General features: G+C 46.4%; 1 protein-coding gene across 1 annotated transcript; it reads left to right on the top strand.

Moving 5' to 3' along the window:
- Positions 1 to 44,098: 44,098 nt before the first annotated feature.
- LOC142664528 (vomeronasal type-2 receptor 26-like) lies at positions 44,099 to 124,070 on the top strand. Its single transcript, XM_075847073.1, has 3 exons — positions 44,099 to 44,254; positions 44,963 to 45,086; positions 123,121 to 124,070. Exons 1-3 carry the CDS (start codon positions 44,099 to 44,101, stop codon positions 124,068 to 124,070), a joined length of 1,230 nt encoding a protein of 409 aa, XP_075703188.1.
- Positions 124,071 to 144,179: the final 20,109 nt, after the last annotated feature.

Genomic DNA, 144,179 nt, shown 5'->3' with positions numbered 1-144,179 from the left:
ATATATATATATATATATATACACCACGTTCCAAATTATTATGCAAATGTTATTTTTCGTCAGTATAATCTTCAAGCCATCAACCGTTGGAGTATAATGCAAATTTTATTGAACAAATCTCCTAATTAGAGATGAGCGAACCGGGACAACCGAACCTGGTTTCAGTCCGAACATCCGGAAAAGTTCGGTTCGCAGCGAATCCGAACTTCACCGGGTTTGGCCGAACCCGTTTTGACCGAACCCGGTCAAAAATATTATACAAATCGGCAGCCACTTATCTCTATCAATCACTGATAGAGAAAAGAGGCTGCTGATTAAAAATAAAATAAAAAGCATTTCATACGTACCCGGTCGTTGTCTTGGTGACGAGTCCCTCTTCTTCCTCCAGTCCGACCTTCTTTTCTGACGCGGCAGCCTGTGATTGGCTGCAGAGGCCTCTGCAGCCTGTGATTGGCTGCAGCAGTCACATGGGCTGTATCGTCATCCAAGAAGGTCGGGCCGGATGTCGAGAGGGACGCATCACCAAGGCAACGGCCAGGAGACCGGACTGGAGGAAGCAGAAAGTTCTCGGTAAGTATGAAAGTCTTTTTTTTTTACAGGTTACTCTATATTGTGATTGGTAGTCACTGTCCAGGGTGCTGAAAGAGTTACTGCCGATCAGTTAACATTTTCAGCACCCTGGACAGTGACTATTTACTGACGTCGCCTAGCAACGCTGCCGTAATGACGGGTAATATATTTTATAATGGGAGCACGGCTCGGAAAAGCGACCGGCTGCCCATGGCCGGCCGTGCTCATCTCCTTAAATACTCTGTGCTGCCTTAAAGTCTGTGGACAGGTCAGGATCCTGTTTCTTTTAAATGCTCCTGGGGAACCCGCTCGATCCACTATATAAAGCTGCGCTACAGTGCAGCATTTAAAAGAAACAGGATCCTGACCTGTCCATAGAGTTTAAGGCAGCACAAAGTATTTCAGGAGATGAGCGTGCAGATTCAGTGCTGCTGTGAACTCTGCTCTTACCATTACGTAGCTCAGTTGTACCTCTCCTCCACTCCTGTCCTCAATAACACCTTCACATGATTGGCAAGTCACCACGTAATGGTAAGAGCAGAGTTTACAGCAGCACAGAGTATTTCAGGAGATAAGCGTGCGGGTCTTGTGCGGGGTGGTGACTTGCCAATCATGTGAAGGTGTTATTGAGGACAGGAGTGGAGGAGAGGTAACAGACTGAGCTACGTAATGGTAAGAGCAGAGTTCATAGCAGCACAAAATCTGCACGCTCCTCTCCTGAAATACTCTGTGCTGCTGTGAACTCTGCTCTTACCATTACGTAGCTCAGTCTGTTACCTCTCCTCCACTCCTGTCCTCAATAACACCTTCACATGATTGGCAAGTCACCACCCCGCACAAGATCCGCACGCTCATCTCCTGAAATACTCTGTGCTGCTGTGAACTGTGTGTGTGTGTGTAGAGATGTTTGTGTGTGTGTGTGTGTTTTTGTATATGTGTGTTTGTGTATATGTGTGTATATGGGTGTGTGTTTGTGTGTTTATGTGTGTGTGTGTGTGTGTGTGTGTTTGTGTATATATGGGTGTGTTTGTGTATATGTGTTTGTGTATATATTTGTGTGTGTGTGTGTTTGTGTGTATATGTGTGTGTTTGTGTATATATGGGTATGTTTGTGTACATATGTTTGTGTATATGTGTGTGTTTGTGTATATGTGTGTGTTTGTGTATATGTGTGTGTTTGGGTATGTGTGTTTTTGTTTGTATATGTGTTTGTGTATATGTGTTAGTGTGTGTGTGTGTGTGTGTGTGTGTGTGTGTGTGTGTGTGTGTGTGTGTGTGTGTGTATCTTGTTGTGTTTGTGTATATATGTGTGTGTTTGTGTATGGTTGTTTGTTTGTGTGTGCGTGTATATATGTGTGTAGGTGAGTAGAAGTATTGGTATTGTTCACATTGATAACTGTTTTTTTATGTTGTTGCAGATTTTGATGTACCGATTGTACTACATCTTCGATTCGTTGGACTACTGCGTAGATCTACGTTTTTTCAAATTTTAATAAAATGGTTAACGAGGGTTTTGTTGGGGATTTCTTATTTCAATAAAAAAGAATTGTCTTTGTGTTTTTTTTAAACTTTATTAGTGCCTAGATAATGGCAGTTGGCTGAGTGACAACATCCATTATTAAGGCGGTACTTAGTGTTAGCCGGTGCAGAGGCTAGCACTAACCACCCATTATTACCCCGGTACCCACCACCACCAGGGGTGCCGGGAAGAGCTTGGTACGATCCAGTACCCGACCATCTGTTGTGATGGTCGGGTACTGGGGTGGCCGTAGGCTGGTATTATGAGGCTGGGAAGGGCCAAAAACAGTGGACCTTCCCACCCTTGTAATGCTAGGCTGCTGCTGCTGTGTTGTATTGGGCTGGTTATAAAAATGGGGGGGACCCCCACATCGTTTTTTTTTTTAATTTAACAAATTTAACAATAGACGGGTCCCCCACATTTTTAATAACCAGCCATATACAAGGCCGCAGCAGTCTGGCATTACATGGGTGGGAAGAGCCACTGGTTTTGTCCATTCCCAGGCTAATAACACTGTGTTGTATGTGGCTGGTTATGATAAATTGGGTGGAACCCCATGTCTTTTTAAAAAAAAATAATAATAATAATAATTTAAAAAAATGACGTGGGGTCCCCCCCACTTTTATAACCAGCCAGATACAACACAGAAGCAGCAGCCTAGCATTACAAGGGTGGGAAGGTCCACGGTTTTTGGCCCTTCCCAGCCTCATAATACCAGCCTGCGGCCGCCCCAGAGCCCGACCATCACAACACATGGTCGGGTACTGGATCGCACCTGGCTCTTCCCGGCACCCCTGGTGGTGGTGGGTATCGGGGTAATAATGGTGGTTAGTGTTAGCCTCTGCACCGGCTAACACTAAGCCTCGCCTTAGTAATGGAAGTTGTCACTCAGACAGCGGCCATTACTAAAGTGGTAGTAATAAAATTTGAAAAGAAAAATACAAAAATATAGATAAAATATTTTATTGAAATAAAGCACCCCCAACACAACCCTCATTAACCATTTTATTGTAGAAAAAAAACCCGTCATCTAAGTAGTCCTCGAAACCGACGTAGTCCGAACACCAAACCTGTAAAAAAATAAATAAAAAATAAATGAAATAAAACATGTCGTAGGCTTAGATTCAGTTTAATGTGTGATACTGACTGTTATACCATGTATAGAAGCCTGCCGCGAAGTTGACTTAGATACAGGGCGCCAGCAGACAGTATCATACATGGCCATACAGACATATATACAAAGAAACATACATGCAAACATACATACATACATATATACATATATACAAGCATGCACATATATACATGCAAATATACATACATGCAAACATACACACATTTATACATACATACTTGCAAACTATCATACATACATACATGCATACACACACACACACACACACACACACACACACACACACACACACATGAAAACATACATACATGCATACATACATACATACATACATACATACATACAAACAAACATGCAAAGATACATACATACATATATACAAGCATGCACAAATATACATGCAAACATAAATACATGCAAACATAATTACATACATGCACATATATATAAACATACATGCAAACATGCAAACATACATACATGCACATATATACATACATACATGCCAACATACATACATGCCAACATACATACATGCAAACATACATGCATGCAAACATACATACAAACATACATACATGCAAACATACATACATGCAAACATACATACATGCAAATATATACATGCAAATATACATACAAACATGCACATATATACATACATACATGCCAACATACATACATGCCAACATACATACATGCAAACATACATACATGCAAACATACATACAAACATACATACATGCAAACATACATACATGCAAACATACATACATGCAAATATATACATGCAAATATACATACAAACATGCACATATATACATACATACATACATACATACATGACAACATACATACATACATACATACATACATACATACATGCAAACATACATACATGCAAACATACATACATACAAACAAACATACATACATGCAAACATACATACATGCAAACATACATACATGCAAACATACATACACTACCGTTCAAAAGTTTAGGGTCACTTAGAAATTTCCATATTTTTGAAAGAAAAGCACCGTTTTTTTCAATGAAGATAACATTAAATTAATCAGAAATCCACTCTATACATTGCTAATGTGGTAAATGACTATTCTAGCTGCAAACGTCTGGTTTTTAATGCAATATCTACATAGGTGTATAGAGGCCCATTTCCAGCAACCATCACTCCAGTGTTCTAATGGTACATGGTGTTTGCTAACTGTGTTAAATATAAGTGTGAGTTTTCATGGAAAACGCAAAATTGTCTGGGTGACCCCAAACTTTTGAACGGTAGTGTACATACATGCAAATATATACATGCAAATATACATACAAACATGCACAGATATACATATGTGCCAACATACATGCAAACATACATACATACATACATACATGACAACATACATACATGCAAACATACATACATGCAAACATACATACAAACATACATACATGCAAACATACATACATGCAAACATACATACATACATGCAAATATATACATGCAAATATACATACAAACATGCACATATATACATACATACATACATACATGACAACATACATACATACATGACAACATACATACATACATACATACATGACAACATACATACATGCCAAAAAAAAAATATAATACGTTCATACTCACTTTCCTCCTGTCCAGCCTCCAGCGATGACGTTTCAACCATGTCGCCGCTGCAGCCTGTGATTGGCTGCAACGGTGACATGGATGAGACGTCATCGCTGGAGGCCGGACAGGAGGAAAGTAAGTATGAACGTATTATTTTTTTTATTTTTATTACATTAAAATTTTATTTTCCGCGCGCCGAGCATGTACTGTCAAGGTTGCTGAAGGAGTTAGTGCAGCCCATTAACTCTATCAGCACCCTGGACAATAGCATGCTCGGCGCACGGAAATTACAAGTTCGGTCCGAACTAGTTCGGTCCGAATCTAACTTTTTCGGGAAATTCTGCGAACTAGCCGAACCAAACTTTTCATAAGTTCGCTCATCTCTACTCCTAATGATAACAGATTTTTTTTTTCAAATTATTATGCACCATGGAGATCAAAACATTTTAAAGGTTGCAAAGAGAACTAAAATGGTCATTTGTTGAATTTGCAGCATCAGGAGGTCATATTTACAGAAATCAAAAGCTCTTTCAATAAAGGAAAACTTAACAGGCCAAGTTACATGTTAACATAGGACCCCTTCTTTGATATCACCTTCACAATTCTTGCATCCATTGAATTTGTGAGTATTTGGACAGTTTCTGCTTGAATATCTTTGCAGGATGTCAGAATAGCCTCCCAGAGCTTCTGTTTTGATGTGATCTGCCTCCCACCCTCATAGATATTTTGCTTGAGGATGCTCCAAATGTTCTCAATAGGGTTGAGGTCAGGGGAACATGGGGGCCACACCATGAGTTTCTCTCCTTTTATGCCCATAGCAGCCAATGACACATGGGTATTCTTTGCAGCATGAGATGGTGCATTGTCATGCATGAAGATAATTTTGCTACGGAAGGTACGGTTCTTCTTTCTGTACCACGGAAGAAAGTGGTCAGTCTTAAACTCCACGTACTTTGCAGAGGTCATTTTCACACCATCAGTGTAATGGCCGGAAGGAGGTGAAGGGAAAGTGAGCCCTAATCTACCCACCGCCCTGTCCCTGCCTACTTGCAACGACTCGCCCTAGGCGACGAGGTACAACTGGGCGGCGGTCCCTACGCTGTCTAAGTGCACAGGAAAACAAACAGGGAACATGCAAGGGAAGGGGCAGTAGCCACGGAACGCCACGAGGAAACGGAGCGGCGAACGGACAGTCAGGACCAGGACGAAGTGAGTACACCCAAGCGGGCAAGGAGACAGAAGCAAGCCAGGGGCAAAGCAAAGCAGGTCAAGCAGAACTGCAGCAAGGCAGAAGCACGGCAGAAGCAGGCTGGAGCAAGCAGCAGTGGGGCCAGGAATCCAAAAGAATTACAAGCACTGAGGGAGAGAACAGGGCAGGTAATAAAGGACAGGGGGCGGAGCTAACTCCGACAGACCAGGCCGCGATAGGCTCTCCCACTCCTGAGCCTGCCACCCTGGTTGGTGGGAGATGGTGTCAGTCGAACAGGTCTGGCCTCAGGTGTGGATTGATTAATCCCAGGAGTATACCTAGATGAAGTACCTGGCAGATCCCTAACAGTACTCCCCCTTTTATGAGGGGCCACCGGACCCTTACTAAGGGGACCCGGTTTAGTGGGGAAGAGAAGGTGGAACCTCCTGATCAATACCCCAGCGTGAACATCACGGGCAGGTACCCAAGTCCTCTCCTCCGGCCCGTATCCTCTCCAATGGACCAGGTACTGGAGGGAGCCCTGGACCATCCTACTGTCCATAATCTTGGCCACCTCGAATTCCACCCCCTCAGGGGTGAGAACGGGAACAGGAGGTATCCTCGAGGGGGACCAGGACGGGGAGCAGCGTTTAAGGAGGGAGGCATGGAAGACGTCATGTATGCGAAATGATGGGGGGAGCTCCAGACGGAAGGATACAGGGTTGAGGACTTCAATGATCTTATAAGGTCCAATAAATCGGGGAGCAAACTTCCTGGACGGGACCTTAAGGCGCAAGTTCCTGGACGACAACCAGACCAAATCCCCGACGACAAACCGGGGGTTAGCAGAACGTCTACTATCCGCCTGAATCTTTTGTGCGCTCTGGGACGCCTCTAGGTTCTTCTGAACCTGCGCCCAGACAGTGCACAGTTCCCGATGAACATCCTCTACCTCAGGATTATTGGAACAACCAGGGGAGACGGAGGAGAATCTTGGGTTAAACCCGAAATTACAGAAAAACGGGGAGACCCCTGACGAGTTACTGACCCGGTTATTCAAGGAAAATTCAGCAAGGGGAAGGAATGAGACCCAATCGAATTGACAGTCAGAGATGAAACACCTTAAATATTGTTCCAGGGATTGGTTGGTCCTTTCCGTTTGGCCATAAGTTTCGGGATGGAAGGCGGAGGAGAAGGACAGATCAATCTCCAACTTTTTACAAAAAGCTCTCCAAAATAAGGAAACAAATTGTACCCCTCTGTCAGAAACGATATTGACTGGGGCCCCATGGAGACGCAGGATGTGTTTCACAAACAAAGAAGCTAACGTCTTGGCGTTAGGTAGCTTCTTAAGGGGCACAAAGTGGCACATCTTGCTGAAGCGGTCGACTACCACCCATACCACCGACTTGCCCTGAGATGGAGGCAAATCGGTGATAAAATCCATGGAGATATGGGTCCAAGGTCTCTGGGGAATGGGCAAGGAACGTAGTAGGCCCGCAGGTCGGGACCTAGGGGTTTTGGACCTAGCGCAAACCTCACAAGCGGCGACGTAAGCCCTAACGTCTTTAGGCAACCCAGGCCACCAATAGTGTCTGGTAATGAGGTGTTTGGTGCCCAAGATGCCAGGATGACCAGATAGAGCGGAGTCATGGTTTTCCCTGAGTACCCTCAGCCGGTATTGCAGGGGAACAAACAGTTTGTCCCCAGGGACGTTCCCGGGAGCTGCACCCTGATCAGCCGCGATATCAGAAGCTAAATCAGAATCCGTGGCAGAGACGATTATACCAGGGGGTAAAATACAAGCAGGATCCTTCTCAGAAGGAGGATTGGCCATGAAACTACGTGACAGAGCATCAGCCTTAATATTCTTGGACCCAGCCCTATAGGTAACCAAGAAATTAAATCTGGTAAAGAATAGTGCCCACCGAGCTTGTCTAGGATTAAGCCTCCGGGCCGATTCTAGGAAAACCAGATTCTTGTGATCCGTAAGGACCGTTACCTGGTGTCTGGCCCCCTCCAGGAAGTGCCGCCACTCCTCAAAAGCCCATTTAATGGCTAGAAGTTCGCGGTTGCCAATATCATAGTTACTCTCCGTGGGCGAAAACTTCCTAGAGAAGTAAGCACAGGGGCGGAGATGGGTGAGGGAGCTGGTACCCTGGGACAAGACGGCCCCCACTCCCACCTCGGAAGCGTCAACCTCCACAATAAATGGCTCCTCTTGGTTGGGCTGAATCAGCACGGGGGCCGAGATAAAGCACTTCTTGAGGGTCTCAAAGGCCTGGACGGCCTCAGGGGGCCAATGGAGGACATCAGCACCCTTGCGGGTAAGGTCCGTAAGAGGCTTAGCGACGACCGAGAAGTTGGCAATAAATCTCCTGTAATAGTTGGCGAACCCTAAAAAACACTGTAACGCCTTAAGGGAGGCAGGTTGGACCCATTCCGCCACAGCCTGAACCTTGGCAGGGTCCATGCGGAATTCATGAGGAGTGAGGATTTGCCCTAAAAATGGTATCTCCTGTACCCCAAAGACACATTTTTCAGTCTTAGCAAACAGATTATTCTCCCGAAGGACATGGAGCACCTTCCTGACATGCTCCACGTGGGAGGACCAGTCCTTGGAAAACACCAGTATGTCATCAAGGTACACAACAAGAAAATTACCCAGGTACTCTCTCAGGATTTCATTAATAAAATTCTGGAAGACAGCAGGGGCATTACACAACCCAAAGGGCATGACCAGGTATTCGAAATGACCCTCGGGTGTGTTGAACGCAGTTTTCCACTCATCCCCCTCTTTGATGCGGATAAGGTTATATGCCCCCCGTAGATCGAACTTAGAAAACCATTGGGCTCCCTGAACCTGATTAAAAAGATCCGGAATCAAAGGAAGTGGGTACTGGTTCCTTACGGTGACCTTATTCAGGTTACGATAATCAATGCACGGCCTAAGACCACCATCCTTCTTCCCCACGAAGAAGAAGCCAGCACCTACAGGAGAAGTCGAGGGGCGAATGAAACCCTTGGCCAGGCATTCTTGGATATACACCCTCATGGCTTCACGTTCAGGACATGAAAGATTAAATATCCTACCCTTAGGAAGCTTGGCACCAGGCACCAAATCGATAGCGCAATCGTAATCTCTATGGGGGGGCAACACCTCGGAGGCCTCCTTAGAAAACACATCGGCGAAGTCCTGAACAAACTCAGGAAGCGTGTTTACCTCCTCCCGGGGAGAAATAGAGTTAACAGAAAGACATGACATAAGACATTCATTACCCCATTTGGTGAGATCCCCAGTATTCCAATCAAACGTGGGATTATGCAACTGCAACCAGGGAAGACCTAATACCAGATCAGACGATAATCCCTGCATCACCAGTACAGAGCACTGCTCCAAATGCATGGAGCCAACAAGGAGTTCAAAAACAGGAGTATGCTGAGTAAAATAACCATTAGCAAGGGGAGTTGAGTCGATTCCTACTACAGGGATAGGATAAGGTAAATCAATACAAGGCATCTTTAGCGACATAGCAAATTCCGCAGACATGATATTAGCAGATGACCCTGAATCCACGAAAGCACTGCCCGTGGCAGCCCGGCCAGCAAACGAGACCTGAAAGGGAAGCAAAATTTTATTGCGTTTCACATTAACGGGAAATACCTGTGCGCCCAAGTGACCTCCCCGATGATCACTTAGGCGCGGAAGTTTTCCGGCTTCTTATTCTTGCGCCTGGGACAGGTGTTCAGTAGATGCTTGTCGTCCCCACAGTAGAAGCAGAGACCATTCATTCTGCGAAACTCCCTACGTTGTCGAGGGGACATGGAGGCCCCGAGTTGCATAGGTACCTCCGAGTCCTCCGTGGAGGGGCGAGGAGACGGGACCTCGGGGGGGATCGCAGAAAAGTCAGAGGGGAGCACACTGAAGCGTTCTAGCTGACGTTCCCTGAGACGTCGGTCAAGTCGTACTGCTAGGGCCATAACCTGGTCAAGGGAGTCAGACGAGGGGTAGCTAACCAGCAGATCCTTCAGGGCGTCAGATAATCCTAACCTAAACTGGCACCTTAGGGCCGGATCGTTCCACTGAGAAGCTACGCACCACTTCCTAAAATCAGAACAGTATTCCTCAACCGGTCTCCTACCCTGACGTAAGGTCACCAGCTGACTCTCGGCTAAGGCAGTCCTGTCAGTCTCGTCGTAAATGAGTCCGAGGGCAGAGAAAAAACGATCAACAGAGGAAAGTTCAGGGGCGTCAGGAGCCAAGGAGAAGGCCCACTCTTGGGGCCCTTCCTGGAGTCGGGATATGATGATACCCACCCGCTGGTTCTCGGAACCTGAGGAGTGGGGCTTTAGGCGGAAATACAGTCTGCAACTCTCCCGGAAGGAGAGAAACGTCTTACGGTCCCCTGAGAACCGGTCAGGTAACTTGAGGTCGGGTTCTAGAGGTGAGGTGAGGGGTACTACTAAAGCAGCGTCACCCTGATTGACCCTTTGGGCCAGGGCCTGGACCTGTAGGGAGAGGCCCTGCATCTGCTGGGCCAGGGTCTCAAGGGGGTCCATGATAGCGTCAGCGTAGGAGAAATGGTAGACTAGGTAAGGGCTTGTAATTACGTAATGGCCGGAAGGAGGTGAAGGGAAAGTGAGCCCTAATCTACCCACCGCCCTGTCCCTGCCTACTTGCAACGACTCGCCCTAGGCGACGAGGTACAACTGGGCGGCGGTCCCTACGCTGTCTAAGTGCACAGGAAAACAAACAGGGAACATGCAAGGGAAGGGGCAGTAGCCACGGAACGCCACGAGGAAACGGAGCGGCGAACGGACAGTCAGGACCAGGACGAAGTGAGTACACCCAAGCGGGCAAGGAGACAGAAGCAAGCCAGGGGCAAAGCAAAGCAGGTCAAGCAGAACTGCAGCAAGGCAGAAGCACGGCAGAAGCAGGCTGGAGCAAGCAGCAGTGGGGCCAGGAATCCAAAAGAATTACAAGCACTGAGGGAGAGAACAGGGCAGGTAATAAAGGACAGGGGGCGGAGCTAACTCCGACAGACCAGGCCGCGATAGGCTCTCCCACTCCTGAGCCTGCCACCCTGGTTGGTGGGAGATGGTGTCAGTCGAACAGGTCTGGCCTCAGGTGTGGATTGATTAATCCCAGGAGTATACCTAGATGAAGTACCTGGCAGATCCCTAACAATCAGGGACCCTAAAGGGGCCTACCAGCTCTCTCCCCATGATTCCAGCCCAAAACATGACTCTGCCACCTCCTTGCTGACGTCGCAGCCTTGTTGGGACATGGTGGCCATTCATCAACCATCCACTACTCCATCCATCTGGACCATCCAGGGTTGCACGGCACTCATCAGTAAACAACACAGTTTGAAAATTAGTCTTCATGTATTTCTGAGCCCACTGCAACTGTTTCTGCTTGTGAGCATTGTTTAGCGGTGGCCGAATAATAGCTTTATGCACACTTGCAAATCTCTGGAGGATCCTACACCTTGAGGTTCGTGGGACTCCAGAGGCACCAGCGGCTTCAAATACCTGTTTGCTGCTTTGCAATGGCATTTTAGCAGCTGCTCTCCTAATCCTATTAATTTGTCTGGCAGAAACCTTCCTCATTATGCCTTTATCTGAACTAACCCATCTGTGCTCTGAATCAGCCACAAATCTTTTCACAGTACGATCATCACGCTTAAGTTATCTTGAAATATTCAAAGTTTTCATACCTTGTCCAAGGTATTGCACTATTTCACGCTTTTCGGCAGCAGAGAGATCCTTTTTCTTTCCCATATTGCTTGAAACCTGTGGCCTGCTTAATAATGTGGAACGTCCTTCTTAAGTAGTTTTCCTTTGATTGGGCACACCTGGAAAACTAATTATCACAGGTGTCTGAGATTGATTACAATGATCCAAAGAGCCCTAAGACACAATACCATCCATGAGTTTCATTGAAAAACTAATAATTAAATGTTTATGACACTTAAATCCAATGTGCATAATAATTTTGGAACACGGTGTATATATATATATATATATATATATATATATATATTTTATATATATATATATATATATATATATATATATATATATATATATATATATATATATTTCATTGACATTTGGACAAATGCTTTACCTGTGTGATTCTTATATTTACCCTAGTTGACAATCATTTCATTCTGTATTGCTATATATTGCCATCCAGGGAAAGCTAGATGAGATGGAAGAATTCCAGGAAAGCTGAGTTTCCTTAGCAAGGAGTAGTCTGCTAAGGACTTTAGTAATTGCTAAGTTCGGTCCTGGATTTTTATGGAATGATAAGCGAATGCTGACTAAGGCCTCATTTACACGAGCGTATTATACGCGCGTGCGACGCGCGTGCTTTTCACGCGTGTCGTACGCACCTATATTACTCTATGGGGCAGTTTAGACGATGCGTGATTTTTGCGCAGTGCGCGTGCGTTGCGTAAAACTCACGACATGTTCTATAATCGTGCCTTTTTCGCGCATCACGCACCCATTGAAGTCAATGGGTGCGTGAAAACAACGCATGACACACGGACGCTCCTGCGTTGCATGCGCGAAAATCACGCATCACTTGTTATGTCCATGAAAAACAGTCTATAAAGCTGGACAAAGCAAACAAAAACCAGGAAGTGCTTGAGTTTCCACTGCGAGTGGGCAGGGCTAGTGACTGGAGACTGTGAAGGTATCTTCCACTGTCAACATCTGCTGCCATGCCGCGTGGGATGGACGTGGAGCGCCTCCTCGTCCTGGTCCAGGGACATCCCGAAATTTGGGACACTCGCTCGGAGGCGTACCACAACCGGACGGCCAAGGAGGACGCCTGGGAGGAGGTGGCAAAGGAGCTGTTTGGCCAGGAGTGGGAGAGTGGCCGAACCCGTGACCGCAGTCGGTTGGGTGAGTACCAGGCATTTTCTGGCAAAGCATGTCATCCCTTTTGAAGAACTGGGGCCCTGTATGTGTCTTCTGCGCATTTTCACGAGAAACTTTTGTGGAGCAGGCGCATCACCGTGTACCACGTAATTGGCAGTGCAGGGCCCTTAATTTAAAGTGAGAGGTCATAGGTCTGATGGCATGATATCTGTTTTTTAACTCCAACAGTCCAAGAGATCAAAACACGGTGGCGGAGCTGCCGTGACCAATTCCGGCGTGAAATGGGTGAAAGGGGACGCAGCGGGGATGGCGCATCTCGCAAGCGACCGTATATGTATACCCAACAGCTGATGTTCTTGAAGGACATCATGGAGATGCGCACGTAAGAGTTTCTGCCATTGCATGTGTCTAATGTGTGTTCGCCCATGTCCTGTTTGCCATCGTGTTGTTGTAGGCATTGTTATATATTCTGTTCTAACGTAATTTCCTCTTTCTAGAACCACAGACAATTTGGAGGATACCGCAGAAGAGACAGACGTGGGCGAGTCTCGGCTGGAACCTCCTGCTGCCCCTGTCCTGCCCCCTAGCCCAGAGCCGACACCCCTGGAGCCCGCCCCTGGCCAGTCCGCACGGGCCGTCGCCTCTCCGGCAGAGGAGCGCCCCGTACGTGCCCGCACTCGCCGGGCCCGTGCTCAACAGGCCTCCGCAGCGGGGCAAGTAGATGCCCGGGTCCTGGAGTATCTAAGGCGAGCCGCTGATGAGGACGGGAACGACGCCTTTGGCCGAAGCATCGTTCCCCTCCTCCGGCTGGTCCCCATGGACCGTATGGGCCGTCTGCAAGCGTCGATCGTGACGTTGATCGACGCTTCCAGACCGCCCCACAATCCGCACGTGTGCTTCACGGCCATTGAACAGTGGCGCAGTTCAGCCATGCCGGCCACCACGCCCCAGGTGCCGGGCCCATTCCACCCAGGCCCCCAGATGCAACGCCCGCATCCGTATATGCGCCCTATGGCTCCCCACTTCCCTGGCCCAACATACCCCGGACAACATCAGCACCACTATGCTGCCGAGGAACAACCTACACAGCTCCAGGTCCAGCATAGTGGTGCTGAAATGCAGGCCTATTCGTCCCCGGGCCACCAGTACCAACACCTTTAAGTGTGTTGGAGGCCAGAATTTGTGACGCCACAGTCTTTTTTGGTGCAGGGATGCCAACTCGCCGTCCTGTTTTTGTGTTGGATCTATATTATACACCATGTTGGTGTTTTTTGTTTGATGAAACATTTTTGGGCTTTTGCAAAACCCTGTATTAAAAACTTTAATGTTGAATGGTTATATTTCGTGTTGTTTTTCATTGATAGCCCTCCACACAATGTTTGGCCCACATTTCCTTGGCCTATACCCTCGCACACCTCTGGGATTTGTGTCCAATGCATACACACGTGATATGAGGTTTTAGTTAATCACTCGGGGTTTGATATGGTTTGCAAGAGGTGCGGACGTTTAGGTGCTGTCATGGGCCCCGAGGCAAACTATGTACACTAGCAATTGGCCTTTCCAAACTTTAGCCCACACAACATTCTATCTCCAGAAAGAAGGTTGCCAACTTTATAAAGTCCTGCTCAAACCCCGACAGATGTAAGGTCGCAGCCCGCGTCAAGACTCCTCTTGTTTTGCAAGTCCCTAACCCAACAACAACCACGAAAAAAATAAAAACCCCAGCCCACATGTGACGTGTGTAGGGAAGCCGACAAACAACAGAGAACCCTTCAAAGGTCATCACGCACCCATGGTGCGGCTCCAGATCGACATTCCAAATATGCCGCCAAAGTATCCCTCATGCGAGGGCGGGATGAGAGAGATCGGCCGAGAGGAATAACCGGGACACTGAGGCTGCTGCCTGCATCTGTAAGGATATTTGCTGCATCAAAGGTAGCATCATTAATGCAGCAGAAGTTATGCAGACCGACACACAATTCTATAACACGTGTCACATTCTGCATGGACAATTGCATTGTCGTCCCAAAGACACGCCACCTGCGCGACATAATGCCAAAGCCACATTCCACACATCGACGAGCTCGGCAGAGGCGGAGATTAAGGTGCTAAACCTGCTTCTCCCAGCAAGCAGGGGTTGGGCCAGCTGGCCTATTTGTAGGCTGGCCTGGCATGAATCTCCTCTGCGTTTTTGACGCGCGTTGCAAACGCTAGTCATGCGCGCGTTTAAAACGCAACAACGCTGCGTATACGCAGGCAAAACGCAATGCCAACGCGCGCAACACGCTGCGTTTTTTGCGCGCGCAAAACGCACACGCTCGTGTAAATGAGGCCTAAGGGTGTGAAAAACGCGCGTCAAGGTGTTTCCTGTAGAAAGCTTTCCAGCTTCCATCATGCCAGCTACAGTTATTTGACTTTATTCACATATGTCTTATATAACTTGTTATTTGGTTGTATTGTATTTGTGATCTAGACAATTTTCCCTATCTCTATGAGAGCCATTTCTGTTATATATTATTATTATTATTATTATTGTATACCTGGATTATGTGGTGGTCTCACTAGAGCCTATATTTGAATTAAACTTTTGTATATATTTGTATTGGTTGGGGGCATTTGTCCATGTCCATGGGCTAATAAAAATCAAATTAATCATTGATTAATGAGTCTATATGGCTGTTCATTATTCTTGAAAGCAGAGACAAGTTTTTGGTTTGTTCAGTTTGGTAGTGGTGCCTATCATTGCCTTCCTGTCCAGTACGTGATTTTCTCTGCAACGCACAGGTGTTGCAGTTCAGCTCGTCACTGAGCTATAAAAGGTCTGCACTCTGTGCATTTGGTGAGGTGATGTGGGAAAAGACAGAACCTGTCCCTCTGTCTGAAGACAGGAATACTGAGGTCTTCTGGCCTCCTGCTGGACGTTTGCATGTTGTGTGAGGTAACACGGATTCTGGTTTTGTTTCGGGTGCTTGGTAGTATGCTACTTGTATAGTGAGGGAAAGTGTGTTTAGTTAGCGCCCAGCCGAGTAGAGTTACTTTATGTTTTGTAGCCTGAATCTTAAGGCCTTACATTTAATTTTTGTATTCTGCCACCAAATAAAGAAAAGGAAGCTGTAATGCCGGGGTAGGGAGACAGACAGATGAGCCCTAATCTACCCGCCACTCAGTCCCTGCCTACTTGCAACGACCCGTCCTAGGCGACGGGGTACAACTGGGCGACGGTCCCTACGCTCACTATGTGCACGACAGACAAGCAGACAAGGGTACACAGAAGCTAGGGGAACGGGGCAGTTGCCCACGGCAACACCATGAGCAACAAGAGAAGTGAACGTGCCGAGTCAAACCAAGAGTGTACGAGGTACCAAACGCAGAGCAGGAGAGTAGTGAATGAGCCGAGTCAAACCAGGAGTGTACGAGGTACCAAACGCAGAGCAGGAGAGTAGTTAGTAAGCCAGGGTCTATATGGAGCAGAGGTCAAAAGTATAAGCAGCAGCAGCAGAGCCAGGAAACCGACAGAATCACAGACAAAGCAGAAGCAGGAAGTGAAGGTATAAATAGACAGAGGGCGGGAGTTAGCTCCGTCTGGCCAGGCTGTGATAGGCTGTCCCACTCCTCAGCCTCCCAGCCTGATTGGTCGAAGGAGGGGTCACTCGATCAGACTTAGGAGCAGGTGCAGACTGACTAACCACGGGCGTCGACACAGAAGCTGTGTCTGGCAGATCCTTTGCAGAAGCCCACCTGTTGAAAAAGAACTTTCTGTGTCACTGTCTCTGACTGCAATTTCGTCTCATTTTGCTGACCGCTAGAGTTAATTCCCACTATATATAAATATACATCTCTCTCTCTCTATATATATATATATAAATGAATTTCTGTTGTCTGTTGCATGTTCTTTATGCACGGCCAAACGACTGGACCAATCTACACCAAATTTGGCACATAAGTAAATCACGTGCTTCCAAAGCTTTAGACTGGGTTTCAGAACTACCATTCTCGACATATTCATAAAAGCAAATATGGCACCACTGAATTCCACATCAAGGACCTTCATATCACATCAGATGACCTGTATTAGCCAACAGACGCTCGCAGGTCCTTCATTCTTAGCCTCACTCACATACACACAGTTTTAGACTAGGTTTTCATAACAACCAAGCCATTTTTCTTTACTCTACGTGTTACTCACTGTAGACGAACTGTTCCAATACTGGATTTGAGCATTGTCATGAATTGAAACCCTTTCATACCAGTCATGCCTCCAAAAAGAAACCCTGCACTAAGACGAAAGACTCTTGTGGAAAAGAGCGTGGCTGCTGCCACAGCTGCTGAAACCTCTCAACTGAACCAAGCCTGTGGCTTTCAGCATTCTCATAAATTGACCCCCTTTCAGACCAGTCATGGCTCCAAAAAGGAACCTGCACTTGGACTTTATTGGATATGTCGGCTTTATATCAGTAGGAAGTTTTTAACCACACACACAAACAACAAACAAATAGACCTGTGTGAAGTCAGGGAACTCTGCTATTCTCTATTATAAAAGTGAATGTCTGTTTGTCGTCCTCTAGAGGCATCCAAATGCCTGAACGTCTAACCTCAATTTTGGCACATAGGTACATCGGGTGTTCAGGAATGTTTTCATAAAGGTTCCAACCTTTTCTGTTCTTCTTTGTTATCAGCCATTATCACATGATCACAATCCAATACTATAAAAGCAAATACAGACATTCGCTTTTATAGTAAAGATGTTTTTATCTGGCAGTAGCAGGTAGTTCACTTTACAAGATAATCCTAGATGGGAAGGTACAGGAAAGTGGTGACCCATAGCAACCATTCAGATTACTGATGGCCATGAGGAAAGCTGCATTACTAGCTGCAGAGACTCCTCCCACCCAACTGCAAGCTGATCAAATGCGACATACTGCTGCTCGAGCTGCTGAAACTCCTCAGCAAACTCAGGCTTTCTCAGCAAAAGATCAGACATGTGGCTCTCAGAAGTTCAGAGACTCCTGCCCGAACCCAGGCCAGGCCAGAAAGCAAGCTGATAGAGCACATCATGATCTTAAGCGTGCTAAATGAGTGGGCTTTCATGCATGATGCTCTTTTAAATTATGATCCAACCATAGTCTATGGCCAACAGGTAATAAAACTGCCGATGTTGTTAATCAACAGGCTATGTCACAGTCTTATGACTCCATTTTCTACTAGTTTACCTGTTAGGTATTTAGGAAGTTGAAATAAACAGTGTGTAACTGCCGGGGTATATATGGCTATTAGTGATTTCCCCGTAAAATATAAGGGCATCGATTAGACTCTTGGGCACCCTTGGAGCAAATCCAATGAACACACCACCAGGCAGACCGACACATTATACCCGGCCAGTGCTGGGTACCTTTTCTAGCACATATATATGTATATATATATATATATAAGTACTTGAAGGATATAATATCTTTAATTGAAGAGACTTTTGCTGTGTAACCCACTGAATAGCAAAGATTCATGAAAATATTTTTTTTTTACTGTTACAAACTCTATTCTATTCATGTAACACCAAATATAGAACTGCCCTTACAATCTCTAAATCTGGCATCCACACAATTGAACACTCACAGCTTATAGAATATATAAGAGAGCTGATTTTCTTTACCAGCGTACACAACAAACCATCCCTTGGTCTGCCTTACAGAACTGTGCGCTGCCATTACCTGATTATTTTCTGAGGATGAGGAAAAGAAATACACATCAGTTGTAGCAATGACTGGAGAATTTGCTCTCGTTAGAATAACCTTATTTTTTAGTGTCCAGTTGCTGACCAATTGCCTAAAACTAAGCACCGGACCTCAATGTTTTATAGTGAGAAAACAACATTTATTTAATACGGATTTATTCCAGGATGGGGATATTGTTATTGGTGGAATATTCACTGTGCATTATTTATATACAAATCTCTTCCCAAACGGATTAATAGATGCGCAAAATTATTGCAATATGTAAGTATTTTCTTTAAAAGTACATTCAAAATTTTGTGCACTATCAATATTATTCTGATGGATCAGCGTTGAATCTCTCAATGCAAAGACAGAAGTCACGAGAGAATGTACTTGAGCTTTATGATCCTGTAAGAATAAGGTGGGTTTCTAAAATTTGGGGTAAAATTGTACCTTTAAATTTATAAATAATTTACTAGATTGTTTATTCCCTTTATAAAGTAGGAGTTTTGACCCAATATACAGAATAAATGTCAACCTAGGGTACAAGGACAAATTTGCCAAATATCTTTGTTAGTTCCACATACTATGTATTTGCTTAGGTCACACAATAATATGACATAAAACAATAAGACTATGTTCACACAGGGCAGATTCGCTGTATAAAAGCATACAATATATCCTCCCTGGTCGCCGCTGGGAATGCCGGCTGAAAAACCGCACCAAATTGTGGTGCAGTTTTTCGTCCGGAATGTCCACTGCGAAAAACTGCAGGTAAATATTTTATTTTCCTTAGTTGCGATTTTTGTGGCAGAATTGTAGCTTTTCCAGTTCAAGGCTATGTTCACACGGGGTCTTTTGCCGAGTTTTTTGACGCGGAAACCGCGTCGCAAAACTCGGCAGAAACGGCCCGAGAACGCCTCCCATTGATTTCAATGGGAGGCGTCGGCGTCTTTTTCCCGCGAGCAGTAAAACTGCCTCGCGGGAAAAAGAAGCGACATGCCCTATCTTCGGGCGCTTCCGCCTCCGACCTCCCATTGACTTCAATGGGAGGCAGGAGAAAGCGTGTTTTCTGCCCGCGGCGCTCAATGGCCGCGGGCGAAAAACGGCGCGATCATTGCTATTCACACGGAGTATTTTGGGGGAGGAATATCTGCCTCAAAATTCCGTTTGGAGCTTTGAGGCAGATATTCCTCCCCCAAAATACTCCGTGTGAACATAGCCCAACAATCTCAACATCTGCTATTTGTTGCAGGTTTTACCTCCACATTGAATTCAATTATTTAAATGTCATCTACTCTGCTGCTACTGTATTCCATTGCCGAAAATCCATTGTATTTACTCTACGTGTGTATCTATCCTAACCGGGCAGCACTTTAGGGAGCATATCTAAGCAGCACTCTTCTTCCTGACAAGTGGAAAGGAAACTTGTAACTAGAGTTGAGGGGAAAATTTGAAAGTTTGCTAATACATTACCATATATTTTTAATTTAAAGAGGTTCTCCGGGCATTTTATATTGATGGTCTATCCTTAGAATAGGTCATCAATATCAATTCGGTGATGATCGAAATCCCGGGACCTCGGCCGATCAGCCTCTTCAATGTTTACCAGGCACTGTACCGTGTACAGCTGTAGTGTCTGTGCCTGGGTTTGCAGCTCAGTCCCATTCATCAATCAGCTGATCCGTAAGGGTGTCGGGAGTCGGACCCCCACTGATCTGTTATTGTTGACCTATCCTAAGCATAGGCCATCAATATATAATGCCCGGAAGACCCCTTTAAGATAACAGAGACTTAAAGACAGATCCTTTTCAAGGGTCCTCTAGCTTTAATAAGGTATCTAAATGATAAAATAATGGGAATTCACTGATTGGAGAATTGGTGAATGCAAAGAATAGCTCGTCTTTAAACTGAAACTATGAGAGCAAGACCTCCTCCCAAGTCCCTACTGTGGTGGGGACACAGTGTTCAGCCCAGTACATTCCATCTGCTTATCTATTGGGCATGACAATTTTCCTACCAGCTAATCTAGATACTTAAATTGTAATTTCCCCTTAACCTCTTGACGCACTAGGACGTGCCGGTACATCATGGTGCAGAGTTTGAAGTACGGAGTGGGCTCACGAGCTGATCCCGCTTGATACGATGCGTGTGATTCTGGCCATTTAACAACTTAGATTCAGCTGTCAAAAGCACTTAGCCGTTAGAAAGGGGGGGCAGCCCCCTCTGACAACTCATTGTCACCTGCGATTGCAGGGTGCCGATGGTTGTCATGGCAGCCCGGGGGCCTCTGTTAAGCCCTGCCTCTTGCAGGGCTTAACAGTAGCATGTAAAAATGGCAATACTCTGCAAAATTAAAATTTTTGGTTCAAATCCACTAGGGGGACTAATAAGTGTTAAAAATAATGAAATAACGTTTTCAGTAGTATATAAAAAATAAAAATATTAAAAGTTTAAAAATTCCCCTTTTCTCCTTTTCCCTCAAAAGTAATGTAAAAAACAAAAAAAAAAATAAAGAAAATTTTTATGTCCGCATCCAAAAAAAACAGAATTACCACAATATAACATTATTTAACTCGCACGGTTAATGCCGTAAAACAAATTAAAATAAATGCCAGAATCACTGTTTTTTGGTCACCTTAGCACGAAAAAAATGCAATAACAAGTGTTCAAAAAGAACCAAACAATGGTACCAAAAAAAATAAGCCTTCACACTGCTCAATCAACAAAAAAACTAAAAAGTTATGACTTTCAGAATATGGCGACACCATTTTTTTCAACATATAGTTTTTTCTTTGTAAAAGTAGTAAAACATTAAAAACAACTATATAAATTTGGTATTTCCGTAATTGTGTTGACCAGTAGAATAAAGTTAAGTTGTTGTTTTTACTGCCCGGTGAACGATGTAGAAACGAAACCACAAATAAATTAAGGAATCACAGTTTTTTCCAATTCTACCCCGCAAAGATTTTCTTTCAGTTTCCCAGTACATTTCATGGTACTTTAAATAGTGCCAATAGGAACTTCTCCTGCAAAAACATAAGCCTTCACACCAATCCATTGATGGAAAAATACAAAAGTTATGACTCTTGGAAGGCGGGGAGTGAAAAAACAAAAATGAAAAAATGAAAAAAAGGGGTTGAAAATGACTTGTTATATTTTTACTTAAACATTGTTTGAATGGATAACATTATATTAATTTAAATGGAAAGATAGCAACTGAGAAATCCTGGATCGGTCTACCCAAAAATTCTCAATTATCATAATTACTTTGAAAGTGGGATGTAGAACGTGATTGAAGAGAGGACCCCCTTATCAGGATTGGGGGTTTATTTAGCTAAAATAGAAAAGATTCTTACCTGAAAAAATTGTCTTATAAAATGATCCTTATAAAATGTTAATGGTAATGGTCATCTCGTGCCAACCCTTCAGATTTGATCTATTTCTGAAGTGGCTTTCTTGCATCTAAATGCTAAATCTCTTTAAGATGTCACCAGAATTGGAGGTTTTACATTCCACTTATATCTGAATAAAGCAAAATGAAATGGAGTATTGGTACAATGGGAGTATATGAATTCGAAAATTTGGTATTCATGTAATTTTTTGTTTGTTAAGAGTTTTCTCAAAAAATCTGCCCTGTGAGGTTTACCCCCTTTCTGTTTCAGTGATGCTTGCTCCAAACACTTCCCTCCCTTCTACCACATGATCACTTTTCTATCATAGCAAACAGTATTGTAGCTCATACTTTCCACTCTCTTACCCCCCCCACTACTTTGTGAGATTTTTTGTATCTGCTCCCAACCTAGACACCCTAATAACTGTTGTCCCTGACTGTCTGCCAGCCATCTCCTCATTTATGTCTTCCCATTGTTTGGACCTTAATGTGTAACTAAACCTTCAACAAACTTCTGACGTCTTAGTAACATGTCAGAAGTTTTGATCGGTGAGGGTCCAAGCCCTGAGACCCCACCGATCGCTAAAACGAAGCGGCAGAATCATTCTGGTCAGCGCTGAGCAGCTTAGTTTCTGATCTGCTTTTTTCGGAAAGCCGATTTAGCGGTGTACGGGCCCATAGACTTTCTATTGAGTCCGTACGCCATTACAAAAGCCAATAAGAAACCAAGCAGCTCAGCGCTCATTCGAGCGCTTCTGTTGCTTCGTTCTAGCGATCGGTGGGGGTCTCAGTGCTCGGACCCTCACCGATCAAAACTTCTGACATGTCACTATGACATGTGAGAAATGTGTTGAAAGTTTAGTTACCCTTTAACATGGGCACGACTGAGCTTGTCTTCTTTCCCCCATAACAATCTGCTCCCACACCCAAAATATTCTTATCTGTAAACACCATCCCATTGTCCTGCTCTCCACGATGGCTAGGGGTAATATTTGACTCATATTTAACTCTCATCCACAGTCCAATTAAGTCCTGCCATCTCCAACTCAAAAATAATTTCCCATATGTGTCCATTTTCACACAGGAGACCACTAAAATGCTAGTAAAAATATTAATAATATCCAGACAAGAATACTGTAACACCCTCTTTATGGCCTGGTGGACAAGCAAAATAATATCTCTGTAATGCATCCTTAAAGGTGCTGTCTGGTCATGGGGCAGTTTTTCATACTGATGATCTATCCACAGGCTAGGTCATCAGTATATGATTGGTTGGGGTTCGACACCAGGACACCGCACCGATCAGCTTTTGTGGCTGCCTCCGGCACCGTAACTTATGCAATGGTCGGTGCCAGAAGTAGATAGCTCCGACCACTGTATAGCGGCCATGCTGCAGAACTGCGGCTCTGCTCTTATTCAAGTGAATCGGAGAAGAGCTGCAGTATGGCCACTATGCAGTGGTCGGAGCTATCTATTTCCGACACCGACCATTGCATAAGTTACGGTGGAAGGCTCTGACATATGACATTTGTAGAGGCAGACAGTGCCAAATGTCACCCACGGGGTCCCATTTTTAAAAAAAATAAAAAAACCTTATATTGTGCAGTATTTACTGGGTTCCCCTATATAGGAAAATGCAGCAGGCAACCCAGACTATATAGTAAAAAAAAAAAAGGTTTCTCGACACATACCTCCATGGCATATGCTAAAAGGACACTCTTTTGGCATGTCGGGTCAATAGGGCTCTTTGGATACGTTTGATGTATAGGTCAGGTACTTGCCAGGCGCATATGTCAAACATACACTGCAAACACAGTGCAAAAGAGCTTTAGTCTAATTTCCCTCATTGGGATAGTGTTAGGAAGCGTCTGTATCTTTAAGATCACCATGACTACTGATCTAGTTTCTGGGATGTCCTGTTTCTTTTCTGATCCTATCCCACTTTTCTGTCTTCCTCCTGTCAGGTGTTGGGTGGGGTATTTATACCTGGCCTCCTCCCTCTTTCTGTGCTTGTGAATTTCCGAGCTCCTTGGTGTTTCTTCAAGCTACTGACTACTCCCTGTACCTTTGACTGATTTGGACTTTCACGAACTGACCTCGGCTTGCCTCTGAATTATCTTCTTGCTTTCTGATTTTGACTTTCTGCTCCTGGCTGGTTCTGACCTCTGCTTGTACCTGGTTAACCTCTTGCTTACTGTTTTGGACTTTCTGTGTACCCTCCGGCAGTCTGGTTACCTGTTCTGGTATTGCACCCCTTATCCAATGCTGAACTCTGTTAGAACAACCCGGATTCTGTGCAGCAAAGACCAACCTACCTTGCGGTGGGCTCCGGTGAATACCTCAGAGTAGCCTTAGATTTTGTCGATCAGAGTTGTGACGGATTTGGGGTTGCGAGTTTATATGCACGCTTACTCCCATCACTCTCCCGCAGCCTTTTGGAACTGCTCAACTCGTGATTCCACAACAGATAGTGTGCCATGTAGCCAAAAGCCTCGTGGCAAAACAGCAGCCGATTTATTACAAATTTGCACAGTTTTACAATGCAAGCTTTCAGCAGGGCAGAACCTTGGCACCTAATAAAAAAAAATATTACGCTGGTTTAAAGTGTACCTAACTGTTCAGGTGACTTTTCAGAATAAGCTATCGTATGTGTGTACATGAGGAATAAAACTTTTCCTGACCATTATATGACTTGTATCCTGCATTATTTAGCAGTTTTCCCTACTGCAGGCTCTATCTCTAATTCTCAGTTGTCTCTGAGCAAGTGGGCGGTGCCTAAATGCTATCATGTCTTCTACACAAACAGAAAAAATGGGACATAGATATCATCAAAACCACAAAAAAGGCCAAACTTACTAGGTAGGTGGGTGGGTGAAAACCCGTTCCCATCAGGACGCAGACGGGTCAAAGAATGCTGCAGAAGGAGTGTGCATTAAATAGTGATAGCCCCTCCCACTAGTCTTGAGGGGAGTGGCGAACTAAGTGCTCAAAGGTGTGCGATAAAGAGTGTCAGTGTAGTGCTAGGGTGTGAATGGATGGTAAAAAATAAATATGTATGTATGAAAGTATCAGAACTGTGTAATAATGTAATAAGAATAAATAAATAAATAGTGATGAATAGGGGTCAGTGCTGTGAATAGTACATGGGGTGTCAGTACTATGTGTAATACGTGGAGGGATAATGTGCTGGTCGTCAGGCATGGCGTATCTTGCCGAATAACAGCCTATTTGTAACGCCGCTAGTGTTAGCTAAAGCGGGCTGCTCTGCATTCCAAACCAAACGCCAGCACATCATGCCCTCCCAGCATATAAGACCCGGCTGCGTCCTGAAAAAAAGTGTAGTATACGTAGTAAGAAATATCCATGAAACATGGGGTATTAGTTGTTATTTTGGCCAAAATACGCAAAGCTCGCAACCCAACGTCAAGGGTCCCCAGTGCCTTGCGAGTCCCTAACCAGAACTTTTCGTTCCTAATTTAAAAACACAAACAGAAAAAATGGGACATAGATATCATCAAAACCACAAAAAAGGCCAAACTTACTAGGTAGGTGGGTGGGTGAAAACCCGTTCCCATCAGGACGCAGACGGGTCAAAGAATGCTGCAGAAGGAGTGTGCATTAAATAGTGATAGCCCCTCCCACTAGTCTTGAGGGGAGTGGCGAACTAAGTGCTCAAAGGTGTGCGATAAAGAGTGTCAGTGTAGTGCTAGGGTGTGAGCACTGCACACATAGAGAAGAGAATCCTGCACTTCTATCTCTGTCACATATATATATAAAATATATGGAGGATATTATTCAGCAATAATAAGCAGTGTAGGTGGGAATCCAGCACTGGGGTGAGTCAGTAACACTTACCAGAAGCTGCATCATTTCCTTGTGTGTTTTTCTTACTTGCATCTGCTCCCCCTCCCCCTCTTCTAGAGTTGTATAGACAGCGTGTCTATATCTCCTCTCTCTCCCTGCTCCCTACCCCTTACCTTAGTCTTGAATAGGCAGGCTGTGAAGAGACAAACCCCTACCTTTGGCTGTCCGTCTGTAATTAGGGATGGATTTTGCTTGATAACTGGAGATTTACAGCAGGTAACACGAAGGGACACCTAGTGGAAGTAGCTTCACACAGGATTTGCATGGATAAAACAACTACATTTTAACAGTAAGTAAATTACAAAGTTGACCTATATCAGGTATACTATTAGCTTAACAGAAGTTGTTTGAAAATGAGTGTCCATTTAAGCCTGAATAAGAAATGTACTAATAATGGTATATGAGATCACGTTAATTGAGGCCTAGTGAATATCTGGTATTCATAACAAAAGTCCAATAGGTTGCTTTGTTGAACCGGGAATGCCGATAGTCCCCTCCTAATAAAGAGGCATTTAGCCTGTTGATTCACTGGAATGTAAATGACTCCAAGTTACCTGAGTGACATTGAGAAAATTGCCTCAATACAACCAAGGGATTGAAAGCTTTTTTTTAGACAGGTGCTGTAAAGGATCTGCCAGACACAGCTTCTGCGTCGACGCCCGTGGTTAATCAGTCTGCATCTGCTCCTAGGTCTGTTAGAGTGACTCGATCTGCTACCACTCAGGCTGCTAGGCTGAGGAGTGGGAGAACCTATCACAGCCTGGCCAGACGGTTCTAGCTCCCACCCTCGGTCTATGTATACCTTCTTTGGCTTCTTGTCTTTGCCTGTGATTCTCCCTTGTTTCCTGGCTCTGCTGTTCCATCTATTACTATTGACCTCAGCTTCATTTTGACCCTGGCTTTACTGACTACGCTCCTGCTCTGCGTTTGGTACCTCGTACACTCCTGGTTTGACTCGGCTCGTTCACTACTCTTGTTGCACACTGTGTTGCCGTGGGCAACTGCCCCATTTCCCTTAGCTTCTGTGTACCCTTGTCTGTTTGTCTCTCGTGCACGTATTGAGCGTAGGGACCGTCGCCCAGTTGTACGCCGTCGCCTAGGACGGGCCGTGCAAGTAGGCAGGGACTGAGTGGCGGGTAGATTAGGGCTCATCTGTCTGTCTCCTTACCCTGTCATTACAGGTGCTTTCTGATTTTGACCTATCTTGTTTATAGGTGATAAATATAATTTGTGGTGAAACCTCTTTAATTTTATATCTTCTGTTTTGCCTCCGCACAGACCTTTACCTTTCTTCTACAAATATGTTCTGGCTTTGATATTTGCCATAGATGAGATTAACAAGAATCCTAATATTTTACCCAATGTAACTCTGGGATACCACGTGACTGATTCTTGCAACAATGTAAATAAAGCCATAGAGAATGTGTTACAGACTTTATCCGGTCCTGGGGACTTAGTTCCTAATTATTCCTGTTCTGATAATGACAAACTGGCTGGTTTTATCGGAGATCAGTCTTCAAAGACATCTTTACAAATATCAAATATTCTGAATATTTATGGTTATTCACAGGTAAGAACTCTATATCTATTCACTCTGATTCCTTTTTTTTTTTTGCTCCAATTTTTATAGCAAAAGTGTGTTTTCTGATAAACTGAAGGTTACAACAATATTACAATATAGTGTGTACGAATCCAGAAAGAATCAGTCCCATCATTTGAGCTGGAATCAAAGGTTCAACTTGCTTTGGTCAAGGATCTCCATTATTGTTTTCTTTACCACCAATGTAATGTTCACTCTATCACTGTTATTACTTTTAAAAATCATAATTCCATCTTTGGTCATTTTTAAAAATATGTATTTATAGTGGGACATCAATAGTACTTAAAATCTTGGTTTTCCTACTGTAGCAGTTTCTTGGTGAGCAAATGAAAGTTCAAAACTGCTCTTCCTTCAGCATTTCTTCCCAAATCCAGTCCACAGTACTCAGATGGTGTGGATCCTTGTACTGCAATTGGGTTGATACTGACTAAACTCAGGTGCAGAGTGTAAAGACATCTCTCTATTCTTTACCTGAGAACCCCAGCAATAAGTTATGGACTTTCCTGGTCGGATTCCCAAGTAGCCGTCCCCCAGAGTAGTCACTGATTGACACAGGTGAGCAGTAGGGAAATGCTGAAGCGTGGGAAGGGATGAGTCAGGAAACGATAAAGAAGAAGCAGTAGAAGGTGGATCAAACCAGAGGAGGAGGAGGCAAGGACAAAAACAGTAGATAGGCCAAGAGATTAAAGAACAAGTACCAGACGACGAATCAGAAGGAGCAGGACATAGCCCAGGATGAATACAAGCAACTATCTAGAAGGTTCCTTATACGCAGACAAGAATAATTTGGAGGATCTTCTTCTTTAAACCTACCACTTGTGTGACGTCATCATGAAGATCCAACTTGGCCCTAGGCAATGCAGAGAGTAGGCGTCTACAATCACGTAAGAGGAGCTGGATGAGTAACACCACCATTTACTAATCCTCAAATTTGTCCTCATTCCCACCCTAATTTCCATACATGGAACAGTAGAACTCTTAGTCCATCTCTGGATCTTAGATGGCATCTACTTATACAACCATCAAAAGTTCCTCTATAACAGCTACATCCTATTCCTTTCTTGTCCTTATCATTTTCATGAAGGCCCCATGTACACGACTGTATTTTTCATCCATCCGTAAATACTGTCCGTAAATACGGATCCATAGTAATTTATAATCATCCGTAAATCATCTGCAAATACGTAAGTGTGTCCATAAATACGGTCCGTATTGCATCCGTATTTACGGATCCAATTAAAAAAACAGGGAGGAATCTAGGGTAATCCCCTGGCGTCGCATAGAAACACTTCCGTAATTACGGTCGACTATGGATGCACATAAGGAGAGTCTGTGCCGTAATTACGGGCAAAGAAAGAACATGTTTTATCATTTCTACAGCACGGACACCCAGCCGGAAAAATAAGGAAAGTTGTCCGTAGCCCATAGAAATTAATAGATCCGTAATTATGGTCATGTTCATGGTGCCTAACTATTTTTGTTTGCCAATCTTATGTCCTCCCAGTCATTCCCCTCAAACCAAAATATCTTGCCCTCTCTGACCAGAAGGTTTCATCAGCAGCACATAAGGGGTTTCCTTTACTACTGGTGAGAAGATGAAAGTTGGTCTGTCTCCTATCTGAGGGCAGGATAGTATAGAGGTGGAGATTCTGAGCATGGGGGTTATATACATTTCTGTGATTTGATTCATTATTTTTTTCTAGAAAGCTGTTAAAATGCTTTCGGGTCTCATAGAGAAAGGACAATGTAAGGCATGATTCACACAAATGATTGAAAACCTGGACTAGAAAACTGAAGTTTTTTCACGTCCAAGTCGCACCTGTGAGGGACCCCTTTCTCGGATCCCTCATAGAATTGAGTCTCATGAGGGATCTGTGAAAATGGATGCAAATAGAACATGTCCTATTTTTCCACGGGCGCTTCACACGGTCCGGTAAAACAAGGGCCGTGTGACCGGCCCTATTGAAATACATGCGTCTGCGTGACGGCCCTTTTTTTAACGGCCATTACACGGAAAAGATATATGCTTGTCTGAATTCAGCCTAAGTGACAGGGGAAACAGGGTTTCTCTATGTGTCCTGACCGTATCTAAATAGCTTTTTAAATGAAAATCATGAATCAAATCTTAGCAACTTATAAATCTCCAAGCTCAGGATCTCCCTCTCTATCCTAAACTCATAGTATCACATAGAAAACCTGATAGAGCTACTTTAAGGTCATTCAATGATCACGCAGACGGTTCCAAAGTCTTTACCGCTCTTACAGTCAATAAGAAACCTTGAGGGAGTCTATTTAAAAATTGTCTATATTAAAAGTATACTTTTAGAATAAAAAAATTAAACAAAGTATACTGCACATGTCTGCTAGTAAAGGTACACGGTCGGCCTACATTTGCATACAGTTAATATCTGTTTGACAGATCCGGTTTTTAGTTTTAAAATGGATGTGAATTTTTTTTTATCTTTACCTTTTTCAGAATAAAAAAGTATAAATTTGCATAAAAAAGTCAGCCATTGACCTTCATATGTTTGTTTGTTTTTTAATGTAAACTTCAATGAATTTATGATGTCAATCTGTTGGAAAATGTTCTGCTTCCTCATATTAGTTGATTTTCTTACCTCTGGATCAAACCTGTATGATGATAGGTTTAACTTGTTTCAATCTTATGAACTGCGTTACTTTGTTACATAGGAGGTATAATAAGAGATAATATAATTATTTTTTTTACCTTAATTTTTTTACCTTAATTTAAAAACTCGCTTTCTTACCTTACTTGAGCGACATGAACTTTGATATTTATTGTATTATATATATTTTTTAGATCAGTTATGGTTCTACAGATACCATTTTGACCAATAAGAAAATCTATCCATCTTTCTTTCAAACCCTTCCCAGTGACCAAACACAATATCTGGCAATTGTTAAGCTTCTCAGATATTTCGGTTGGACGTGGTTTGGTGTTCTTGCATCTGATGATGATGGGGGACATACACAAAGTCAAGAATTAAAGAAGACAGCAGAAGCTCACAATATCTGCATTGAGTTCATTATTAAAATCAGGTCTGATGATGCAGGAGAAAAACCATTAGTTTCGGAGAAGAGTAAAATTATATTTAATAGATCAACCTCAAAAGTGTTGGTTCTTTGTGGTACAATTTCTTTTCTTACAATATATTTTATTGAAATAGAAAGCAGTGACGGTCATGAGAAGACGTTAATTATACCTGCAGGGTCAAATTTTCATGTTCTTTCATCTTCAAAACATAAAGCATCTCTCCTCGGGAGTTTAGTATTTTCTCCACCCACTAAAAGGATCCCATCTATGAAGATGTTCCTGGAAGATGTTAGTCCTGAAAATCGTCCAAATGACTTGTTACTGGAGCATATTCTTGCAACATACGCCAGTTGCTTAACCTCAGATCCCGTATTGAACCGTGGATATGAAACATTTTATGACTCTAAACTGTACAATTGCAGTAAAAGTATAAAATTCATAAGAATCGGCAATGATAAATTCTACACTTCTAAATTTGGAACAACATATTTAATATATAAATCTGTCTATGCTATGGCACACGCTATCCATGAAATGCAAATGCTTCACAACTATGACAGATACATAGTTAATCATAAACACTTATTAAAGGTAATATCATTGACAAATAAATAATAATAAAACGTTTGCATATATAAAAGGTAAATTTTTCCTTTTAGACTAGTGTACTGTAAATGTAATTTTTAGAGTGATGGATGCTAGGAGTAAACCATAAATAGGACTCACGGTAAGGCTGGGTTCACACGACCATGTTACGTCCGTAATGTACGGAACGTATTTCGGCCGGAAGACCCGGACCGAACACAGTGCAGGGAGCCGGGCTCCTAGCATCATAGTGATGTACGACGCTAGGGGCATGACCACACGTGGCGGATTTCCTCCGCAACTGTCCGCATCAATGCCGCACAGAATCTGCGTGGCAGATTCTGCTGCGGATCTGCACAAAATGTGCAGTAAATTGATGCGGACTAGCTGCTGCGGACTGCGGTAAAAGTACTTCCCTTCTCCCTATCAGTGCAGGATAGAGAGAAGGGACAGCACTTTCCCTTGTGAAAGTCAAAGAAATTCATACTTACCGCCCGTTGTCTTGGTGACGCGTCCCTCCTTCGGCATACAGGCCGATCTCCCTGGATGACGCGGCAGTCCATGTGACCGCTGCAGCCTGTTATTAGCCTGTGATTGGCTGCAGCCGTCACTTAGACTGAAACGTCATCCTGGGAGGCCGGACTGGAGACAGAAGCAGGGAGTTCTCGGTAAGTATGAACTTCATTTTTTTTTACAGATAGATGTATATTGGGATCGGTAGTCACTGTCCCGGGTGCAGAAACAGTTACTGCCGATCGCGTAACTCTTTCAGCACCCTGGACAGTGACTATTTACTGACGTCTCCTAGCAACGCATTACGGGAGCCCCATTGACTTCCTCAGTCTGGCTGTAGACCTAGAAATACATAGGTCCAGCCAGAATGAAGAAATGTCATGTTAAAAAAGCAAGACGGATCCGCAGCACACATAACATGTGCATGACAGCTGCAGACTTCATTGCGGAATTTAGAATCTCCATTGAAGTCAATGGAGAAATTCCGCCATGAGTCCGCCACTGCTCCGCAACAGACAGAGCATGCTGCGGACACCAAATTCCGCTCCGCAGCCTATGCTCCGCAGCGGAATTTTACGCCTCGTCTAAACGAACACTGCTAAATTAAAGTGTAAGTCAATGGACAAACGGCTCCGCTGCGGATTAACGCTGCGGAGTGTCCGCAGCGGAATTTAAGTGAAATTCCGCCACGTGTGAACCCAGCCTAGGAGTCCCTGCCTCTGCGTGGAACTACTGTCCCGTACTGTAATCATGATTACAGTACGGGACAGTTGTCCTGCAGCGAGGCAGGGACTCCTAGCATCGTACATCACTATGATGCTAGGAGCCCGGCTCCCTGCACTGTGTTCGGTCCGGGTCTTCCGGCCGAAATACATTTCGTACATTACGGACGTAACATGGTCGTGTGAACCCAACCTAAAGGGTTTCTCCGGGCATTTTATATTGATGAACAACCTAAAAAATGGAGTCAACACAAAGCTTAGACTGATAAAAGAATACATTTTATTGATACAAAACATAAAACATGAAAGAACTCACATATTAAAATCAGAGATGACTGCCACAGTGTGGAAAAATGGAAGCCAGACAGATATATATAACAGGATAAATAGCAGTATATATATTTAGGAGTATAATACTCAGGAAAATAACACCAGGAAGGACTTAGAAAACTGCTCTAGATTATGTATGAAGTCCGGGGGCGAAGGCTTTTCCGCCGAAACGCGCGTCGGGTGTGACGCCAGACAGCAGGATAACACACCATGGGTAAGGCATCAACATATAATTTATATGTATCTTCCCACATCATCATGTCTACCACTGTTTATCATGACCCAGGACTTCATACATAATCTAGAGTAGTTTTCTAAGTCCTTCCTGGTGTTATTTTCCTGAGTATTATACTCCTAAATATATATACTGCTATTTATCTTGTTATATATATCTGTCTGGCTTCCATTTTTCCACACTGTGGCAGTCATCTCTGATTTTAATATGTGAGTTCTTTCATGTTTTATGTTTTGTATCAATAAAATGTATTCTTTTATCAGTCTAAGCTTTGTGTTGACTCCATTTTTTAGGTTGTTGTTCTAGATATTCTAGGAGTCACTGCTTTTGTTACATATAGTCACAGGCACTATTGTATGCCCTTTTCCCCGTAAACATGATACAATTAATAGATGAAATCTATTTCACCTTAAGGGGAATTTAGGTTGTCCTCCATATTGGTTGTGTACATTTTATATTGATGGTCTTTTCTTAGAATTGGTCATCAATATCAGATCGGTGCGGGTCAGGCTCCCCGCACCCCTGCCGATCATCTAATTAAAGGGGACTTGGCGACAAACGCCGCGGCCTCTTCATAATTTAGCAGGCACATTGCCAAACACATCCACAGTGGCTGTGCCTGGAAATGCAGTTCCGGTCCCATTCAAGTGAAAGAGACTGAGTTGCTATTCCAGGTGCAGCCACTATGGGTGTGTACGGCGCTGTGAAGGGCTTCCATCGCCACGGCCCCTTCAGCCAGCTGATCGAGGGGGATGCTGTGCGTCAAACCCCTTACTAATCCGATATTGATAACCTATCCTAAGAATAGACCATCAATATAAAATGCCTGGAGAACCCCTTTAACTTGCCACTAAAATGTAACCACACAATGAAATACTAAAACAAGAAGGCAGTTAAAAAGCACTAAAAAGCTATAAATAAATGAATAGATTATGTAACAAACATGTTGGTAGAAAAAAAACAGCACTACGGTAAGTTGAAATGTGAACATATTCAATAGTGTAGCCGATCCAACATCAATATAAAATCAAGAGGACACAGCACCACAGAGACTCCTTCACGGTGTAAAGCAATTTGCTGCTATTTATTCGAAGAGATACATCCATAAAGTTCATACGGTGCAACGTTTCGGCAGAGGAACTCACCTTTGTCAAGCTTGCCAATGTTTAAAAATGGGTCAAAAAGTGAGATGGGAAACCTATAAAGACTTATAAGTTTAACCAGTTCAGGACCGGGCTATTTTGCGCCTTCAGGACCAGACACTGTTTAGCCATTTTTAGCACGCGTTAGTTAAATGGTAATAACTTTTTTATTTGTTGGGCTAACGACGTGATTTTTGCGACGTTTTCTCCATAGACAATGCAGGTTTCATTTTTTTATTGTTTTTATGCACTCCTTTTTTGCTATTTTAGAATTTTTATTCATAAAGTTTGAAAATAATAGTAAAAAAAGAAGCTTTTTTACATTTCAGCTATTTTTTTTTTGGTAATGACATAGTTTTACCCTAAAATAGACCTTTTATTTATGATCGTCATCGTCTACCGTAAATTTTAATATCTTACATGTCTATATTAGGGTAATTGGGTCAGTGCTAGCGTTACAACAATGATTGGCGGGGGGAACGGGTTTTTTTTGGGGTGGGTATTTTATGTGTATTTATTATTTAATTTTTTTTTGCACTTTACTTTATTCTTTTTTTATTACTATGGTCTGTCCCTCAAAAGGTCAAAAAAGACCTTTGGGGAACTTTTAATATTTTTTTCTTTCTTTTACACCATCTTTTCCACTCTAAATGAAGCTGCACAGCAGCCCCAGTTACAGGGGACATCAGCCCTCTCATAGTGACGATTGTCACTAATAGGGCTGTGCTGGATCTAGTTAGACCCAGCAGCAGTCTCTGCCACTAACGGCACCCGGCGATCATGTGACCAGTCACATGATCACCGGGAGGAATAGAGACAGCGCCGCTGCTGCTGTCTCTATTCCTGTACACAGCGTTCATTGAGCGCTGTGTAAAAGAGATCGGAGAAGACAGAAGCAGCGAAAGCTGCTTCTATCCTCTCCTCAGGGTCCCCGGCAGTCACTGACAGCCGGAGACCCGTCATTCAGCTGCCCGATCGCGCGGGCAGCAAGTTAAAACCCGAGCCGTAAAAAGTCTATGGCTCGGGTTTTAAGGACCCGTCCCTGACCGCTGGCCGTAAAAATACAGCCAGCGGTTGGGAACCAGTTAATCTCCATTGTGGGTAAAATGTTCGAAGGTGTTCTAAGAGATGTTATCCCGCAGTATCTTAATGGAAACAAAATTCTAAATCCATATCAGTAATCCATATCAGCATAGGTTTGTGAAGGATCGGTCCTGTCAAACTAGTCTGATCAGCTTCCCTGAGGAGGTGAGTTCTAGATTGGTTGCTGGATCTCACTGGATGTCATATATCTTGATTTTTCCAAAACTGAGATGATATTAACCTTTGTATAGTAAATAACACAGAATAGGACAGCAATGGATCTGGATAAGTTGGAGGCCCGAGCAGAAAAGTGGCAAATGAAGTTTAACATAAAAAATACAAAAAATAACATAAAAATTACATACAGATAGAGCGATCTTAAACTTGACTTTTAATATGTTAAATACACGTCGGCAATAAATGTTAACTTGACTTTTTTAACCCCTTAACGACCAGGCCATTTTGCGCATCAATGACTAAGAATTATTTTTTGTTTTCCCACGGTCGCATTCCAAGAGTCGTAACATTTTTTTATTCCGTCGACATAGCCGTATAAGGGCTTGTTTTTCGCGGGACGAGTTGTATTTTTCAATTGCAGCCTTTTTAGATGAATATAATATATCCATTAACTTTTATTAACTTTAATTTAGGAGAGAATTGAAAATAAGCAGCTGTTCCAGCATTGATTTTCACGTTATAAATTGACGCCGTTTACTATGCAGCGTAAATAACATGTTCCCTTTATTCTATGGGTCGGCACGATTACGTGGATACCAATTATATAAAGGTTTTATATGCTTTCCTATGTTTGTACCATACAAACCCTTTTAGAAAAAAAATGACTTGTTTTTGCATCGCCGCATTCCAAGAGCCGTAACTTTTTTATTTTTCCGTCGATGCATATGTGAGCTTGATATTTGCGAGGCAAGGTGTAGTTTTCCTTACTACTATTTTGGGGTTTTTAATAAACTTTATTTAACTCATTTACTTTTTTTTTGTCCCACTAGGGGACTTCACTATACTAGGCTAGCCTAATAGATTGAACTATACTACATAGCTTGGTGTCATCTGCAAAAATAGAAATAGTGCTATTGATTCCATCCTCTATATCATTAATAAATAAGTTGAATAATAGTGGTCCTAGCAATGAACCCTGGGGTCACCACTTATAACCGGGGACAATTCAGAGAAGGAATCATTGACCACAATGATTTGGTCAATGATGTGTACATTGGAGTTCGCAAAAATTATAATGGGGTCTCTCTACTGAGGCTGGTCCATGACATCAAATCTTGAGCCCTAGGACAGGGTGACCTTAGGCTTTTTCACCTTCCACTCCCTTCTGTAATAGAAGACCCATGTAACCCTTGGGTTGTCTTCTTCTGTACCAGTGTTGAATAGGAACCTTATGTTTTAATGAGGGAAGGGGCGATCCAATCTGGGACCTTGCCTTTCCATTGGCCTCATAGCAGCTGCCGTAGGATATGTATGCCCTTGCTTGTCATTTGCCCAGAGTGCCGGTTGCTTCTAGTCCTTCTTTGGCGCTTGTTAGTTTATATTAGGCTGTGCCTCTGGCAGTTGCTAAAGGCAGACCTGGGGGTTTTGTTAGGCCCCTGGCTGCCATGGAAACCCAACGGAGCCCCACAATATCTTTACGGGGGCGCCAATGGGGTGACAGAGGGAGCTCCCTCCCTCTGTCGAACACATTAGATGCCGCTGTTGCTATTGACTGCGGCAGCTAATGTGTTAAACTGCCGGAATCGGAGAGCGTTTCCATTCCGGCAGTGGGGGCAGGAGCCAGGCTGTGTATAAAAGCCGTGCTCCTGCCGCTGATCGCGTGGGTACAGTGGCAGAACCCACGCGATAAGAGGATGGATATATCCGTCCTTATGTGGGACATAGCTCCTGTATAGGACGGATAAATCCACCCCTCTTTGTATGGGGTTGATGGTTTTCAGTTGCTGGACTGATAAATGATCACGCTGCAGCAATTTATTAGAGTCAACATAAGGATTGCTATATCTGCACTAAATGGGAAAATACTGGGTAAACCTGACATGGATAAGGACTTAGGCCTCATGCACACGACCGTGTTTTTGCGGCCGCAATTCCCCCGAAAATCCACTGGAGAATTGCGGCCCCATTCTTTTCTATGGGGCCGTGCACACGACCGTAGGTTTTGCGGTCCGTGCACGGCCTGGGAGCCCGGACCGCAGAAAGAACGGGCATGTCTTATTACGGCCCGCTTCTGCGGTCCGGGCTCATTGAAAACAATGCCCGCGGCCATGTGCATGTGCGGGCGGCCTGCGGCTGACAGTCCGCTGACAGTCCGCAGCCGGCCGACCCGAAAATCACGGCCGTGCACACGGCTACGGTCGTGTGCATGAGGCCTTAGGGAAATCAATCTACAGTAAACAAAAGTGTAGCATCCAGTGTCAGGCAGCTGCTGTCAAGGCAAAGAACATCATGGGATTCATTAAAGAAGAATAGAGGAAACATGAGGAAAATATATTTCTACCACTGCTTAGACCACATATAGAATATCGTGTACAGTTTTAGGCTCCAGTGTACAAGAAAGACATAATAGAGCTTGAGCAGTTTCAAAAGCAAACCAGCAATGTAATAAATGGAATAGGTGGATTGAAGCACCCAGAAATGATCAAAATTGGGGTTATTTTGTTTCTAAAAAAAGACGGCTAAGCGGTGACCTAATAACTATGTAAAATAACATATTAAAATTCAATATTGAGATCAGTCTAATGATCTATTTGTACACAGAACTGTAACAATAACAAAAAGGCATCCAGTACATCTAGAGGAAAGAAGGTTTTTACACAAACATAGAAGAGGATTCTTTACTGTAAGAGCAGCGAGACTATGTCATTATCTGCTTGTCACGTATTCCCTTCCAGTGGCCCCTCGTAAAAGGGGGTTACTGTCACGTACTCCCTTCCTGCTGCTCCCTCGGTCTCCAGGACGTCGAGAGATACTCTCTCGGGTGTCGCTCAGCCTGGCAGACTGAGGCAGTCTGCAGCCAATAGGAGCTCAGGAGCGTCAGGCCAATCAAACCCTGTCTGATGTTCCTAAGCTCTCGCCCCCTCTCCTTATTTAGTTTAGCCTGGGGTAGTAGGCCTTTGCCTGTAATTAGAGTTACATAGCCTGGTGCTTTCCCTTGTTTCAGACTCCCCTGAGTGACTTGCATTTTGACTCCTTTGTGACCTGATCCCGGCTGGACTCCTGACTTTTCTTTGCCTTCTGACTTTTGTTTTTTCCGCACTCTCCTGTTTTGACCCTGCCTGTCTGACTCCGCCTTTTGCACCCGGACTTGTCCGTGGCGCAATTGCCCTGCCTCTCCCTCCGTGTACTTCCCAGGTGACCCTTTGTTATTTCGTACTGTCTCTGTCTAATCTGTTTGTCAGTTTCACTGGTACTAGTATAGGGAATGCCGCCCAGCTGTGTGCCGTCATTCAGGTTGGGTCATACAAGTAGGTAGGGACAGAGGTTTGGGAAGAACAGGGACCTCACTGTTTACTGTGTATTTGTTCGTGACAGAATAACAGGCCCTTTACCTGCTCTTCCCTGATGTCTGGCTTTGTTTGCGATGGACCCTTTGGTAGTGTTAACAGAGCAAATGCAGGATTTCACCCAATTGGTGAAAAGTTGGGCCGCCATCAGGAATTTCAGGGCCCCATACAGCTAAATTTTCTGGGCCCCCCTACCGTGGCACCGCCTGTTAACGGTACTCCATCCAGCACTATATCATGCTACCCAGGGCCGCCATCAGGGGGTATTAGGGGTACTGATGTGAGGGGCCCGGCCAAACCTAATTGAAAGGGGGGCCCGGCAACTGCCGCGACTTGCCTTTGGTAGAAAAAAAACAGGCCCCTGCAATGGGGCCCTTTTTTTCACCAAAAGAATGTCATGAGCTGCGGGGCTCCCCCTCTCATCATGGGGGCCGTCAAACAAAGCCTGCGCGACCGATTGCGCGCACCCGCAAACTCCCACACGTGCGCACTCGCAAACTCCCGCGCGTGTGCACTCGAGCGTCCGGAGGCACGCACCGGCGACCGCTCGCACCCGCGTGCGACAGCGCATGCGTCCGCGAGCGCGCACCAGGGCCACCCGCCCGCGCACAGGCGACCGAGTGGAACCACGCACCGAATTTTGAGGCAGATTTTGACCTGCCCACACTATCTTGCCGCGTTTTTTGCCCGCGGCGATTGAGGACAGCAGACAAAAATGCAGCGAAAAATGCGTTGCACGGACATATTACACGTTCGTCTGAAAAAGCCCTAACAATAAGGCCCAGTTCACAGAGTTTTTGGGCCTTGATATTGACTCGGACACTGCGTCAGAATCAGCACCAAACAACTTCCTAAACCGCCTCCCATTGATTTAATCTGAAATCAATGGGAGCCAGTCACGGAAAAAAGAAAAAGCAGCACGTCCTTTCTTGCCGCTGTTCCGCCTCTGACCTCCCATCGAAATCAATGGGAGGCAGAAAATGCATTTTTCGCTGCGTTTTTTGTCTGCTGTCCTCAATCGCCGCGGGCAAAAAACGCAGCAAAAAAACGCGGGAATTTCCTTGGGCGGGCGGTTCGACGGGCACCATGACGAGAGGGGGGGCCCGCAGCTCACGACATTATGTGGTGAAAAAAACGGGCCCCATTGTAGGGGCCCATTTTTTTCTACCAAAGGCAAGTCGCGGCAGTTGCCGGGCCCCCCTTTCAATTAGGTTTGGCCGGGCCCCTCACACCAGTACCCCTAATACCCCCCTGATGGCGGCCCTGGGTGCAAGATCTGGCCATGGAGTCTACTAGCAGGAGCATGCCCCACAGATGGCCACCTCTGTGTTACCCGTGGAAGCCTACCCTCCCGCATCTGTGCTGGAACCCCAAATCCAGTAACACGATCGTTTCTATGGCGATCAATTTTTTTTTGCATCTTTTCATGAGAGCTGCATGCTTTATTTTCAGTTATGGCCCCATTCTTCTTGCTCTTAGTCTCAACGTGTGGGAATCATTATATCCTGTCTACTGGGGGACACCCAGGATTGGGAATTTTCCTTATCTCCCACTAGTCCGCAACGCTCCTCTGTCGGCGCTTTCTTTTCCGCCCTGGAACATCTCTATGATGAACCCGACAGGACAGCGTTTGCTGAAACTCAGTTAGGGGGACTTTGTCAGGGTAAGAGGCCGGAAGAGGAGTACTGCTCTGAGTTTAGGAAGTGGTCAGTGGAATCTACCTGGGGTGACTCAGCCCTAAAGTACCACTTCAATGCTAGGACTGACTGACGCCCTGAAAGACCTGCTAGTAGGTTACACCCCCTGACTCCCTAGATCAGCTCATTAATCTCGCTGTCTGTCTCGACCAACGCATCCGGGAGCCGCGGCAGGAACGGTCCGGTCCTCCTACTCCAGTCGATCATCCTAGGTCTGGAGCTGTCCCAGTGCCATCTTCTTCAGCTGACTACCAGGAGGAACAGATGGAGACAGGGATCACAGGAGATCTGAAAGTCCGCAGGTAGTTCTGCCGCAAAAATGCCTTATGCTTCTACTGTGGAGATGCAGACCATCTACTCAGCGCCTGTCCCAAACGCAAAAAAGAAGACTCCGGAAAACTTCCGCACCTACGTGGTAATAAGGGAGGTCCCTTAGGCGCACAGGTATTTTCCGTTCATTTTAATAAGGTCTTGTTGCCAGTCCAGGTGTCATTTTTGGTCAAGTCTGGGATAGGTTCTGCGTTTGTGTCCTTTGCCAATTTTATTTCCCACACTTTTGCTTTGTCGATTGGTATACCCCTTATTGATTTGTCTGTTTCTATTCCCCTGGTAGGGGTAGACTCCTCTCCGTTAGCTTGCGGGCACGTTTTCCAGTCTACCCCTGTGTTTTATTTAAAGATTGGTTAAATTCTCTTGGAGGAATGTACTTTGCTTGCCCTTAAGGGGCTACACACCGAGATTTTATTAGGTCTCCCCTGGTTGCGCAAGCATAACCCCATCTTAGATTGGATGACGGGGAACTTGTTACTTGGGGTAAGAAGTGTTTGTCATCTTGTATATCCACCTTAAGGGCCAGTCTCGTTGAGGAGGGGAACACGCTTCCTGAATTTATTCAGGACTTCAGTGACATCTTTTCTAAAAAAGCCTCTGAAGAGTTACCTCCTCATCGAGTACACAACTTTTTGGAGGGCGTTCTGCAGGCAGCAAGTACTAGACTTGTCTTTTTCATCGGCCTTCCATCCAGAAACTAATGGCCAGACTGAGAGGACCAATCAGTCTCTGGAACAGTATCTCAGATGCTTTGTGGCCGACGCAGAGGATAAATGGTTCAGGTTTTTGGCCCTTGCGGAATTTGCCATCAATAATCACATCAGCACATCATCAGGAGTTTCTCCATTGTGTGCTAATTATGGTTTTAATCTCCGGTTTTCTTCATTTTCCCCATGTGTTTCAGATAACCCTGAAGTGGAGCTTCTCACTGGGAACTTGAGGGTCATCTGGGACCTGGTCCAGAGTAATCTCAGGGCAGCCCAGGACCGCCAGTGGCTTCAAGCCAATAAAAGTCGTTCAGCCAATCCTGATTTCCTGGTGGGAGATCGGTATGGTTATCTTCCAAGAACCTCCGCCTGAGGGTACCCTCCAGAAAGTTCGCCTCCAAGTACATCGGTCCTTATGAGGTCAAGGGGAGGATCAACCCGGTCTCCTTCCGCTTAAAATTGCCCCCCTCCTTCCACATCCATGATGTGTTTCATTCCTCCCTTCTGAAGAGATTTGTTCCCCCCATCATTCCCATAGGGAAACCTCACGTCCCAGTATTGACACCCGAGGGACAGAAGCTCGAGATGGCCAGGTTGCTGGACAGTAGAAAGGTTCATGGGTCTATTCAGTGCCTAGTCCATGGGAAAGGATATAGTCCAGAGGAGAAGACTTGGGTCCCAGTCCGAGATATCGACGCTCGGACCCTTATAAAAAAAACTTTCATAGAAATGTTTTTAATAAACCTGGTTCGGGGGTGGAGGGTCCAGTGGCCCCTCGTAAAAGGGGGGTTACTGTCACGTACTCCCTTCCTGCTGCTCCCTCGGTCTCCAGGACGTCGAGAGATACTCTCTCGGGTGTCGCTCAGCCTGGCAGACTGAGGCTGTCTGCAGCCAATAGGAGCTCAGGAGCGTCAGGCCAATCAAAGCCTGGCTGATGTTCCTGAGCTCCCGCCCTCTTCTTATTTAGTACAGCCTGGGGTAGTAGGCCTTTGTCTGTTATTAGAGTTACCTAGCCTGGTGCTTTCCCTTGTTTCAGACACACCTGAGCGACTTGCATTTTACACCTTTGTGACCTGACCCCGGCTGGACTCCTGACTTTTCTTTGCCTTCTGACTTTTGGTTTTTCCGCACTCTCCCGGTATGACCCTGCCTGCCTGACTCCGCATTTTACACCCGGACTTGTCCGTGGTGCAATTGCCCTGTCTTTCCCTCCATGTACTTCCCAGGTGACCCTTTGTTATTTCATACTGTCTCTGTCTTATACGTTTGTCAGTTTCACTGGTACTAGCATAGGGAATGCCGCCCAGTTGTGCGCCGTTGTTTAGGTCGGGTCGTACATGTAGGTAGGGACAGAGGTTTGGGAAGAACAGGGACCTCGCATTTTACTGTGTATTTGTTTGTGACAGTGCTTAATAAAGTAATAATATTACATGTTATGGTTACTAGATTAAAGGGGGAAGGTCGCTGATCCAGGGATTTATACTGATTGCTACTTTTGGAGTTAGAAATTAATTCTCTCCCTAAGATGAAAAGAAAAATTGGCTTCTGCCTCATGCTATTTTTTGTTTTTCCCTGGATCATTGAGAAGAATAGGCTTATCTAGATTAGACTTTGTTTTAATCTTACGAAGTTACTAAGTTATTTAAGAAGTTCTTTTATTTTATGCATGGAACCCCTCAAAAAGTGAAATTTATTGGAAGCCTTTTCAATGTCTATCGTGTAGCCATTTAAACGTTACATGTGGCTCCTGGCCTCCACATTGTACACCTCAACATAGACTATGGACATTAAAAAGACCTCCAGTGGTCTACTCCAGGTCTACTCCCCACACCTGACTGTATACCACTCTCTACACTTCTTTTATGTATACTGTACATACTTTTTGAACTGCTCCATTGTCTGTGCTTTAAAAAAGCCTCCATCTTGATTATTCGATTTCTCCAGCTTTCTCTTCCTCTCTGCTTTGCTATCAATCCCATGAAGCTTCAGCACAGTCTCATATGACCAGCTAAAGACCATGCTGCATGCTGGGGGACACTGATTATCATTCTCTCTATATTCTTCTAAATAAGCTGAGAAACCACAAGTATACCGACAGGGAGGCTGCACTATATTCTTCTACATTATGGGACAGGACCTGTCAAAGTATCAGTGGTAGCTGATGATAGAAGTTTCTTACCCCCTTATGCAAAACTAGTGTGGTGCAGGAACTGCTGAAACCTGTGATGGGTGACACAGGGATCTCCATAGACTCAAGTAAAGAAAGCGTGTCACCGAGCCGGAATCACACTGCTGCTAAGCAACCATCCCAGTCTGATATATAGAGATAGAAGCAGCAAGAAAAGTAACAGGTGAGAGACTGACACATGGAATAACATAATGGTACACATGGGAAGTTCAGTTTTGGCCGGAGTGTCCCTTTGAGTTGTCTCCATACCTGGGTGTCTGCTCTATCCGTATTTACAATATTTATAATGGTGTCACAATTATTGTAAGAGGTGAACATGGAGTGCCTCTGTGTTGACACTATATAATATTGGCGTATAAAAATGTAGAAACATACTGTATGTGATTTTTTGTAATTTTTTTTTAGTACTTTTTAAGAAGAATTTATTTCCAAGATCCCATAGGAGAAGAAGTCTATTTTAATGAAAAAGGAGAAATGAATACTTACTATCTTATTAGAAATGCTGCTGTTCATAATCATGGAAAATATAAAACCTATGTCCTAATGCATGTTGGAAAGTTCAATACATCATCAAATGGAGATGAACAGCTGGTTATCCAACAAATACCTAAATTTTGGAAGCATGGCAAGGTGAATGTCAACATCTTCATTTATAAAAGAGTATAAAATGAAAGTCAAGAAGAAAAAAGAAATAAAAAAAATAGTCGTTTACAGAGAATAAGAAGGAAAAGCACAATAAGCCCCCATGTACACGACCGTGCCCGTAATCACAGCCCGCGATTGCAGGCATGGCCAGCCGCTGATGGCCGCCCGCATTTTCGGACCGCGCTGCCATACGAAATATAGGAGCACGGCCCGTAGAATACGAAAAATAGGACATGCTCCATAATCCCCCGCATGGTTCTATGGCACGGACACCCATCCGTAGCGCTACAGAAAGGTGTCCGCGGCCAATAGAACCAAATGGGTCTGTAAAATCGTGGAACGTAGTGCAGTCCGCGGTTTTACGGTTGTGTGCATGGGGCCTTAGAAGTACAATAGCAACAAACCTTGCTAAATACTGAATTATTAAATCAGAAGTTACATTGATAGTTGAAGTTTCTTATTTTGGAAGATCTCAGTGATAAGATTACATAGGATGATGGAGATGTGATGTTGCCACTTAATGCAAATTCAATCAACTTTGCAGAAAGCCACAAGGGACAGCATTGGGTTCAGACATCAAGTAAATTATTAGGGCTAAAGTCGGAGGATAGCAAAGTATTCACAGATTTTTTTTCTTAATATATTTTTTTCTCACTTTTTATGCCTTTTGACTTTTTTGTTATACTTATCTAGATTCCAGTCTCTAAATGTTCTGAGGATTGTCCAGCAGGATTTAGAAAAGTCGTGAAGAGAGGAATTCCTAAGTGCTGCTTTGAGTGTGTCAAGTGTTCAATGGGAGAAATATCTAATTCCACAGGTGACATTGGCTTTCCTTAAAAATGTAACGACAAGACGTTTAAGGATGGAATGAAGTTGATGAAGTTTGGCCCCATGCAGACAACCATAACTTTGATCCGCAATTAAGGAATCTGTATTTGCGGATAAAAAATATGGATCCATTCATTTCTATGGCCCATGGACAACTTTCTTTATATATTTATGGGTAAGGGTCTGGGCCGTAGAAATGACCCGAAAACATTTTTGGGGGAATTTGCGGACCGTGCTCCTATACTTTATAATGGGAACGCGGCCCTCAAATGCATGTGACACGGCTACGGCCGTGTGCATGAAGCCTTAATGTACAACACACAGAATAAAATCCATGTTTTATTTATTAGGACTGCTTACATCTCAGACATGTTATTGCTATTTTAGGCCAAAACTAAGTCCTAAAATCATAGCAACGATTAACCTAGTGCCCTAACATGGTCATTTATGGACAGGGCCGGCCTTAGGGTAGAAGGCGCCCCGTGCAAAATTATCTTTCGGCGCCCCACGCCATTATAAGAAATGCCCCATAAAAAAGCATAATTCCTCCCCACAGTATAATGCCCTATATAGTGCCCCCACACAGTGTAATGCCCCTTTAGTGCCCCACACAGTGTAATGCCCCTTTAGTGCCCCACACACAGTATAATAATAATATTTCATAATGTCATATATTATAACGCCTTCAAGGACACAGTATTTTGTCCTCTAATTGTGCCCACACAGTGTTATGCCCCCTAAGTGCCACACACATTATATTGCCCCCTGTAGTGCCCCTACACAGTATGATTTCCTCCACAGAGTATAATGCCCCCACAGCCCCCCTAGTAGAAAGTGCCCCCTGTAGATTGTGCCGTACAGCCTCCCTGTAGACAGTGCCATAATCCCCCACCTCCTCCTTGTAGACAGTGCCATACAGCCCCCATCTGCCCCTTGTAGTGTCATACAGCCCCCATCTGCCCCTTGTAGTGCCGTACAGCCCCCCATCTACCCCTTGTAGTGTCATACAGCCCCACCTCCCTCTTGTACACAGTGCCCCCCACCGCCCCCTTGTAGACATTGTCATACAGCATCCACCTCCCCCTTGTAGACAGTGCCATACTGCCCCCCACCTCCACCTGACAGGATCCTTGCGTAGGCCGGCTTGATCCAGAGATGTCATCACGCCAACTGCGCAGGGATCCTGTCCCTGCGCCTCATAGGCTGCAGGCGCCGCTGTAGCCTGCTAGAGTTTCCCAACCTTTTCGGACTTGAGTCACCCCTGGAAAAAAATAATTCCTCAGGGCCCCCCTACCAAAAATTGTTTAGAGAAAGACAGAAAATAGCTAAAAATAAGCACTACATTCTTAGGGTATGTTCACACAGCGTTTTTTGTAAGGCAGAAAAAATCTGCTTTTGAATTGACAGCGTTATTTGATGGGTTTTTTTTAGCGTTTTTTTTTTTTAAGCCGTTGAAGCGAATGCAAAAGACGCAGCAAAAAAAGCTCCAAACGAGCGCCACAGCTATTTTCTTCCTACTATTAATTTCAATTGGAGGTCAGAGGTGGAAACCACTTGAAGACCATCAGCCCCCCCCCCCCCCCCACCACTCACAGTAAAATGACCATCAGCCCCCCACTCACAGTAAGGCTGGGTCCACAAACACTATTTACGGACGTAATTCGGGCGTTTTAGCCCCGAATTACGTCCGAAAATGCGGCTCAAAAGCGTCGGCAAAGATCTGCCCATTCATTTGAATGGGTCTTACGATGTTCTGTGCCGACGGTCATTTTTTTTACGCGCCGCTGTCAAAAGACGGCGCGTAAAAGAGACGCCCGCGTCAAAGAAAAGCCTGTCACTTCTTGAGACGTAATTGGAGCCGTTTTCCCTTGACTCCATGGAAAAACAGCTCCAATTACGTCCGTAATGGACGCAGCGAAAAGCGCCTGCACATGCCATTACGTCTGAAATTCCGGAGCCGTTTTCTCCTGAAAACTGCTCCGTAATTTCAGCCGTAATGGATGCTGCCGTGTGAACATACCCTAAAATGACCATCAGCCCGTCCACTCACAGTAAAACGACCATTAGCCCCCCACTCACAGTAAAACGACCATTAGCCCCCCACTCACAGTAAAACGACCATTAGCCCCCCACTCACAGTAAAACTACCATCAGCCCCCCACTCACAGTAAAATGACTATCAGCCCCCCACTCACAGTAAAACTACCATCAGCCCCCACTCACAGTAAAATGACCATCAGCCCCCACTCACAGTAAAATGACCATCAGCCCCCACTCACAGTAAAATGACCATCAGCCCCCCACTCACAGTAAAATGACCATCAGCCCCCCACTCACAGTAAAACTACCATCAGCCCCCACTCACAGTAAAACTACCATCAGCCCCCACTCACAGTAAAATGACCATCAGCCCCCACTCACAGTAAAATGACCATCAGCCCCCCACTCACAGTAAAACTACCATCAGCCCCCACTCACAGTAAAATGACCATCAGCCCCCCACTCACAGTAAAACTACCATCAGCCCCCCACTCACAGTAAAATGACCATCAGCCCCCCACTCACAGTAAAACTACCATCAGCCCCCCACTCACAGTAAAATGACCATCAGCCCGCAACTCACAGATATCCCCTGTAGGTAGTACCACACAGCCCATTGTAGGTAGTGCCACACAGCCCCCTTGTAGGTCGTGCCACACAGCCCCCTTGTAGGTCGTGCCACACAGCCCTCTTTTAGTTCGTGCCACACAGCCCCCTTGTAGGTCGTGCCACACAGCCCCCTTGTAGTTCGTGCCACACAGCCCCCTGTAGGTCGTGCAACACAGTCCCTTTGTAGGTAGTAGGGATGTCACGATACCTGAATTTGGACTTCGATACCGATACTTTGTGTAGTATTGCAATTTCGATACCAAAACGATACTTTGCCAACAGTAATAAAAAAAAGTTCTTCCATTTTCTGATGTGAGGCGCGAGGTGTGATGAATTTAACCTCCATGTGCCTCACATTAATAGTAATTAACCCCATCATGTTTCTCAGTCATAATGGATTAATGTGTGAGGTACATGATGGGGTTAATTACTATTAATGTGAGGCACATGGAGGTTAAATTCATCACACCTCAGGCCTCACATTAATAAGTGAAAGAAGTTTTTTAAATATTTTTTTTTACAGCTTACACATCATAAATGACGCAAAAAAATTGCTGTGCAGGTTATTACGGCCGCGCCAATTCCAAATATGTGTATATTTTATGTATTGAGACTTATTTTAATGCTTATTGTAAAAAAGGTGAATGTGTATTTTTTTTTCATTTAATATTACTTTATGTTTTTACTTTATTTTTAAACTTTAATATACTGCCATATATCAGATATATGCCAGTACATTAGCCTGTGTATGTATAGTACACAGGCAGTTGTTAGGACATACCTAAGTATGCCCTAACAACAGGAAATATGGTAAGACGGCCCTGGGGTCCTTCAATGGACCCTTGGCTGTCTGCCCATATATGGTATGGCCCTCAATCGCGTCACAGGAATTCCCTGTGACGTGATCCAAGGGTAATCCCCCCTCCTCACTTTCCCCTGAATGCTGCAGTCAGCTTTGATCGCAGCATTCAGGAGAATAGCGGCGGAGATGAGCGGTTTCTCTGATCTCCGCCGTTATAGAGCGGGGCTGCGGCTGTGTAATACAGTCATTGCCCCGCTCCTGACAGAAGTGCGTGCGCGGTCAGCATGAGGTAATGCGGCCGGCGCTGCACTAATGAGCGGTGGCGCAGACACCGAAGACAGAACATGGGGGTGTTTTGCAGTGCGGCCGCCATGTTCTGTTTTCAGTGCCGCCGCTCATTAGTGCAGCGCTGGCCGTATCGCATCATCCTCGCTGCGCGCTCTTGTCAGGACTCAGGAGCGGGGCAATGGCTGTATTACACAGCCGCAGCCCCGCTCTCATTCATCATGTATTACTATACTTACCGTTGTGGCTCGAACCATTTGGGGATGCACAGTATCGAAGTTTCGATGCATTGTGCATCCCTAGTAAGTAGTGCCACAAATCCCCCCCTTGCCGCACAGCCCTCTTGTAGGTAGTGCCACACAGATCCTTTGTAGTGCCACACAGCCCCCATGTAGGTAGCACTCCCTTCCTGTAGATAGCGCCACTGTAGCTCCCTGTGGCTGGGGATTCCGCTCCTTGACGGAGTGCTTGATGTCTCTGTCCATATGTGAACAATGACATCAGGGGCAACTAACTCCTGAAGCGGAATCCCTGTCCTCAGCGTTGCCGACGCTGTGACCGGGGATTCCACTCCAGGAGAAGCCCCTGACGTCTCTGTCCATTTAGTCGGGGGGTGCCATCTACAGGGGTTCTGCAAAAAAATCTCCTCCTCCTCCTCACATCCACTTTGCGCTATGAGGAGGAGGAGAGAAAGCACGTCCGTGGCAGTTGTCCAGAGGAGTGTCGCGGCACCCCTGGAGGGTTCTCATGGGAACCTCATGCTGGAAACCACCAGCCTAGTAGATCACAGAGCAGGGAGATACCTCTCTGCTCCGCTATAGTGTTCAATAGTATCTGCGTCTTTAGCAGGGCCGTATTTACAACTCACGCTGCCCTAGGCACTAAGCCTGAATATACCCCCATTAACCCGTTAGTGACCGCCAATACGCCTTTTAACAGCGGCCACTAACGGGCTTTATTCTGATGCATAGGCCTTTTTACGGCACTGCATCAGGATAAAGTAAACAGAGCAATTAGCGTCAGATCTCCCTGCTCTCAGCTGCCAGAGGCAGATGAGGACTGGGGGCGTCCCTGCTCTGCCGGGTGAGATCGATATTAGTATCGATCTCACTCGTTTAACCCCTCCGATACGGTGCACAATAGCGTGCACCGCATCTGAGTGGTTTTGGAGAGAGGGAGGGAGCTCCCTCTCTCCCCCACCGACACCCGGCGATACGATCGCCGAGTGTCTGTGTCTCTAATGGCAGCCGGGGGTCTAATAAAGGCCCCCAGGTCTGCCTGGAGCGAATGCCTGCTAGATCATGCCGGAGGCCTAACCTAGCAGATGCCTGTCCGTTTTAAACGGACAGGCAGTAATACACTGCAAATCAAAAGTATTGCAGTGCATTATAATAGCGATCGGAGGATAGTGAAGTCCCCTAGTGGAACTAGTAAAAAAGTTAAAAAAAAGTTTTATAAAGTTAATTTAAAAAAAAGTGTGAAAAAAATGAAAAACCCAGCTTTTCCCCTTACAAAATGCTTTACTATTAAAAAAACTAAATAACGTAAAAAAGTTACACATATTTGGTATCGCCGCGTCTGTAACGACCCCGACTATAAAGATATTACATTATTTAACCCGCACGGTGAACGCCGTAAAAAATGTAATAAAAAACTATGGAAAAATGCTGTTTTCTGTGAATCCTGACGTAAAAGAAATGTGATAAAAAGTGATCCAAAAGTCGCATCTACTCCAAAATGGTACCAATAAAAGCTACAAGTCTTCCCGCAAAAAAAAAGCCCTCATACAACCACATCGGTGAAAAAATAAAAACGTTACGGCTCTTCATATATGGAGACACAAAAACAAATAATTTTGAAAAAAAATGTTTTTACTGTGTAAAAGTAGTAAAACATACAAAAACTATACAAATTTGGTATCGTTGCAATCGTAACAACCCGCTGAATAAAGTTATTGTGTTATTTATATCACACGGTAAACTGCGTAGATTTAAGACGCGAAAAAGAGTGGCGAAATTTCAGGTTTTTTTCTATTCCCCCCCAAAAAAAAGTTAATAAAAGTTAATCAATAAATAATATGTCCCCCAAAATGGTGCTATTAAAGAATACAACTTGTCCCGCAAAAAGCAAGACCTTATACAGCTGTGTCGCCGCAAAAATAAAAAGGTTATAGCTCTTGGAATGTGACGATGGAAAAACTTAAAAAATGGCTTGGTCATTAAGGGGTTAAAGGCCTATTTAGTTTAGCCAATTATCACCATGATTCGCCAGTTTCTGACCAATTATAATGATATTTGGTCAGTGTTAACAGAGGGGAAGATCAATGATAAAAACTTTGCTTATCGTTAATCTCTAATGAGAAAAAAAAAGGGTAATACACCCGGCCGTAGTCATAGCGATGCGTATTCTGTTCTGAGCGTAGCCCCGCCTCCAGGGATGACGATGCATCCCATGTGACAGCTGCAGCCAATCAAAGGCTGCAGCGGTCACATGGACTACAGCGTCATCGCAGGAGGCCAGGCTACACTCAGAGAGAGAGAGAGGGACTACGGCTGGGAGTATTGGCTTTTTTTAAAATTTATTTCTGCAGTCTTTCCGCCCAAAAAACGACACCAAAATTTGGTGCTGTTTTTCAGGTGAAATTCCCTGCGGTACTTAGGACGTATACACTGTGTGGTTTTACGTATCCGCCCTGTGTGTTCCGACCCTTATAATCAAGTTGCTCTCCCCACAAATATTATTTCTAATGGCTTATTCAGACGAACGGGAATTACGTCCGTGCAACGCGCGTGATTTTCATGCGCGTTGCACGGACCTATATTAGTCTATGGGGCCGTGCAGACATGTGTGTGATTTTTACGCTGCGTAAGTCCGCTGCGTAAAAGTCACGACATGTCCGTTCTTTGAGCGTTTTTTGCGCATCACGCACCCATTGAAGTCAATGGGTGCGTGAAAACCACGCATGCCACACGGAAGCACTTCCGTGCGAACAGCGTGATTCGCGCAAGAGCTGTAAAAAGGATGAATCAAAACAGAAAAGCACCACGTGCTTTTCTGTTTACAAACATCCAAATGGAGTGTCATAATGATGGCGGCTGCGCAAAAAGCACACAGCCGCGCATCATATGGGGCTGACACACGCAGCTGTCAAATGAAAAACGCCGCGTTTTTTGCGTGCGCAAAAGGCACACGCTCGTGTGAATCCAGCCTAAGGGTAAGGCCACACAGAGCGGCCCTGACAGAGCGGCAACTAACAACCACGCCGGCACCATGTTCGGTGCGGCTGTCAAACAGCCTGTTAATGGCCGCACGTATTCCGGTTACACGCTCATGCGCACTGCCGCTCCATTCATTCTCTATGGGAGCGCCGGAGATAGCCGAGTGCAGTGTTCTGCTTTTTCCGGTGCTCCCATAGAGAATGAATAGGGGGTAAGCTGTTGTCATTTGCAAAATCGTGCGGCACTGCACCCGGCTATCTCCTGTGCTCCCATAGAGAATGAATGGAGCGGCGGTGCGCATGCGAATGTAACCGGAATACCTCTTAACAAGGTATTGGACAGCCGCTCCTACATAGTGCCAGCGTGGTTGTTGGCCGCGTTGCGACAGTGTGAGGGCCGCTCCGTGTGGCCGTACCCTAAAGAATCCTTTCTCCCCATACAGAACGCTAAGTTCCCCTCCCCCATGATTCATAATAAGCTCCTACACCACAAAATAAACTATACAGAAGTCTCCCTCCCCACAAAATATATTTATAAAGAATCCCCCCACACTCCTATAGCATTTAGGGCAATGTCCCCTCACCCTCAAAATCGATCTATAAAAAATACACTCAAAGTACCTCTAACCTAGTCTCCCCTCCCACACAAAATCCATCTTTTAAAAAAAAAAAAAAAACATCCTGTTACACATCACATAAAGCCCCCTCTCTCCCCCTCCCTCACACAGCACATAAATAAACAGGGATTAAGCTAAAGCTGCTGCTCTTCTTACCTGACTCTGGAGCTCCGTGGAGGAGTCTTCACTGGGGCAGCAGCACAGCAGGAAGGAGCTGCGTGAGGTGCTGAGTGTGTGTGACACTGCAGTACAGGCTGTGCCGATTGGTGGAGCAGACAGAAGCACCTGCTGCTCCTCCAATCAGCGCTCACTTCACGCAGCAGTGCAGAGGAAGGAACATTTCTCCTCTCTTCTGCTCGTACCCCTTACAGGATGTCGGCCGGCGCCCTGTGCGACCGCACGTGTCGCACATAGCTATGATCCATGTTTATGGATCATATAAGGATTAGAAACTGTGCCCACACCATCGCCCGCGGGAGTCTCACAATAACGGCCAGGGTGGGAGATAACTGAATAGCAATTTTGGCGGCTAAAGGGAAGAAAAATCGCTTTCTTTATCAACCCATCAATGACCGCCCAACATGATTGTGAAGTACTCATGGGTTGCTATAGCAGGCCCTGCCTTATGCAACTTGAAATAATTAGCAAACGTCCTCCCAAAAATTAAACACATAAATAAAGTTAAATAAACGGTATGCTTAAAAAAACCAAAAAAAAAACATTAGGATGTTTTTTATTGAATAAAAAATTACCAGAAAAAAAAATTGGTAACTCTTTAATCGTTAAGTCCATTCAATAATATGTAATTTACGCCATGAAGTGATTGGCTGCTCCACATATACTAGTATATGTAGAGACGTTTCTGAATAGAAATCGTGTAGTTGCAGGAGAGGAGTATCGGCTGTCAGAGATAGGAGGATTTCCCCAAAGACCCATATTATCATCTGTGCCTTCCTGACCACTGAATACACAGCCTAAAGGAAAAGAGGAAAAACACGGCGCCACATGGTGCAGGTTACCCACAATAATGAAGCAAAAAGAAACGGTGAGATAAATAATAAACACCTATTAACCCCTTAATGACCGGGCATGTTTGTACCTTAATGACCAAGCCAGATTTGTCAAATCTGGTATGTCTGACTTTATCAGAGAATAACTCTGTGAAAGTTTTGAATATCCAAGTAATTCTGACATTGTTTTTTCGTCACATGTTGTACTTTATTTTAGTGGTAAAAGTAGACTGATACGATTTGCGGAAATAACTTAAAAAATAGAAAAATTGAAGAAATTTTGTAAAAATTACAATTTTCCCCTATTTTTAACTGCAATATGTCACATATGTACACACATACTGTAAAAAAAATTTCATTAAATATATATTTCTATCTCTTTACTCCATTTTGGCAGCACTTTTGAAAAAATAAAATACATTTTCAGCAATTTAGAGGACTTACAAATTGAATAATAATTGTATAAATTTTGAAGTACATTTTGTTTTCCTGCACCAAGCCAGGTTATCAGAGGCTCATAGGTGTCAGAATGGTGGAAACCCCCACAAATGACCCCATTTAGAAAACTAGACCCCTTAAGGTATTTACCTAAGGGTATAGTAAGTATTTTGACCCCACAGTTTTTTGCTAAATTGAATACATAGCAGGTGAAAAAAAAAAAAATCACTTTTTTTCATAAAAGTATCAGTTTGAAGACCAATTTCTTTGTAAAGCGACCATGAGAATGAAGAAACACACCACAAAATCTATCACCCTGTTTCTCCTGTTTTCAAAAATACCAACATTGTGGCCCTAATGCGCTGCCTGGACACACGGCAGGACCCAAAAGGAGGGGAGCACCCGGAGGCTTTCAGGACTCATGTTTTGCTTGAAAATGTTTTAGGCCCCACTGTACATTTGGAGAGGCTTTGAGCTGCCAGAACGATAGAAACTCCCCATAAACGACCCCATTTAGAAAACTAGACCCCATAAGGTATTTATTTAGGGGTATAGTAATTATTTTGACCCCACAGTTCTTTGCTAAATTTAATGCATATCAGGTGAAAAAAATAATAATTTCACTTTTTTCATAAAAGTATTTGTTTGAAGACCGATTTCTTTGTAAAGCGACCATGAAAATGAAGAAACACACCCCAAAATCTATCACCCTCTTTCTCCTGTTTTCAAAAATACCCACATTGTGGCCCTAATGCGTTGTTTGGACACACGGCAGGGCCCCAAAGGAAGGGAACACCCGGAGGCTTTCAGGACTCATATTTTGCTTGAAAATGTTTTAGGCCCCAATGTACATTTGGAGAAGCTTTGAGCTGCCAGAATGATAGAAACTCCCCATAAACGACCCCATTTCGAAAACTAGACCCCTTAAGGTATTTATCTAGGGGTATAGTTAGCATTTTGACCACACAGGTTTTTCGCTAAATATATTGAAATTAGTCTGTAAGAATTAAAATGTACTTTTTTTCTGAAACATAGAAATTTTTATTATGTACAAGGAATAACAAAGAAAATGCACCCCAACATTTGTAAAGCAATGTCTCCCGATTACGACAATACCCCATATGTGGTAATAAACTGCTGTTTGGACCCACAGCAGGGCTCAGAAGGGAAGGAGCGCCATTTGGATTTATGATTTTGCTGGAATGGTTTTCGGTGCCATGTCGCATTTGCAATGCACTGGAGGGACCAAAACAGTGGAAACCCACCAAAAGTGACCCCATTTTGGAAAAACCTTCAAGGAATTTTTCTAGGGGTATAGTGAGCATTTAGACCCCACGGGTCTTTTGCAGAGTTTATTAGAATTAGGGCGCGAAAATTAATATCAACATTTTTTCCACTAAAATGTTGCATTTTCTCATTTTCAGAAGGGATAAAGGAGGAAAAAAACAACCATTTTTTTATAAAGCAATTTCTCCCGAGTACGGAAATACCCAACATGTTGTCATACGTTTTTTCATTAGAAATGAATTAACCCTTTCAGGACTGATCAATTTTTTGCTTTCATATTTTAGATTTTCACTCCCCGCTTTCCAAGAGCCATAACTTTTTTATTTTTCCATCAATAGAGTGGTGTGAAGGCTTATTTGTTGCGGGACAATCTGTAGTTTTCATTGGTACCATTTTGGGGTACATGCGATTTTTTTTGATCACTTTTTATTCAATTTTTTTGCAATCCTGAGCAAAAAACAGGAATTCTGACACTGTGTTTTAGTTTTTTTTTTTGCGGCGCTCACCGTACGCTATAAATGACATTTTTACTTTATTCTGCGGGTTGGTACGATTACGGCGATACCATATGTATATAGGTTTGGTCCTTTTCTTTAGCGTTTGCGCAATAAAATGACTTATTTATAAAAAAAAATAATTCTGTGTCACCATATTCTGAGAGCCATAATTTTTTAATTTTTTAGTCAAAAAAGCTGTGTAAGGGCTTGTTTTTTGCGGGACGGATAGAAGTTTTTATTGGTACTATTTTCGGGTACATGCGACTTTTTGATCACTTTTTATTCTTTATTTAGGGAGCGGTGGTGACCCAAAAAATTGCGATTCTGTCGTAGTTTTTTATTGATTTTTTTGGGGTGTTCATCGTGCGGGAAAAATAACATTATAGTTTTATAGTTGGGTTCGTTACGAACGCGGTGATACCACATATGTGTACTTTTTTAACGTGTTAATTTTTTTTCTATAATAAAAGTCTTATTATAGGAAAAAAAGCATTTATTGTTTATAGAACTTATAACTTTTATTTTTACACTTTTTTTAAAACATTTTTATTACTTTTTTAACTTGTCCCACTAGGGGACATTTAGACTTGCAGCTTTGATCGCTGCTAGAGTACATTACACTACACACGTAGTGTGATGTACTCTAACTGTCATTGTGACGTGACTGTCACACTGACAGGAAGCAGAGGAGGAACGGCCGGAGGCTGTTCCTCCGAGGCTTCCGTGCATGGCAACCCGGAGGTCATTATCTGACCTCCGATTGCCGTGACAAGCATCGGTAGCCCCCACGATCACTTCGTGGGGGCTGCTGATGTGCTTCAAACCACTTAAATGCGGCGACGGCAATCCGTCGCCGCACTTAAGGGGTTAACTGCCGAAATCAGCGGCGATGGTCCGCTGTCCGGCAAGACTGATGTCTCAGCTGTCGGGGACAACTGTCAGCGCGGGTCTGTCACTCTGTGTTTACACAGAGTGACAGTTTGAAATGCGGACGAAAATGAACGTCATGGTGCGGGAACTAGCAGCCGACCATGACGTTCATTTTCGTCCTTGGTCGTTAAGGGGTTAAGGCTGTGCGAAGGCAGTCACAGCACTGGTTTGAGTAAGTAAATAGATATGATGAAGCTGCAGCTAGGTCACAAACCGGTCAACAAAAAGGTAACTGCTAGGCATGAATTGTAATGTAAAGAAAAAATGGACCATGGAATAGCGCTGCTAGCATCAAAGAGGGATCCGAGTAGGTAGAATTGACCGCTTTATTAGTAAAGCAAGAGGCTACGCGTTTTAGCCCTGGACAAGCGTTTTCATCAAGCCAAGAGAACAGAATAATACAATGAGCAATTTATACAGTCATTAAATACATGTGTAAAGGATCTGCCAGGCACTACGTCTGTGGATACTCCCAGGATTAATCAGTCGACACCTGAGGCCAGACCTCTTAGACTGACACCGGCTCCCACCAATCAGGGTGGCAGGCTCAGGAGTGGGAGAGCCTATCGCGGCCTGGTCAGTCGGAGTTAGCTCCGCCCCCTGTCCATTTATACTTGCCGTTTTCTCTTCCTCATTGCTTGTTATTCTTCTTGGATTCCTGGCCCCACTGCTGCCTTGCTCCAGCCTGCTTCTGCCGTGCTTCTGCCTTGCTTCAGTTCCCGCTTATCCTGCTTCGCTCTGCCCCTGGCTTGCTTCCTGCTCCGTGCTCTGCGTTTGTATACTCCACTACATCTTGATCCTGACTGGCTCGTTCACCACTCTGTTTCCTCACGGTGTTCCGTGGGCTACTGCCCCTTCCCTTGCTTGTTCCCTGTTTGTATCCCCTTGCACTTAGTCAGCGTAGGGACCGCCGCCAAGTTGTACCCTGTCGCCTAGGGCGGGTCGTTGCAAGTAGGCAGGGACAGGGCGGTGGGTAGATTAGGGCTCACTTGTTCCCTTCACCTCCTTCCTGCCATAACATAATAACAAGCCCATACCTAGTCTACCATTTCTCCTGCGTTGACGCTATCATGGACCCCCTTGAGACCCTGACCCAGCAGATGCAGGGCCTCTCCCTACAGGTCCAGGCCCTGGCTCAGAGGGTCAACCAGTCTGACGCTGCCATAGTAGTACCCCTCACCTCACCTCTAGAACCCGACCTCAAGTTACCTGACCGGTTCTCAGGGGACCGTAAGACTTTTCTCTCCTTCCGGGAGAGTTGCAGACTTTACTTCCGTCTAAAACCTCACTCCTCAGGTTCCGAGAACCAGCGGGTGGGTATCATTATATCCCGACTCCAGGAAGGGCCCCAAGAGTGGGCCTTCTCCTTGGCTCCTGACGCCCCTGAACTTTCCTCCGTCGATCGTTTTTTCTCTGCCCTCGGACTCATTTACGACGAGACTGACAGGACTGCCTTAGCCGAGAGTCAGCTGGTGACCTTACGTCAGGGTAGGAGACCTGTTGAGGAATACTGTTCTGATTTTAGAAAGTGGTGCGTAGCTTCTCGGTGGAACGACCCGGTCCTAAGGTGCCAATTTAGGTTAGGATTATCTGACGCCCTGAAGGATCTGCTTGTTAGCTACCCCTCTTCTGACTCCCTAGACCAGGTTATGGCCCTAGCAGTACGACTTGACCGACGTCTCAGAGAACGTCAGCTTGAACGTTTCAATGTTTTCCCCTCTGACTTCCCTGCGATTCCTCCCGAGGTCCCGTCTCCTCGCTCTTCCACGGAAGACTCGGAGGTACCTATGCAACTCGGGGCCTCCATGTCCCCTCGACAACGTAGAGAGTTCCGCAGGAAGAATGGTCTCTGCTTCTATTGTGGGAGTGACAAGCATCTACTGAACACCTGTCCCAGGCGCAAGAATAAGCAGCCGGAAAACTTCCGCGCCTAAGTGATCATCGGGGAGGTCACTTGGGCGCACAGGTATTTCCCGTTAATATGAAACGCAATAAAATTTTGCTTCCCTTTCAGGTCTCGTTTGCTGGCCGGTCTGCCAGTGGCAGTGCCTTCGTGGATTCTGGCTCATCTGCTAATATCATGTCTGTGGAATTTGCTATGTCTCTAAAAATGCCTTTTATTGATTTGCCTTATCCTGTCCTGGTAGTGGGTATCGACTCCACTCCTCTTGCTAATAGTTATTTTACTCAGTATACTCCTGTTTTTGAACTCCTTGTTGGCTCCATGCATTTGGAGCAGTGCTCTGTACTGGTGATGCAGGGATTATCGTCTGATCTGGTATTAGGTCTTCCCTGGTTGCAGCTGCATAATCCCACGTTTGATTGGAATACTGGGGATCTCACCAAATGGGGTAGTGAATGCCTGACGTCATGTCTTTCGGTTAACTCTATTTCTCCCCGTGAGGAGATAAACACGCTACCTGAGTTTGTTCAGGACTTCGCTGATGTGTTTTGTAAGGAGGCCTCCGAGGTGTTGCCCCCTCATAGAGATTACGATTGCGCCATCGATTTGGTACCTGGTGCTAAGCTTCCTAAGGGTAGGATATTTAATCTTTCATGTCCTGAACGTGAAGCTATGAGGGAGTATATCCAAGAATGCCTGGCCAAGGGTTTCATTCGCCCCTCGACTTCTCCTGTAGGTGCTGGCTTCTTCTTCGTGGGGAAGAAGGATGGTGGTCTTAGGCCGTGCATTGACTATCGGAACTTGAATAAGGTCACAGTAAGGAACCAGTATCCCCTTCCTTTGATTCCGGATCTTTTTAATCAGGTTCAGGGGGCCCAATGGTCCTCTAAGTTCGATCTACGGGGGGCATATAACCTTATCCGCATCAAAGAGGGGGATGAGTGGAAGACTGCGTTCAACACGCCCGAAGGTCATTTCGAATACCTGGTCATGCCCTATGGGTTGTGTAATGCCCCTGCCGTCTTCCAGAATTTTATTAATGAAATTCTGAGAGATTACCTGGGAAATTTTCTTGTAGTGTACCTTGATGACATACTGGTGTTTTCCAAGGATTGGTCCTCCCATGTGGAGCATGTCAGGAAGGTCCTCCAGGTCCTCCGGGAAAATAATCTGTTTGCGAAAACCGGGAAAATGTGTGTTTGGGGTACAGGAAATACCATTTTTGGGTCAAATCCTCACTCCTCATGAATTCCGCACGGACCCTGCCAAGGTTCAGGCTGTGGCGGAATGGGTCCAACCTGCCTCCCTGAAGGCGCTACAGTGTTTTTTGGGGTTCGCTAACTATTACAGGAGATTTATTGCCAACTTCTCGGTCGTCGCTAAGCCTCTTACGGACCTCAAGGGTGCTGATGTCCTCCACTGGCCTCCTGAGGCCGTCCAGGCTTTTGAGACCCTCAAGAAGTGCTTTATCTCGGCCCCCGTGCTGGTTCAGCCCAACCAAAGGGAGCCATTTATTGTGGAGGTTGACGCGTCCGAGGTGGGAGTGGGGGCCGTCTTTTCCCAGGGTACCAGCTCCCTCACCCATCTCCGCCCCTGTGCTTACTTCTCTAGGAAGTTTTCGCCCACTGAGAGTAACTATGATATTGGCAACCGCAAACTTTTAGCCATTAAATGGGCTTTTGAAGAGTGGCGTCACTTCCTGGAGGGGGCCAGACACCAGGTAACGGTCCTTACTGACCACAAAAATCTGGTTTTCCTAGAATCTGCCCGGAGGCTTAATCCTAGACAAGCTCGATGGGCGCTATTCTTTACCAGATTTAACTTCTTGGTTACCTATAGGGCTGGGTCCAAAAATATTAAGGCTGATGCACTGTCACGTAGTTTCATGGCCAATCCTCCTTCTGAGGAGGATCCTGCTTGTATTTTACCCCCTGGTATAATCGTTTCTGCCACTGATTCTGATTTAGCCTCTGACATTGCGGCTGATCAAGGTTCAGCTCCCGGGAACCTCCCTGGGGACAAGCTGTTTGTCCCCCTGCAATACCGGCTAAGGGTACTCAGGGAAAACCATGACTCCGCACTATCTGGTCATCCTGGCATCTTGGGTACCAAACACCTCATTACCAGAAACTATTGGTGGCCTGGGTTGCCTAAAGACGTTAGGGCTTACGTCGCCGCTTGTGAGGTTTGTGCTAGGTCCAAGACCCCTAGGTCCCGACCTGCGGGCTTACTACGTTCTTTGCCCGTTCCCCAGAGACCTTGGACCCATATCTCCATGGATTTTATCACCGATTTGCCTCCATCTCAGGGCAAGTCGGTGGTGTGGGTGGTAGTAGACCGCTTCAGCAAGATGTGCCACTTTGTGCCCCTTAAGAAACTACCTAACGCCAAGACGTTAGCTTCTTTGTTTGTTAAACACATTTTGCATCTCCATGGGGCCCCAGTCAATATCGTTTCTGACAGAGGGGTACAATTTGTTTCCTTATTTTGGAGAGCTTTTTGTAAAAAGTTGGAGATTGATCTGTCCTTCTCCTCCGCCTTCCATCCCGAAACTAATGGCCAAACGGAAAGGACTAATCAATCCCTGGAACAATATTTAAGGTGTTTCATCTCTGACTGTCAATTTGATTGGGTCTCCTTCCTTCCCCTCGCCGAATTTTCCCTGAATAACCGGGTCAGTAACTCGTCAGGGGTCTCCCCGTTTTTCTGTAATTTCGGGTTTAATCCAAGGTTCTCCTCCGTTTCTCCTGGTTGTTCCAATAATCCCGAGGTAGAGGAAATTCATCGGGAACTGTGCACAGTCTGGGCCCAGGTTCAGAAGAACCTAGAGGCGTCCCAGAGCGTACAAAAAATTCAGGCTGATAGAAGACGTTCTGCTAACCCCCGGTTTGTCGTCGGGGATCTGGTGTGGTTGTCGTCTAGGAACTTGCGCCTTAAGGTCCCGTCCAGGAAGTTTGCTCCCCGATTTATTGGGCCTTATAAGGTCATTGAAGTCCTCAACCCTGTATCCTTCCGTCTGGAGCTGCCCCCATCCTTTCGCATACACGACGTCTTTCATGCCTTCCTCCTTAAACGCTGCTCCCCGTCCTGGTCCCCCTCGAGGAAACCTCCTGTTCCCGTTCTCACCCCTGAGGGGGTGGAATTCGAGGTGGCCAAGATTGTGGACAGTAGCATGATCCAGGGCTCCCTCCAGTACCTGGTCCATTGGAGAGGAGGAGGAGAGGACTTGGATACCTGCTCGAGATGTTCACGCTGGGGTATTGGTCAGGAGGTTCCACCTTCTCTTCCCCACTAAACCGGGTCCAATTAGTAAGGGTCCGGTGGCCCCTCATAAAAGGGGGAGTACTGTAAAGGATCTGCCAGGCACTACGTCTGTGGATACTCCCAGGATTAATCAGTCGACACCTGAGGCCAGACCTCTTAGACTGACACCGGCTCCCACCAATCAGGGTGGCAGGCTCAGGAGTGGGAGAGCCTCTCACGGCCTGGTCAGTCGGAGTTAGCTCCGCCCCCTGTCCATTTATACCTGCCGTTTTCTCTTCCTCATTGCTTGTTATTCTTCTTGGATTCCTGGCCCCACTGCTGCCTTGCTCCAGCCTGCTTCTGCCGTGATTCTGCCTTGCTTCAGTTCCCGCTTATCCTGCTTCGCTCTGCCCCTGGCTTGCTTCCTGCTCCGTGCTCTGCGTTTGTATACTCCACTACATCCTGATCCTGACTGGCTCGTTCACCACTCTGTTTCCTAACGGTGTTCCGTGGGCTACTGCCCCTTCCCTTGCTTGTTCCCTGTTTGTATCCCCTTGCATTTAGTCAGCGTAGGGACCACCGCCAAGTTGTATCCCGTCGCCTAGGGCGGGTCGTTGCAAGTAGGCAGGGACAGGGCGGTGGGTAGATTAGGGCTCACTTGTTCCCTTCACCTCCTTCCTGCCATAACAACATGTGTCACCCTTGGGATAGAAAAAAACACCAAAACACAGATCAAAGTATACTAATGACGTCATGTGGGGTAACAGGTGACATAGGCAGAGCGGGAGCTCAAGTTACGCTCAGTACACAGTGAAATATGTTACGTTTAAATAAGTCTACTCATTATATGGGATTAACATATTAGAAGTACAAACATCAATCATAATAAAAATGTCTAATAAAACGATAATAAATATAAAACAAACAAATATAAAAGATCAAGAAAATAAGTGGCTGAATGGCAATCAAAAGCTGCAGATGTTAATGTAAGGTGTAAATTCAACAGATATTAACCTCTTCCCGCGCTGCGCCGCAATAGTACGTCCTGCAGAGGGGTTAGTTCCCGCATCCAGACGTACTATTGCGGAGTAGTTCCTGGCGCACACTGTCCTAACGGACAGTGTTCGGGAACTGGGAGGTCAGCTGTCCCTGACAGCTGACACTCCAGCCTTGCCGGTCAGCGGACCATCGCCGCTGATTTCGGCAATTAACCCCATAAATGCGGCGACGGATTGCCGTCGCCGCATTTAAGGGTTTTAAAGCACATCGGCAGCCCCCACAAAGTGATTGTGGGGGCTACCGATGCTTGTCACGGCAATCGGAGGTCAGACAATGACCTCCGCGTTGCCATGTACGGAAGCCTCGGAGGAGCAGCCTCCACCAGTCCTCCGAGGCTTCCTGTCAGTGTGACTGTCACGTCGCAATGACAGTTAGAATACATTACACTACGTGTGTAGTGTAATGTACTCTAGCAGCGATCAAAGCTGCAAGTCTAAGTGTCCCCTAGTGGGACAAGTGAAAAAAGTAAAAAAAAGAATAAAAATGTTTTCAAAAAAGTGTAAAAATAAAAGTTATAAGTTCTATAAACAAACACTGCATTTTTTTCCTATAATAAGTCTTTCATTATAGGAAAAAAATGAACACGTTAAAAAAAGTACACATATTTGGTATCCCCGCGTTCGTAACGACCCCAACTATAAAACTATAATGTTATTTTTCCCGCACGATGAACACCCCAAAAAAAATCAATAAAAAACGACACCAGAATCGCTATTTTTTGGTCACCACCCCTCCCAAAATAGAGAATAAAAAGTGATCAAAAAGTCGCATGTTCCCGAAAATAATACCGATAAAAACTACAACCCGTCGCGCAAAAAACAAGCCCATACACAGCTTTTTTGACTGAAAAATAAAAAAGTTACGGCTCTCAGAATATAGTGACACAGAAAATAAATTATTTTATAAAAAAGTGATTTTATTGCGCAAACGCTGCAAAACTTAAAAAAACCCTATATACATATGGTATCGCCGTAATCGTACCGACCCGCAGAATAACATATAATGGTCATTTATAGTGCACGGTGAACGCCGCAAAAAAATAAACTAAAAAACATTGTCAGAATTGCTTGTTTTTGGTCACCCGGCTTGCAAAAAATGTAATAAAAAGTGATCAAAAAAATCGCATGTACCCCAAAATGGTACCAATGAAAAGTACAGATTGTCCCGCAACAAATAAGCCCTCACACAGCTCCGGTGGTAAAAAAAATAAAGAAGTTCTGGCTCTCAGAATATGGCGATGCAAAATGTGCAGTGTTTTCTAAAAGCGGGTAACATCCGACACCATTTATCAGTGCGACACCGGCCACACATCTATGAATTATTTATTTATTTACCCCATTATCATACCCTCTTATTATGCCCTGATGTTCTCTGCACAAATTACTTGTGTCCCCACATTATAAACTGAAATACCAGCAAAACCCCAAACAGAAAAACTACCAAGCAAAATCTGCGCTCCAAAAGCAAAATGGCGCTCCCTCCCTTCTGAGCCCTGCAGCGTGCTCAAACAGCTGTTAGCATCCACATATATGGCATCGCGATACCCAGGAGAACCCGTTTAACATTTTATGAGGTATTTGTCTTCTGTGGCACAAACTGGGCACGACATATTATGCACTAAAATGGCATATCAGTGGAAAATTGCAATATTCACACCATCCGCTGTCCATTAACCCCTTTGAGCACTATGACTTAATAGCACGTCATGGTGCGGGGGTGATGTATGTTTTTTTTTTTTACACCATACACCGATCATCATAAATAATGTTATACTTTTGTTGTTCAGGTTGTTACGGTCGTGGCAAAACCAATTATGTCTATATTATTTTATGTTTTGGGACTTATATTTTCAAAAGTTTATTTATTGTAAACAAAAACGTGTATTTCTGTGTATTTTTTTACTTTTTTATTTTTTTATTTAACATTATTTTTTTCTATTTACAGTGATATAACTTTTTTTTTTTAATCCCATAAAGGGATTTTTATTTTTTAACTGTAATGTACTGGCATATATCTATGATTGTACACAGGCAGTTGTTAGGGCATACCTCAGTAACAGGAAATATGTTCACACAGCCCTGGGGTCCTTCACTGGACCCTGGGCTGTCTGGCCATACAAGTTACGGGCTTTGATCGCGTCACAGGTTTCTCTTCTCTCCGACGTTAGAGCGGGGCTGTGGCTGTGTATTATAGCTGTTGCCCCACTCCTGATTGCGCGCGGACACTGGCTGTCACACAGGACGAGAATGCTCATCCTAATGCGCGAAGTACCCGCCGCTCAGGACGAGCATTCTCGTCCTGTGTCAGCAATCAGTTAATAGAGAAATTCTTACGGATGGGCCTATCCTGGCTAGAGATGAGCGAACTTATGAAAAGTTCGGTTCGGCAAGTTCGCCGAATTTCGTGCAAAAGTTCGATTCGGACCGAACTAGTTCTGACCGAACCTGTAATACAAGAAAGCCCCTAAAAATCGTGTATAACACTGTTTTAAAGCCCTAGAAGCCCTGTATAACACTCTTAGGTCACCCATGAGTGTATCCAAGTACTTTTGAGCTGTCTTTAATGCAAAGTTGGTGTCAAAGTTACGCCAACATGTATGGCTCTAGGAAAACGGATGGGACACGGAGATAACTAACAGAAACCACTGCACTTGTGCATGTTGTATGCTTAATGCATTGTTAAAAAAGGTACAAAAATTTACCATTTTAGGCGGCTGATGCCTGCCAGGGTTCATACATATAAGGTGGTAAAAGAAGAAGCAATGGCTTTTGACAAGCCCTCCAAAAATTGACCCTTTTTATTAGCAGATGCCTGCCGGGGTTCTTCCATACATAGTTACATAGTTACATATATAGTTACATAGTTAGTACGGCTGAAAAAAGACACATGTCCATCAAGTTCAACCAAGGGAAGGGAAAAGGGAAGGAAAAATTTCTACACATAGGAGCTAATATTTTTTTTGTTCTATCCATACATGGATCCATACATGGATGTAAAAGCATTAAAGCAACAAGCAATGGCTTTTGACAAGCCCTCCAAAAATTGACCCTTTTTATTGGCAGATGCCTGCCGGGGTTCTTCCATACATGGATGTAAAAGCAACAAGCAATGGCTTTTCACAAGCCCTCCAAAAATTGACCCTTTTTATTGGCAGATGCCTGCCGGGGTTCTTCCATACATGGATGTAAAAGCATTAAAGCAACAAGCAATGGCTTTTGACAAGCCCTCCAAAAATTGACCCTTTTTATTGGCAGATGCCTGCCGGGGTTCTTCCATACATGGATGTAAAAGCATTAAAGCAACAAGCAATGGCTTTTCACAAGCCCTCCAAAAATTGACCCTTTTTATTGGCAGATGCCTGCCGGGGTTCTTCCATACATGGATGTAAAAGCATTAAAGCAACAAGCAATGGCTTTTGACAAGCCCTCCAAAAATTGACCCTTTTTATTGGCAGATGCCTGCCGGGGTTCTTCCATACATGGATGTAAAAGCATTAAAGCAACAAGCAATGGCTTTTGACAAGCCCTCCAAAAATTGACCCTTTTTATTGGCAGATGCCTGCCGGGGTTCTTCCATACATGGATGTAAAAGCAACAAGCAATGGCTTTTGACAAGCCCTCCAAAAATTGACCCTTTTTATTGGCAGATGCCTGCCGGGGTTCTTCCATACATGGATGTAAAAGCAACAAGCAATGGCTTTTCACAAGCCCTCCAAAAATTGACCCTTTTTATTGGCAGATGCCTGCCGGGGTTCTTCCATACATGGATGTAAAAGCAACAAGCAATGGCTTTTGACAAGCCCTCCAAAAATTGACCCTTTTTATTGGCAGATGCCTGCCGGGGTTCTTCCATACATGGATGTAAAAGCAACAAGCAATGGCTTTTGACAAGCCCTCCAAAAATTGACCCTTTTTATTGGCAGATGCCTGCCGGGGTTCTTCCATACATGGATGTAAAAGCATTAAAGCAACAAGCAATGGCTTTTGACAAGCCCTCCAAAAATTGACCCTTTTTATTGGCAGATGCCTGCCGGGGTTCTTCCATACATGGATGTAAAAGCATTAAAGCAACAAGCAATGGCTTTTCACAAGCCCTCCAAAAATTGACCCTTTTTATTGGCAGATGCCTGCCGGGGTTCTTCCATACATGGATGTAAAAGCATTAAAGCAACAAGCAATGGCTTTTGACAAGCCCTCCAAAAATTGACCCTTTTTATTGGCAGATGCCTGCCGGGGTTCTTCCATACATGGATGTAAAAGCATTAAAGCAACAAGCAATGGCTTTTCACAAGCCCTCCAAAAATTGACCCTTTTTATTGGCAGATGCCTGCCGGGGTTCTTCCATACATGGATGTAAAAGCATTAAAGCAACAAGCAATGGCTTTTGACAAGCCCTCCAAAAATTGACCCTTTTTATTGGCAGATGCCTGCCGGGGTTCTTCCATACATGGATGTAAAAGCATTAAAGCAACAAGCAATGGCTTTTCACAAGCCCTCCAAAAATTGACCCTTTTTATTGGCAGATGCCTGCCGGGGTTCTTCCATACATGGATGTAAAAGCAACAAGCAATGGCTTTTCACAAGCCCTCCAAAAATTGACCCTTTTTATTGGCAGATGCCTGCCGGGGTTCTTCCATACATGGATGTAAAAGCAACAAGCAATGGCTTTTCACAAGCCCTCCAAAAATTGACCCTTTTTATTGGCAAGGGTGAGTAGTAGCAGCACATTAAAAGACACTGGACGACAGTCACAGGACAAAGCCCTGTGGTGGGGCAGGCCTGCTTGTAGCAGACGGGCGGCAGTGGAGGTTTATTGGTGGTAGTAGTCGAGGTAGCCAACACAGACAGCAAGGGTGCAAGCAGTAGTAGCAGTAGTAGCAGCACATTAAAAAAAGAGACTGGACAGTCACAGGAGGACATAGCCCTGTGGTGGGGCAGGCCTCAGGCCTGCTTGTAGCAGACGGCAGTGGAGGTGTATTGGTGGTAGTAGAGGTAGACTAGCCAACACAGACAGCAAGGGTGGTAGACTGGTAGTAGCAGCAGCACATTAAAAAAAGAGACTGGACGACAGTCACAGGACATAGCCCTGTGGTGGGGTAGGCCTGCTTGTAGCAGACGGGCGGCAGTGTAGGTGTATTGGTGGTAGTAGAGGTACTAGCCAACACAGACAGCAAGGGTGCAAGCAGTAGTAGCAGCACATTAAAAAAAAGAGACTGGACAGTCACAGGAGGACAAAGCCCTGTGGTGGGGCAGGCCTCAGGCCTGCTTGTAGCAGACGGGCGGCAGTGGAGGTGTATTGGTGGTAGTAGAGGTAGCCAACACAGACAGCAAGGGTGGTAGTAGTAGTAGTAGTAGTAGCACATTAAAAAAAGAGACTGGACAGTCAGAGGAGGACAAAGCCCTGTGGTGGGGCAGGCCTCAGGCCTGCTTGTAGCAGACGGGCGGCAGTGGAGGTGTATTGGTGGTAGTAGCCGAGGTAGCCAACACAGACAGCAAGGGTGCAAGCAGTAGTAGCAGTAGTAGCAGCACATTAAAAAAAAGAGACTGGACAGTCACAGGAGGACAAAGCCCTGTGGTGGGGCAGGCCTCAGGCCTGCTTGTAGCAGACGGCAGTGGAGGTGTATTGGTGGTAGTAGAGGTAGACTAGCCAACACAGACAGCAAGGGTGGTAGACTGGTAGTAGCAGCAGCACATTAAAAAAAGAGACTGGACGACAGTCACAGGACATAGCCCTGTGGTGGGGTAGGCCTGCTTGTAGCAGACGGGCGGCAGTGTAGGTGTATTGGTGGTAGTAGAGGTACTAGCCAACACAGACAGCAAGGGTGCAAGCAGTAGTAGCAGTAGTAGCAGCACATTAAAAAAAAGAGACTGGACAGTCACAGGAGGACAAAGCCCTGTGGTGGGGCAGGCCTCAGGCCTGCTTGTAGCAGACGGGCGGCAGTGGAGGTGTATTGGTGGTAGTAGCCGAGGTAGCCAACACAGACAGCAAGGGTGCAAGCAGTAGTAGCAGTAGTAGCAGCACATTAAAAAAAGAGACTGGACAGTCAGAGGAGGACAAAGCCCTGTGGTGGGGTAGGCCTCAGGCCTGCTTGTAGCAGACGGGCGGCAGTGGAGGTGTATTGGTGGTAGTAGTCGAGGTAGCCAACACAGACAGCAAGGGTGCAAGCAGTAGTAGCAGTAGTAGCAGCACATTAAAAAAAGAGACTGGACAGTCAGAGGAGGGCAAAGCCCTGTGGTGGGGCAGGCCTCAGGCCTGCTTGTAGCAGACGGCAGTGGAGGTGTATTGGTGGTAGTAGAGGTAGACTAGCCAACACAGACAGCAAGGGTGGTAGGACTGGTAGTAGCAGCAGCACATTAAAAAAGAGACTGGACGACAGTCACAGGACATAGCCCTGTGGTGGGGTAGGCCTGCTTGTAGCAGACGGGCGGCAGTGTAGGTGTATTGGTGGTAGTAGAGGTACTAGCCAACACAGACAGCAAGGGTGCAAGCAGTAGTAGCAGTAGTAGCAGCACATTAAAAAAAGAGACTGGAGAGTCACAGGACAAAGCCCTCTGGTGGGGCAGGCCTGCTTGTAGCAGACGGCACTGGGGTGGATTGGTGGTAGAAGTAGTAGCAGCTGCAGCACCAACAGCGGCACATTAAAAAAAGAGTGGACAGGACAGAATCCCATAGTAGCAGGCGGCAGTAGCAGGCGGCAGCGGCAGCAGCAGCAGCAATGTAAGATCTAATCAGTGGCATCAGGTACAGGGGTTTTAAAATCCTCACCGATCCACGCTTGATTCATTTTCAGAAACGTGAGATTTTCCAAGCTGTTGGCGGACAATCTTGTTCGCTTAGGGGTGACGAAGCCCCCTGCTGCGCTGAATACCCTCTCTGACGCTACACTGGAGGGTGGACAAGACAGTACACCCATGGTAAACTGGGCCAGTTCTTGCCAATGATCCAATCTGCTGACCCAGAAGTCCATGGGGTCTGGGATCAGCATTTCTGACGGAGAAAGGGCACAGTCCAAGTACGAGTGAACTTGGTTGTTTAGGTGCTGCACCTGGAGATGGTGAACATCCCTTTGGTGACTAGTGCTACGATGTGTGTCAGGTCGGGGTATTGGATGTAAAAATGTTGTCATCATATTTTCCAAACTGAATTGGCTGCTGCTGCTGCTGCTGCTGCCGCTGCTGCCACGGCTGCCGCCTATTGCAGAGGTAGCTCTGCCAGAGGCGGTGGAACGATGAGACAGTGGGGAGCGGAGAGTGGCCCCCCGGTCAGACATGCTTGCAGCGGGTGTCTGCCGTTTGAAAGCCATGACAAGCTGGCTGCATAGCTTCTCTCTATAATAAGCCAATTTTGCCTCCCTCTCGGAAGGCGCAAAAAACTCCCCCATTCTGGCTTTATACCGAGGGTCTAAAAGTGTGGCTATCCAGTAGTCATCTCTTTGCTTCATGCTAACAATACGACAGTCAGCGCGCAAGTAACGAAGCATACAGCTCGCCATCCTGGCCAGCGTTTCAGAGGGCCCGGTTGGTTCCATCTCCGCCCCATACTGCCATGGTTGTCCATCATCAAGGTCGTCGTCAGACTCGTCATCACCACCATCACTGTCATGTTGTGCGGCTGCCTCGTCCCCTATCCCTTCCTGTGATTCCATCTCCAAATCCAGCTCCTCTTCAGGTCCTGTTTCCTCATCCTCCTCCTCCTCCTCAACATCCATAGCCAGATGTGATCCTTCCTCCATCCTTTGCTGAATCATCGCTGTGAGCGTTTGCTCCATAAAGAAGAGGCCGTACTGAAAGAAGAAAAAAGGAATAAGGGAAGGCCTCCATGACTAAAATAGATGGGAGGGACACAGAGTTGGCTGGCCTATGAGAGGAAAGGGGGGGGGGGACAGCAGGAGGGCTTGAGTGAGAAGGGGTGGGGATTGAAGGGGATGTACCTGTTTCCTGTTTGTGCTCTCCCTCTCTTCGCCAGGACACAGAAGCAGGAACATGTTTGTTACCCCTGCTGCGTCTGATGAGGAGGCTATGGAGCTGTTGCGGGCCGCAGCAGCCTCTCAGGGTCCTGGATGGCTCGGAGCACGAGTAGCGACGCTGCTGCAGGGACAATCGGGCGCTCCGGTCCAGGAGCGAGCAGAGTCGGCTGGAGCAAGCGGGGAGCGCTCTGTCATGCCGGTGGTCGCGGGGCTGCTGGAGCAGGCCGAGGTACAGGACCGGCGTACCAGGGGGTCGGGCAGGAGAAGAGGAGAGCCCGTTTCCCCCATGACTCAGGCCAGGGCTGGCACTCCCGGCGTGACGCGCAGCACGAGGCGCTCGCGCCCGCCCGCAAGGCTGAGTCCTGAAGACATCCCGCGGGCGCGGCGGCGCAAGAGGAGCCCATCAGTGGACCCTGCAGGCCAGACCCCAGGGCGGCCTGCCGCTGCTCTTTCGTCTGGTCCTGGGAGGAATCCCAAAACGCGGCAGCGCCCGGCGGCAGCGGCGAGGAGGACGCGGCCTTCACTTCCGGTCACATCCTCTCCTTCTTCAGCACGTGGCGGAAGGGCAACGGCGACCCTGCATGGTGATGTGCCAGCCAGAGGGTCGGCTCATGGTGTCGTCGAGGTGGAAACGACCAGAGGTCGTAGGATGAGGTCGGTGGTTGGAGTGCCAGGGACGGAACAGCTTGGAGCTGGTTCAGCGGGACGGATGAGGCATGAACTGGACCTCGGCCAATTGGATGATGCGATGTCACCCCCCCTTTACTCAGACGAAAATCGGAATTCCCCGTGCACACATTGCCAATGCGGACAGCGCCAGAGGGAGTCCGGAGCATTGGAGGACGGTGAGCGGCGGGCCTCTCCACGTGGACATGGGGGTCCGGCTGACGGGTTCACAGCCCCTGGGCAGCCTGGTGAGTTGACACCTACGTTACCATTTCCAGCTTTATTGATGTCGGGTATCGGTGTAGAGGGTGTCGAGGCGGTGGGCGTCGCGGCGGAGTCGGGGGTCCCGTCGCTACAGGCGGGTGCGGGGGATAGTTTGGCGGAGTTAGTGGGATGTTTAAAAGTGTTAGTGGGGCGGCTAGGTGGTTCCCCTTCCCAAGAATCGTCAGGTGTGGCGCCGGCCGCGGTGTGGGGGGGCAGTGTTGGAAGCGCTCCGGTTCGTCAAAACGGTGGGGGGTTGAATGCCGGGGCAGCGGTGGCAGTGGCGGCGGCGGTTCAAACAGACTCGCCAAAGGAGGTTGATAGGGTGCGTCTTGATGATCGTGCGCGCGGGGAGGTTTATGTTTGTTATGAGGGCCCGTTAGGGGCGCATTTAAAGCAGGAGGTAAAGGAAAGGATTTGGAAGGACGAGTATGTGGAGATTTTTTCCTTGCTTCCGCTGGAGAAGTTTAATTTAGATAAGGTGAAGCGGGATGAAACAAAAAAGGATGAGGAAGAAAAGAGACGGTACAGGTTGATTCCAAAAACGTTCGTCAATTGGATGCAGGCTTTTGCAATTTTGGCGAGCGTTATTGGGGAAAAGGCGCCAGATAATTGTTCCGGCTTGTTTTGTTATTTGGATGCGGTGGGGGAGGCGCATCGGGTTTATGGGGGCCAGGCCTGGCTTCGTTACGATGAGCAGTTTCGGCAGAGGAAAGCGGTGCGGCCGAATATACGGTGGGACCATAAGGACATAGCCTTATGGTTGAAAGTGACGGCACTTTATAAGCAGGGGCAGTCCTTTCCCGGGAGCGGGAATGCAGCAGGAACTTCCGGCGGGGGTAGCCAGGCCTCAGGTTCAAAATTTGGGACGTGTTGGCAGTTCAATGAGGGGCAGTGCAAATTTGGAGCGACGTGTAAATTCAAGCATGCGTGTTCACATTGCAGCGGGCAGTCACATGGAGCGTCTAAATGTTTTAAGAAGGGTAAACGACAAGGGGGAGCCAGCGGTGCGTCTGGTTATGGGGGAGACTCCGGTGAAACTCATAAAGATGGCCCCCTTTCTAAGTAGGTACCCCAATAAGGAGGGGGCGCGGTTGATTAGTTTAGGTTTTGGTTACGGTTTCATTATTCCGCCCCCTTTGCATGAGGTCCCTTTCACGCAGCGCAACCTTAAGTCGGCATATCAGCATGCGGGGGTAGTCTCGGAAAAAATCCGGAAGGAGATTGATCTGGGCAGAATGGCGGGCCCCTTTAGCACGATCCCAGTTCCAGGTTTGGTGGTGTCACCGTTAGGGGTGGTTCCAAAACGAGAAGGTAACAAATTCCGGCTTATTCAGCATTTGTCCTTCCCGAAGGGGGCGTCGGTTAACGATGGCATTGACCAGGATCTCTGTTCTGTGGTCTACACGTCGTTTGATGCGGCGGTAGCGTTGGTACGTGGTTACGGAAGAGGGGCTCTGATGGCAAAAACTGATATTCAAGCGGCGTTTCGTTTGTTGCCGGTTCATCCGGACAGCCAGAGGTTGTTGGGATGTTATTGGGAAGGGGATTATTACATTGATCGATGCCTTCCCATGGGTTGTTCGTTGTCGTGCGCGTACTTTGAGGTGTTTAGTTCTTTTTTGGAATGGGTAGTCAGGGAGGTCGCGGGGGTGGAATCAGTTATTCACTATCTCGACGATTTCTTGTGCGTTGGCCCGTCGTGTTCGGGGGTTTGCGCAAATTTGTTGGAGACGGTCAATTGGGTGTCAAGGGAGTTCGGTGTACCCTTGGCTGTGGAAAAAACTGAGGGTCCGGAGACGACCATTTGTTTTTTGGGAATTACTATCGACTCCGTAGCAATGGAGTGCAGATTGCCGGAGGATAAGTTGGGGGATTTGCGGTTGGTAGTGGAGCGAGCGTGTCGGATTAGGAAAATTACGCTACGTGAATTGCAGTCCTTATTGGGGAAGTTGAATTTTGCCTGCCGCATCATGCCGATGGGCAGGGTTTTTTGTCGGCGGTTGGCAGCGGCGACGGCGGGGGTTCGGGAACCCCATCATTTCATTCGTCTGGCTGCAGAGCACAGGGAAGATTTACAGGTCTGGCTCCATTTTCTGGCACAGTATAATGGGCGCTCTCTTTGGATGTCCCGGGCGTTAGATAGCTTCGATTTGGAATTGTTCACTGACGCGTCTGGGGCGGTGGGGTTCGGGGCGTTCTTTAAAGGTCAATGGTGCGCGGGAAAATGGCCGGTTGCATGGGTGGAGGCGGGACTGACGCGTAACTTGGCCCTACTCGAACTGTTTCCCATCGTGGTGGCGGTCACCATTTGGGGAGACAGGTTCCGGGACAAAAAAGTGCGTTTTCATTGCGACAATTTGGGGGTGGTGATGGCTATAAATAATACTTCGGCGTCGTCCCCTCCAGTGGTTCGCTTGTTGCGTCAGTTGGTGCTTTCCTGTTTGAGTTTAAATGCATGGGTGGTGGCGGTGCATGTTCCCGGGGTAGAGAATTGTATTGCTGACGCGCTTTCTCGCTCGCAGTGGGATCGTTTCCGGCAGCTGGTCCCGGACGCGGAGTTAACAGGGGTGGACTGTCCCAGTCATCTGTGGGAGCTGGTATCCAGGCGGCAGGTGCATTGATTAAACGTTCACTGGCCAGTGCGACGTGGTCGTCGTATGCGGCTGGATGGAGGCAATGGGAGGAGTGGGTGAGATCTTTGGGAGATGTGTGCTCGGATGATGATAGGATGGTGGCCTTGCTGTTTTGGTTGGGGGATGCGTTCGCCCGGGGTTGCACGGTCGCTAAGGTTAATCGCTTCGTGGCGGCCATTGCTTTCGGTTGTAAGTTACGGGGGTTGGCAGATATCACGAAGCGGTTTTTGGTGGGCCAGGCATTGAAAGGGCTGAGACGGGGTGTAGTGGTGAGGGATAAGAGGCGTCCCGTGTCATTTCAATTGTTGTGTTCCCTGGAGGTGGTGGTGCGGCAGGTGTGTCGTTCAGAGTATGAGAGCAAGCTTTTCTGGTTGGCTTTTGCGTTAGCCTTTTTTGGAGCTTTTCGGGTAGGGGAATTGGTTTCCCCCAGTTCGGTGAGAGCGGGGGGCTTGTTGCAGGATAATGTCGATTTGTATGAAGACAGGGTGGAGATAGTGTTGCGAAGGTCCAAAACGGACCAAGGAGGGGCAGGACGTCGAGTGGTTTTGCTGGCGGTCCCAAAGAATCCGGTTTGTCCAGTGTTGTGTGTCAAGGAGTACTTGGCGGGTTTAGATCTCTCAGACGGGCCGTTTCTGCGGCACGAGGATGGCTCGTTTCTGTCGCGGTATCAGTTTATTTCGGTTTTCAGAAAGTGTCTGGTGGCTAGCGGGGTGCAGGCAGAGCAATACTCGTCTCATTCTTTCCGTATAGGGGCAGCGACGGAGGCGGTGAGATGGGGTTTAGATGATGCAGGCGTGCAGCGGATAGGGCGTTGGGAGTCGGCGCGTTTCCGTTCTTATGTGCGCTTGAACATGTTGTGATATATTGATGTATAGCATGTTCCGGGTGCGTGCGTTTCCGCCTGAGTATTAATGGTACGCGGCAGCAAGAGGTGGTGCGTGTATGTTCTTCATTTGTTTTGCAGGCCGTGACTCATGCATGGTGTGGATTATGGGACATTCTTTTGTGTACTGGGGTGCCCTTCGCGCGGATGTACGGCCGGACGGTCGACAGCTCAGGATTCCGCGGGACGCGGCGGTTGTGAGGTGGATGGGTATACGGGGAATGACATGGAACAGGGTATTGCCCGAGTTTCACAATTTTGTACTGCTTGACAGGGCGCCGGAGGTACTGGTGTTGCATGTGGGAGGCAACGATTTGGGTATACGCCCTTTCCGGGAGTTGGTACGGGACGTCAAGCATGATTTGCTCTGCTTATGGGCAACTTATCCTAAATTGGTGACGGTGTGGTCTGAGATGGTCCCTAGGAAGAACTGGCGGATGGCCCGTTCTGTGGGAAAAATTAACAAGGCTCGCATTAAGGCTAATAGGGCCATATCGAGCTTCGTGACGCGTAATGGTGGGGTTGCGGTGCGCCACTGGGATCTGGAGGCTGGGACAGGCAGCTACTGGAGAGAGGACGGTGTGCACCTCAATGAGGTGGGGATGGATATGTGGAGTCTGGCTTTGACCGATGGAATTGAGCGAGCGGTGGGAGTGTGGAGGAGCTCGCAGGCGTGAGGTGGTCAAGGCCTGTTTCGCTTTGGCGGGGGGGAGTCCTTGAAGTAGGTCGTAAAAAGTGGTGGGGGGGAATGCATCACGGGATGCACCCCCAATTTGTCGGCTTCTTAGGGTGTTACCCCTTTTGAAAGCTGGGTTATATATATTTATATATATATGGTGGTCATCTGCAAAAAGGTAATTTGGTGCTCCTGGGCCGGGTTACGGCTGGGGGTAAGGTATTTGTGGGCAGATGGCCAAAATTAAGTATCGGTGGCTTCAAGGACTTGCCCCTGTCATTCTGGTTGGTTTATAATGTTATGACCCTGATAGGGTCGCAGTGGGTTATTTGTTGTTATGATGTATCCCCTTTTTTGGGGATTCAAAAATTATGGTATTTAAAGTTATTGTTATTTAAATAATAAACGGCTGCTGTGGCCATTAAAATCCAACTCTGTTTCAGTGTCTGCTTTGGGAGGGTAGATTTACATAAGGGGAGAAGCGACTCGACTTATTTGAGTCATGAATATCAGCGGCATAACATCGTTCATTCCGCTAGCGTCACGGTTCACAAATCGTGTGGCCTCTTCAAAGGGCCTCAAAACGCGACATGCGTCTCTAACCAGCTGCCAGTGCCTGAGCTCGAAATTACACTGGCTCCAAACGCTGCCCGTCTGCTGCATCAGGAAATCATTCACGGCTTTCCGCTGTTCGTACAGACGGTCCAACATGTGCAGGGTGGAATTCCATCGTGTTGGAACGTCGCAAATCAGGCTGTGTTCTGGGAGATTGTTTTGACGCTGCAAGTCCAGGAGGGCGTGCTTAAATGCATACGAACGTCTAAAGCGAACGCAAACCCTCCTGGACATGGCCAGCACACCCTTCAAACCAACATATGACTTTAAGAAGCGTGTTATGACCAGATTGATCACATGTGCCATGCAAGGAGCGTGTGTCAGGTGACCTAGACGCAGTGCAGCCACAACGTTCTTCCCGTTATCAGAGACAACATTGCCCAGTGTGAGTTTCAGAGGAGACAGCCAGCGTGCGATTTCCTCCTTGATGCACAGCAGCAGCTCCTGCCCTGTGTGGCTTTTCTCGCCCAGGCTCAGCAGGTGTAAGACAGCGTTGTGGCGCTTCACCTTGCACCTATGAAAAGAGGAGGGAGGAGGAGTGGAAGATACGCTGTGTCCTGTCGGGGACGGGAAGACCTCCAAGGAGGAAGGCAAGGAGGAGGAGGAGGAGTAGGAGGAGAAGGATGGTAGGCGCCTGGTGTCCGGAGTTGAACTAGAAACATACAAGCGTGGAGGTGGTAATGCCTGGCATTGCTGCGGTGGTGCATCGGACTGCAAAATATTGACCCAGTGGGCCGTGAAAGACATGTACTGTCCCTGCCCATAGTTGCTGCTCCACGTGTCGACGGTGGCATGTACCCTGCTGCACACGGATAATTGCAAGGACTTGGACACCTTTTCCTCCACATGCTTGTGCAAGGCAGGGACAGCTGTTTTGGAGAAGTAATGTCGGCTAGGTATTCGCCACCTAGGCTGAGCGCACGCCATCAATTGCTTGAAGCCGGCGGAGTCGACCAGGTGGTACGGCAGCGACTGCACCACCAACAACTTTGCCAGGTGTGAATTAAGCCGCACGACAAGTGGATGACTGGGTATATATTGTTGCTTATTGGACAACGATTCCGTAATGGATAACTGACGGGACGTAGGAGGAGCAGTAGATGACAGTGATGATGATGATGATGACAACGACATGGTGGATAAGGCCTGGCTACTACTTAGATGACAGGGACTCGGAGCAGCAGCAGCAGCGGAAGAGGGGTCTTCATTAGATGTACATGATGGTGGGGCATGTTGATTGTCCCACATGGCCTTGTGATGCCGTTCCATGTGTTTACGTAGAGCAGTAGTTCCTACATTGCTGCCCTGCCCACGCCTTACTTTCTGCTTGCAGATACGGCACTGTGCCATGTTTTCCTCCTCTGGGAAGGTACAGAAAAATTGCCACACGGCAGAGTACCGTAAAGAGGTAGTACCACGTCCACCACCACCACCACCACCACAACCACCCGAGCTTGCCCCTTGTCTGGCAGGCTTTTTTCGGGAACCTACACCAGCATCTGTGTCGCCGTCACCGGCTCCTGAGCTGACCCTACCGCTGCAACGTTTTGCAGATTGACTTCTGCCCCTACCTCGGCTTGGCTGTTTATCACATCCAGTGCCGCCACTACTACCCTCCTCCTCTGACGCCGTCATCACCTCGTCACCTGGTTCCCACGTCCTGTCTAAAACAACATCATCATCATAGCCTTCCTCATCATCCCCGCCACTTCTGTCACTGTGTTGTGAATGTGATGTGACATCATGGCGGGCTCCATGCCCCCCCTCATTACTGCGTCTGCCACCACGGCTACCACCACCAACACCCCCACTACCGCAGCTATGCGTCTCGGTCACCGCTTCCACCTCCACCACCGCCGCAACACACTCCGTTGGCTGACTCGCGGAAAACAAATCATCATCATCACTATGTTGTTCAGTATCTTCCTTCGCACCCGAGGAGATGTCTCTTAGGACTCTCAGGAAAGATGGCTTCCCGCTAGGAAGGGGGAGCGAAGACATAGATGATGGAATGGAAACGCTAGAAATACCTATATTACTACTGTCACCGTGCCAAGGAACTGTAGAGGATCTGGAATCCAACGAAACCTGGCTTGAAGCCAGATCGTCAGAGTCTTCCTGCTGAGATGACCGCGAGCCAGCCAACCAGTCCACAATGGCCGTATTGTCTAAAGTAACCCGCCCACCGGAGGAGATGGACAAGTCTGGCTTGCTGATACTACTACTAGCAGGCACATGGCAGCTGCTACTAGTGGAACTGGGCACATGTCTTGTGCCACAAATGCTGATACTGGGTCTGGCACCAACAGATCCAACATTTGGACTGGAAGAGGAGACGGCATGGGTGTTTCTTCCTCTACCCCGTCCTTTCACAACCTTTTTTTTCCCAGACATTTCAGAGCCCCTTTTAAAAGCGTATTCACACACGGACACTGGCTTGGCAAATGGCAATGAATGAGAATTTCAATCAGCCTCGCTGCAGTGCACTCAGGGAATGCTGGGCCTTGTAGTACTACTACTATCACTACTACAAAGGCTGCCTGTATTGCAAGTTGGATGCAATGGGGATGAGTCCCTTCTAAAAGCGTATTCACACACGGACACTGGCTTGGCAAATGGCAATGAATGAGAATTTCAATCAGCCTCGCTGCAGTGCACTCAGGGAATGCTGGGCCTTGTAGTACTACTACTACCACTACTACAAAGGCTGCCTGTATTGCAAGTTGGATGCAATGGGGATGAGCCCCTTCTAAAAGCGTATTCACACACGGACACTGGCTTGGCAAATGGCAATGAATGAGAATTTCAATCAGCCTCGCTGCAGTGCACTCAGGGAATGCTGGGCCTTGTAGTACTACTAGGCTGCCTGTATGGCAAGTTGGATTGTTATTCCAGGGATGAGCCCCTTTTAAAAGCGTATTCACACACGGACACTGGCTTGGCAAATGGCAATGAATGAGAATTTCAATCAGCCTCGCTGCAGTGCACTCAGGGAATGCTGGGCCTTGTAGTACTACTAGGCTGCCTGTATGGCAAGTTGGATTGTTATCCTGTTAATAACGGCCAGGGATGAGCCCCTTTTAAAAGCGTATTCACACACGGACACTGGCTTGGCAAATGGCAATGAATGAGAATTTCAATCAGCCTCGCTGCAGTGCACTCAGGGAATGCTGGGCCTTGTAGTACTACTAGGCTGCCTGTATGGCAAGTTGGATTGTTATTCCAGGGATGAGCCCCTTTTAAAAGCGTATTCACACACGGACACTGGCTTGGCAAATGGCAATGAATGAGAATTTCAATCAGCCTCGCTGCAGTGCACTCAGGGAATGCTGGGCCTTGTAGTACTACTACTACCACTACTACAAAGGCTGCCTGTATTGCAAGTTGGATGCAATGGGGATGAGCCCCTTCTAAAAGCGTATTCACACACGGACACTGGCTTGGCAAATGGCAATGAATGAGAATTTCAATCAGCCTCGCTGCAGTGCACTCAGGGAATGCTGGGCCTTGTAGTACTACTAGGCTGCCTGTATGGCAAGTTGGATTGTTATTCCAGGGATGAGCCCCTTTTAAAAGCGTATTCACACACGGACACTGGCTTGGCAAATGGCAATGAATGAGAATTTCAATCAGCCTCGCTGCAGTGCACTCAGGGAATGCTGGGCCTTCTAGTACTACTAGGCTGCCTGTATGGCAAGTTGGATTGTTATTCCAGGGATGAGCCCCTTTTAAAAGCGTATTCACACACGGACACTGGCTTGGCAAATGGCAATGAATGAGAATTTCAATCAGCCTCGCTGCAGTGCACTCAGGGAATGCTGGGCCTTATAGTACTACTACCACTACTACAAAGGCTGCCTGTATTGCAAGTTGGATGCAACGGGGATGAGCCCCTTATAAAAGCGTATTCACACACTGGCTGAGTAGTGAGTAGTGGATGAGCCCCTTCGATTTCTGAATTCCTGCCTTTTAGATTCCTAAAGCTTTCCCTTACTGCACAGAGATGCTATTCCTACAGCTCCTGTCTGTAAAATGGCCGCTGAGCTCCGTGCATAGACTTTTATTGCAGGCTTGAGCCCGCCCCTATGCTGCCTCCCGATTGGCTGGGAGAGCCGTTTGCAAGGCATTATGGGGTAGCCTGATGTCAGGTGATCTTCTGTAATCCTCCATTTTAGATGTAACATGTGGCAGGCGCCAAAATGTAGCCGGGTTCGGTCAAAACGGGTTCGGCCGAACCCGGTAAAGTTCGGATTCGCTGCGAACCGAACTTTTCCTGAAGTTCGGACCGAAACCGGGTTCGGTTGTCCCGGTTCGCTCATCTCTAATCCTGGCCATATGGTATATTTTTCAGCCAGGCAGGAAAATGTGCACTTTTAAAATTCAAATAGCTATTGATATCTATAGTTTTAAAATGAGTTTGGGTGACTAATGTTCCCTTTTGGTCCATACTAGGGGGTAAGCTGTTGTCATTTGCAAAATCGTGCGGCACTGCACTCGGCTATCTCCTGTGCTCCCATAGAGAATGAATGGAGCGGCGGTGCGCATGCGAATGTAACCGGAATACCTCTTAACAAGGTATTGGACAGCCGCTCCTACATAGTGCCAGCGCGGTTGTGAGGGCCGCTCCGTGTGGCCGTACCCTAAAGAATCCTTTCTCCCCATACAGAACGCTAAGTTCCCCTCCCCCATGATTCATAATAAGCTCCTACACCACAAAATAAACTATACAGAAGTCCCCCTCCCCACAAAATACATTTATAAAGAATCCCCCCACACTCCTATAGCATTTAGGGCAATGTCCCCTCACCCTCAAAATCGATCTGTAAAAAATACACACTCAAAGTACCTCTAACCTAGTCTCCCCTCCCCCACATATCGATCTTTTAAATAAAAAAAACATCCTGTTACACATCACATAAAGTGGTGCGTAGCTTCTCGGTGGAACGACCCGGTCCTAAGGTGCCAGTTTAGGTTAGGATTATCTGACGCCCTGAAGGATCTGCTGGTTAGCTACCCCTCTTCTGACTCCCTAGACCAGGTTATGGCCCTAGCAGTACGACTTGACCGACGTCTCAGAGAACGTCAGCTTGAACGTTTCAATGTTTTCCCCTCTGACTTCCCTGCGATTCCTCCCGAGGTCCCGTCTCCTCGCTCTTCCACGGAAGACTCGGAGGTACCTATGCAACTCGGGGCCTCCATGTCCCCTCGACAACGTAGAGAGTTCCGCAGGAAGAATGGTCTCTGCTTCTATTGTGGGAGTGACAAGCATCTACTGAACACCTGTCCCAGGCGCAAGAATAAGCAGCCGGAAAACTTCCGCGCCTAAGTGATCATCGGGGAGGTCACTTGGGCGCACAGGTATTTCCCGTTAATATGAAACGCAATAAAATTTTGCTTCCCTTTCAGGTCTCGTTTGCTGGCCGGTCTGCCACTGGCAGTGCCTTCGTGGATTCTGGCTCATCTGCTAATATCATGTCTGTGGAATTTGCTATGTCTCTAAAAATGCCTTTTATTGATTTGCCTTATCCTGTCCTGGTAGTGGGTATCGAATCCACTCCTCTTGCTAATAGTTATTTTACTCAGTATACTCCTGTTTTTGAACTCCTTGTTGGCTCCATGCATTTGGAGCAGTGCTCTGTACTGGTGATGCAGGGATTATCGTCTGATCTGGTATTAGGTCTTCCCTGGTTGCAGCTGCATAATCCCACGTTTGATTGGAATACTGGGGATCTCACCAAATGGGGTAGTGAATGCCTGACGTCATGTCTTTCGGTTAACTCTATTTCTCCCCGTGAGGAGATAAACACGCTACCTGAGTTTGTTCAGGACTTCGCTGATGTGTTTTGTAAGGAGGCCTCCGAGGTGTTGCCCCCTCATAGAGATTACGATTGCGCCATCGATTTGGTACCTGGTGCTAAGCTTCCTAAGGGTAGGATATTTAATCTTTCATGTCCTGAACGTGAAGCTATGAGGGAGTATATCCAAGAATGCCTGGCCAAGGGTTTCATTCGCCCCTCGACTTCTCCTGTAGGTGCTGGCTTCTTCTTCGTGGGGAAGAAGGATGGTGGTCTTAGGCCGTGCATTGACTATCGGAACTTGAATAAGGTCACAGTAAGGAACCAGTATCCCCTTCCTTTGATTCCGGATCTTTTTAATCAGGTTCAGGGGGCCCAATGGTTCTCTAAGTTCGATCTACGGGGGGCATATAACCTTATCCGCATCAAAGAGGGGGATGAGTGGAAGACTGCGTTCAACACGCCCGAAGGTCATTTCGAATACCTGGTCATGCCCTATGGGTTGTGTAATGCCCCTGCCGTCTTCCAGAATTTTATTAATGAAATTCTGAGAGATTACCTGGGAAATTTTCTTGTAGTGTACCTTGATGACATACTGGTGTTTTCCAAGGATTGGTCCTCCCATGTGGAGCATGTCAGGAAGGTCCTCCAGGTCCTCCGGGAAAATAATCTGTTTGCGAAAACCGGGAAAATGTGTGTTTGGGGTACAGGAGATACCATTTTTGGGTCAAATCCTCACTCCTCATGAATTCCGCACGGACCCTGCCAAGGTTCAGGCTGTGGCGGAATGGGTCCAACCTGCCTCCCTGAAGGTGCTACAGTGTTTTTTGGGGTTCGCTAACTATTACAGGAGATTTATTGCCAACTTCTCGGTCGTCGCTAAGCCTCTTACGGACCTCACTCGCAAGGGTGCTGATGTCCTCCACTGGCCTCCTGAGGCCGTCCAGGCTTTTGAGACCCTCAAGAAGTGCTTTATCTCGGCCCCCGTGCTGGTTCAGCCCAACCAAAGGGAGCCATTTATTGTGGAGGTTGACGCGTCCGAGGTGGGAGTGGGGGCCGTCTTGTCCCAGGGTACCAGCTCCCTCACCCATCTCCGCCCCTGTGCTTACTTCTCTAGGAAGTTTTCGCCCACTGAGAGTAACTATGATATTGGCAACCGCAAACTTTTAGCCATTAAATGGGCTTTTGAAGAGTGGCGTCACTTCCTGGAGGGGGCCAGACACCAGGTAACGGTCCTTACTGACCACAAAAATCTGGTTTTCCTAGAATCTGCCCAGAGGCTTAATCCTAGACAAGCTCGATGGGCGCTATTCTTTAATAGATTTAACTTCTTGGTTACCTATAGGGCTGGGTCCAAAAATATTAAGGCTGATGCACTGTCACGTAGTTTCATGGCCAATCCTCCTTCTGAGGAGGATCCTGCTTGTATTTTACCCCCTGGTATAATCGTTTCTGCCACTGATTCTGATTTAGCCTCTGACATTGCGGCTGATCAAGGTTCAGCTCCCGGGAACCTCCCTGGGGACAAGCTGTTTGTCCCCCTGCAATACCGGCTAAGGGTACTCAGGGAAAACCATGACTCCGCACTATCTGGTCATCCTGGCATCTTGGGTACCAAACACCTCATTACCAGAAACTATTGGTGGCCTGGGTTGCCTAAAGACGTTAGGGCTTACGTCGCCGCTTGTGAGGTTTGTGCTAGGTCCAAGACCCCTAGGTCCCGACCTGCGGGCTTACTACGTTCTTTGCCCGTTCCCCAGAGACCTTGGACCCATATCTCCATGGATTTTATCACCGATTTGCCTCCATCTCAGGGCAAGTCGGTGGTGTGGGTGGTAGTAGACCGCTTCAGCAAGATGTGCCACTTTGTGCCCCTTAAGAAACTACCTAACGCCAAGACGTTAGCTTCTTTGTTTGTTAAACACATTTTGCATCTCCATGGGGCCCCAGTCAATATCGTTTCTGACAGAGGGGTACAATTTGTTTACTTATTTTGGAGAGCTTTTTGTAAAAAGTTGGAGATTGATCTGTCCTTCTCCTCCGCCTTCCATCCCGAAACTAATGGCCAAACGGAAAGGACTAATCAATCCCTGGAACAATATTTAAGGTGTTTCATCTCTGACTGTCAATTTGATTGGGTCTCCTTCCTTCCCCTCGCCGAATTTTCCCTGAATAACCGGGTCAGTAACTCGTCAGGGGTCTCCCCGTTTTTCTGTAATTTCGGGTTTAATCCAAGGTTCTCCTCCGTTTCTCCTGGTTGTTCCAATAATCCCGAGGTAGAGGACATTCATCGGGAACTGTGCACAGTCTGGGCCCAGGTTCAGAAGAACCTAGAGGCGTCCCAGAGCGTACAAAAGATTCAGGCTGATAGAAGACGTTCTGCTAACCCCCGGTTTGTCGTCGGGGATCTGGTGTGGTTGTCGTCTAGGAACTTGCGCCTTAAGGTCCCGTCCAGGAAGTTTGCTCCCCGATTTATTGGGCCTTATAAGGTCATTGAAGTCCTCAACCCTGTATCCTTCCGTCTGGAGCTGCCCCCATCCTTTCGCATACACGACGTCTTTCATGCCTTCCTCCTTAAACGCTGCTCCCCGTCCTGGTCCCCCTCGAGGAAACCTCCTGTTCCCGTTCTCACCCCTGAGGGGGTGGAATTCGAGGTGGCCAAGATTGTGGACAGTAGCATGATCCAGGGCTCCCTCCAGTACCTGGTCCATTGGAGAGGATACGGGCCGGAGGAGAGGACTTGGATACCTGCTCGAGATGTTCACGCTGGGGTATTGGTCAGGAGGTTCCACCTTCTCTTCCCCACTAAACCGGGTCCAATTAGTAAGGGTCCGGTGGCCCCTCATAAAAGGGGGAGTACTGTAAAGGATCTGCCAGGCACTACGTCTGTGGATACTCCCAGGATTAATCAGTCGACACCTGAGGCCAGACCTCTTAGACTGACACCGGCTCCCACCAATCAGGGTGGCAGGCTCAGGAGTGGGAGAGCCTCTCACGGCCTGGTCAGTCGGAGTTAGCTCCGCCCCCTGTCCATTTATACCTGCCGTTTTCTCTTCCTCATTGCTTGTTATTCTTCTTGGATTCCTGGCCCCACTGCTGCCTTGCTCCAGCCTGCTTCTGCCGTGATTCTGCCTTGCTTCAGTTCCCGCTTATCCTGCTTCGCTCTGCCCCTGGCTTGCTTCCTGCTCCGTGCTCTGCGTTTGTATACTCCACTACATCCTGATCCTGACTGGCTCGTTCACCACTCTGTTTCCTCACGGTGTTCCGTGGGCTACTGCCCCTTCCCTTGCTTGTTCCCTGTTTGTATCCCCTTGCATTTAGTCAGCGTAGGGACCACCGCCAAGTTGTATCCCGTCGCCTAGGGGGGTCGTTGCAAGTAGGCAGGGACAGGGCGGTGGGTAGATTAGGGCTCACTTGTTCCCTTCACCTCCTTCCTGCCATAACAACATGTGTCACCCTTGGGATAGAAAAAAACACCAAAACACAGATCAAAGTATACTAATGACGTCATGTGGGGTAACAGGTGACATAGGCAGAGCGGGAGCTCAAGTTACGCTCAGTACACAGTGAAATATGTTACGTTTAAATAAGTCTACTCATTATATGGGATTAACATATTAGAAGTACAAACATCAATCATAATAAAAACGTCTAATAAAACGATAATAAATATAAAACAAACAAATATAAAAGATCAAGAAAATAAGTGGCTGAATGGCAATCAAAAGCTGCAGATGTTAATGTAAGGTGTAAATTCAACAGATATTAACCTCTTCCCGCGCTGCGCCGCAATAGTACGTCCTGCAGAGAGGTTAGTTCCCGCATCCAGACGTACTATTGCGGAGTAGTTCCTGGCGCACACTGTCCTAACGGACAGTGTCCGGGAACTGGGAGGTCAGCTGTCCCTGACAGCTGACACTCCAGCCTTGCCGGTCAGCGGACCATCGCCGCTGATTTCGGCAATTAACCCCATAAATGCGGCGACGGATTGCCGTCGCCGCATTTAAGGGTTTTAAAGCACATCGGCAGCCCCCACAAAGTGATTGTGGGGGCTACCGATGCTTGACACGGCAATCGGAGGTCAGACAATGACCTCCGCGTTGCCATGTACGGAAGCCTCGGAGGAGCAGCCTCCACCAGTCCTCCGAGGCTTCCTGTCAGTGTGACTGTCACGTCGCAATGACAGTTAGAATACATTACACTACGTGTGTAGTGTAATGTACTCTAGCAGCGATCAAAGCTGCAAGTCTAAGTGTCCCCTAGTGGGACAAGTGAAAAAAGTAAAAAAAAGAATAAAAATGTTTTCAAAAAAGTGTAAAAATAAAAGTTATAAGTTCTATAAACAAACACTGCATTTTTTTCCTATAATAAGTCTTTCATTATAGGAAAAAAATGAACACGTTAAAAAAAGTACACATATTTGGTATCCCCGCGTTCGTAACGACCCCAACTATAAAACTATAATGTTATTTTTCCCGCACGATGAACACCCCAAAAAAAATCAATAAAAAACGACACCAGAATCGCTATTTTTTGGTCACCACCCCTCCCAAAATAGAGAATAAAAAGTGATCAAAAAGTCGCATGTTCCCGAAAATAATACCGATAAAAACTACAACCCGTCGCGCAAAAAACAAGCCCATACACAGCTTTTTTGACTGAAAAATAAAAAAGTTACGGCTCTCAGAATATAGTGACACAGAAAATAAATTATTTTATAAAAAAGTGATTTTATTGCGCAAACGCTGCAAAACTTAAAAAAACCCTATATACATATGGTATCGCCGTAATCGTACCGACCCGCAGAATAACATATAATGGTCATTTATAGTGCACGGTGAACGCCGCAAAAAAATAAACTAAAAAACATTGTCAGAATTGCTTGTTTTTGGTCACCCGGCTTGCAAAAAATGTAATAAAAAGTGATCAAAAAAATCGCATGTACCCCAAAATGGTACCAATGAAAAGTACAGATTGTCCCGCAACAAATAAGCCCTCACACAGCTCCGGTGGTAAAAAAAATAAAGAAGTTCTGGCTCTCAGAATATGGCGATGCAAAATGTGCAGTGTTTTCTAAAAGCGGGTAACATCCGACACCATTTATCAGTGCGACACCGGCCACACATCTATGAATTATTTATTTATTTACCCCATTATCATACCCTCTTATTATGCCCTGATGTTCTCTGCACAAATTACTTGTGTCCCCACATTATAAACTGAAATACCAGCAAAACCCCAAACAGAAAAACTACCAAGCAAAATCTGCGCTCCAAAAGCAAAATGGCGCTCCCTCCCTTCTGAGCCCTGCAGCGTGCTCAAACAGCTGTTAGCATCCACATATATGGCATCGCGATACCCAGGAGAACCCGTTTAACATTTTATGAGGTATTTGTCTTCTGTGGCACAAACTGGGCACGACATATTATGCACTAAAATGGCATATCAGTGGAAAATTGCAATATTCACACCATCCGCTGTCCATTAACCCCTTTGAGCACTATGACTTAATAGCACGTCATGGTGCGGGGGTGATGTATGTTTTTTTTTTTTACACCATACACCGATCATCATAAATAATGTTATACTTTTGTTGTTCAGGTTGTTACGGTCGTGGCAAAACCAATTATGTCTATATTATTTTATGTTTTGGGACTTATATTTTCAAAAGTTTATTTATTGTAAACAAAAACGTGTATTTCTGTGTATTTTTTTACTTTTTTATTTTTTTATTTAACATTATTTTTTTCTATTTACAGTGATATAACTTTTTTTTTTTAATCCCATAAAGGGATTTTTATTTTTTAACTGTAATGTACTGGCATATATCTATGATTGTACACAGGCAGTTGTTAGGGCATACCTCAGTAACAGGAAATATGTTCACACAGCCCTGGGGTCCTTCACTGGACCCTGGGCTGTCTGGCCATACAAGTTACGGGCTTTGATCGCGTCACAGGTTTCTCTTCTCTCCGACGTTAGAGCGGGGCTGTGGCTGTGTATTATAGCTGTTGCCCCACTCCTGATTGCGCGCGGACACTGGCTGTCACACAGGACGAGAATGCTCATCCTAATGCGCGAAGTACCCGCCGCTCAGGACGAGCATTCTCGTCCTGTGTCAGCAATCAGTTAATAGAGAAATTCTTACGGATGGGCCTATCCTGGCTAGAGATGAGCGAACTTATGAAAAGTTCGGTTCGGCAAGTTCGCCGAATTTCGTGCAAAAGTTCGATTCGGACCGAACTAGTTCTGACCGAACCTGTAATACAAGAAAGCCCCTAAAAATCGTGTATAACACTGTTTTAAAGCCCTAGAAGCCCTGTATAACACTCTTAGGTCACCCATGAGTGTATCCAAGTACTTTTGAGCTGTCTTTAATGCAAAGTTGGTGTCAAAGTTACGCCAACATGTATGGCTCTAGGAAAACGGATGGGACACGGAGATAACTAACAGAAACCACTGCACTTGTGCATGTTGTATGCTTAATGCATTGTTAAAAAAGGTACAAAAATTTACCATTTTAGGCGGCTGATGCCTGCCAGGGTTCATACATATAAGGTGGTAAAAGAAGAAGCAATGGCTTTTGACAAGCCCTCCAAAAATTGACCCTTTTTATTAGCAGATGCCTGCCGGGGTTCTTCCATACATAGTTACATAGTTACATATATAGTTACATAGTTAGTACGGCTGAAAAAAGACACATGTCCATCAAGTTCAACCAAGGGAAGGGAAAAGGGAAGGAAAAATTTCTACACATAGGAGCTAATATTTTTTTTGTTCTATCCATACATGGATCCATACATGGATGTAAAAGCATTAAAGCAACAAGCAATGGCTTTTGACAAGCCCTCCAAAAATTGACCCTTTTTATTGGCAGATGCCTGCCGGGGTTCTTCCATACATGGATGTAAAAGCAACAAGCAATGGCTTTTCACAAGCCCTCCAAAAATTGACCCTTTTTATTGGCAGATGCCTGCCGGGGTTCTTCCATACATGGATGTAAAAGCATTAAAGCAACAAGCAATGGCTTTTCACAAGCCCTCCAAAAATTGACCCTTTTTATTGGCAGATGCCTGCCGGGGTTCTTCCATACATGGATGTAAAAGCATTAAAGCAACAAGCAATGGCTTTTGACAAGCCCTCCAAAAATTGACCCTTTTTATTGGCAGATGCCTGCCGGGGTTCTTCCATACATGGATGTAAAAGCATTAAAGCAACAAGCAATGGCTTTTGACAAGCCCTCCAAAAATTGACCCTTTTTATTGGCAGATGCCTGCCGGGGTTCTTCCATACATGGATGTAAAAGCAACAAGCAATGGCTTTTGACAAGCCCTCCAAAAATTGACCCTTTTTATTGGCAGATGCCTGCCGGGGTTCTTCCATACATGGATGTAAAAGCAACAAGCAATGGCTTTTCACAAGCCCTCCAAAAATTGACCCTTTTTATTGGCAGATGCCTGCCGGGGTTCTTCCATACATGGATGTAAAAGCAACAAGCAATGGCTTTTGACAAGCCCTCCAAAAATTGACCCTTTTTATTGGCAGATGCCTGCCGGGGTTCTTCCATACATGGATGTAAAAGCAACAAGCAATGGCTTTTGACAAGCCCTCCAAAAATTGACCCTTTTTATTGGCAGATGCCTGCCGGGGTTCTTCCATACATGGATGTAAAAGCATTAAAGCAACAAGCAATGGCTTTTGACAAGCCCTCCAAAAATTGACCCTTTTTATTGGCAGATGCCTGCCGGGGTTCTTCCATACATGGATGTAAAAGCATTAAAGCAACAAGCAATGGCTTTTCACAAGCCCTCCAAAAATTGACCCTTTTTATTGGCAGATGCCTGCCGGGGTTCTTCCATACATGGATGTAAAAGCATTAAAGCAACAAGCAATGGCTTTTGACAAGCCCTCCAAAAATTGACCCTTTTTATTGGCAGATGCCTGCCGGGGTTCTTCCATACATGGATGTAAAAGCATTAAAGCAACAAGCAATGGCTTTTCACAAGCCCTCCAAAAATTGACCCTTTTTATTGGCAGATGCCTGCCGGGGTTCTTCCATACATGGATGTAAAAGCATTAAAGCAACAAGCAATGGCTTTTGACAAGCCCTCCAAAAATTGACCCTTTTTATTGGCAGATGCCTGCCGGGGTTCTTCCATACATGGATATAAAAGCATTAAAGCAACAAGCAATGGCTTTTCACAAGCCCTCCAAAAATTGACCCTTTTTATTGGCAGATGCCTGCCGGGGTTCTTCCATACATGGATGTAAAAGCAACAAGCAATGGCTTTTCACAAGCCCTCCAAAAATTGACCCTTTTTATTGGCAGATGCCTGCCGGGGTTCTTCCATACATGGATGTAAAAGCAACAAGCAATGGCTTTTCACAAGCCCTCCAAAAATTGACCCTTTTTATTGGCAAGGGTGAGTAGTAGCAGCACATTAAAAGACACTGGACGACAGTCACAGGACAAAGCCCTGTGGTGGGGCAGGCCTGCTTGTAGCAGACGGGCGGCAGTGGAGGTTTATTGGTGGTAGTAGTCGAGGTAGCCAACACAGACAGCAAGGGTGCAAGCAGTAGTAGCAGTAGTAGCAGCACATTAAAAAAAGAGACTGGACAGTCACAGGAGGACATAGCCCTGTGGTGGGGCAGGCCTCAGGCCTGCTTGTAGCAGACGGCAGTGGAGGTGTATTGGTGGTAGTAGAGGTAGACTAGCCAACACAGACAGCAAGGGTGGTAGACTGGTAGTAGCAGCAGCACATTAAAAAAAGAGACTGGACGACAGTCACAGGACATAGCCCTGTGGTGGGGTAGGCCTGCTTGTAGCAGACGGGCGGCAGTGTAGGTGTATTGGTGGTAGTAGAGGTACTAGCCAACACAGACAGCAAGGGTGCAAGCAGTAGTAGCAGCACATTAAAAAAAAGAGACTGGACAGTCACAGGAGGACAAAGCCCTGTGGTGGGGCAGGCCTCAGGCCTGCTTGTAGCAGACGGGCGGCAGTGGAGGTGTATTGGTGGTAGTAGAGGTAGCCAACACAGACAGCAAGGGTGGTAGTAGTAGTAGTAGTAGTAGCACATTAAAAAAAGAGACTGGACAGTCAGAGGAGGACAAAGCCCTGTGGTGGGGCAGGCCTCAGGCCTGCTTGTAGCAGACGGGCGGCAGTGGAGGTGTATTGGTGGTAGTAGCCGAGGTAGCCAACACAGACAGCAAGGGTGCAAGCAGTAGTAGCAGTAGTAGCAGCACATTAAAAAAAAGAGACTGGACAGTCACAGGAGGACAAAGCCCTGTGGTGGGGCAGGCCTCAGGCCTGCTTGTAGCAGACGGCAGTGGAGGTGTATTGGTGGTAGTAGAGGTAGACTAGCCAACACAGACAGCAAGGGTGGTAGACTGGTAGTAGCAGCAGCACATTAAAAAAAGAGACTGGACGACAGTCACAGGACATAGCCCTGTGGTGGGGTAGGCCTGCTTGTAGCAGACGGGCGGCAGTGTAGGTGTATTGGTGGTAGTAGAGGTACTAGCCAACACAGACAGCAAGGGTGCAAGCAGTAGTAGCAGTAGTAGCAGCACATTAAAAAAAAGAGACTGGACAGTCACAGGAGGACAAAGCCCTGTGGTGGGGCAGGCCTCAGGCCTGCTTGTAGCAGACGGGCGGCAGTGGAGGTGTATTGGTGGTAGTAGCCGAGGTAGCCAACACAGACAGCAAGGGTGCAAGCAGTAGTAGCAGTAGTAGCAGCACATTAAAAAAAGAGACTGGACAGTCAGAGGAGGACAAAGCCCTGTGGTGGGGTAGGCCTCAGGCCTGCTTGTAGCAGACGGGCGGCAGTGGAGGTGTATTGGTGGTAGTAGTCGAGGTAGCCAACACAGACAGCAAGGGTGCAAGCAGTAGTAGCAGTAGTAGCAGCACATTAAAAAAAGAGACTGGACAGTCAGAGGAGGGCAAAGCCCTGTGGTGGGGCAGGCCTCAGGCCTGCTTGTAGCAGACGGCAGTGGAGGTGTATTGGTGGTAGTAGAGGTAGACTAGCCAACACAGACAGCAAGGGTGGTAGGACTGGTAGTAGCAGCAGCACATTAAAAAAGAGACTGGACGACAGTCACAGGACATAGCCCTGTGGTGGGGTAGGCCTCAGGCCTGCTTGTAGCAGACGGGCGGCAGTGGAGGTGTATTGGTGGTAGTAGCCGAGGTAGCCAACACAGACAGCAAGGGTGCAAGCAGTAGTAGCAGTAGTAGCAGCACATTAAAAAAAGAGACTGGACAGTCAGAGGAGGACAAAGCCCTGTGGTGGGGTAGGCCTCAGGCCTGCTTGTAGCAGACGGGCGGCAGTGGAGGTGTATTGGTGGTAGTAGTCGAGGTAGCCAACACAGACAGCAAGGGTGCAAGCAGTAGTAGCAGTAGTAGCAGCACATTAAAAAAAGAGACTGGACAGTCAGAGGAGGGCAAAGCCCTGTGGTGGGGCAGGCCTCAGGCCTGCTTGTAGCAGACGGCAGTGGAGGTGTATTGGTGGTAGTAGAGGTAGACTAGCCAACACAGACAGCAAGGGTGGTAGGACTGGTAGTAGCAGCAGCACATTAAAAAAGAGACTGGACGACAGTCACAGGACATAGCCCTGTGGTGGGGTAGGCCTGCTTGTAGCAGACGGGCGGCAGTGTAGGTGTATTGGTGGTAGTAGAGGTACTAGCCAACACAGACAGCAAGGGTGCAAGCAGTAGTAGCAGTAGTAGCAGCACATTAAAAAAAAGAGACTGGACAGTCACAGGAGGACAAAGCCCTGTAGTGGGGCAGGCCTCAGGCCTGCTTGTAGCAGATGGCAGTGTAGGTGTATTGGTGGTAGTAGAGGTACTAGCCAACACAGACAGCAAGGGTGCAAGCAGTAGTAGCAGTAGTAGCAGCACATTAAAAAAAGAGACTGGAGAGTCACAGGACAAAGCCCTCTGGTGGGGCAGGCCTGCTTGTAGCAGACGGCACTGGGGTGGATTGGTGGTAGAAGTAGTAGCAGCTGCAGCACCAACAGCGGCACATTAAAAAAAGAGTGGACAGGACAGAATCCCATAGTAGCAGGCGGCAGTAGCAGGCGGCAGCGGCAGCAGCAGCAGCAATGTAAGATCTAATCAGTGGCATCAGGTACAGGGGTTTTAAAATCCTCACCGATCCACGCTTGATTCATTTTCAGAAACGTGAGATTTTCCAAGCTGTTGGCGGACAATCTTGTTCGCTTAGGGGTGACGAAGCCCCCTGCTGCGCTGAATACCCTCTCTGACGCTACACTGGAGGGTGGACAAGACAGTACACCCATGGTAAACTGGGCCAGTTCTTGCCAATGATCCAATCTGCTGACCCAGAAGTCCATGGGGTCTGGGATCAGCATTTCTGACGGAGAAAGGGCACAGTCCAAGTACGAGTGAACTTGGTTGTTTAGGTGCTGCACCTGGAGATGGTGAACATCCCTTTGGTGACTAGTGCTACGATGTGTGTCAGGTCGGGGTATTGGATGTAAAAATGTTGTCATCATATTTTCCAAACTGAATTGGCTGCTGCTGCTGCTGCTGCTGCCGCTGCTGCCACGGCTGCCGCCTATTGCAGAGGTAGCTCTGCCAGAGGCGGTGGAACGATGAGACAGTGGGGAGCGGAGAGTGGCCCCCCGGTCAGACATGCTTGCAGCGGGTGTCTGCCGTTTGAAAGCCATGACAAGCTGGCTGCATAGCTTCTCTCTATAATAAGCCAATTTTGCCTCCCTCTCGGAAGGCGCAAAAAACTCCCCCATTCTGGCTTTATACCGAGGGTCTAAAAGTGTGGCTATCCAGTAGTCATCTCTTTGCTTCATGCTAACAATACGACAGTCAGCGCGCAAGTAACGAAGCATACAGCTCGCCATCCTGGCCAGCGTTTCAGAGGGCCCGGTTGGTTCCATCTCCGCCCCATACTGCCATGGTTGTCCATCATCAAGGTCGTCGTCAGACTCGTCATCACCACCATCACTGTCATGTTGTGCGGCTGCCTCGTCCCCTATCCCTTCCTGTGATTCCATCTCCAAATCCAGCTCCTCTTCAGGTCCTGTTTCCTCATCCTCCTCCTCCTCCTCAACATCCATAGCCAGATGTGATCCTTCCTCCATCCTTTGCTGAATCATCGCTGTGAGCGTTTGCTCCATAAAGAAGAGGCCGTACTGAAAGAAGAAAAAAGGAATAAGGGAAGGCCTCCATGACTAAAATAGATGGGAGGGACACAGAGTTGGCTGGCCTATGAGAGGAAAGGGGGGGGGGGGACAGCAGGAGGGCTTGAGTGAGAAGGGGTGGGGATTGAAGGGGATGTACCTGTTTCCTGTTTGTGCTCTCCCTCTCTTCGCCAGGACACAGAAGCAGGAACATGTTTGTTACCCCTGCTGCGTCTGATGAGGAGGCTATGGAGCTGTTGCGGGCCGCAGCAGCCTCTCAGGGTCCTGGATGGCTCGGAGCACGAGTAGCGACGCTGCTGCAGGGACAATCGGGCGCTCCGGTCCAGGAGCGAGCAGAGTCGGCTGGAGCAAGCGGGGAGCGCTCTGTCATGCCGGTGGTCGCGGGGCTGCTGGAGCAGGCCGAGGTACAGGACCGGCGTACCAGGGGGTCGGGCAGGAGAAGAGGAGAGCCCGTTTCCCCCATGACTCAGGCCAGGGCTGGCACTCCCGGCGTGACGCGCAGCACGAGGCGCTCGCGCCCGCCCGCAAGGCTGAGTCCTGAAGACATCCCGCGGGCGCGGCGGCGCAAGAGGAGCCCATCAGTGGACCCTGCAGGCCAGACCCCAGGGCGGCCTGCCGCTGCTCTTTCGTCTGGTCCTGGGAGGAATCCCAAAACGCGGCAGCGCCCGGCGGCAGCGGCGAGGAGGACGCGGCCTTCACTTCCGGTCACATCCTCTCCTTCTTCAGCACGTGGCGGAAGGGCAACGGCGACCCTGCATGGTGATGTGCCAGCCAGAGGGTCGGCTCATGGTGTCGTCGAGGTGGAAACGACCAGAGGTCGTAGGATGAGGTCGGTGGTTGGAGTGCCAGGGACGGAACAGCTTGGAGCTGGTTCAGCGGGACGGATGAGGCATGAACTGGACCTCGGCCAATTGGATGATGCGATGTCACCCCCCCTTTACTCAGACGAAAATCGGAATTCCCCGTGCACACATTGCCAATGCGGACAGCGCCAGAGGGAGTCCGGAGCATTGGAGGACGGTGAGCGGCGGGCCTCTCCACGTGGACATGGGGGTCCGGCTGACGGGTTCACAGCCCCTGGGCAGCCTGGTGAGTTGACACCTACGTTACCATTTCCAGCTTTATTGATGTCGGGTATCGGTGTAGAGGGTGTCGAGGCGGTGGGCGTCGCGGCGGAGTCGGGGGTCCCGTCGCTACAGGCGGGTGCGGGGGATAGTTTGGCGGAGTTAGTGGGATGTTTAAAAGTGTTAGTGGGGCGGCTAGGTGGTTCCCCTTCCCAAGAATCGTCAGGTGTGGCGCCGGCCGCGGTGTGGGGGGGCAGTGTTGGAAGCGCTCCGGTTCGTCAAAACGGTGGGGGGTTGAATGCCGGGGCAGCGGTGGCAGTGGCGGCGGCGGTTCAAACAGACTCGCCAAAGGAGGTTGATAGGGTGCGTCTTGATGATCGTGCGCGCGGGGAGGTTTATGTTTGTTATGAGGGCCCGTTAGGGGCGCATTTAAAGCAGGAGGTAAAGGAAAGGATTTGGAAGGACGAGTATGTGGAGATTTTTTCCTTGCTTCCGCTGGAGAAGTTTAATTTAGATAAGGTGAAGCGGGATGAAACAAAAAAGGATGAGGAAGAAAAGAGACGGTACAGGTTGATTCCAAAAACGTTCGTCAATTGGATGCAGGCTTTTGCAATTTTGGCGAGCGTTATTGGGGAAAAGGCGCCAGATAATTGTTCCGGCTTGTTTTGTTATTTGGATGCGGTGGGGGAGGCGCATCGGGTTTATGGGGGCCAGGCCTGGCTTCGTTACGATGAGCAGTTTCGGCAGAGGAAAGCGGTGCGGCCGAATATACGGTGGGACCATAAGGACATAGCCTTATGGTTGAAAGTGACGGCACTTTATAAGCAGGGGCAGTCCTTTCCCGGGAGCGGGAATGCAGCAGGAACTTCCGGCGGGGGTAGTCAGGCCTCAGGTTCAAAATTTGGGACGTGTTGGCAGTTCAATGAGGGGCAGTGCAAATTTGGAGCGACGTGTAAATTCAAGCATGCGTGTTCACATTGCAGCGGGCAGTCACATGGAGCGTCTAAATGTTTTAAGAAGGGTAAACGACAAGGGGGAGCCAGCGGTGCGTCTGGTTATGGGGGAGACTCCGGTGAAACTCATAAAGATGGCCCCCTTTCTAAGTAGGTACCCCAATAAGGAGGGGGCGCGGTTGATTAGTTTAGGTTTTGGTTACGGTTTCATTATTCCGCCCCCTTTGCATGAGGTCCCTTTCACGCAGCGCAACCTTAAGTCGGCATATCAGCATGCGGGGGTAGTCTCGGAAAAAATCCGGAAGGAGATTGATCTGGGCAGAATGGCGGGCCCCTTTAGCACGATCCCAGTTCCAGGTTTGGTGGTGTCACCGTTAGGGGTGGTTCCAAAACGAGAAGGTAACAAATTCCGGCTTATTCAGCATTTGTCCTTCCCGAAGGGGGCGTCGGTTAACGATGGCATTGACCAGGATCTCTGTTCTGTGGTCTACACGTCGTTTGATGCGGCGGTAGCGTTGGTACGTGGTTACGGAAGAGGGGCTCTGATGGCAAAAACTGATATTCAAGCGGCGTTTCGTTTGTTGCCGGTTCATCCGGACAGCCAGAGGTTGTTGGGATGTTATTGGGAAGGGGATTATTTCATTGATCGATGCCTTCCCATGGGTTGTTCGTTGTCGTGCGCGTACTTTGAGGTGTTTAGTTCTTTTTTGGAATGGGTAGTCAGGGAGGTCGCGGGGGTGGAATCAGTTATTCACTATCTCGACGATTTCTTGTGCGTTGGCCCGTCGTGTTCGGGGGTTTGCGCAAATTTGTTGGAGACGGTCAATTGGGTGTCAAGGGAGTTCGGTGTACCCTTGGCTGTGGAAAAAACTGAGGGTCCGGTGACGACCATTTGTTTTTTGGGAATTACTATCGACTCCGTAGCAATGGAGTGCAGATTGCCGGAGGATAAGTTGGGGGATTTGCGGTTGGTAGTGGAGCGAGCGTGTCGGATTAGGAAAATTACGCTACGTGAATTGCAGTCCTTATTGGGGAAGTTGAATTTTGCCTGCCGCATCATGCCGATGGGCAGGGTTTTTTGTCGGCGGTTGGCAGCGGCGACGGCGGGGGTTCGGGAACCCCATCATTTCATTCGTCTGGCTGCAGAGCACAGGGAAGATTTACAGGTCTGGCTCCATTTTCTGGCACAGTATAATGGGCGCTCTCTTTGGATGTCCCGGGCGTTAGATAGCTTCGATTTGGAATTGTTCACTGACGCGTCTGGGGCGGTGGGGTTCGGGGCGTTCTTTAAAGGTCAATGGTGCGCGGGAAAATGGCCGGTTGCATGGGTGGAGGCGGGACTGACGCGTAACTTGGCCCTACTCGAACTGTTTCCCATCGTGGTGGCGGTCACCATTTGGGGAGACAGGTTCCGGGACAAAAAAGTGCGTTTTCATTGCGACAATTTGGGGGTGGTGATGGCTATAAATAATACTTCGGCGTCGTCCCCTCCAGTGGTTCGCTTGTTGCGTCAGTTGGTGCTTTCCTGTTTGAGTTTAAATGCATGGGTGGTGGCGGTGCATGTTCCCGGGGTAGAGAATTGTATTGCTGACGCGCTTTCTCGCTCGCAGTGGGATCGTTTCCGGCAGCTGGTCCCGGACGCGGAGTTAACAGGGGTGGACTGTCCCAGTCATCTGTGGGAGCTGGTATCCAGGCGGCAGGTGCATTGATTAAACGTTCACTGGCCAGTGCGACGTGGTCGTCGTATGCGGCTGGATGGAGGCAATGGGAGGAGTGGGTGAGATCTTTGGGAGATGTGTGCTCGGATGATGATAGGATGGTGGCCTTGCTGTTTTGGTTGGGGGATGCGTTCGCCCGGGGTTGCACGGTCGCTAAGGTTAATCGCTTTGTGGCGGCCATTGCTTTCGGTTGTAAGTTACGGGGGTTGGCAGATATCACGAAGCGGTTTTTGGTGGGCCAGGCATTGAAAGGGCTGAGACGGGGTGTAGTGGTGAGGGATAAGAGGCGTCCCGTGTCATTTCAATTGTTGTGTTCCCTGGAGGTGGTGGTGCGGCAGGTGTGTCGTTCAGAGTATGAGAGCAAGCTTTTCTGGTTGGCTTTTGCGTTAGCCTTTTTTGGAGCTTTTCGGGTAGGGGAATTGGTTTCCCCCAGTTCGGTGAGAGCGGGGGGCTTGTTGCAGGATAATGTCGATTTGTATGAAGACAGGGTGGAGATAGTGTTGCGAAGGTCCAAAACGGACCAAGGAGGGGCAGGACGTCGAGTGGTTTTGCTGGCGGTCCCAAAGAATCCGGTTTGTCCAGTGTTGTGTGTCAAGGAGTACTTGGCGGGTTTAGATCTCTCAGACGGGACGTTGCTGCGGCACGAGGATGGCTCGTTTCTGTCGCGGTATCAGTTTATTTCGGTTTTCAGAAAGTGTCTGGTGGCTAGCGGGGTGCAGGCAGAGCAATACTCGTCTCATTCTTTCCGTATAGGGGCAGCGACGGAGGCGGTGAGATGGGGTTTAGATGATGCAGGCGTGCAGCGGATAGGGCGTTGGGAGTCGGCGCGTTTCCGTTCTTATGTGCGCTTGAACATGTTGTGATATATTGATGTATAGCATGTTCCGGGTGCGTGCGTTTCCGCCTGAGTATTAATGGTACGCGGCAGCAAGAGGTGGTGCGTGTATGTTCTTCATTTGTTTTGCAGGCCGTGACTCATGCATGGTGTGGATTATGGGACATTCTTTTGTGTACTGGGGTGCCCTTCGCGCGGATGTACGGCCGGACGGTCGACAGCTCAGGATTCCGCGGGACGCGGCGGTTGTGAGGTGGATGGGTATACGGGGAATGACATGGAACAGGGTATTGCCCGAGTTTCACAATTTTGTACTGCTTGACAGGGCGCCGGAGGTACTGGTGTTGCATGTGGGAGGCAACGATTTGGGTATACGCCCTTTCCGGGAGTTGGTACGGGACGTCAAGCATGATTTGCTCTGCTTATGGGCAACTTATCCTAAATTGGTGACGGTGTGGTCTGAGATGGTCCCTAGGAAGAACTGGCGGATGGCCCGTTCTGTGGGAAAAATTAACAAGGCTCGCATTAAGGCTAATAGGGCCATATCGAGCTTCGTGACGCGTAATGGTGGGGTTGCGGTGCGCCACTGGGATCTGGAGGCTGGGACAGGCAGCTACTGGAGAGAGGACGGTGTGCACCTCAATGAGGTGGGGATGGATATGTGGAGTCTGGCTTTGACCGATGGAATTGAGCGAGCGGTGGGAGTGTGGAGGAGCTCGCAGGCGTGAGGTGGTCAAGGCCTGTTTCGCTTTGGCGGGGGGGAGTCCTTGAAGTAGGTCGTAAAAAGTGGTGGGGGGGAATGCATCACGGGATGCACCCCCAATTTGTCGGCTTCTTAGGGTGTTACCCCTTTTGAAAGCTGGGTTATATATATTTATATATATATGGTGGTCATCTGCAAAAAGGTAATTTGGTGCTCCTGGGCCGGGTTACGGCTGGGGGTAAGGTATTTGTGGGCAGATGGCCAAAATTAAGTATCGGTGGCTTCAAGGACTTGCCCCTGTCATTCTGGTTGGTTTATAATGTTATGACCCTGATAGGGTCGCAGTGGGTTATTTGTTGTTATGATGTATCCCCTTTTTTGGGGATTCAAAAATTATGGTATTTAAAGTTATTGTTATTTAAATAATAAACGGCTGCTGTGGCCATTAAAATCCAACTCTGTTTCAGTGTCTGCTTTGGGAGGGTAGATTTACATAAGGGGAGAAGCGACTCGACTTATTTGAGTCATGAATATCAGCGGCATAACATCGTTCATTCCGCTAGCGTCACGGCTCACAAATCGTGTGGCCTCTTCAAAGGGCCTCAAAACGCGACATGCGTCTCTAACCAGCTGCCAGTGCCTGAGCTCGAAATTACACTGGCTCCAAACGCTGCCCGTCTGCTGCATCAGGAAATCATTCACGGCTTTCCGCTGTTCGTACAGACGGTCCAACATGTGCAGGGTGGAATTCCATCGTGTTGGAACGTCGCAAATCAGGCTGTGTTCTGGGAGATTGTTTTGACGCTGCAAGTCCAGGAGGGCGTGCTTAAATGCATACGAACGTCTAAAGCGAACGCAAACCCTCCTGGACATGGCCAGCACACCCTTCAAACCAACATATGACTTTAAGAAGCGTGTTATGACCAGATTGATCACATGTGCCATGCAAGGAGCGTGTGTCAGGTGACCTAGACGCAGTGCAGCCACAACGTTCTTCCCGTTATCAGAGACAACATTGCCCAGTGTGAGTTTCAGAGGAGACAGCCAGCGTGCGATTTCCTCCTTGATGCACAGCAGCAGCTCCTGCCCTGTGTGGCTTTTCTCGCCCAGGCTCAGCAGGTGTAAGACAGCGTTGTGGCGCTTCACCTTGCACCTATGAAAAGAGGAGGGAGGAGGAGTGGAAGATACGCTGTGTCCTGTCGGGGACGGGAAGACCTCCAAGGAGGAAGGCAAGGAGGAGGAGGAGGAGTAGGAGGAGAAGGATGGTAGGCGCCTGTGTAGTGTCCCACAGGAGCACTACTATGAAAACTATGTTTGTCTTCATGTGTTGTGTTATGCTGCCATCTACAGGTCCAGAAATGTTATGACATTGTGTTTCAGCCTATGCGGAGTGGTTTTCTATAATGTAACAGAAGCTGGGAGGAGTTAATTAGGGAGTGGTTAGAGTGAGTGAGGGCAGTGGTGAGCTAGGAGTGGATGCAGCAGGAAGCACAGTGAAGGTGCTCCTGAGTTCAGCCATTTTCGGATTACAGAGAAAGACAGGCCTAAAGAGATTTATTGGAATAACAGCTCAAGGAGCCAGAAGAGTCCAGAAAGAGAGACTGTGAGTAGAGAGATAATAGCACTCCAGACGAGGCTGGACGCAGCCTGCAGGGCTTAGGAGGGAAGCCTCCATGACAGCCCTAGGAGGGAAAGGGTTAACTTTGTAGGGAAAGTTAGAGGTGGAGGAGGGACAGGGAGGAGTTAGGGGGCCGTTACGGAGCTTCCCGCTGTTTTTCGGCAGTGAGCCGGAAGCAGCGGGAGAAGTAACCACTCACCCAGTAAGCTCCCACCCTCCCGCCCATTTGGTGTTATCTCTTGTGGTCTTTATTAAGTCTGTTTATGAGTGTGGCAATTTTATTGTGTGCTTATTTAACATGTTTTTTCTTTTCATTCGGAGTAGGTCCTGGTGTCATGGCAGCTGGCGGGGGGAGTCCTTGAGGCCAGTCAGTACAAAATTGGTGGGGGGGTCGCATCGGGGGTATGCGTCCCCCAAAAAAGGTACATGGTTGAAGACTTCATCGGGTGTTATCCCTTTGAAGTGGTCTTCTGGTGGAAGGTATATCACTCGAAGGCTTCATCGGGTGTTATCCCTTTGAAGTGGACTTCTAGTGGTCGGTATAGCACTTGAAGGCTTCATCGGGTGTTATCCCCTTGAAGTGGACTTCTGGTGGTTGGAGCCATCTGCAGAGGTGAGCGGTGCCTCCGAGCTGGTTTACGGCTGGAGGTAATTAGTGGTTTGCAGATGGCTAACTCGAGGTGTGTAAAAAAGGAATATCTAAAATGGCTTCAAGGACTGCCCCTGCTCGGTCTAATGTTAACGTTAAATTGTTATTTATGATTCTGACCCATGTTGGGTCATGTGAATTATTAGGAGGAATTCTCTGGTGGATTCCTAATTAGTTATCCGAATGTTTCGGATTTAATTTGTTTTAAACTGTGAAATTAATAAAACGGCTGCTGTGGCCATTTCACATCCAACCTCGGTGTCACGTGTCTTTTTCCTAAAGGTGGGGGTGAAGGGATTGGTAGGGATAAGGGAAGGTGCACTAACACACGACTCTACTTAGGCAGGTCATGCATTTAGCATTGGGCTACACTGATTGAGCTGAATTTGGATGACATATTTGTATTGTACAATCTCCATCTTGAAAAGTAAAAGTGTGCATGCAAGCTCTCCTGATTAACTGCCACCACCGTCTCCTGTCTTCTATTTGCACTCTACACCAAGGGCACCCCAAATAACACCAGACAGGAGTCAGCCACCAAGGGAGTGCCCCGGGGGAAACAACAGTCATCATCATCATCTTGTGCAGCCCCCTCATCACTGTGTGTGTGTGTCCCTGGGAGGTGGGAAGGCCTGCAAGGCAAAATACCACCGTGACACAAGACAGAGAGCCCAGTATCCACCAGTTTGGGTTCCTGCATCCCCCGCCACCCACGGGCCACCACATATAATTTTGGCGTTCACGAACAGGATCTCTATGGCCTCTGTGCCTTATGAACTAAGTCAGCGCTGATGCGCCACAGCCGGAGCAGAGTTACAGACATTTCGCTACAGCCGGAATAAAAGTTTCCCGCCAAGTCGCCGCCATATTGGAAGTGGCAAGGAACTGCGCAACAGAACCCGCGAAAACAGCGGAGCAGCTAAGAGAAAGCTGGTGAGTGCCTGAATAGGCCAGTAAATGAGATTTAAAGTAAAAAGTGGCAGTTAACAGTGTAGAGACACCGGAAAAGATATCCGGAAAAGAGGCTTAGTGCATAGCCTGAAATTGAACACCCTTTGCTAGGGGTTACTGTAGGACTTATTGCAGAAAATGTCTGATGACGGAGATAACGGCTCTCCAAGCCCCAGTGGGTCACCTCCAACAGCACAAGTGATGCCACTCACTATGCCCTATTACTTTGGAGCACCATGGCTTCCTCGCTACAAAGGCGAAGTTCATTCCCTGAGGGAATTCAAAGAGAAGATGCTGTCCATGTTCCGTTTGTATCCTGTCTCAACAGACCAGAGGGTTGAGATATTGATAGGACAACTAGAGGGCGCAGCATTAAGAGAAGTGAAATCCTGGCCCAGAACAGAGAAAAAAACAGTGGAACAGATACTGGACCGATTGCGTGCCACATTTGAAGTAAGGACTGTGGCAGAGCTCAAGATGAGGTTCTTTGGAAAGAAGCAGCAGCCCGGTGAGTCATTGAGAGACTTTGCTTTATCCCTGCAGGAGGCCCAGCGGGCAATTATGCAAGTAGAACCCTTAGAGGCTGCAGAGGCTGACAAGGCCTTAAGGGAGCAGTTTGTTGAAGGAGCTGCATCTGAAGCTCTTAAAAGTCAGCTCAGAATGTTGGCCTCCCAGAACCCAAGCTGTATCTTCTTGGACTTTAAAGAGCTCGCAATTAGAATCCTGGGGACTGAAGCCGCAGCGGTTCAAGCCAAAGTTTTCCCCTATTCCATAGAGACTCCTACGGAGTCGCAAGTAGATCATCCTACAGCAGCGGGAAGTCAAGTTGCACTAGCTCAGTGTGCTCACATGCAAGCTCAAGATCCAGTTGGTGAACTGAGGGACCAAATTGCTGTCCTCACCAAGAGCCTCAGTAAAATGTGCCAGAAAATGGAAGATATGGAGCAACGCCAGAACGAAAGCCGCCGCTACTCCAGTAACAGGTTCAGTAACCGATCAGAAGGGGGAAGTTACCGGAATTGGGGTAGACGCTCTTCTGACAGATTTGATACCACCGGAAGACCCATTTGTCGTAGGTGTCAAAGAGCTGGCCATATTGAAAGAGAATGTCGTCAGTTAAACGACAATCCCCCGAGGCAGAGGACCGCCCCTCGGGAGGAAGACCAATAGGTCCCACAACACCAGAATGGATTCCCCGGTACATTGGGCAGTGTCCAGTGATTACGATCCACCTAAATGGGATCCCACTGTCGGCCTTACTGGACACTGGCTCTCAAGTCACCACTCTGCAGAGAAGTTGGTTTGAGAAGTACTGGGACCTCGACCAGCTGATACAACCCCCAGACACGTGGCTTAACATTGTAGCCAGTAATGGACAATCGATACCCCATCGGGGCTACTGGGAACCCACGATCCAGATGGGAGAAACTGAACTGCCCCAGCAAGGCGTAATTGTAGTGAACGTCTGGGATGATGACTTTCCACCAGTGGTGCTGGGCATGAATGTTCTTAGGAATTGCTATGAAGAGATGCTAGATGCCCTACACCGAGCACTTTCTACAGTCCCTGTCTCCAATCAAAATGCAATTCAGCATGCTATCCGTCTCTTGAATGCCCAACAGAGGTTCACGAATGAAAAGGGTGAGATCTGCCGTGCCCGCATCATGGACTCACAACCAGTGACTCTGGAACCAGAGACGGAAACCATTCTGTGGTGTCGAGCTCGTCCAGGTTTGCAAGGTCAAGATTACCAGGCCCTTGTGGAACCTCTTCTTCTGGAAGATCATCCGACCGTGCTAGCAGCCAGAAGTCTAGTGACTGTTTCTAATGGGAGGGTACCTATTCGCCTCCTGAACATTGGTGATACGGCTGTGGTACTGAGTAAATACCGTCCAGTTGCTAAGCTCTCACAGGTCTTCTTCCAAGATGTCTGGAGCCCTGAGACTACAGTGTTCCAGCAAGCTACCCAGAATCAAGTTACCCCTGAGATGACAACAAAACACTGGTGGACCGAGATCCATGTTGGCGATGCTAATACTACCGAAGAGGAGATCGAAGGAGCCCTGATGGTGGCCAAAGACAATCAACAAGCCTTCAGTAAACATCCTATGGATTTTGGGAAGGCTACTATCATTGAGCACACCATCCCTACAGGCGTCCATCCACCCATCAAAGAAAGGTACCGTCCCCTTCCACCAGCCATGTACCAGCCAGTGAAGAAAATGATTCGGGAAATGAAGGACGCAGATGTGATTCGGGAGAGCTACAGTCCATGGGCTGCACCCCTAGTCCTGGTGAAAAAGAAGGATGGCAACATTAGATTCTGCGTGGACTACCGCAAAATCAATAATATCACTCACAAGGATGCGTATCCCCTGCCACGCATTGAAGAATCCCTGACTGCTTTGGGGTCTGCTGCCTACTTCTCAACTCTGGATTTGACCAGCGGGTATTGGCAGGTACCTATGGCTCCCGAAGATAGGGAAAAGACTGCTTTCACTACTCCCATGGGGTTGTTCGAGTTTAATTGTATGCCCTTTGGGCTATGCAATGCCCCAGGAACCTTCCAGAGGCTGATGGAACGCTGCCTGGGTCACCAAAACTTCGAGACCGTCCTCTTGTACCTGGACGACGTAATCATCTACTCAAAGACTTATGAGGAACACCTACAGCACCTGGCAGAAGTCCTCAAAACCCTCATCAAATATGGCCTGAAAGTGAAACCCTCCAAGTGTCATCTCCTGAAGCCGGAAGTCCATTACTTAGGCCATGTCGTGAGTGCAGAAGGAGTGGTTCCTGATCCAGGCAAAGTAGCAGCAGTAAAGAGCTGGCCAGCCCCTACCACAGTCAAGGAGGTGAGAAGTTTCTTGGGATTTGCAGGGTATTATAGACGGTTCATCCCACACTTTGCCCAGATTGCAGAACCCCTCCAGGGATTGTTGAGAGGTCACTCCAAGGAAGCTATGAAGAGAAGGATCCCGATTGAGTGGGCTGAAGCCCATGAAGCCGCTTTCCAGAAGCTGAAGCAGCTGTTAACCGAACCACCTATCCTGGGATATCCTGACTACAACCAACCCTTTAGGCTGTATACTGATGCCAGCCAGAAGGGATTGGGGGCCGTCCTGTCGCAGGTACAGGACCAGAAAGAGAGAGTCATCGCTTATGCCAGCAGAGGTCTTCGAGGCGCTGAACGGAACGACCAGAATTATAGTTCCTTTAAGCTGGAATTCCTGGCCCTTGTGTGGGCAGTGACCGAAAAATTTAAAGATTACCTGGCTGCAACACCCTTCATCGTCTTCACGGATAATAATCCGCTGGCCCACTTGGATACAGCGCGACTGGGAGCTCTTGAACAGCGATGGGCATCCAGACTGGCGAATTATCAGTTTGTGATCAAGTACCGGACTGGTGCATCCAACGTGAATGCCGATGCCTTATCCCGTTTGCCTGTGGGTGAAGAACCGGTCCGATGTAATGATGAATGGGAAGAGGTAGAGATGCCTACATTCTATGCCCAGTTTGCAACCCAGAATTCGGTGATCGCTCAGAGGAAGCGAAACGAACATCCGCAACCAAATGTTCCTGACTGCTCCCAAGATTCCAGACAGTGGGCTAGATTCCAACGGGAGAGTAGAAACCTACAGGAATTGCAGACTTCCCTTCGTCAGAAGAGGACTCCGGACCGAATACGTAGAGGTCAAGCTGATCAGGAATTAATTTGTCTATGGAGACTGAGGAATCGACTTTTCGTGTCCAGAGGTCTACTACAGAGGACTGCCCTGGATCCAGTAACGGGTGAGCGTCTACATCAAATTGTGGTACCCCGGCGAGATTCCAAATCCATCTTGGAAGCCTACCATGACAGATCGGGACACTTTGGGGTTCATAAAACGGAAGATACCATACGCCGACGATTTTACTGGATTGGCATGAGAGACGACATAGAGAAGTGGTGCCGAGAATGTCCCAACTGTGCTCAGAGCCGAGGAGAGCGTCATGACCAGAGAGCCCCACTTCACCCCATCATCAGTCATAGACCGCTGGAACTGGTAGCCATTGACCATGTCAAGTTTGAACCAAGCCGCACTGGGTATACTTATGCTATAACTATAATTGACCACTATACGAAGTTCGTGGTAGCTATGCCAGTGAAAGACCTGACTGCCAAGACCACCGCTGCCATCTTTTGGAAGAATTTCGTACTCCCCTATGGCTGTCCGGACAAGATCCTGACTGATCGTGGTTCCGCATTTGAGTCTCAACTGTTCCACGAGTTGTGTTCCCTCTATGGCTGTCAGAAGCTGAGAACTACCGCTTATCATCCACAAGGTAATGGCTTATGTGAAAAGATGAACCAGACTCTTATTGGGATGTTAAGAACTGTTCCGTCCCAGAAGAGGGCTGATTGGCCGACTCTCCTGCCAGAATTGGTGTACCTGTATAACAACACTGTGCACTGCTCCACAGGGTACACTCCTTACTATCTCCTGTTTGGCCGTCAGGGCAAATTGCCTTCGGACTTGGCCATGGATGTCGAAGTTCCAGATACTATCAACCCCCTGCCAAACACAGAGTGGGTGAGTGATCACCAGCGTCGCCTGGCTGAAGCCAACGAGATTGTGGAAAGAAGGATGGAAGATGCTCGTCAAAGGCAACAAGCAGGTTTTGATCAAAAGGCCGAAGCAGAACCCTTCCAAATTGGAGACCGTGTGTGGCTGAAAAACAACCATCGTTCAAGTAAGTTGGACAGCAAGTGGCAGAAAGAACCATACACAATTAAGTCCATCCCGCACCCTGGGACTGATGTCTATGAGATTGTGCGCGAAGGCCGAGATTCCCAAGTCGTCCACCGTAATCGTCTCAAGCTCTGCCTAAAGGAAGAGGTACCAGCAGAACCACAGACAACTGAGAAATCTCCTGCAGCTGAACCGCTACCGCCAACAACTAGTATGTCCCCTCTTGATTGGCTGTTCCAACCTTGGCTGTCTATTTTTGTTCCAAGAACTGTTCTTGATCCCGGCGAGGACCAAGTGACCTCGTCATCCGAGTTCCGGCCTGGTCCAGAGGAATCCAGGGACCCTGAAATTGCTATAGAGGAGCCCCTGAGGAGATCTGATAGAGCTACCCGAGGTAAGATGCCAGCTCGATATCAAGATTGAACTGTTGAATCTGAGACTTCATTTTTGGATTATCCTTCACCAGAGACAGTGTATTGTTTGCATCCCAATTGGGTAACAAGCCCTTCATTTTCCCCAGTTCATATGACAAGGACTCTTGGACATTTTCCCTGTTCAGCATTATATCCTCACATTCCTCAGAGACTGTATGGACTCTTAGTTTATTATTGCAATTGTGATTAACCTTTGTTTTAGGTTAACCTGCCGCTTGGAGAGTCGGACGCCGAGGACGGCTTTATTTAAAGAGGGGGTGTATGTAGTGTCCCACAGGAGCACTACTATGAAAACTATGTTTGTCTTCATGTGTTGTGTTATGCTGCCATCTACAGGTCCAGAAATGTTATGACATTGTGTTTCAGCCTATGCGGAGTGGTTTTCTATAATGTAACAGAAGCTGGGAGGAGTTAATTAGGGAGTGGTTAGAGTGAGTGAGGGCAGTGGTGAGCTAGGAGTGGATGCAGCAGGAAGCACAGTGAAGGTGCTCCTGAGTTCAGCCATTTTCGGATTACAGAGAAAGACAGGCCTAAAGAGATTTATTGGAATAACAGCTCAAGGAGCCAGAAGAGTCCAGAAAGAGAGACTGTGAGTAGAGAGATAATAGCACTCCTGCATTTAGCATTGGGCTACACTGATTGAGCTGAATTTGGATGACATATTTGTATTGTACAATCTCCATCTTGAAAAGTAAAAGTGTGCATGCAAGCTCTCCTGATTAACTGCCACCACCGTCTCCTGTCTTCTATTTGCACTCTACACCAAGGGCACCCCAAATAACACCAGACAGGAGTCAGCCACCAAGGGAGTGCCCCGGGGGAAACAACAGTCATCATCATCATCTTGTGCAGCCCCCTCATCACTGTGTGTGTGTGTCCCTGGGAGGTGGGAAGGCCTGCAAGGCAAAATACCACCGTGACACAAGACAGAGAGCCCAGTATCCACCAGTTTGGGTTCCTGCATCCCCCGCCACCCACGGGCCACCACACCTGGTGTCCGGAGTTGAACTAGAAACATACAAGCGTGGAGGTGGTAATGCCTGGCATTGCTGCGGTGGTGCATCGGACTGCAAAATATTGACCCAGTGGGCCGTGAAAGACATGTACTGTCCCTGCCCATAGTTGCTGCTCCACGTGTCGACGGTGGCATGTACCCTGCTGCACACGGATAATTGCAAGGACTTGGACACCTTTTCCTCCACATGCTTGTGCAAGGCAGGGACAGCTGTTTTGGAGAAGTAATGTCGGCTAGGTATTCGCCACCTAGGCTGAGCGCACGCCATCAATTGCTTGAAGCCGGCGGAGTCGACCAGGTGGTACGGCAGCGACTGCACCACCAACAACTTTGCCAGGTGTGAATTAAGCCGCACGACAAGTGGATGACTGGGTATATATTGTTGCTTATTGGACAACGATTCCGTAATGGATAACTGACGGGACGTAGGAGGAGCAGTAGATGACAGTGATGATGATGATGATGACAACGACATGGTGGATAAGGCCTGGCTACTACTTAGATGACAGGGACTCGGAGCAGCAGCAGCAGCGGAAGAGGGGTCTTCATTAGATGTACATGATGGTGGGGCATGTTGATTGTCCCACATGGCCTTGTGATGCCGTTCCATGTGTTTACGTAGAGCAGTAGTTCCTACATTGCTGCCCTGCCCACGCCTTACTTTCTGCTTGCAGATACGGCACTGTGCCATGTTTTCCTCCTCTGGGAAGGTACAGAAAAATTGCCACACGGCAGAGTACCGTAAAGAGGTAGTACCACGTCCACCACCACCACCACCACAACCACCCGAGCTTGCCCCTTGTCTGGCAGGCTTTTTTCGGGAACCTACACCAGCATCTGTGTCGCCGTCACCGGCTCCTGAGCTGACCCTACCGCTGCAACGTTTTGCAGATTGACTTCTGCCCCTACCTCGGCTTGGCTGTTTATCACATCCAGTGCCGCCACTACTACCCTCCTCCTCTGACGCCGTCATCACCTCGTCACCTGGTTCCCACGTCCTGTCTAAAACAACATCATCATCATAGCCTTCCTCATCATCCCCGCCACTTCTGTCACTGTGTTGTGAATGTGATGTGACATCATGGCGGGCTCCATGCCCCCCCTCATTACTGCGTCTGCCACCACGGCTACCACCACCAACACCCCCACTACCGCAGCTATGCGTCTCGGTCACCGCTTCCACCTCCACCACCGCCGCAACACACTCCGTTGGCTGACTCGCGGAAAACAAATCATCATCATCACTATGTTGTTCAGTATCTTCCTTCGCACCCGAGGAGATGTCTCTTAGGACTCTCAGGAAAGATGGCTTCCCGCTAGGAAGGGGGAGCGAAGACATAGATGATGGAATGGAAACGCTAGAAATACCTATATTACTACTGTCACCGTGCCAAGGAACTGTAGAGGATCTGGAATCCAACGAAACCTGGCTTGAAGCCAGATCGTCAGAGTCTTCCTGCTGAGATGACCGCGAGCCAGCCAACCAGTCCACAATGGCCGTATTGTCTAAAGTAACCCGCCCACCGGAGGAGATGGACAAGTCTGGCTTGCTGATACTACTACTAGCAGGCACATGGCAGCTGCTACTAGTGGAACTGGGCACATGTCTTGTGCCACAAATGCTGCTACTGGGTCTGGCACCAACAGATCCAACATTTGGACTGGAAGAGGAGACGGCATGGGTGTTTCTTCCTCTACCCCGTCCTTTCACAACCTTTTTTTTCCCAGACATTTCAGAGCCCCTTTTAAAAGCGTATTCACACACGGACACTGGCTTGGCAAATGGCAATGAATGAGAATTTCAATCAGCCTCGCTGCAGTGCACTCAGGGAATGCTGGGCCTTGTAGTACTACTACTATCACTACTACAAAGGCTGCCTGTATTGCAAGTTGGATGCAATGGGGATGAGTCCCTTCTAAAAGCGTATTCACACACGGACACTGGCTTGGCAAATGGCAATGAATGAGAATTTCAATCAGCCTCGCTGCAGTGCACTCAGGGAATGCTGGGCCTTGTAGTACTACTACTACCACTACTACAAAGGCTGCCTGTATTGCAAGTTGGATGCAATGGGGATGAGCCCCTTCTAAAAGCGTATTCACACACGGACACTGGCTTGGCAAATGGCAATGAATGAGAATTTCAATCAGCCTCGCTGCAGTGCACTCAGGGAATGCTGGGCCTTGTAGTACTACTAGGCTGCCTGTATGGCAAGTTGGATTGTTATTCCAGGGATGAGCCCCTTTTAAAAGCGTATTCACACACGGACACTGGCTTGGCAAATGGCAATGAATGAGAATTTCAATCAGCCTCGCTGCAGTGCACTCAGGGAATGCTGGGCCTTGTAGTACTACTAGGCTGCCTGTATGGCAAGTTGGATTGTTATCCTGTTAATAACGGCCAGGGATGAGCCCCTTTTAAAAGCGTATTCACACACGGACACTGGCTTGGCAAATGGCAATGAATGAGAATTTCAATCAGCCTCGCTGCAGTGCACTCAGGGAATGCTGGGCCTTGTAGTACTACTAGGCTGCCTGTATGGCAAGTTGGATTGTTATTCCAGGGATGAGCCCCTTTTAAAAGCGTATTCACACACGGACACTGGCTTGGCAAATGGCAATGAATGAGAATTTCAATCAGCCTCGCTGCAGTGCACTCAGGGAATGCTGGGCCTTGTAGTACTACTACTACCACTACTACAAAGGCTGCCTGTATTGCAAGTTGGATGCAATGGGGATGAGCCCCTTCTAAAAGCGTATTCACACACGGACACTGGCTTGGCAAATGGCAATGAATGAGAATTTCAATCAGCCTCGCTGCAGTGCACTCAGGGAATGCTGGGCGTTGTAGTACTTCTAGGCTGCCTGTATGGCAAGTTGGATTGTTATCCTGTTAATAACGGCCAGGGATGAGCCCCTTTTAAAAGCGTATTCACACACGGACACTGGCTTGGCAAATGGCAATGAATGAGAATTTCAATCAGCCTCGCTGCAGTGCACTCAGGGAATGCTGGGCCTTGTAGTACTACTAGGCTGCCTGTATGGCAAGTTGGATTGTTATCCTGTTAATAACGGCCAGGGATGAGCCCCTTTTAAAAGCGTATTCACACACGGACACTGGCTTGGCAAATGGCAATGAATGAGAATTTCAATCAGCCTCGCTGCAGTGCACTCAGGGAATGCTGGGCCTTGTAGTACTACTACTACCACTACTACAAAGGCTGCCTGTATTGCAAGTTGGATGCAATGGGGATGAGCCCCTTCTAAAAGCGTATTCACACACGGACACTGGCTTGGCAAATGGCAATGAATGAGAATTTCAATCAGCCTCGCTGCAGTGCACTCAGGGAATGCTGGGCCTTGTAGTACTACTAGGCTGCCTGTATGACAAGTTGGATTGTTATTCCAGGGATGAGCCCCTTTTAAAAGCGTATTCACACACGGACACTGGCTTGGCAAATGGCAATGAATGAGAATTTCAATCAGCCTCGCTGCAGTGCACTCAGGGAATGCTGGGCCTTATAGTACTACTACCACTACTACAAAGGCTGCCTGTATTGCAAGTTGGATGCAACGGGGATGAGCCCCTTATAAAAGCGTATTCACACACTGGCTGAGTAGTGAGTAGTGGATGAGCCCCTTCGATTTCTGAATTCCTGCCTTTTAGATTCCTAAAGCTTTCCCTTACTGCACAGAGATGCTATTCCTACAGCTCCTGTCTGTAAAATGGCCGCTGAGCTCCGTGCATAGACTTTTATTGCAGGCTTGAGCCCGCCCCTATGCTGCCTCCCGATTGGCTGGGAGAGCCGTTTGCAAGGCATTATGGGGTAGCCTGATGTCAGGTGATCTTCTGTAATCCTCCATTTTAGATGTAACATGTGGCAGGCGCCAAAATGTAGCCGGGTTCGGTCAAAACGGGTTCGGCCGAACCCGGTAAAGTTCGGATTCGCTGCGAACCGAACTTTTCCTGAAGTTCGGACCGAAACCGGGTTCGGTTGTCCCGGTTCGCTCATCTCTAATCCTGGCCATATGGTATATTTTTCAGCCAGGCAGGAAAATGTGCACTTTTAAAATTCAAATAGCTATTGATATCTATAGTTTTAAAATGAGTTTGGGTGACTAATGTTCCCTTTTGGTCCATACTAGGGGGTAAGCTGTTGTCATTTGCAAAATCGTGCGGCACTGCACTCGGCTATCTCCTGTGCTCCCATAGAGAATGAATGGAGCGGCGGTGCGCATGCGAATGTAACCGGAATACCTCTTAACAAGGTATTGGACAGCCGCTCCTACATAGTGCCAGCGCGGTTGTGAGGGCCGCTCCGTGTGGCCGTACCCTAAAGAATCCTTTCTCCCCATACAGAACGCTAAGTTCCCCTCCCCCATGATTCATAATAAGCTCCTACACCACAAAATAAACTATACAGAAGTCCCCCTCCCCACAAAATACATTTATAAAGAATCCCCCCACACTCCTATAGCATTTAGGGCAATGTCCCCTCACCCTCAAAATCGATCTGTAAAAAATACACACTCAAAGTACCTCTAACCTAGTCTCCCCTCCCCCACATATCGATCTTTTAAATAAAAAAAACATCCTGTTACACATCACATAAAGTGGTGCGTAGCTTCTCGGTGGAACGACCCGGTCCTAAGGTGCCAGTTTAGGTTAGGATTATCTGACGCCCTGAAGGATCTGCTGGTTAGCTACCCCTCTTCTGACTCCCTAGACCAGGTTATGGCCCTAGCAGTACGACTTGACCGACGTCTCAGAGAACGTCAGCTTGAACGTTTCAATGTTTTCCCCTCTGACTTCCCTGCGATTCCTCCCGAGGTCCCGTCTCCTCGCTCTTCCACGGAAGACTCGGAGGTACCTATGCAACTCGGGGCCTCCATGTCCCCTCGACAACGTAGAGAGTTCCGCAGGAAGAATGGTCTCTGCTTCTATTGTGGGAGTGACAAGCATCTACTGAACACCTGTCCCAGGCGCAAGAATAAGCAGCCGGAAAACTTCCGCGCCTAAGTGATCATCGGGGAGGTCACTTGGGCGCACAGGTATTTCCCGTTAATATGAAACGCAATAAAATTTTGCTTCCCTTTCAGGTCTCGTTTGCTGGTCGGTCTGCCACTGGCAGTGCCTTCGTGGATTCTGGCTCATCTGCTAATATCATGTCTGTGGAATTTGCTATGTCTCTAAAAATGCCTTTTATTGATTTGCCTTATCCTGTCCTGGTAGTGGGTATCGACTCCACTCCTCTTGCTAATAGTTATTTTACTCAGTATACTCCTGTTTTTGAACTCCTTGTTGGCTCCATGCATTTGGAGCAGTGCTCTGTACTGGTGATGCAGGGATTATCGTCTGATCTGGTATTAGGTCTTCCCTGGTTGCAGCTGCATAATCCCACGTTTGATTGGAATACTGGGGATCTCACCAAATGGGGTAGTGAATGCCTGACGTCATGTCTTTCGGTTAACTCTATTTCTCCCCGTGAGGAGATAAACACGCTACCTGAGTTTGTTCAGGACTTCGCTGATGTGTTTTGTAAGGAGGCCTCCGAGGTGTTGCCCCCTCATAGAGATTACGATTGCGCCATCGATTTGGTACCTGGTGCTAAGCTTCCTAAGGGTAGGATATTTAATCTTTCATGTCCTGAACGTGAAGCTATGAGGGAGTATATCCAAGAATGCCTGGCCAAGGGTTTCATTCGCCCCTCGACTTCTCCTGTAGGTGCTGGCTTCTTCTTCGTGGGGAAGAAGGATGGTGGTCTTAGGCCGTGCATTGACTATCGGAACTTGAATAAGGTCACAGTAAGGAACCAGTATCCCCTTCCTTTGATTCCGGATCTTTTTAATCAGGTTCAGGGGGCCCAATGGTTCTCTAAGTTCGATCTACGGGGGGCATATAACCTTATCCGCATCAAAGAGGGGGATGAGTGGAAGACTGCGTTCAACACGCCCGAAGGTCATTTCGAATACCTGGTCATGCCCTATGGGTTGTGTAATGCCCCTGCCGTCTTCCAGAATTTTATTAATGAAATTCTGAGAGATTACCTGGGAAATTTTCTTGTAGTGTACCTTGATGACATACTGGTGTTTTCCAAGGATTGGTCCTCCCATGTGGAGCATGTCAGGAAGGTCCTCCAGGTCCTCCGGGAAAATAATCTGTTTGCGAAAACCGGGAAAATGTGTGTTTGGGGTACAGGAGATACCATTTTTGGGTCAAATCCTCACTCCTCATGAATTCCGCACGGACCCTGCCAAGGTTCAGGCTGTGGCGGAATGGGTCCAACCTGCCTCCCTGAAGGTGCTACAGTGTTTTTTGGGGTTCGCTAACTATTACAGGAGATTTATTGCCAACTTCTCGGTCGTCGCTAAGCCTCTTACGGACCTCACTCGCAAGGGTGCTGATGTCCTCCACTGGCCTCCTGAGGCCGTCCAGGCTTTTGAGACCCTCAAGAAGTGCTTTATCTCGGCCCCCGTGCTGGTTCAGCCCAACCAAAGGGAGCCATTTATTGTGGAGGTTGACGCGTCCGAGGTGGGAGTGGGGGCCGTCTTGTCCCAGGGTACCAGCTCCCTCACCCATCTCCGCCCCTGTGCTTACTTCTCTAGGAAGTTTTCGCCCACTGAGAGTAACTATGATATTGGCAACCGCAAACTTTTAGCCATTAAATGGGCTTTTGAAGAGTGGCGTCACTTCCTGGAGGGGGCCAGACACCAGGTAACGGTCCTTACTGACCACAAAAATCTGGTTTTCCTAGAATCTGCCCGGAGGCTTAATCCTAGACAAGCTCGATGGGCGCTATTCTTTAATAGATTTAACTTCTTGGTTACCTATAGGGCTGGGTCCAAAAATATTAAGGCTGATGCACTGTCACGTAGTTTCATGGCCAATCCTCCTTCTGAGGAGGATCCTGCTTGTATTTTACCCCCTGGTATAATCGTTTCTGCCACTGATTCTGATTTAGCCTCTGACATTGCGGCTGATCAAGGTTCAGCTCCCGGGAACCTCCCTGGGGACAAGCTGTTTGTCCCCCTGCAATACCGGCTAAGGGTACTCAGGGAAAACCATGACTCCGCACTATCTGGTCATCCTGGCATCTTGGGTACCAAACACCTCATTACCAGAAACTATTGGTGGCCTGGGTTGCCTAAAGACGTTAGGGCTTACGTCGCCGCTTGTGAGGTTTGTGCTAGGTCCAAGACCCCTAGGTCCCGACCTGCGGGCTTACTACGTTCTTTGCCCGTTCCCCAGAGACCTTGGACCCATATCTCCATGGATTTTATCACCGATTTGCCTCCATCTCAGGGCAAGTCGGTGGTGTGGGTGGTAGTAGACCGCTTCAGCAAGATGTGCCACTTTGTGCCCCTTAAGAAACTACCTAACGCCAAGACGTTAGCTTCTTTGTTTGTTAAACACATTTTGCATCTCCATGGGGCCCCAGTCAATATCGTTTCTGACAGAGGGGTACAATTTGTTTACTTATTTTGGAGAGCTTTTTGTAAAAAGTTGGAGATTGATCTGTCCTTCTCCTCCGCCTTCCATCCCGAAACTAATGGCCAAACGGAAAGGACTAATCAATCCCTGGAACAATATTTAAGGTGTTTCATCTCTGACTGTCAATTTGATTGGGTCTCCTTCCTTCCCCTCGCCGAATTTTCCCTGAATAACCGGGTCAGTAACTCGTCAGGGGTCTCCCCGTTTTTCTGTAATTTCGGGTTTAATCCAAGGTTCTCCTCCGTTTCTCCTGGTTGTTCCAATAATCCCGAGGTAGAGGACATTCATCGGGAACTGTGCACAGTCTGGGCCCAGGTTCAGAAGAACCTAGAGGCGTCCCAGAGCGTACAAAAGATTCAGGCTGATAGAAGACGTTCTGCTAACCCCCGGTTTGTCGTCGGGGATCTGGTGTGGTTGTCGTCTAGGAACTTGCGCCTTAAGGTCCCGTCCAGGAAGTTTGCTCCCCGATTTATTGGGCCTTATAAGGTCATTGAAGTCCTCAACCCTGTATCCTTCCGTCTGGAGCTGCCCCCATCCTTTCGCATACACGACGTCTTTCATGCCTTCCTCCTTAAACGCTGCTCCCCGTCCTGGTCCCCCTCGAGGAAACCTCCTGTTCCCGTTCTCACCCCTGAGGGGGTGGAATTCGAGGTGGCCAAGATTGTGGACAGTAGCATGATCCAGGGCTCCCTCCAGTACCTGGTCCATTGGAGAGGATACGGGCCGGAGGAGAGGACTTGGATACCTGCTCGAGATGTTCACGCTGGGGTATTGGTCAGGAGGTTCCACCTTCTCTTCCCCACTAAACCGGGTCCAATTAGTAAGGGTCCGGTGGCCCCTCATAAAAGGGGGAGTACTGTAAAGGATCTGCCAGGCACTACGTCTGTGGATACTCCCAGGATTAATCAGTCGACACCTGAGGCCAGACCTCTTAGACTGACACCGGCTCCCACCAATCAGGGTGGCAGGCTCAGGAGTGGGAGAGCCTCTCACGGCCTGGTCAGTCGGAGTTAGCTCCGCCCCCTGTCCATTTATACCTGCCGTTTTCTCTTCCTCATTGCTTGTTATTCTTCTTGGATTCCTGGCCCCACTGCTGCCTTGCTCCAGCCTGCTTCTGCCGTGATTCTGCCTTGCTTCAGTTCCCGCTTATCCTGCTTCGCTCTGCCCCTGGCTTGCTTCCTGCTCCGTGCTCTGCGTTTGTATACTCCACTACATCCTGATCCTGACTGGCTCGTTCACCACTCTGTTTCCTCACGGTGTTCCGTGGGCTACTGCCCCTTCCCTTGCTTGTTCCCTGTTTGTATCCCCTTGCATTTAGTCAGCGTAGGGACCACCGCCAAGTTGTATCCCGTCGCCTAGGGGGGTCGTTGCAAGTAGGCAGGGACAGGGCGGTGGGTAGATTAGGGCTCACTTGTTCCCTTCACCTCCTTCCTGCCATAACAACATGTGTCACCCTTGGGATAGAAAAAAACACCAAAACACAGATCAAAGTATACTAATGACGTCATGTGGGGTAACAGGTGACATAGGCAGAGCGGGAGCTCAAGTTACGCTCAGTACACAGTGAAATATGTTACGTTTAAATAAGTCTACTCATTATATGGGATTAACATATTAGAAGTACAAACATCAATCATAATAAAAACGTCTAATAAAACGATAATAAATATAAAACAAACAAATATAAAAGATCAAGAAAATAAGTGGCTGAATGGCAATCAAAAGCTGCAGATGTTAATGTAAGGTGTAAATTCAACAGATATTAACCTCTTCCCGCGCTGCGCCGCAATAGTACGTCCTGCAGAGGGGTTAGTTCCCGCATCCAGACGTACTATTGCGGAGTAGTTCCTGGCGCACACTGTCCTAACGGACAGTGTCCGGGAACTGGGAGGTCAGCTGTCCCTGACAGCTGACACTCCAGCCTTGCCGGTCAGCGGACCATCGCCGCTGATTTCGGCAATTAACCCCATAAATGCGGCGACGGATTGCCGTCGCCGCATTTAAGGGTTTTAAAGCACATCGGCAGCCCCCACAAAGTGATTGTGGGGGCTACCGATGCTTGACACGGCAATCGGAGGTCAGACAATGACCTCCGCGTTGCCATGTACGGAAGCCTCGGAGGAGCAGCCTCCACCAGTCCTCCGAGGCTTCCTGTCAGTGTGACTGTCACGTCGCAATGACAGTTAGAATACATTACACTACGTGTGTAGTGTAATGTACTCTAGCAGCGATCAAAGCTGCAAGTCTAAGTGTCCCCTAGTGGGACAAGTGAAAAAAGTAAAAAAAAGAATAAAAATGTTTTCAAAAAAGTGTAAAAATAAAAGTTATAAGTTCTATAAACAAACACTGCATTTTTTTCCTATAATAAGTCTTTCATTATAGGAAAAAAATGAACACGTTAAAAAAAGTACACATATTTGGTATCCCCGCGTTCGTAACGACCCCAACTATAAAACTATAATGTTATTTTTCCCGCACGATGAACACCCCAAAAAAAATCAATAAAAAACGACACCAGAATCGCTATTTTTTGGTCACCACCCCTCCCAAAATAGAGAATAAAAAGTGATCAAAAAGTCGCATGTTCCCGAAAATAATACCGATAAAAACTACAACCCGTCGCGCAAAAAACAAGCCCATACACAGCTTTTTTGACTGAAAAATAAAAAAGTTACGGCTCTCAGAATATAGTGACACAGAAAATAAATTATTTTATAAAAAAGTGATTTTATTGCGCAAACGCTGCAAAACTTAAAAAAACCCTATATACATATGGTATCGCCGTAATCGTACCGACCCGCAGAATAACATATAATGGTCATTTATAGTGCACGGTGAACGCCGCAAAAAAATAAACTAAAAAACATTGTCAGAATTGCTTGTTTTTGGTCACCCGGCTTGCAAAAAATTTAATAAAAAGTGATCCAAAAAATCGCATGTACCCCAAAATGGTACCAATGAAAAGTACAGATTGTCCCACAACAAATAAGCCCTCACACAGCTCCGGTGGTAAAAAAATAAAGAAGTTCTGGCTCCCAGGAATATGGCGATGCAAAATGTGCAGTGTTTTCTAAAAGCGGGTAACATCCGACACCATTTATCAGTGCGACACCGGCCACACATCTATGAATTATTATTTATTTACCCCATTATCATACCCTCTTATTATGCCCTGATGTTCTCTGCACAAATTACTTGTGTCCCCACATTATAAACTGAAATACCAGCAAAACCCCAAACAGAAAAACTACCAAGCAAAATCTGCGCTCCAAAAGCAAAATGGCGCTCCCTCCCTTCTGAGCCCTGCAGCGTGCTCAAACAGCTGTTAGTGTCCACATATATGGCATCGCGATACCCAGGAGAACCCGTTTAACATTTTATGAGGTATTTGTCTTCTGTGGCACAAACTGGGCACGACATATTATGCACTAAAATGGCATATCAGTGGAAAATTGCAATATTCACACCATCCGCTGTCCATTAACCCCTTTGAGCACTATGACTTAATAGCACGTCATGGTGCGGGGGTGATGTATGTTTTTTTTTTTACACCATACACCGATCATCATAAATAATGTTATACTTTTGTTGTTCAGGTTGTTACGGTCGTGGCAAAACCAATTATGTCTATATTATTTTATGTTTTGGGACTTATATTTTCAAAAGTTTATTTATTGTAAACAAAAACGTGTATTTCTGTGTATTTTTTTACTTTTTTATTTTTTTATTTAACATTATTTTTTTCTATTTACAGTGATATAACTTTTTTTTTTTAATCCCATAAAGGGATTTTTATTTTTTAACTGTAATGTACTGGCATATATCTATGATTGTACACAGGCAGTTGTTAGGGCATACCTCAGTAACAGGAAATATGTTCACACAGCCCTGGGGTCCTTCACTGGACCCTGGGCTGTCTGGCCATACAAGTTACGGGCTTTGATCGCGTCACAGGTTTCTCTTCTCTCCGACGTTAGAGCGGGGCTGTGGATGTGTATTATAGCTGTTGCCCCACTCCTGATTGCGCGCGGACACTGGCTGTCACACAGGACGAGAATGCTCATCCTAATGCGCGAAGTACCCGCCGCTCAGGACGAGCATTCTCGTCCTGTGTCAGCAATCAGTTAATAGAGAAATTCTTACGGATGGGCCTATCCTGGCCATATGGTATATTTTTCAGCCAGGCAGGAAAATGTGCACTTTTAAAATTCAAATAGCTATTGATATCTATAGTTTTAAAATGAGTTTGGGTGACTAATGTTCCCTTTTGGTCCATACTTATTGCGGGATCCCAAAAAATTAATATTTGTAGAAGAAAAAGAATGCGTAAAAGATAGCCCATAATCATTTTTATTTAAAAATTCAATAAAATTATTTGCTTTTAAAATGGTACCTCTCCATATAAAAAACAGGTCATCTATATACCGCCTACAGAATAAAATATTGTCTTAAAAAGCATGATCAGCTAAAATGTAATCGTCTTCATACTCCCCCATATAAACATTCACATATGATGGAGCGAAACCTCTGATTTGTCTATATATAGTATTATTAAATGAAAATACATTATGTTGAAGAATAAAATCAATACAGTTGGATAAAAAAAAACTACTTGATCATTGGGTATCAGGGAATTGGAGTTTAAAAAAATTCAGCTGCTGAAATACCCTTATTATGGGGAATATTGGTATACAATGCTGTAACATCAGCAGTAAAAAAAATAATGATAGCAGGCTGTTAGTAGAATTAAAATGACGCAAATCCCTTATTAACTGTGTCGAGTCCTTAAGATAAGATGGTTTTAGCGAATGATTGGTGAAACTATATAATTAGTTTTTAATTAGAAAATATTTGTACTTTTTGAGATACAGCTGCTTTGTATTCTCTATACAGTTCAGCTGTATAGTTCGCTAAGACCTGAATGCGTTAGTCCCACGGACCTGACGGATTCGATGTCAGCGGTTCCTGTGTATCTCTGACATGCAGCTGTAATCTCTCACATTTAAGTTATTACCCCCAGGACCCGCTATCACTGAACCCATCAGTCCCGTAGACTTGACAGGAACTGGATTTAGCAAGCAATATAGCAGCTCGGTATATAGGATACAAAGCAGCTGTATCTCAAAAACGAAAAAAAAATATTAATAAAAAACAATAATTAAGTTGCACCAAACACACTGATTGACCTTTAAAAAAAAAATCCCTTTCAAAGATTTACATAGGCTTTAACTTCCCTGTCTCAGATACACACTAGGGCCTATTTCAGAGCAGGTTAAGGGTCTGTTTACATCAGTGTTGGAAGCTCAGTTAGGGGCCTACGTCACAGGTCCAGATGAAAATACTGGAAACAATAGCGCAACATGCTGCACATTCGTCTTCGGCAAAACCTTGGACATCATGATGGAAACTCGACAAAATACATTAAAGACAATGGGTCCTGTCGGAAACAATGGTGTAGGTTGTCCAAGGGATTTGGCACTTCTGGTATTTTTGTTGTTCTGCTTCTCTGACGGAGCAGAAAAACGGAAACACCAATGCAGGTGTGAACCTGCCCTAACTGACCTATAGTTTTTGGAGTGTCGGGAACACCCCATTGTGCCCGTCAACAGATTAAAAACAAAAACAAACAGGACCCTAGTCTTAAAGACTGAGCCACCATGTTGTCTGGTGCTGTCAGCAGGTAATACAAACACCACAGAATTTGGTAAATGGATAATGTTACAGAAGAAAAGCTAAAATATTTATTACGAAATAATAACGAAGAAAGACAGCACTCCAATAAATGGTCAACGTTGTTTTATTCACCCATGTCTTCAATGCAACATTACAGCAGCTCCATGAAGTGTTTTTCAAGCTGACACATTGTATTACAGACATGGGTTAATAAATCAACCCTTATCGGAGTGCTGCCTCTCTTCGCGAATTTTTGGCTCGGATTAGACAATGACCAGTGTCATCACACCGTGATGTTTACATTTATTCAAAAAATATTTTTCAATTCTCTCAACATATCCTGGGATGTGTGCAGCGAGATGACCAGCTCTGAAAAACAACATAATTTTGCGATACTCTGTCATGAGATGTCTATTTTATATGTGTGGTCACCCAGTGGTTGTGATGTCAATTGCAGACAGTAAAGGGTTTCACTAGCATGTCGCAATGTTGTATTGAATTCGTTTTATGAGAAACTTTTTCTTAATTTTTCTCTGCAGCAGAGTTGTGTATTTTCAAATTGTCCATCTTTTTGCAGATGGTACGACTACATGCCAAGGATGTTCAGAAGATCACTGGCCAAATGACATGAACCAATGTGTACCAAAACCTATTGAATTTCTGTCCTACAAAGAGGACACAGCAGTTCTCATAGTCTCCACAATTACTGCCTTACTTTTTGTTAAATCTTCAATAATCTTGGGAATCTTTATTTTATTCCGAGACACTGCGGTGGTCAAAGCCAACAACCAAAACCTGAGCTTCACTCTCCTGGTTTCTATCATGTTGAGTTTCCTTTGTGTATTTTTGTTCCTGGGTCACCCTACACATGTCACCTGTATGTTTCGTCAGACATCATTTGGGATCATCTTCTCAGTGGCTATCTCTTCTATTCTGGCTAAAACCATCATGGTCTACATGGCCTTCAAAGCCACCAAACCTGGAAGTCCCTGGAGGAAATTTTTGGGTGTAAAAATTACGAACTGTGTGGTCTTCTTCTGCTCATTTCTTCAAGTTTTACTCAGTATTATTTGGTTATCTACTTCTCCTCCATTCCCAGAAAGGAACACTCACTTATATAAAGACAAGATTATATTTCAGTGTAATGAGGGGTCAATGCTGGCCTTTTCCATACTCCTGGGCTATATGGGACTACTGGCCGCTGTTAGTTTTATTGTTGCGTTTTTGGCCAGAAATTTACCAGATAGTTTTAATGAAGCTAAAAACATCACGTTCAGCATGCTGGTTGTCTGCAGCGTCTGGGTGGCTTTTATCCCGGCCTATATGAGTGTTACTGGAAAAAATACCGTTCTTGTCGAAATATTTGCTGTAATATCGTCATGTGTTGGTATTTTGGGCTGTATCTTCTTCCCTAAATGTTATAGAATTCTGATAAGACCTGATTTAAATTCAAAATGTAGTATAGCAAGTCAGATATGTGACAAAAACATTAAGATAAAGTCCACCTTTAAGAACTTGATAAAATAAAGAAAAACTGGCATCAATTATAAAATGACTCCTATCATACCTTTATAAAGGCTTATATTAATAAAAGAAAAATACATTTTGAGTGCTTATTTTACTGTGAACTGATGTACTACACAGGTTTATAAGCTATAAAGTTTTTCCTCATTTGGTTATTCAAATAATTTTTGTGTCTTTTTTCTGTGATACAGAGAGATTTATTTTGATGCCTTTTTTTAAGTATTTTTTAGTGAAATCAGGGAAAATTGAATAAAAAATGCTTCTATTTTTCTTTTCTTTTTTTTCATTTTTGAAAATACTTTTCAAAATTGTGCCCCCTTTCTATTACGGTCATTTTTATATAGAGGATATATGGTTTGCGGTTGTTGCAGTTGGGCTAGAAGTTTTGCTTTGGGTTACTATGACTTTCTATGTTTTATTTGACACATTTTGTCCCCATAAGGTCATGAAAAACTTTTGGGGTACAGATTAACATTACAATTTCAGCCTCTGTAGATACACTGCAGTCTGCAGAGCTGATAGGGGGTCTGCTATGACCGAGCAGCTTCTACAGGTACCCAACACACAGCAATCACATGATCCCTTCGACAGTAGCAGTTATTGTCAAGGCCTCTTCCTGATCTGTATACAGTGAGTGCTGTACATTCAGCGATCAGCAGGGCAGGGAAAGTAATAAACCGTCTCTGCCTTCTCTCTCCAACAGCCGTTTCTCCTCTTTTGCAACTGTGCGATTTCCGTGAAGCTACAGACTCGTCCTTGCAGAGTCACATGCGGACCTGCTGGTTTAAAGCCATTAGGTTGTCTGCAAGGAGATGAGCATGTAGTATTTTTTTAAATGAATGAAAAGAGTTTCACAGCATTATTTTTCTCCCAGGTGCCTTAAGCTAAAAATATTATTTAGCCACTGCTCCAACAGTAAGAAAAACAAAAGATTGAAAGAAATCCAGAATGTGTCAACAAGTTGAAATGGCAGAGACTGTGCCGCTAGCAGCTTCCTCTCCTTTGTAACTTTTTGTTTTTTAGATTTGACACCTCCTTGTGACTGCTACTATACGCTCTTCTAGAATCTTCCCACTCAGCTTTGGATTCCCTGAGCTTTTCTAACACTTCCCTGTCATCGTCCTCTCCACTGACCAAAGTCATCAAAGTCATCAAAAAACATAATAAAACAATACAGAACCATTATAGAAGCAAGGATTGTAAGGTTATAACAATACAGGGTTGAGTAAGCGTGAGCCCGCTCCACACATCATCCCCTCCCCGCTCAATGATGTGCTGGCACATCACGGGTCGGGAAGGGGTTAAGTAAGGAGCATTCAGGGGGCCCAGCACCGCCGGGTCCGCAGACTGCCGACTATAAGACACAGGGACTTTTTAGCAAGATTTATTCTTGCTAAAAACTGCAGCATCTTATAGTCCGAAAGATACGGTATTTGAAATAGCACAATCAGATGTTCTAAAATTAGTCAATGATTTTAAGCTGGCTGGACATTTAGGCATTAAAAAGACTCAAGAACTTCTTTCCAAATCCTTTTGGTGACCAAACTTTAGGAAGGATATTCAAAAATATGTTTTTGTGCTCAAAATAAAGCTCCTCTCTCTTCTCCTTTAGGATTGCTACAGCCACCTCCCGTTCTATCTCGCCTTGGGACTTTAGATTTTGTGGTTGAACTACCTCCTATAAAAGGAATAAACACCATCCTGGTTGTCGTAGATCACTTTACACAGATAGCCCATTTTAATCCTATCAAGGGTATATCTATTACGGAATAAACTGCTGAATTAATGACTCGGGAGATATTCAAATTACATGGCGTTCCAGATAATCTGGTTTCTGATAAAGGGGTTCAGTTCACTAAGAAAGTTCCAAAAAAGTTTTTGCTCTGCTTTTGGGATAAGAGTACATTTTTCTTCTGTTTTCTCCCCCAATCAAATAGAGAAACTGAAAGAACTAATCAAACTCTTGAACAGTACCTTAAATGCTTCATGAATTATCTTCCAGATGACTGGCTGAATTACTTAATCACAGCTTAGTTTGCCTATAATAATTTCGAGCATAGTTAAACATCACTAATTTATTTTTGTGCTACTACAGGCCTTCACCCTGTATTCATTCCTAATTCACTAATTTCTACCTCGCTTCCAGCAGTGACTAAACACTTGACAACATTAACCCCTTCCTGACATCCGCCGTATATATACAGTACAGTTAATTCAGGGTGATAGTGCAGGCTCAGGAGCTGATGGCTGCAATGGCAACCAGAGGCCTAATACTGGCCTCCTGGTCTGTCGGCTACGAAAGCCTCCTTTGCCCCACCCGGAGCCTAAAAGGCTTCCGTAGCCAACGTAGCTGACACCCTGCTGTAGCAGCAGGGACCGGAGCTAGCTCCGATCCCTGGATTAACCCCTTAGATGCAGCGATCGAAAGCAATTGCTGCATCTTAATGGTTTGTTGCAAATCGGCAGCCCTGCGATGCGATGCGATTGCAGGGCTGCCGACAACTACTATGGCAAGAGGAGGCCTAACAATGGCCTCCTGCTCTGCCAATTATGAAAGCCGATTAGGCCCCACCCGGAGGCAGAGCCTAATCGGCTTGCTATCAGTTAACGACAGACAGTTCTAGTACATTGCACATTACATAGGTAGTGCAATGTATTAGAATAGCAATCATACAGTTGAACCATCAAGTTCCCTAGTGGGACTAAAAAAAATGTACAAATAAAGTGGAAAAAAGTGGAAAAAAACTTGTACAAAAAAAAAATACGTTTCAAGTAATAAAATAAAACACAATTGCCCTTCTTCCCTTATCAAGTCCTTTATTATTGAAAAAAATAAATAAACCATACATATTTGGTATCGCCGCGTCCGTAGCGGCCTGACCTATAGAAATATTATGTTGTTTATCCCACATGGTGAATGCCGTAAAAACAAAAACCTAACCCATTTTTTTGTCACTTTGACTTATAAAATAAAAAGTGATCAAAAAGTTGCATATATCCAAAAATGATACCTATAAAAACCTATAGCTCGTCTTGCAAAAAACAAGCCCTCATACAGCTCCGTTCATTAAAAAGTTACAACTTTATGGTTCTCACAACATGGCGACAGAACAAATACATTCTTTTTACAAAAGTAAATTTATTGTCCAAAAAATTGTAAAACATAAAAAAGTGCTATAAATTTGGTATCGCCAGAATCGTACTGACCTGCAAAATAAAGTTAACATGTAATTTATAACACATGGTGAACGCTGTATACAAACAAACCTAAAAAACTCGGCCAGAATTGCTGTTTTTTGGTCACCTTGGCTCCCCAAAAAAATAGGATTAAAAGTCGCTTGTACCCCAAAACGGTACCAATAAAAACCACATCTCGTCCCGAAAAAAAACTCCCTCATACCACTTCGTCTGTGAAAAAATAAAATAAGTTCATGCTCCCCATAAGTCAAGAAAGAACAATATGCAGCTGTGCAGGCCCGAGGGGAACATTTTCTTCTATTTCAACAGGCGATTTATCAAGATCCTAAAGTTAGGAAACCAGAAAGGGGAGAACTCAAACATATCTGCTGGAAGCGAGGGTGCCCGTATTACACCAGGACAACACCAGGGGCGTAGCTAGGGGGGGCAGGCGGGGCATGTGCCCCGGGTGCAGCTTAGAGGAAGGCGCCAGCGCCACCTCCTCCTGCACTATAATTGTACCTGTGTCGCAAGGACACAGGTACAATTAGAAGCAATGAATGACCGGGCACGTTCCGTGCCCGGTCATTCAGCGCCTCTCCACGAAAGAAGCGACTGGTACCTTTTGTACCAGTGACGCTTCCGCCGATGAAAGGCGCTGTGTCATAGACGCTGTGTTCAACCCCCTGGAGACCTGCGCAGAAGAGAGCAGGTCTCCATGGCTGCCGGACGGCGTGGGAGCGGGAATAAGGTGAGTTTGAATAGTATTTTTTTTTAAAATTGTAATAGAAGTGTGTGGCTGTATCTGCGGGGGGGACGGCGACTTAATCTACAAGAGGGACTTTATCTGCGGGGGGGGGACGACTTTATCTACAAGGGGGACTTTATCTACGGGGCGGCTTTATCTACGGGGGGTGTCTATCTACAGGGGGACTATATCTACAGGGGGCTATATCTACAGGGGGTGGGCTATATGCAGGGGGAATATATCTACAGGGGGGGCTATATACTGGAGTGGGCTGTCTATAGAGCACCATATACAGGGGTGGGCTATAGCTACAGGGGGCTATATAGTATATAGCCCCCTGTAGATATAGCCCACCCCTGTATATGGTGCTCCATAGATAGCCCACCCCAGTATATAGCCCCCCTGTAGATATAGTCGCCCTGTATATAGCCCAGCCCTGTAGATATAGCCCACCCCTGTAGATATAGCCCCCCTGTATATAGCCCACCCCTGTATATAGCCCACCCCTGTATATAGCCCACCCCTGTATATAGCCCCCCTCTGTAGATATATTACCCACCCCTGTAGATATAGCCCCCCTGTGTATAGCCCAGTCCTGTGTATAGCCCAGTCCTGTGTATAGCCCAGTCCTGTGTATAGCCCAGCCCTGTAGATATGGTCCCCCTGTAGATATGGTCCCCCTGTAGATAGCCCACCTGTAGATATAGTCCCCCTGTAGATATAGTCCCCCTGTAGATATAGCCCACCCCTGTATATAGTCCCCCTGTAGATATAGCCCACCCCTGTATATAGTATCCCACAAATAGCTCCCCCTATAGTTCTCCACAGAAAGCCCACCCCTGTATATCTGAAGCGAGAAAAATATACACAGCGCCAACTGGTGCAAGATGAACCATAAAAGCTAGTACTGGCAGGTACAGCTTAATGTAAACGGCCGTTTTAGTAACCAGGTTGCAGCTTTCCGTATCCAGGTACCGGCATCAAGAGAATTGAGCCACAGGAAAATAGGGATTATATATTTCAAAAAATATATATATTTTAAAAACTGGATATTTTTTAGGAAAGCGCTCCTCAATGAAAAGAAAAGGCAGATAAGTGCTGGTAAGCTGATTAATTTGAGCAACATAGGATGGGCAACACATTTCAACGCAGAACATGCGTCTTCGTCAGGCCGAGAAATAGGTATAATAGAACAGCAAGACATACAGTTTAAATACACAAAGGGGGTAGGGGAGTTTTTAAAATATATATATTTTTTGAAATATATAATCCCTACACCCCTTTATATAGCCCCCTTGTACATATAGTCCACCCCTGTATATAGTGCTCCACAGATAGCCCACCCCTGTATATAGTATATACAGGGGTGTGCTATCTGTGGAGCACTATATACAGGGGTGGACTATCTAGTGGAGCACTATATACAGGCGTGGACTATATGTACAAGGGGGGCTATATACAGGGGTGGGCTATCTGTGAAACACTATATACAGGGGTGGACTATATGTGGAGCACTATATACAGGGGTGGACTATATGTACAAGGGGGGCTATATACAGGGGTGGGCTATCTGTGAAACACTATATACAGGGGTGGAATATATGTGGAGCACTATATACAGGGGGGCTACTTACATGGTTGGGCTATCTGTAGAGCTCTACAGTGAAGGAAATAAGTATTTGATCCCTTGCTGATTTTGTAAGTTTGCCCACTGTCAAAGACATGAACAGTCTAGAATTTTTAGGCTAGGTTAATTTTACCAGTGAGAGATAAATTATATATAAAAAAACAAACTGAAAATCACATAGTCAAAATTATATATATTTATTTGCATTGTGCACAGAGAAATAAGTATTTGATCCCCTACCAACCATTAAGAGTTCAGCCTCCTCCAGACCAGTTACACGCTCCAAATCAACTTGGTGCCGGCATTATAGACAGCTCTTACATGGTCACCTGTATAACAGACTCCTGTCCACAGACTCAATGAATCAGTCTGACTCTAACCTCTACAACATGGGCAAGACCAAAGAGCTTTCTAAGGATGTCAGGGACAAGATCATAGACCTGCACAAGGCTGGAATGGGCTACAAAACCATAAGTAAGACGCTGGGTGAGAAGGAGACAACTGTTGGTGCAATAGTAAGAAAATGGAAGACATACAAAATGACTGTCAATCAACATCGATCTGGGGCTCCATGCAAAATCTCACCTCGTGGGGTATCCTTGATCCTGAGGAAGGTGAGAGCTCAGCCAAAAACTACACGGGGGGAACTTGTTAATGATCTCAAGGCAGCTGGGACCACAGTCACCAAGAAAACCATTGGTAACGCATTACGCCGTAATGGATTAAAATCCTGCAGTGCCCGCAAGGTCCCCCTGCTCAAGAAGGCACATGTACAGGCCCGTCTGAAGTTTGCAAATGAACATCTGGATGATTCTGAGAGTGATTGGGAGAAGGTGCTGTGGTCAGATTAGACTAAAATTGAGCTCTTTGGCATTAACTCAACTCGCCGTGTTTGGAGGAAGAGAAATGCTGCCTATGACCCAAAGAACACCATCCCCACTGTCAAGCATGGAGGTGGAAACATTATGTTTTGGGGGGTGTTTCTCTGCTAAGGGCACAGGACTACTTCACCGCATCAATGGGAGAATGGATGGAGCCATGTACCGTCAAATCCTGAGTGACAACCTCCTTCCCTCCACCAGGACATTAAAAATGGCTCGTGGCTGGGTCTTCCAGCACAACAATGACCCAAAACATACAGCCAAGGCAACAAAGGAGTGGCTCAAAAAGAAGCACATTAAGGTCATGGAGTGGCCTAGCCAGTCTCCAGACCTTAATCCCATCGAAAACTTATGGAGAGAGCTGAAGATTCGAGTTGCCAAGCGACAGCCTCGAAATCTTAATGATTTACAGATGATCTGCAAAGAGGAGTGGGACAAAATTCCATCTAACATGTGTGCAAACCTCATCATCAACTACAAAAAAGTCTGACTGCTGTGCTTGCCAACAAGGGTTTTGCCACCAAGTATTAAGTCTTGTTTGCCAAAGGGATCAAATACTTATTTCTCTGTGCACAATGCAAATAAATATATATAATTTTGACAATGTGATTTTCTGTTTTTTTTTAAATATAATCTATCTCTCACTGGCAAAATTAATCTAGCCTAAAAATTCTAGACTGTTCATGTATTTGACAGTGGGCAAACTTACAAAATCAGCAAGGGATCAAATACTTATTTCCTTCACTGTATATACAGGGGTGGGCTATATCTACAGGGGGGCTATATACAGGGGTGGGCTATATCTACAGGGGGCTATATACAGGGGTGGGCTATCTGTAGAGCACTATAGGGGGAGTTATTTGTGGGACACTATATACAGGGGTGATCTATATGGGGGCACTATCTACAGGGGCTCTATGGCAGGCACTATCTACAGGGGGCTCTATGGCAGGCACTATCTAGAGGGGGCACAGTGTGTGTGTGTGGGACACGGTGTATGGTGCTATTATAATTAGAGGTGCAGTGTATGGCGCTATTATATTTAGGGGCGTAGTGTGTGGTATAATGATAACTTTATATTTATTTATAGGTGCAGAAATGTTGGTAAAGTGAGAAGCTGAAGACATGTGAGCGGCAAACTGCAGAAATGGTCTTTGACCGGGAGAAGCCACCATAGAGGTCTGGACCGGATGGAGAGAAAGAACTAGAATCTGAGACGTCACCGGTGAGTCACTTAATGTAAATGTTTATTCTGCCTCTAATCAGTAATGTAGTCACTGTATGATCTGCAGCGAGATGATGGGTGGTATGATTAGGATATGATTTATTTTTTGTGAAACGGCATCTCCCAGCATATCCTTACCATTGTTCGGGCCATGCAGTGAGCTGTAGTTTTACGCCGTACACACCTATACGGCAGGGGTTGTACTAAATTGAGCAGTATTTGTAGTGAGCTTGCTTCTGGGGCTGTATATATGTACTGAGCTTGGTTCTGGTGTTGAGTATAGAACCATATTGCTTGTGAAATGTACAAATATTTTTATGCTCACGTTACATAAAAAGAAATGACACGTCGATTGGTAGAGAAAACAAACACGGCGAGGGGTAAGGAGATGTCGGGAAAGAGGTTGGGGGGGGGGCGCCAAACTGAATCTTTGCCCCGGGTGCTGGAGAACCAAGCTACGCCTCTGACAACACTTCCCAGCAAAATTCCCCAAACTGCAAAGGTGCGGAGTGTGGACCAAAGGGGGATAAGGAAGGACATATATCAGTGCGACACCGGCCTGTGCAGAAAGGATTCACAGTGTAACACACATCTATGGATTATTATTACAATTTTTTTACCCCATTATTATATCACCTGACTATGCCCCTGATGTACTCTGATGTACTTTGGTTATGATTCTGTATTAAGATTTAGGGGTTAACATGGTTCTACTATGTTCCGTGATTTACGTATTATGCGATGATAATAAGAATATGCATGGACTATTGTGACCTTCTTATATAATAATTAGACCTGTCCGAAAACTGATGTCACTAGTCCGTGGTATACCACAAAGAATCAACACCTATGAATGTATACCACAATCCTTAATAGTAAACCAACACATAATTGATACAATATATCTTTATTTAGATTAAAAATAGCAAAATATATAACAATAGGTGTCTCATAAAATCAATAATAATCACATAAAATAGACTGAGGTGGTGGTCAAGAGTACATTGTAAAGTATATGGTTATAAGGTACAATTAACAATTCTTGTATGAACTCTTGTGTCCTTCTCGAATATTCTCTTGCCCCATAATTCTGTGATCTCGTTCTATTCTTAGAATTCTGATTGAATTTGGCTTTGTGTTGTATACAAGTGTTATATGCAAGGGTCCATGGGTCACATGGACCTCACGTTACTGTATTGTATTTACACTTACCTAGATATGAGTATGATGTGAATCCAGGCGTCTGACGTCATTACGTCGGGCTCGCCATTCAGATTCATATGACATCATTGAACGATGCGCAGAGCGGAATAACCCACGCCAAAGAAGACTCCATGCTTGAAGAAGGAAGTGAAGATCAAGAAAAGTGTGAGGTACATTTGATTAACTTATAAATTAAACTGGAAACACATGGGGACACGGAATATATCTGGAAGACATTATGTTTACCCCTCAGCTGCAGAAGGGGGCAATACACGTGGAGTGTTAAATGGGTCCTCTGACCACAGGGATGAATTTATGTTTATATTTACAGTACTAATATCATATTTTGCTGGTATACATTGTATACTTGATGTGTAACTGATACCTTAGTCATCCCTGGGTGGGAAATTATGTGCACTTTAAGTGGTGTCCATTAGGGGCTTTATCCCATTATGAAACTAACCGAAGGGTTAATTAAATTGTTTACCATGTATCATTTGGATTATGAGAATGAGATAAAGTGTTAATGATTGTTTTTGTGTACATGGTCTGTAAAACCTTTCCAAAGGTGGAAACTCAGGGCTTTTCCGACAGGCTTCCTCTTTGTAACATGTGTGTATATACAATAAGTGATCTTAAACCTAATTGGTTAAGCTACCTTTGCAATGAGGCTATACTTGTAATCATGTAAGTTTTCTATTGACTTTTGTATTTTTTCTCTCTTTGGCATCCTGTCCTGTATAAATAAACAGTCCAAACAATGGTCGGCACTCCGGTTACAAGCGTGGTGCTCGTGGAAGGGAAATAATCCAAAATTGTTGAATGAACGAAATCCCGGCATTCACTTGATCAGATAATAGCTTTTTTTGTTTCTCAAACAAGACGCTTTTGGCTTTCTTAGGCTCTATTCTAAGACAGGGTCCGAGGATCGGCCGATAAAAACGGCCATTTCGTTCCGTTTTTCTCGCCCGTTTTGCATCCATTCCGTTTCCGTTCCGGGCCGTGTTTCAATTTTTAATGGCTGATTTTGACCCGTTTTGCAACAGTTTTTTCCCCTGTCCGTTTTAAAAATGGATGAATTTAATTAGTAAATTTTTTTCCACACACTTCCCTCTGTAGATAATGTCACAAACTGCCCTCTTTAGATACTGCCACAGCCCCCTATAGATAGTGCCACACATCCCCCTGTAGGTAATGCCACACAGCCCCCTGTAGGTAATGCCATACAGCCCCCCTGTAGGTAGTGCCACACAGCTCCCGTGTAGGTAGTGCACCACAGCCCCCCTGTAGGTAGTGCTACACAGGCCCCTTTTACATAGCACCCCCCCATAGATGGCACCACCCTACCTTCCTGTAGATAGCACCACTGTAGGGGACCATTCCAGGAGAAGTCCCTGACATCAATATCCATATATGGAGAGTAAAGTCAGGGAATTCTCCTGAATCAGAATCCCCGGCCACAGCACCGAGGATTCCGCTTCAGAAGTGCCTGACATCACTATGTCCATATATGGACAGTGAAGTCAGGAATTTCTCCTGATTTGGAATAACTGGCCACAGCGCTTGGGATTCCACTTCAGAAGTCACTGTCCATATATGGACAGTGAAGTCAGGGACTTCTCCTGGATCGGAAACACCAGCCACAGCGCTGGGGATTCCACTTCTGGAGTAGGGGACCACTCCAGGAGAAGTCCCTGACGTGACTGTCCATATATAGACAGTGAAGTTAGGGACTTCTCCTGGAGCGCAATCCCCGGCCACAGCTTCGGCAACGCTGTGGTAGGGGATTAGGGATTCCGCTCCTACAGGGAGCAAAAACATACCCTCCTCCTCCTCACATGCACTTCGCACTGTGAGGAGAAGAGAGCGAACGAGCGGCAGAAATCACGGGCGTCACTCGGATCACATTCGAGTGACAGCCGTTCTTTACACGGCCCCGTAGACTTCTATGAGCTGTGTGGCCGGGAGAACGGCCCAAAATAGAGCATGCCCCACTTTTTGATGGCTCGGTTTACCGGGCCGTCAAAATATCGGCCGTGTATATAGCCCCATTTGGGGTCTATTGTTCCTACTGCGGCCGCGCGACGGCCGTTCAAAGAACGGCCGTCGCACGGCCAGGAATCCCTATCGTGTGAATAGGGCCTTAGCTTTTCTCAATTGTGCATACATAAAATAGAATGAACATTTTACAGCATGTCATTTCTGATCACATGATCAAATTAACATATCCACAAACTGGAATCACATTTACAATTAATTCAAATAATTAGCACATGATAAACTTATAGTAAATCTCAATGAATAAACCCATTCAGAGAAAACAGAGAATCAACACAGGATTATCAACAAAGAATTCATTCACGAAGTGGGAGTTCATTCATAAAAGTTCATTTACAATTAATTGAAATAATTAACACATGACAAACTTATAGTAAATCTATATATAGTAAATCTCAATGAATAAACCCATTCAAAAAAAAAAAAAAAGAATCAACGCAGGGTTATCAACAAATAATTCATTGATGAAAATTCATTCACGAAGTGGGAGTTCATTGATAAAATCTCATTGACAAATAAAACTCATTGAGAAAGATCATAACGTGAAGTATGGGCAAACGTAGTATATACCTATATTCCTTAAGCTTTACTTATTACCAGTATTATATACCTAAAGAGTTTTCTTACAATATATTATAATAATAATAAACTTTATGTCTATTTTAAATGTAATTTTAGAGGTATAATGATTCTCACAATCGTCGTTTTCTCGCTGAATATCACTCTTAACTGTATTAAAGAGCATAGTGGAATAGTGGATTACACTTTGACAGCTCACATCCTTATCCTTTAAAAGTAGCAATACCCAAGTCTCAATTTAAATGTGACTGTCACTACGTTTGCCCATACTTCACGTTACGATCTTTCTCAATAAGTTTTATTTGTCAATGAGTATTTATGAATGAACTCCCACTTCGTGAATACATTTTCATCAATGAATTCTTTGTTGATAATCCTGTGTTGATTCTCTATTTTTTTTCTGAATGCATTTATTCATTGAGATTTACTATATATAGATTTACTATAAGTTTATCATGTGTTAATTATTGCAATTAATTGTAAATGTGATTCCAGTTTGTGGACATGTTCATTAAAACATGTGATCGGAAATGACATGCTATAAAATGTTCATTCTATTTTATGTATGCACAAGTGAAAAAGACTAAGAAAGCTGAAACGCGTCTTATTTGAGAAATTAAAAAAGCTATTATCTGACTTAGTGAGGGCCGGGATCAGGGCCGCCATCAGGGGGGTATTACTGGTACTCCCGTCAGGGGCCCGGCCGCATGGATGAAGAAAAGGGGCCCGCCGGGCTGCCATTGCCCCCCCCCCCCTCGCAAAGCTCGTGCCACGCCCTTACTAATGCCCGCGGCACCCCCCTAGCAACGCTCGCAGCACCCCCCTAGCAACGCCCGCGGCACCCCCCTAGCAACGCTCGCGGCACTCCCTGCATACCTGTTGTAGCTTCAGTGGAAGGGGAAGATGCAGCATGTGCTGAAGCTGCGTGTGGAGATCCCGCCCCCCAGCTCCTCTACACTGCTGACCGGACCTGCAGGCTGGTGAGTATTTTCCCCTATCCTTCCTGCTTCCCATCCCCCTGACCCCATTTGTAGATTGTATAAAGTTGATTAAAATGTTTTTTGGTATTTTTTCGTTTTCCTAGCGTTTTTTTGCCGCAATTTTCGTAATCGCGGCAAAAATGGCGCAGTTTTGCCGCGATTATATAAAAATCGCGGCAAAACTGCGTGATTTTTGCCGCAATTACGAAAATTGCATAAAAAAAAGATACAAAACGTGAAAAGTGCTGTTAGGCTATATTCTCACAGTGCGGTCAAATCACGTTTTTGCCGCGATTTTGCAAAAATTGTGGCAAAAAATGGGATTTCACCGCACTGTGTAACTAGACTAAGGTCTTATTCAGACGGCCGCGTTCTCTCCGTGACATACGGAGCGTGTATCGGCCGTATTTCCTAGGCTGACCACAATTCATGGAGCCGGACTCCTAGCATCATAGTTATCAGTGTTGCTGGGAGTCCCTGCCTCTCTGCGGGAATACTGTCCCATACGGTAATGATGCTTTCAGTACGGGATCGGGGACAGTATTCCGAGGGGAGGGGAGGGACTGTGATCATAGATAACTGTGATGCCAGAAACCCAGCTCCCTGAACTGTGGTCGGTCCGGGAAATATGGCCGATACACGCTCCTTATATCACAGACCGAACATGGACGTCTGAATAAGCCACTTACTTGTCTCCTATTTTTGGTGCGGATTGTGCACCGAAAATTCACTACAAATTACAATATAAGGCCTTATTCACACGAACGTGTTATACGTCCGTGCTACTAGCGTGATTTTCACGTGCGTCGCACGGACCTATGTTAGTGAATGGGGCCGTTCAGACTGTCAGTGAATTTCACGCAGCGTGTGTGCGCTGTCTAAAACTCACGACATGTCCTATACTTGCCCGTGTTTCACGCAGCACGCACCCATTGAAGTCATTGGGTGCGTGCAAATCGTGCACGGCACACGGAAGCACTTCCGGGTGATGCGCGTGATTCGCGCTACAGCTGGTAAAGAAGAGAAGGGAAACATAAAAGCCCCTCCTTCTTTACTGTGTTGTAACATCAAAACAGAGTGTCATAATGATGCCGGCGGCGCGAAAATCACGCAGCCACGCACCATATGCTGATGACACACCAAACTTTTGCTCGCGCAAAACGCAGCGTTTTTGCGCGTGCAAAACGGACACATTCGTGTGAATAAGGCCTAAGGCGATATTCAGACCAACGTGTGTGAAATCAGATGTGAAGAACGGCCGATTTGCAGCCGTGCGGGACCCGTTTTCACAGACTTGAGTCTATTGAGGGATCCGTGAAAACGCACAAAAATAGGACATGTCCTATTTTTTTTTACAGGCCCTTCACGCGGTCCGTTAGAACAACGACCATGTGAATAGCCCCATAGAAATACATGCAGCCGTGTGACGGCCATTAAAAAAAACGTCCTTCACACGGACGATTAACACGTTGGTCTGAATAAGCCCCAACTCATGTGAATGGGGTTTGTCAAAATCTCATGCACGTGCAGCATTTCACCCCACAAATAATTTTTTTTCAGCTTCCCAGTACATTATGTGGTACAATAAATGGTGCCGTGAAAAACTACAACTTGTACCGCAAAAAACAAGCCCTCAAGTAAAAAAAATGATAGCTTTTGGAAGGTGGAGAGGAAAAAACAAAAGTTAAAATCCAAAAAATGTCTGAGAAGGGAAGGGGTTAAATAAGCTGCATGCCTATTAAGGTATGTTCACACAATTCGCAAAAACAGTCTGAAAATACGGAGATATTCAAGCGAAAACCGCTGATTTTCAGGAGTTTTTTAAGCAAACTCGTGTTTTTCGCGGTGTTTTTTACGGTCGTTTTTGGAGCTGAAAAACGGCTCCAGAAACGTCTGAAGAAGTGACCTGCACTTCTTTTTCGCGGCCGTTTTTTTACGTGGCCGTTGTAAAAAGAACGGCCCATTGGAACACAACGCCGTTTTTTTCTCATTGAAATCAATGGGCAGATGTTTGGAGGCGTTCTGTTCTGATATTTCAGACTTTTGCGGCCAGAAAAACGGCAGAAAATAAGCTGTGTGAACAGACCCTAATGTTGCAGAATTGTAACATATTTCATCCTTTACAATGTAAAGGGTTAATTTGCTGTAAATCCCCAGAAAATTCTGTAACGCACACATTGAGGAATTTGGTGCACAAAATCCGTATCAAAACCGCAGGTAATTCCGCAGGTAAAATCTGCACCTAATAGTGCGTTTTTTGATACGTTTTTAGGTGCGGTTTTTACTTTTTGATGCGGAAATAGGTGCAGGTTTTATGCTGCAGATTTTTTTATTATTTTTTAAACTAGTCAGAAACAATTCACAAGTGGAAACGCAAGATAAAGAGACATGTATCATATTTTCAAATACGCACCGCAGGTCAATTTTTGTGCAGAAAATGCGACATGTAGATGAGATTTCTTGATCGCATTTACTTTGCTGGTCCTGTATTACACTGCAGATTTGCCGCACGAAAATACCCGCGACAAATTTGCACGTAATAAGTATCATGTGCATTTGGCCTAACAGAGTTTTTTTTAAACTCCCACTAAGGCCCCGTTCACACATGTTGGATTTGATACGGATTCCGATGACATGTCGATGATTCTGCATCCCATGCATATGAGGTTTCCGCAACCCAGTTCACATGCTGTGAAAAATTTTCCACGTGTATTTTTGTCCGCACCATGAAAAGAAATCCGCCACAGCAATAAGTAGCATGCGACTTATATTACATGGAAAAGCCGAGGATGAGCAACTTTGAATGACACTGGGACTTAGGCCTTGTTCACACAGCTTTTTGCAGGCAGAAACATCTGCCTTGAAATTCCTTCAGGCTTTCTCTGCCTCCCATTGATGTCAATGGGAGGTCAGAGACGGAAATGCCTGAAGAAAGAGCATATCGCTTCTTTCTCTCGCGGGAAAAAAACGCCTTCGCCTCCTGTTGAAATCAATAGGAGGCGATTTCGGACGTTTTTTGCCGCGGATTCCGCTGAAAAAAATGTGCCAAAAAACTATGTGTGAACAGGGCCTTATTCTCGTGCGGATCTGCTACACGCTTGTAGCATCTGCGCCAGGAATCAAAGGGAAAGCCTCCGATTTTTGCTGTGGAAAAACACATTGAACTTTAATGGCAACGTAAGAGCGGAGCATTAGTGCTCCTTACATCCTCACAAGCGCTTCCCCCTCCCTTCCCCCTTCACATCGTGTTGTTGCCCTAAGTTTATCGTGTAGTCAGGAAATCTCCTACCTTACAGTATAAACAACGTAGATGATAATTCACAGGGCTCCATTATGTCCTTTTAGCCTCCGTCGGGCTGGTGGACGTTGGTTTACCTTCTTTTTGAAGGATGAAATGGCGTAGTAGACTTTGTTATTCTGGAGTCCCCAGGCAGCATCACGAGTGCTCTACCCGTGGACTTTGTCCCTGGGAAAGCTCCTGACATCACTGTCCATATATGTAAAGTGACATCAGAGGATTCTCTAGGGCCGGAATCCCTGGCCAGAGCATTGTCGACGCTCCGGCTGTGTACTCAGGCTTTGCAAAGCTTCGGACGTCACTTTACGTATATGGACATCAGGAACAGCGCCAGACTCCCTGGGCAGAGCGCTAGTAGAAGGCTCCAGCTCTGTTCATAGGCAGTGACTTCAGGAGTTTCCCCTGGGCCGTTCCCCAGGCGACGTATCCCACTGTATGCCATACAGTCGGATACGTTTTAGCTAAATAGATCAAAATCCAGAGCATTAACCGGTCACTGCCTGCTCCATGATTTCATTCACTGTAATTGACATCGGCACCAAAATTAGTTAATGCACATAACGTACAAACGTGAGTGCCACAATTTCCGTTGACCACCACCGGTAATGGAGGGGGGGCCCCAGACATCTTGGCTGTATGGGGCCCAGAAATTCCTGATGGCGGCACTGGCCGGGATATCTGTATAAATAAACGGGACATGGCATCATTCTACAGAGAATGCCACATCAGATACTGAAGCACTTGTCTGTGTGATGTCTCCGATGCATCATTATCTGATTTGGACTCCGAGGCTGGATTCTTAGAGTACCTTTAGCTCTCTCAAGCCCAGGCTACTCCGACATTTCATTGGTACCGAAACCCGGGACACACAATGCGCCAGTTTAACTGGACGCTCGCTGCTGGTCAAAGAATCGGTTAAACTACAAAACAGCTATAAGAAAGAACCTTTGATTCTTTCAAAACTGTTTCACCTATCCCTCGTGCCAATGGCATAAGCCGATGGACTGTCCCATAAAATCTAGCCTGCGGAAGAGTATAAATGTGACTGCCTGTGATTACAATTTGTCCATTGTAACCCTTGACAATGTGTGTCTGCATTTGTCTTGTTTGGAGGTTGTTTCTTCCTGTTTGTACTGTGTTTGATGATAAAGATTTCTAGAGACCTGAGAAAAGGATATCCTATTGTAAGACTATAAAAAGGATTGGCTAGAAAGTGACATTAATTCCAAGTTCTGGGAACTGGTATTAGTTGAACTCCAGATAGGTAGTTATTCAAGTAAACACCGTCCGGGGGACAGTGGTCATCTAGCGGTTGATATAGTGGCCAGTAGAGAAGGTAAAGAGGCGATATAAGGTTGTGAAAGAATATTAAAACAAGCAGGAATGCCAAAAGGAGGTTGTTTAGATAGTTCTAGATGGAAATCTTTCATACAACAAAATGCAAGGTGATTGAAAAATCAGTAATTGACAGGAAAGGCATATATATGGATGAGTGTGTCGATGAATGATGAACAAGGGGGTTTCAAGGAAGTTGATATGAATAGTATGTGTATACAGGCATAGATTTTGACAAGAAGAGTGAATGTACCAGTGATGATGAAGACTAATACAGCTAGGCACATTATAGTTAGTAATGTGGATTATGATGAAAAGTATGATGTAGACATGTTTACAGTGTGTCTATCGAAGACGTGTCTGAGGAGCCGACTGTTGCAAATGAAAATGGACTTACAAATTTGGGAAAACTCTTCCCAACGTTAGGAAAACAAAAAGAAAGAAAACAAAGGAAAAGGGTAGCAAAGCTAACCAAATGAGCAGGTATTGCATGGCTGATAAACTGGGGGACCAAGTGGCCACAGTATAAGATTGATTTTTAGATCTACACTGAATGCTTTCCACTCCTAACTAGCTTAATGTTAGATGCTTCTTTCTATCCAGATTGAGAACATGTTGTGCATCTACTGAACTAATTGAACTGTTAGTTATTTTATAATGGCCGGACCATTGTACAGAACAAACACTATTACACTTTGTGTCTCCCTTATGTCCTCATAGATTGTAAGCTCTTGCGAGCAGGATCCTCACTCCCCAGGTTTGAATTGTAAATGAACTTTGTCACTATGTAATGTCTGATATTGTTTGTTTCATGTTCCCTCTAAATTGTAAAGTGCTGCGTAATATGTTGGCGCTATATAAATAAAGATTATTATTATTATTATTATTATAATGTGTGTGTAAAAAAGAAAAGAAAAAAAAAGCCCTAGAACACTGAACTTAAAGGGGTTGTCCGAGATACCATCATATTTTCAAAAAACCCTTTAATGCATGTAATTTATCAATGTAAATACATTTGTAATATACTTACATTTTCCAAAGTGGCCCCGTTTCCAGATCCTGCCGTGGGGAACTTGACAGGTGACGTCACTCTCTGCACTGGCTCTGCCGCTTTGTTGATCTTGAATTATTTTCCGGATATACGACACGTCACTTGTCACGTGGTGTATATCAGCTTGTTCTGTCGTAACGCGCATGCGCGGCCCCTGCTGTTATCTCGAGAACAGCAGGGACCGCGAGAACAGCAGTGACAGCGCATGCGCGTTACAAGCTGTGAAGCAGAACAAGCCGATATACACCACGTGACAAGTGACGTGTCGTATACCCTGCAAAGAATTCAAGATCAACAAAGCGGCAGAGCAGAGAGTGACGTCACCAGTCAAGTTCCCCACGGCAGCATCTGGAAACGGGGCCACTTTGGAAAATGTAAGTATATTACAAATGTATTTACATTTATAAATTACATGCATTAAAGGAGTTTTTGAAAATATGATGGTATCTCGGACAACCCCTTTAAGTACATGTTTGTGTAAATAGGCTAGGCTTTTTAAAGTACCTTATCTATAAGGTTTAATTAACTAAGTTAGCTGTGTAAAGTTAAGTTTTAGAATTATAGATACAGCAGAGTCTTAGTTTCTTTCAGCATTTTGTCTTGCTGAGACTCATAGTTCTACAAGAATATGTCTGAGAGGAGGGGTGGTGAGGCAAGAGGCAGCTGATCAGAGTATGTGGGATTGACAGAAGAAATGTAAACGGTAATTGTGTCTTATCTCCACACTCGCTGTTCTTAGTGCTGCCCTCAGTAACACACAATACTGAGAGGTGCTCTCTCTTATGACTGAAGGACAAAAGGTATTGCTATTGTCTCAACTATGATCTTATGGTCCAACATGCTGATAGTGAAATACTACAACAAGTTCAGACCAAGTATTTGTCTGCATGAAAGACAGATTACAAATGTGGACTGCTGGAAATGCAGCGCCAAGGATGAGGTGTCTTCACCAGTGGTGGCACTAGACTAGATTCACTAAGTATGATGTCTCCCTCCTTGCATTTTCACATGTTCTAATCTATTGTTGTGGTGTCTTGAACTCAGTTACATTGCTTCCGCTGGGTCCAAAAGTATGGGAGGAAGAGAATTAAAATACAGATATAAAATACAGATATTGAATATACTGACCCACCCTATGATTGCTTAAAATTAATAAAAGGTAAGATACAGGGTCTTGAAAACGTATGTACAGACCCAATTCCTAATGCATATCTTGAATGTTTTGTAGATTGATCCAGATACCATCAGGATGGAGAATACAAAACTGGATATACTGTTGTAATCACCAATGTCTTAAAGAAATGGTGTATATGTATGTTGTATCTGAGGTGCTTGAAAGTGACAGAGGTACACAATTATTTTGTCAGGAGTCACTTTTTTAGGCCATTGCATATCACAGGGGGCCAAACATTTATCCCCACATAGAGTGGTAGCAATATCAGAAACTCCTGCCCCAGCCATTTCCAGACAACGCTGTGCTTTTCTGGGACTTGTGGGATACTGTAGGGAGTAAATACTAGGGGTGTCCAGCCTCCTACAGCCCCCGTACGACTGCTAGAAGCTCCTGATTTAGGACAACCCAAGATTGAGCTTCCCTTCTATATGTTTTGCCATGAAAACGGAGGCCGTTAACATGGTGTCTTCATGCAAAAGCATGGAGGCAAACAGAGACCCAAAGCTAACCTTTGCATGAGACTGGACACGGTGATCCGAGGTGCGACTTCCTGTGTACGAGCTGTAGCAGCGGCCCCAGAGTTAGTCTAGAAGGCAGCAGATTTTGTATTGGACCACCCCCTAATACTAATGCTCCCTCATAGCGTCAACACTATCCTGCACCAGGTCCAGACAAAATATCTGTCTGCAGTCCACCTCACCAAGTATGAGGTTGCCTTGCTCACCCAACCCAACCTTACTATACAGAGAGGTTCAGTTTTGCACCCTGCTACATTA

This window comes from Rhinoderma darwinii, chromosome 1 (assembly GCF_050947455.1).
Source record: "Rhinoderma darwinii isolate aRhiDar2 chromosome 1, aRhiDar2.hap1, whole genome shotgun sequence".
NCBI classification, from domain to species: Eukaryota; Metazoa; Chordata; class Amphibia; order Anura; family Rhinodermatidae; genus Rhinoderma; species Rhinoderma darwinii.
The sequence above is the reverse complement of the archived record's forward strand: the minus strand, read 5'-3'. Positions and strand labels throughout refer to the sequence as shown.

What these genes read in the sequence shown, in the direction of transcription:
- LOC142664528 (XM_075847073.1), top strand. Translation starts at nt 44,099, where the DNA reads ATGAATACTTACTATCTTATTAGAAATGCTGCTGTTCATAATCATGGA. An exon ending in AATTTTGGAAGCATGGCAAG is followed by an intron (nt 44,255 to 44,962) that starts GTGAATGTCAAC and finishes ATACTTATCTAG; the next exon opens with ATTCCAGTCTCTAAATGTTC. An exon ending in AGAAATATCTAATTCCACAG is followed by an intron (nt 45,087 to 123,120) that starts GTGACATTGGCT and finishes ATCTTTTTGCAG; the next exon opens with ATGGTACGACTACATGCCAA.